The sequence below is a fragment of the Budorcas taxicolor genome, chromosome 8 (assembly GCF_023091745.1).
Source record: "Budorcas taxicolor isolate Tak-1 chromosome 8, Takin1.1, whole genome shotgun sequence".
NCBI lineage: Eukaryota > Metazoa > Chordata > Mammalia > Artiodactyla > Bovidae > Budorcas > Budorcas taxicolor.
In genome coordinates this window covers 72,583,072-72,686,713 of record NC_068917.1, presented here as the reverse complement: position 1 = coordinate 72,686,713, position 103,642 = coordinate 72,583,072, and the positions used below count along the sequence as shown (strand labels likewise).

Genomic DNA, 103,642 nt, shown 5'->3' with positions numbered 1-103,642 from the left:
AATATGCAAATCCGGGGACCGGAATCTGCAGCCAAATCGAGAAGGAGAAGGGGCGCGGCCGGCGCGTCACCGGATCCGCTCCTTGTATGGCTCTTCCCGGCTTGGCCCGCCGCCCCGCGACCCTCCCTACAGCCGCCAAGGCCCCTCCCGCGCCCAGCCCGGCTCACACTGCCGCCCACGCCCCCTGGCCGGCCAGTCGCCCCCCCACCCTCCCGCCCCGCCGCCTTGGGAGGGAGCCGGGGGCGGGAGGCGCTGCATGCCCTGATTCCGGCCGGAGCCGGGGACCGCTGCAGAACGCTCTCTCCCCGCGCCGCGCGGGCGGAGGAGAGCCCGGGGGGCGCAGAACCTCCCTGGTATAGGTGCGGGGAGCCTGGCGGGAGCGGCAGCAGGGGCGGGGGAGAGGGGACCCGCGGGCGGCGGGAATCCCTCCTTTCCTAAGCACCAGAGGAGATCCGGGGGAGACCGGGCCCTCCCACCCCTAGCTCTCCATCGAGTGAAATGGAGAGGAGGAGAGCGAGGTTGTCATCCACCCCCACGACGAGCAGCAGCTTGGGAGTTCCTCCCACACGTCCCCGGCCCGCGTGGCCCTCCTACGGAGTGAGGCCCGGGGATCCTCTCCTCCTCCTTGTCAACACTCCCACTCCCCCTGAGAAATGCACGTTCCCCCAACCCCGGCTCCCGGGCCAGGGACCGCGGGATCCACAGCGCCCACACGGCCACCGAGGAGGGAATCCTCCTACGCCGAGCCGGTGTGATCTGGGGTCGTTCCCCCACGCTCCTCTCCTCTCCTCCCCCTCTCCCGCGGCCCGGCCGCGCGCGCTCCGGGAACAGGCCTCGGGGAACCTATCAGCCGCCCCCGGGATCTCTGCCTCCCCCGGGAGGTGACATCGCTCGGGGTCGGCTAACAGGCGGCCCTTGACTGCAGGGCACCCGGCACTCAGCCACGGGGACAGCCCTGTAGAAAGCCAGGGGGAGGGCAGAGACCAGGGGAGGTCGCCGCGGTGGCTCGGAGACTGTGGGTTCGGCAGACTCTTGCGGCAACTCGGTGGCGCGCCCTTCTCAGGAAGCACTACACAGCGACTGCGTCTGGGCCTGCTGGGCCCTCCTGCCATCCCGTGGTCAAAGGGGTGCTTTGGAACCATTAGGCGATTTTTGGAGGGTTTGGTGCACACGTTTCCTATCCCCTCGACATCACTCCACCACCAAAATTGCACACCCTCGACCTCCCGAGGTGCGGGGTTCTCGCCTCCAGCGCAGCCGCTCTGCAGCTACCAATCTCCCCAACACTACGCTCAGCCTGGTGTCAGCTCAGGGTCAGGGGCCCAGGGATCAGCAGGAATGTGGGCGGCAAACCCGAGGGAGGGAGGCACAAAAGTTCCGAGGTGCTGGACCGGAGACCCCTCGCCCGCTGGAATCCTCCTCAGAGGGACTTTGTCCCAGTCCCAGGCGAGAGGAGTCCTGGACAGGAGAGGAGCGGTGCGGGGTCAGGGTCGGAGCGCACACCTTCCGGGTTCCCCAGAAGTTCCCAGGCTGCAAAGGGACCTCTGCCGTGTGTTTTCAATCCTTTGTCTTCCTGCTGTGGGGAGAGTGTCGGAGGACACTTGCAAACCACCCCACCTCACTGCCCCCCGCCCCGCCCTGCGATCCTATAAGCGCGCTCTCTCCAAGTGCCGACACCAAATAAACACACGGGAGGCTACCGCTCTTTCGACCCCGCGCTGCGCGCTTTACGCTTCACTTTCAGTTACAGCCCTCTTTCCTCTCGCCTCTCGAATTTTCTTTCCTTCTTCTCTTCTATTTCTCTTTTTTTTTTTTAAGATCCGCGAGCGGTGCGGGCGCCGCACGTTGGCTGCGGCCCGCTTCCTGCTTTCTAATGTTCCATTGTGAGGAGCTTCCATTGTGACGTCGCGCCCCTTCGGCTGGGCTTTGTCTGTCCATATATGGGCAGCTACGTCACGGAGCTTTCCCGGGGCTCAGATAAATAGGCTGGTGGAGTTCCCTGGCTGGGAGCTTTTGGGCAGCAGTGAGCTTGCTAGGAAGCGGCGGGGCTGGTGCTGGCGGTAGCAGCGGCAGCGGCAGCGGCAGAGGCGGCTGGCAGAGGCAGTGGCGGCGGTGGCGGTGGCGGATCGGGGGGCGGGGGGGCCGCGGGCGCGCGTCTGTTGGTGATATCAATACTGAGGCCGCGTGCGACCCCCTTGTACCGAGATCTACCCACCCCACCCGAACCCAGCCCCCACCCACCTCGCGCACACGCCTCCCCCCCGCCCCCCACCACCACGACCCAGCCTCCTACCACGGCGCCAGCTGAGGCATCCAAGAGGATTACCCACCCTTTACCCTCTCCCCCACCCACCCCTCAAAAAAGAGAAGATCCCTTCCCCAGGCCCACCCCTTCCCCTCTTCCCTTCCCCCTCCCCCCGAACTTTCCTTCTCGCATGCTTTTCCCCTGCACCACCGATCGCCTCTCGGATGCCGCTTGCCTGGAAGCTGCGTTAGGAGCGAGCGGCGGCGGCGGCGGCGGCGGCAGCTCGGGAGTGCTATGACCGGCAAACTCGCCGAGAAGCTGCCGGTGACCATGAGCAGTTTGCTAAACCAACTGCCTGACAATCTGTACCCCGAGGAGATCCCCAGCGCGCTCAACCTCTTTTCTGGCAGCAGCGACTCGGTAGCCCATTACAATCAGATGGCTACAGGTAAGGGCGGCGGGGAGGCGGCGAGGCAGCGAGGAAGGAAAGGGAGAGAGGAAGAGGAGGAGGGAACGAGCTAGCTACGGATGGATAGATGGATGGATGGATGGAGAGATGGGGGGGTGGCCGCGCGCTGGGAATTTTCCGGGGGGCGAGCTGCTTTTCCCACCCACTCCTCCCGCCCTCCCCGATCGGGAAGGCTCGGTTGGCGACGCCACGGTAGAGGCTTCTATTCTTCCGGGTGGGGGCAGCCGCCGACCGAAGGGAGGTAGGTGCGAGCGGCTCTGGGGTTCTCCACTTAGGGGGCGCGATCGCCGGGCTGCGCGCAAGGCGTAGTGCCGTCGCCCCCTTTCCCGGGAGGAGCCCAACGTCCCTTTTCACCCGCGCTCTCCCCCCTTACTCCCTCAGCCTCCCACCCGGGATGGAGCCATGTGCGGCGTGGAGTCCCCGCGGTGGGAGAGGTACTGCGACGCTGCCTTTCCAGGGCGTTCAGCAAAGCCGTGGGGGTGTGGGGACGGCGGGGAGGGGAGAAGGTGGGGATCCACCCGCCTGGGGGCTGCCACGGGGGCGATCCCCGGACCGAGGAGCTTGGGAAGAGCGGCCACTCCCGCCATGGAGACGTCGGCCGGTTTTCCGCCGCCCTCCACTCTCGCTAAGCTGAGGCTGGGCTTTCCCCCTCCAGCAGGAGCCGAAAGCTCCTTCAGGCCCGGAGGAGGCTGGGGCTGGGGGAGGCGGCGGGAGAGCTCCCTTTGCGGGCAGCACCCCTCTACGCGCCGAGGACAAAGCGACGGAGCGCTCCGGGTCAGCTACCCGGGCGCGGTGCGCACAGGGGGCTTCGTCCGGGCAGGAAAGGCGCGGGGTCCGGCGCAGACAGGGCTAGGGGAAGAGGGCCGAGTTGTGTGCGCTGGAGAGCGAGAGCCCGGCGCGCTCCGGGTCTGAAACTACCTGTAGCTGCAGCTACCTGCCCGCCCCACCTCGGGAATAACAACAATGCTTCTCGCTCTCGCGCCTGTGTGTGTGTGTGTGTGTGTGTGTGTGTGTGGTACGGGAGTGTGTGTGTACGGCGTGTGCGGTGTGTGTGCAGCAGCCACTCCACACCCCGATCCGTAGTATTTTGCTGTATCCAGGTTGCGCCCGGGAGCGCGGCACCGCCCGCTTTGCGCTGGGCGCAGCTTTCTTTCCTCTTATCCCATCCTCTGCGCACTCCACGCGGCCGCACCCTCCACACCTGGGCAAGGACCTGGGCGCTCCGGCCCGGGAGCCGACTCGGCTTCACTCACCCCTCCCCTCTCTCCCCCGCTCTCCGCAGAGAATGTGATGGACATCGGTCTGACCAACGAGAAGCCCAACCCGGAACTCTCATATTCGGGCTCCTTCCAGCCAGCCCCCGGCAACAAGACCGTGACCTACTTGGGAAAGTTCGCCTTCGACTCCCCTTCCAACTGGTGCCAGGACAACATCATTAGCCTCATGAGCGCCGGCATTTTGGGGGTGCCCCCAGCCTCTGGGGCACTCAGCACGCAGACCTCCACGGCCAGCATGGTGCAGCCGCCGCAGGGGGACGTAGAGGCCATGTATCCGGCGCTGCCCCCTTATTCTAACTGCAGTGATCTCTACTCGGAGCCTGTGTCTTTCCACGACCCCCAGGGCAACCCCGGGCTCGCCTATTCCCCCCAGGATTACCAATCGGCCAAACCGGCCTTGGACAGCAACCTCTTCCCCATGATTCCCGACTACAATCTATACCACCACCCCAACGACATGGGCTCCATGCCGGAGCACAAGCCCTTCCAGGGCATGGACCCCATCCGGGTCAACCCGCCCCCTATTACCCCGCTGGAGACCATCAAGGCATTCAAAGACAAGCAGATCCACCCGGGCTTTGGCAGCCTGCCCCAGCCGCCGCTCACGCTCAAGCCCATACGGCCTCGCAAGTACCCCAACCGACCTAGCAAGACCCCTCTCCACGAGCGGCCACACGCGTGCCCGGCGGAGGGCTGCGACCGCCGCTTCAGCCGCTCGGACGAGCTGACCCGGCATCTGCGCATCCACACGGGCCACAAGCCCTTCCAGTGCAGGATCTGCATGCGGAGCTTCAGCCGCAGCGACCACCTTACCACTCACATCCGCACGCATACGGGCGAGAAACCCTTTGCCTGCGAGTTCTGCGGGCGCAAGTTTGCGCGCAGCGACGAACGCAAGCGCCACGCCAAGATCCACCTCAAGCAAAAAGAGAAGAAAGCGGATAAGGGGGGTGCGCCTTCTGCGTCCTCGGCGGCCCCGGTGTCCCTGGCCCCTGTGGTCACCACCTGCGCCTGAGGCTCGGGCCCCCAGATCCCACTTTTCCCCTTCAGTGTCTCCCGGCTGCTCGCCTGAATGCGCAGCCGAAAAGCTAGCTACGGAGGCGCAGGGGCCGCGCCCTGGCCTCTCCATGGACGTAAGGCCCCTTGTTTCCCTTCGCTGTCCCCGTCTCCACCCTTTCACATCGGCCGACGGTCGGGGGCCAGGGCAGAGGCGCCCTCCCCTCGCTGCCCACCCCTTAGCCAAGGCGTGGGGGCGGAAAGGTGGCGTCTAGCCCGCTTTGTTCAGTTCGGATCGTCTTGATCCAGGGGCCGCCGGGCCGGGCCAAGGACCTGCCGGGGACTGAAGGCGGGGTCCGCCCAAGCCTCGCCGGACCCAAGCACCTCACGGTTCCCCCCACGTGTCCCTCGATTCCCCCTCGAAGACCCGAGAGGGGGAGGGGGTAAGGAGCGCACCAAAGCGCAGAGCTTGCTGCCCGCCGCACGCACGCGCGCCTGCGTGCGGGGATGCGCGCGAGTGTGCGTGCTCGCGTGTGTGTATGTGTTATGTGTGCGTGTGTGTGTTTCTGTGTGTGTGCGCGCGCGCGCACGAGTGTGTGTGAGCCTCTTGAGCTGAACTGGGCTGTGTCCACCCCAAACTCTTCCCCACTTCGGGTCCCCGGGCCACTAGGGAAACGTCCCAGCCTGGGGGCCTGCGCGTGGCGGGACGAGACGGTCTTCCATCTGCTCAGAAATAATGTTTCTTACAGAAATGCGTCGGATGCCGCCGCCGCGGTGCTGCTACCGCCGCTTAGGGTTTGGCCCCTCAGAATCCCTCCTTTTCTGAGCGCTTCCCTCTCAAGGCCTCAGGGCAGTTTGATCCGCGGGGAGAAGGAGCAGCCATCCTTGAACCTGCCTTTTTAGAAATGTGTTCCTCAGCCCCACTCTTAAAAATCTGAGTTTGCCCTCTGCCTTCCCCCGCCTTTCCCCTCTAAGCCTTTTCCCATCTTTTTCCAAATCTTTTTTCCAAAAAGGCAGGCCTCAACCAGCCACCCCATTTCGCCATCTTTTTGTTTTCTCTCTCACGTACCCATTTCTCTTTCCGCCATTGATTGGAATGCAGCCTTCCCCCCCCCCCTTTGTCATCATCCATACAACAGGTAGAATTCAAATTTAGGTAAATGGCATGTGTGTATGTATGTATGTGTATAAATAGGTGTGTGTGTTCACACCCACATATATATATACACACACACATATATATATAACCTGCACACAGTATGTATTTCTAGCAAAATTAAATCTCTAAGGTACTTGGCAATCCAGTGCAGTGCACCGGAATAAAGAGAACTTATAGGCATATTCAGCTTTAAACGATTTATTTTTTATGAAAAAATGGAACCAATGAGATTGTATCTGCCCATGTGTGTATGTGTATGTGAGTATGTATATATGCATCCATAGAAACACATAGACACACATCTGTGTCCCAATTTTCCTCAAGTTATGGGGATGTCTGCATTAATCCATGTTGATGAATGAGGCACATCTCTCCATACCCCAGTCTCACCTTCTCCCTGCCCTACCTCACCTCTTCTCAGGCACCCCCTCCTCCCCAGCCTCCTCCGCACAGGGGGAACTATTTGGATGTGGAGTAGTAGGGAAGCTGGCCTGAGACCCAGCTTCCAGTGCAGTCTTGCCTGAATGTACTGTTCCCTGTTAGCGTTATTTCTTCTGGGGTCAGTAAGCTGCCCAGAGAGAAGGAAGACAGGTCTGGAGTTTACAGAATGTCTGTTTTTAAAGTCACTTTATGCGTTTCCCACTTTTTTTTTTTTTTTTAAGAAAAAAGCACCGGTTTTTTGGTGGTGGATAAATAATACTAAAAGGAATCTAGTGAAAGGGGAGGGGGAAATCATAGAGCAAGAGGATTGTGGATTTCCAGGTACTTGGATTTTTTGTAGAAGGAGAGAGAAGTGGATGAAGTTTGTCAGGAGGGCCCATATTTTTTCAGCTGAAGGGTAAAATCTTTCTTTGCAGAGACAGTATTTTGCTGAATACTTTTTATAATGTGATGATTATTTAAAAAAACAAAACAAAAATTTTGGTCACTTCAAAGCTGGAAGGAGGAATCAGATACCCTTTAATATTTTTTCCTTGCTCCTTCTGATCTGTGCATGTCACTGCATGATAATTCTGAGTTTTCCTTTGTTTTAATAAAACTGTTCTCAGACATTTAAGCTAAACTAAGAGAAAAATGACTTTGTTGCCAAAAGGTTGTGCTATCCAGATTTTTTATATGTCTGCATGTTTAAAGAGAAAAAAAGAAAATGCACTCTAACTTATGTGAACTGAGAGAAAAAAAAATCAGGTTTTAAACAGGAAAACCTATGGGGAATGATATTTTTTGAAAGACTTTTGTATAAAGTTGAGTACTTAGAAAAAGACAAACCAGATGTAATATATTTTGTGGATGTTTTTATTTCTTGGATTTATAGTACCTTATACTAAGGTTAAAAAAATATGCTTGATATTGTGAAAAGGTGAAATTCTTCACCAACATTTCATTTGCTCCTTTGTCACATTGTTATGCCAATATAATATAGTTAATGAAAACAGCATTTTTAAAAACTGAAATATTGAAATGGTGTCATGTTGTACCATTTGCACTGTGAGCAAATGCTAATACAGTAAATATATTGTGTTTGCTGACAATCAGCTGGCCTATAAATCTCCTTATTTTATTTCTTGTTTTCATGGCATAAAGTTTTGGTTTGGCCTGTATTTTTTTTTTTTTTTGTCTTGTTTTGTTTTTGGCTGGTAGTTGGTTTGATAGGTGGTTCTTGTGCCTGGTTTTTGTGGTTCTTCCTCTGAGACCCTTTACCGTGGAAAGGTGGAGTCTGGCGTTATTAGAAGGTGGTCAGAATTTTGTGTGGGGTTCTGGTGTTTCCAGGTCCATGTTGAGTGTTTACTGTGGTTCTCAGCGAATTCCACTGTAGTTCTAATGTTTCTCCTCCACCCTTCTGAGAGCCTCAAACTGCCGGAGAGATTAGACGAACAGATTAGATAAACTCATGGGACTCTGGGCTGGACTCTTTCTCTCTGGTTTCCAATGGGTATTTGAGGGTAGAAGGGAAGGGAGCTCCTGGTTTAGGATCTACTTCTCTGGTGGTTACAGTGAGCACCAGAGCAGGACCCAGGGTTGGGGGGTGAGTGTCTCTGCAGCCACATTCAGTCATGCTCTAGTTGGAGTTTTTAAAGCTACTGAAAAGCAGATAGAGATTTGAGGGGGGTTCTTCAGGGTTGGCAAGATCACTAGAGAGAGGGAGAGCTCTTCTTGTGGTCAGATAATTGGGAAAAATCGGGTTTAAAGGCTTTACAACGCAGTCCTACTTGGACAGGCTTCTCCAGGTCCCACTATTCATAGCGACCTGGAAAAGGGAGTCCTAGTTTTTATGAACTACCCAAGGATCCAGTGCTTAGAAGAGAAAGAACCCTGGAATTTGGAGAAATACAGGGAATGTTTTCTATAACAGTAATCCCTCCCATCTTACAATTTCTGTCTCCCATAGGAGTAATGCTTTCCCTACCCTCTGAGCTTTCTTCTCTGGAACCTTACTTCATCTTAACTGACTTTATTTGCCAGCCCCAGAGCTTTCACCGTTTCTCTTGAAGAGACACGTACTCTCCACTTCCTTCCTGTGTTCACATCTCCATCCTGCTCCTTATTTCCCATCGTCTATAGAATCCTTTATCCTTGAGAGGCTTGTTCTAGGACAGTCTTTGGACAGATCAGTCTCTCCCTCTCCTGCCTGCCCCCTGAAACACTCGCTTGTGTTTCTTAGCCATGCATTTTGTATCTTACCTGCCTCAGCAACATGTAGGAGCTTGTTGTACGATACAGAGCTGTGTCAGTGTACCATGACACTGTGACTCGGGAACAGCACCCCACCACCTGAGGTGCCAACCAGGCCAGCCATCCAGTGAGAGAATGACATTGCGGTGTCCCTGCTTGAAAACCATTCTATCATGCCCCCTGCCCTCCATGCAGGCCCATTAGAGTGAAAAATATGGGTGGTATTTCTGGTTGAGAGCAGACCTGGGTGGAGGCTGAGAGCAGACCTGGGTGGAGGAGGTGGGCTGTGGCTTAGAAAAGAATGTTTTTGATGTGAGAGATCAATAAAGAGAATGCAGTGTGCAATCTCTCATGTTCTCACCCACACAGCTCTAGGTCACTGGCTGCCATCTTGAATTCCCTTCTCTGGCCTCATGAAACTTGGAAACTTCCAAGCTGCAACTTTGTGTACAGCTGTAAGGAGGTATCCTTCTTTTTTAACACAAGGAATCCAAGGTGGCTGAAAGGTCCTAGTGATAGAGAATATAGTCCGTCTCCTTGCTAAACGGGATGAATCCTTCCAGATTTCCATGTGTTTTTCAAGTGAACATTATCAGAGGAAGAGAGGTCATTGGGTTTCTTCACAGTTAGCGCACAGCCCTACCTGCGCCTTCTCCAGTCAAACCCGGCATTCAGAGGGACACTTCGTCAACAGTGTACTACCGGCTTGATTAATAAACTTGCTTCCCATTGGTGCATGTTACTCAACTCGACCTGGTTCAACCACTGGGCTACTTGGCAATATGGCAGCCTGCCTGGCTGGCACCAGCCCTCTGTGGTGTAATCTCTGATTCACACTTTGTAGGTAGATAAGGCTGCCCCAGATAGCATCACATCACCAACCCAACCTGCCTGAGTTTTGTAAATGTGGGGAGAGGAGATTCAACCCTGAAACTTAAGGGTGAAGTGAGGGTAGGGGAGAGGAAAGTTCTGGATGGGGCTATCATGAGAAACAATCCATGGGGCCTTTGCCAAGAAGAGGCCCGGGAGTGTGGAAACCCCTAAGTTGTTTGGGGGTGAATGAAGGGATGCCCCCCAACACACATACACACCCCTCAGAGTGGCATACTGAAAGTGATGACTCTAGAAAATTGTACTTAGTGAACTGGGATTGAGTACAAATGAGGCAATACTTTGTGAGAACCGGGGGCAGGGAATAGCTTATATTTCTATTTGGTGGTGGTGGTGAGTGAGTGAACGAGTGTGTGTGTGTCTATGTATTATTCAAAAGTATATAAAAAGGAATAGGAAGGTGGATTCTGGTGAGTGTAGGCAATAACGTGTGGCCCCTCATTCCTGATCCCCTTTTGCTAGTCCAGAATTTGCTTGCTGGAGGTAAGGGTTGTGAACTGCCTTTTCCTGGCCTCCATTGGCTCCCCTTGTGTCCTGGAACAATAAACCTGGGGAAAGTAGGAGGCCTCTGTGTATCCCAAAGACTAGAAATCATCCTGGCAAAAATCTTAATGACTAAGGGAAAATGACTTTCTAAAAGGTGCCATGGGGTTTTAAAAATAGGTTGTAATCCTAAATCTATCCCTAGTGGCTCCTTTTAGCAAACCCGCTCTTTGTGTGGGGAGCAGTAAATTCCCCAGAAGAAGGGGATGGATCTGAGTGACCCTTGGAGCCCTTTGGTCCCAGCAGCCCCTGAGACAGTCTTTAGGGCACACCATCACTCCTCCATCTGTCATCTACGAAGGCGTGGAACATGTCTGGCCTCATCAGCTTCTCCTAGCATCCTAGCTCTTGAAATTTCACTGCTCCTTTTGCTGGAAAGTTCCCATCCATGCCAGCCATCTCTAATATTTTCCACACTGACCATTTTCACTATTCCCTGCAACAACAGAGGTGGGGGCAGGGTTGGGGGCAGTGTCGTGGGGCTCTGCCAGTTTGCACTAGAGTCTGTAATGGGTTATGCCTGGGCAGAAAGAGTGCAGGTCTTGAGCTTCCTGCGTGGGATCCTCAATCCCCATTCTTCATGTGGGCTCTGGAATTGGGGTCTTCCCTGCCACCACCACCCCTGCAGGCCCCCAGGGGTACAGTGCTCCTCAGCCCCCTAATGGGCATGAAAAAACTATGTCTTCCTCTCTGACAAACATACAGGTGGTGAAAAGCAAGGTTTCTGAGCAATCTTACTACAGAGGTAATGTAAACAGATCATGGCCACAAAGTGGCAAACAAGAATTAGAGAATACAGTGTTCTAGATGGTGCTGCCTACTCAGCAGAATATGGGGTGGCTTACTGAGATCCTGCTCTGCTCTCAAGGTCTCTGGACAAAGGACAAACATAATCTCTGGGCTTTTGGAATGTTATTCCTTGATCTCAGGCACCCCACCCTGCTCTTATGGTCTCCTCCTCCATCCATTCCTAGGGGCCTTCAAGACTCTACAACCCTCTAATGCCATCATTCCTCCAGTTATGTTCTCTTATTTGTGTGGAGCATGATCACTAGCCCTCCGAGTGGTTTCCCACGAGGCCTGCCCAGGGCCTGCCATCATCTTCACCTTGGACTGTTCACAGTGGCATCACCTCCAACCAGAAACTGATGCTCTTTTCTGATCCAGCCAACAACAGACTTGAGTCCCCTCTGGGGTCACCCACTGGGTTTCTAGTGACAGGCTCAAGAATGCTTCCATTTCTCAGCTCCCTGGAGGAGAAGCGTCTGACACTGCCGAGGCTGGGGACAGCCCAGCCCTGCATGAGGGAAGTTACCCTTATCTGCAGGCCTGCATTCTGGTCCACCTCAGGGGTTGACCACTTACCCAGAAGTCATCAGGTCCCTGTCTCCACCAAAGGGAAAGAGATTAGACAGAACTGGGCCTCCAGGAACGTTGGCTTCTTCTCAACAAAGGCTGCAAGAGCTCTGGCACTTTTACTCCTGAGCGCTTTGCTCATCCAGGTGGTCCAGGCACCCAGAGGTCTTCCATTCTTCCTTGTTCCCTTTTCCCTACTGCTTAGGAAGGTCAGGCCCTCTGAGCAGGAAAGAAAATTTTCCTGCTCCTGTATGACCCTCGGGTGCTAAGGAAAGCTTACTTAGGGGCACTTGTTACTCAGGTCTCCGTCCTGAAAATTGAGAGGCAGTTTGATAACACAGCAGCTACTCTAGCTGTGCCCCTGGGGCCCTTAACTTGTTTTGTAGTCATCATCCATCCTTGATTTGAACCCAGCTCTGCCACTTTCTTGCAGTGTGACTGTCAACAAGTTTCTTGGTCTCTCTGGACACCGCTTTCCTCCTGTCTGATCATTACTGTTGTGGGGTTCAAGTGAGGTGATGTGTACGATGCCTGACTCAGTGTGGGTGCAACATAAGTGCTACTTATCTTGCTTGCTCCTTGCCCCACCCTCTTTCCCCATCCTCCAAACCCAGATGCGAGAAAGAGTCATCTGGTTCCACCAGGGATCGGTACATGGATCCAAACACAACCAGAGGAACGTGCAGTCCTCAAAGCCACTCCCAACCCCAGCCATCCACTGGACATCTGTATTCTGAAAATGGGTCCTCTCCACCCCACCCCCGCAATCCACCCAGAGAACATGAGTCCTGGCCCCTCTTGGCTGCAGTTGCTGCTCATTGTTGCCATTTCCTGCCCTGGTTCCTGACCCCTTCCCTGGTCCTTTTGTCTCTCTCACTTAGATGGGTGGATGTAACACCTTCCTGATCCAGTATCATCTGCAAAGTTAATTAATGTGTCATCAGGTTGTTGCCTGCTTCCTGATCCTTATCAGGGATTTAAATAAAACGCAGCAGCCCCAGCTCTTCCCGGACCATCCCTCACCCTGGATCTGAGACTTGGTCTTAGTCATCAGGCCTTGACCTCAGCCTTCTGGCCAGTTCTCAGCTTCCAGCCCCAGGGCTGTTGGTGCTGCCCCTGCCCCACCCTAGTTTGGGAACAGAAGTGCCATCCAGGGCCTTAATGACAATGATGTTCTTGAGGGAATCAGGGTTGCCAGGGCCTTTACCTCATCCCACCCCCTTGGGCAGGTTCCCCTAGGTCTGTAGAGTCATAAGGGACTTTGGAGAAAGAAATGGCAATCTGCTCCACTATTCTCACCTGGGAAATCCCATGGACAGAGGAACATGGCGGACTACTGTCCATGGGGTTGGACATGACATCGACTAAACCACAAAACAATAAAGGGACTTTGAGAGGCTATTTAGGCCAACACACTCCTTTTCAAGTGTAGAAGAGGTCATGATTTGTCCAAGATCATATATATCCAGTAAAAGCAAAGTCAGGATTTCAGATCCAGACTCTTGGCAGATGGTCTCATAAAAGGGTGCTAATTGCTTCACTTATTTAATAAATATTTGTGGAAGGATATAGCCGTGAACAAAAGAAAAAGTCCCTCTGTTCTCAAAGATTCTCTTCTCCAGGGAAGAAACGGGTAAAAAACAAACAAGGAAATACATGTTGTGTCAGATTGTGATATGTATCACAGAGAAGAAGGGTAAGAAGAATGATGAGTGTTGGGGAGCTGATTATAATACTATATAGGGTGCAGGACTTCCCTGGTGGTCCAGTGGTAAAGAATCTGCCTTTCAATGCAGGAGATCCCTGGTTGGGGAACAAAGATCCCCAGGGGGCTTACCGAGCCCTCGCTCCACAACTAGAGAGACTGCATACTGCAATGAAAGATTCCTCAAGCTCCAACTAAGACTTGACATAGCCAAAAATAAATATATTTTAAAAATATACTGTAGGGTGGTCCAGGACAACCAAAAAGGGAAGGGGCTTTTGTGCACAGATGCAGGAAATGATGGAGCTGGACACACAGGGACCTCTGGGCATTAGCTCTCCGGGCAAAGGAGATGGCAAGTGTAAAGGTCCTAATGATGGTATTCTTAGAGTATTAAAGGAATCACATGGAGCCAGAGTGACTGGAAAGAAGCCAGGGAAGGAGTCAGCCATAGGAAGAAGTCAGAGAGGTAGTGTGGGGACCAGATCACAGAGAAAGCAAACCCATTCTGAAAACTGATGGTCAGAGAGAGCCCCGTCCCCCCATCAAGCCTCTGGGGAGAACACTGACCTGTGCCTGGATGCCCCCTCTCTCCCCCTCTCCTTTCACCCTTCAAACCCCCTTCCTCTGCTTGGCCTCTTCACCCCCTTACTGCAGTCTTCTTTACCCTTCTTCCACATCCTTTCAGAGGCCACTGATGATTCCTAGACTCTAGATTGTCCAAGGAGAGACAGAGCTGCCTCCTTTGAGAACCACAGCCTGAAAACCCTTTCTCCTCCTGTTGCCATTTGCCTTGATGCCAAGTCCCTAGTAAGATGGATGACTCTTCCTGCTGTCCAACCTCAGAATGGGAATTTCCCTTGGCCTCATCTCTGAGGAACTGCTGCAAAGGCAGCCGCCTCCTTCATCTGTGGCTGGATTGGCCATGTTTCCTGCCTTGGCAAAGAGCTGGTGGATGGCCGCTTTTCTCCAGTAGGGTCATATTCTCATCCCGTCTCAGCCCTCATCTTATAAGATGAAACATTCCTGAAATCACTTCATCTGCAGTCTTCCTGGCATAAGCTCCATTTCCCTGGATTTTTGCAAATCTTGGAGCATCATTTCTATACACTCATCTGAGCAGTTTCATTCTGGAGAAGAAAAAATGTCTTCCCTTGCCTTTTTTTGGGTCTTCCACTTCATGTCCTTTCAAAAGCTCCCATCAATCTCCATCTTTCTGTGGCAACTTGGCATCATCCAGAGTTTCTTTGCATCTAATTAATTTATCCATTAATTTAGTGAAACCATATCAAAGCAGATCCAGTGCTGCCCCTTGAAGGGGAGGGGCAGCGGCAGTACAAAGACAAACAAGCCCAGGACAAAGTTCCTGCCCTCAAGGATCTTCCATTCTGTCAAGGGCGAGGCAGACACGTAAACAGACCATGTCCGTAAATTGGGCCTCTTTTCACGTGCGCTTTCCAGGTGGCATTGGTGGTAAAGACCCTGCCTGCCAATGCAGAAGACAGAAAAGACATGGGTTCAATCCCCTGGAGGAGGGCATGACAACCTACTCCAGCATTCTTGCCTAGAAAATCCCATGGACAGAGGAGCCTGGTGGGCTACAGTCTACAGGCTCGCAGAGTCAGACATGACTGAAGAGTCTTAGCACACATGTCATGTGATGGTAATGCCTGGTAGGAAGGCATCTAAATCAGAGTCCAGTGGGAGGTGGGAGAGGTGGGGGTGGCATGAGGAAAGCTTCCTGGGGGAACTTAGAGCATCCTCTCCAGACCCCACAATAATAATGAAGCCCCAAAGTCACCAGGAACTTAACTACCTGTCAAGTGCTGTGCTAGATTCTTTTGTGAATTATCCCCCTGGGCTCGAGGTGAAGTGGATCTACCTGGGATGTTCACCTGGTGGCCTATAGGGCTGCTCACTCTTGTCCTTTTCCCGAAGGAGAAGGAGGACATCCTGGTGGCCCACAGGCCCCAGAAAACCACATAGCAGCTTGGCATATCTGGAGCGGGCCCAGCTGGCTTGGTGGAGGTGGTCCAACCCAGATGACACTTCCCTGTATTACATTCTGGTTGCTTCTTCCTACAGGGCAGACTTATCTGGGACTTGGGGAGGGGGTAGGATGGGGACTCCAGATTCTTCTTGGTCCATGCAGAGCATCCTTTCTGCTCTTCTCCTTAGCTGTTTCTCAGCTCAGGGCCTGAGATGGCCAGCTGGGAGCCAAGGCCACCCCACACCCTCTTTCTTCTGATGCTCAGAGTTCTGCTTCTACAATTCCAGGGGCTTTTCTGGTGGCTTAGATGATAAAGAATGATCTTGCAATGTGGGAGACCCAGGTTCAATCCCTGGGTTGGGAAGATCCCCTGGAAGAGGGCATGGCAACCCACTCCAGTATTCTTGCTTGGAGAATCCATGGATAAAGGAGCCTGGCAGGCTACAGTTCGTGGGGTGGCAAAAGATTTGGACACTACTGAGTGACTAACACACTTCCACAATTCCAACCATGGACAGACCTCTGCCTTCCCCCTATCAGCCCACCCACCTGCTTCTCCTTTGCTGCTGTTGGAAGAGCTCAGATCTCTCAGCCAAAAGACCAAAGGCACTCCGATAAAGTAAAAAAAAAGCCAAGGAAATTTGAGGAAAAAATTATTTATTAACGACTTGAACTTTCAGATATTTTAGAGTATTATAAGCACTGATAATTCACTATTCTTATAGAAAAAGACATATGTCAAGAAAACAAATAGAAAAATAAAATTTAAATATTGATAAGAATTGTTTAAAAAAGACCAAAGGCTTAGCTTCAGCCCCAGAACTGCCTTTATGTGTTAGACCATATGTCAACCTCATAACTTGGCTGAGTCTCTGTTTTCCCATCTGTACAATGGGGTTAATGCCCCTACTCTCCACCAGGCTGTTGAGCGGATCTGCTGCATTGTAAAATTGTGATAAAGAGCTCTTCTGTCCCAAAAGCTTGAAGAAGACTGCTGGGGGATGCTTTTCTCCTTCTACAGGTGAATATTCTGGGCAGATGTTCCCAAGAGATCTAGGAGCTAGATCTGAATTCTTCCTACTAGATTATGTGAAAAAACCACACAGGGTCCAGGTGACAAGCTCAAGCATGGTCCCTGCTTCACCATTAGCAACTGTACCTTCTGGGTCATGGGATGTGGAAATCTACATCCAATGAGAATCTGTATTGTCAAACCATTGTTCACCTCTGGGCCCCACTGCATCAGGAGTTAGGAAATCTGGCTACTGGTATTGACTCTGAGATTAGGACAAAACTATGATGTTTGCAAAGTCGGTGTCCCCCTCATATCACTTCCAGCTGTGATGTTCTGGGAACGGCAGGCTGGGTCTTATGAGTCCACACAAGACCCAGGCCTCCATCTCAGCAGGGAGAGCTGAGCCAGGGCTGCGCCACTGCAGGTTGAGGGAGAGGCCTCTGCTCTTGTCCTCCTGGGCCCTAGCTTAATGATCCTGCTTCCTTCTGCTCAAAAGCTCCGGCCTCTCCCTAGCCCTGTGCTGGCTCCCTGGGGCCTCTGTTCCCTGACTATAGTTCCTTCTGGCCTGAGTCTGTGCTGGGGGAGTGTTCTGGGGCTGTGATTATTTGGGGAATGTGTTTCTTAACCCTTTTCCCCATGTGGGCTTCCTAAGTCATTTCAGTCATGTCCAACTTTATGTGACCATATGGGCTGTCACCCACCAGGCTCCTCTGTCCATGGGATTCTCCAGGCAAGAATACTGGAGTGGGTTGCCATGCCCTTCTCCAGGGGATTTTCCCCACGAGGGATCAAGTCCGTGTCTCCTGCGTCTCCAGCATTGGCAGGCGGGTTCTTTACCCCTAGTGCCACCCAGGAAACCCTTTGTCCCCCTTATTTGCCTGCAAAGTGTACAGAAACTGGTATGGAGTGAGGTCCCCTGGTTTGGGGTTCCAGTCAGTCTAAATGCTCTCAGAGAGGCCTGAGATGTGTGAATGGGTCAGCCTCCCACCTGTGGACTGGAAGGCCCCAGAGGGTGGCTGGTTCCTGAGGGAGCCACTGCCTTGATGAGGGAGCAGGAGGGCTCAAGAGCTCTGCCTCTGGGTCTCCATCCTGAAGACTCGCACTGCTGGGAGTCCTCCATGGCTAGATTTTTAGCCCCAAAGCCACCACCTGAGCCTCTGCCTCTGCTGCCAGGACCTTGTCCCAAGAAAGGCCTCCCAGGAAGTTCTGGAACCTCATTCCTTCTTCCGAACCCAAAAACCCAAGTGTGCTCCTCCCCATCCTCCTCCTCGGTAGGCTGCCAGCAGCCCCTCCTGGCCAGGCCGGGCCGGCACACCCTCTCTCCCTTATCTCCAACATCACCTATTTATTCTAACCCCTCACCCCACTGGAGCGTCTGCTGGGTTTCCCAACCACCCCTGGGTCAAGCCTGTGTTGGATGGGTTGAGTCATTACCTCCGTCTCCTCCCCAGTCCTCCCAGGTCGCAGGGCTTGGTCTGGTTTAGCAGGCTGGGAGGGAAGACACATCCTTTCCATGAAAGTAGAAGAGGCCTCCCAGGACAAGGATTTCCCTGAGATTCAGCCTAACTTTGTCTTCCCTGGCACAGTCCCTGGTGGGCCTTCCTAGGTCACCCCCGTGAACCGCCCCCATCACCCACTGGACCACCCAGTAGCTTGTCTGAGTATTCCTCCTGCCCATTTCCCCTGGCAGTACCTCCTCCAAGTATTCAGGGCAACTTGGACACAGCAACTAACTCAACTCTCTGGGCCTCAGATGACACATCTCTGAAATGAGGATAATGATGCCTCACCTGCCTCAGGCAGGACACTGGCCAGCCCACTTCCCAAGATCCTCTTTGGTTCTCTCAGGTCTGCTTGTTCTCAGCTCTTTCTTACCCCTGTACTGAGAACAACACCTCTTCTGCATCCATTTGGGTTTCTTAGCTCACTTTGCCCCTTGCTCTGGGGACTAGCTCTCTCCCATCCACAACCCCCTACCCTCCAGTCTCTGATGATTTTCTTATAGGAATCTCCATATCCCATAAAATCCCTGAGAACAGGCCTCCAGACCCGCCGGCCTCCCCACAGAGGCTCAGGTCACCACTTCCCTCTGCATTGCCCCCACCTCATCTAGGGAAACCCAGAGGTTACAAAGCAAGGCCTAGTTTCCCTCTGGGAACAAGAAGAGGGTTCTGCTCTCTGTTCACACAGCATCTGGCAGGGCCCTCAGCAGTCCCTTCTGTGTGCAGCCCTGGGGGCACAGCTCTTATCTTTATACGCTTGCCCTGCACACTTGCTTACAGGCACCCCACTCCATTGTCCCGCAAGCAGTCTCTCCTGCCCTCCCTTCCCTCTTCTCGATTTCTCTCTCTGCTCTGTGCTCCAAGAACACGCCCTCCCAACCCACCAATCCTACACACGCCACTGTGCTCTACAAGCTTCAGCTCCAGAATTTCCTAGTTCTCTGCTTGCTCCTCCACCGCATCCCCTCCAACTCCACCCTCAAAAGGGTGGGCCCCAAGACAGAGACACCTCAGCTTCTCTCGGCCTGCCTTCATCAGAGGGGGTCTTTGCAGGCCCCTCAACTTTCTTTCCCCCTGAGAAAAAGCAGCTCAAGGTCCCCAGCAGCCTGGGGAAGCCCCTCCCCAGCATCTGGTGAAAGGACAAGAAGGAAGAACTGTAGGTTCTTTTCCCTAAAACTCCTAGATTTTGTACCAAAATGCAGGGTGTGCTCCTGTTTGCATTTTTTTTTTTTTTGTTTCCTTTCTGAAAATAACCATGAAACTATCATTTCCTCCCACTGCCTTTTCCCTATCTTATTTGGATTAGCAGCACAGTTCCTGAGAGAGGTGGTTTGGAGCCACTGACAACCTCCTTCTCTGACCTGGGTCTGGTGCACTCACAGGTGGCTTTTGAACAGGGGCTGGGTCCCACAGGTTGGAGCAAAGGAGCCCCGAGGCTGGGCACAGTGGGTCCAGGAGACCACCACACCCCACCTCCCTCCACCAAAAAACCAATCAGGGACTTTCAGGGAACTAGTTTTCTGCCCAACCTTGAGGCCTTGACCCCAAAGTGGCAAATACCTGGAAGAACTCTGTCCTCTGCTGTAGCTCTTGGGTGTGGGGAAGGGGCCAGCAACTCAACCCCCACGTCTTCCCCCACTTAACCCAGGCTGACCAGATTGGAGGCTGCTGTGGTTGCAGACTCTCAAAGTAGTAAGGGGGGCAGAGGGATCGACACAGAGGCATCTATATTTATGCAAGAAGGAAAATGGGGTCCATGCTGGGGAATATATTTCTCTTTTTCTATTTCATTTTCATGCAATATACCTCCTCCAGTTCAATCATTCTGGGCACTCATACAGTTGTACCAACCAAGCCTCTAAAGATGCCGCATCCAGGGTTGTGGGAGGCAGATCAGAGAGGCCCCAGGAGGAACCCTGCCACTCACTGCATCAGAGCGCCCTCAGGGTCCAGCCCCTGACTTTTCCATGGCTTGCTTGAGAAACTGGGTTTGGCCCCCTCCCTTATCCCTCAGCCCTTGCTGTGAAGAGATGCTGGCCCCAAAGGTCTGAAGTCTTCTGTGACACCTCAGAGAAGTCCAGAAGCTATGGCTTTGGTAGAAGGAGGGCAGTTAGACACAGAGGGGTTGAAGAGCTTTGTCTTGCAGGGTGCCCCAACCCAAAGGTTCTGGTTCAGCTCCCAGACTCCAGCCCTCCATGCCCACATCCACCTGCCTCTACTTCTGGTTGAAGACCACGCTGAGGGAGGGTCCATGGGGCCCGGGAAGTTGCAGTTCCACATGAGACAAGGGGTGGCCACAGGAGGGTCTAAGACCTGTACTGCACACAGATCTTGTCCTAGCTCTGCAGGGTTTTTTTGGGGGGTGTGCCAGTTCCCTCCCCACGTGCCTCATACTCACTTAGTCTCCCTCCCTCCCCACGTGCCTTCTTTGGGGACCCTTTCCTGATCAGTCCAGAGGTACCACTGGCCAGGACTTGGGGGGCAGCTGGCCTGGCCTCAGGGGCATCACTGGTTCTTCCTCTACAGCTACGAGCCCCGCTTGACATCTCTGCTCATGCTGGGTACCACCTTCTCAGTGTGACCAGATTTATCCTGGAGTAATGGCGTCTGCCCCATCTAATCCCTCTGGGTCACCCTGTAGGAATGGGGACTCATTCCTTCCTTTGAGAACCCTTGCCTGCCCGAAAGGCAGAAGCCTTGATGTGGTGAACTCCTCCTCCACTCCCAAGTCCTTCCAAACACATCCACCCCATGCACCCTCAGTCCTGCCCCTTCATCCCTAGTGGGACCCTCCTCCCCCACTCCCTGTGCCAGGCTGAGCTGCTGGGCTATTTGGGGCTCTGACCAGCCCTGTGGTGTAATCAGTGCCCCGGGATAATTGCCACCTGCTCTGCCGGTGTCTGGGGGCTGTCTCGGCCACAGCAGCAGGGGGCGGACACTGGGCAGCCAGGCCTGGAGCAAGGTCAGACTGGGGCAGTCCTCCCCACCCTACTCCCCAGATCTGCTCCTCACCACCCACAGGACCTGCAAGGATTCCCCAGGAAAGCCATGCTCTCCTGGGGGCTGTGCCCTCCTGGGATGCCCTGTGGTTTCAGCTGGGAACTGGTAGCCATCCCAGCCAGGGGGCAAAAGTCCAGAGGCCACTCCATTACCCACAATCAACTCCAAGAATATCTCCACCCCCCCATATTGCCCCCAGTGAGCACCCCTCCCCAGGCTGTAAGCTGACCCCTGGACGATGCCATGTCTGGAGAACATGCTTTGCAGCTAGGACTTCCTTGTGACCTTCAGCAAGACTTTCCTGTGATCAAGCCCTTCAAGCCTCATCGTCCTCCTTCAGGGAGGAGCCTAAGGGGACATGTGAGACTGAGTCCCCCATAAATGCCGGCTCCCTGCCCTCCTGCTACTTTTACACAAGGGGCTGAAACAACCTTTTGTTCTCATTTGGCCGGCACTTTGACCTTGGGGAATCAGTTCAGCTTCGGTTTCCCCATTGATGAAAAGGAGATAATCAGAGGAGCTGCCTTAACAAGTTACTGTGAAAAAGACACTATCTAATGCATGCCAAATGCTTAACCCAGTATCAATAAGTGCCAGTGGTAGTTGTTATTATGGGGAACTTTAGAAGGCCAGAGAATGGGGCTGGGGAACACTTAGAGGCCAGTGCTAAGACACTCAGAGGAGCAAAGCCTGAAGAGACAGGCCAGGGCTGATGGGGCAAACCACACAGTGACCACAGCACCCAAGCACCCCCAGTTTCAGTGATGCCCCTGGGGGCAGAGAGTAAGAAAACCTGGCCTTCTTCCTCTTTCAGTCCCATTTGCTCTAAGGTGGCACATATATACACACATGTATATATACATATACATGTGTGTATATATATATATGCTTCTTGAGATCAGTGGACACCAGACACCTGTGGATTTCTTTTTTTTTGCTTAATTTTTTATTGAAGTATAGTCGATTTACCATGTTGTGCCAATCTCTGCCATACAGCAAAGTGACTCAGTTATACACATATATACATCCTTTTTTTTAACATGCTTTTCCATTATGGTTTATCACAAGATATTGAATATAGCCACCTGTGCTATATAGTAGGACCTGGTTGTTTATTCATAAATGTTTTATTTTAAAAGAGAATCAGCAAAATCAAGATGAAGTGCCTTGATCCTGAGAGACGGAGAAGTAAATCTGTTGCTTTTTTCTTTACTGTTAGAGTCCAATGCTAATTCGCCCTGATTCTTGGAATTCTTCACACAGGCATCCACAAGTGGCCTCCTAGGCCCACTCAGAGAACTGACTTCCTCCCCAGGTGGTGCAACACCATGGGGAACGGGCTGCAGCACTGGGCCCAGAGAGCAGGATGCACAGGGCCAGCCTGTCCCCGACGCAGCGGAGCGCCATCCCTCGCTACTTCCCATCTCCAACCAGGCACAGAGCTCCCATCTCTGGCACCCTGGCAAACAGGCCAGACTGGGAGAATGCCTTAGCTTTCCTGCTCCACCAGTACCACAGTGGGTACCAAGAAGGCCACTTGGGTAGAAGGGTGAGGCCAAAGTACTAGATACCTCCCCCTTGGGAATGGAGAGAAAGAGAGCATACTGAAGAGTAGGGCTTGGAAAGTGGGTACCATCACCACCTGCAGGAACTTCGCAAGACCAGTCCGAGCCCTGAGGACCCCAGACCAAGGCAGTCCTTAGCCCCACCATAGCCTGGGTACCAGCCCCACATCACAGCCATCACAACTCCACCATGCTCTCCCTCATCCTTGACAGCCAGTGCTCCATCCCGGGAGCCGCATCTTCAGGAACTTCCTTTGAGTTGATCTTGGTGGACCCATCTGGAGGAACAGGTCACCCAAAGCTAACATGGACTGAGGGGAACCATGGGCTCAGTACCCCTCCCACCAGTTCTCTTTCCAGTGGGTTCCTGATACTGTGGGGTAAGCCACTGGGGGCTGCCCAGGCTTGACTTAGCATCCCTTGGACTGATGCCTGGGGCATATGTTGTCCAGGGGGGATTGTTTTCCCTCCTGGTGTGCTCTCTCTCTCTCACTCGCATCTCCTCCCTGGCTTCTGTGAGCTAATCAGGGAGCAGGAGGGGGAGGAGGGGGATGCTGCTTGCCTTCCCCGTTATCTGCAGCAATCCACGGTGACTAATGCTCCCAGTTGGTAAAAAGGCAGTGTAATCAAAACACTTTTTTTTTTTAGTCCTTAAAGTTAGTCATTCTCCCAGAGTGGAGGAGAAAAAAAAAAAAAAAAGCCCACAGCAGGCACCATGAAATGCAAGCTGAGAGACTCATGCTGCAGATGGAACTAAAGCATTGGCCATAGCAGCTCCAGTGTGGGTCTGAGGCTCAGTCTCTCCTCCCCTGGACCCTTGGCTAGACTTCCTCCACACCCTTATTTGTTCTTGCTTTCCTCTATATCTGGGCTGTCTGATCCCTAAAGGACTCCCATGCCAAGTTGGGATCTGCCCTTTCCTCTCACCCTACCAGGTGCTGCCACCTTCTGGTCACCCCAAAGTGGAGGAAGCATATAAAAGCTCTCAGGCTGAGGCTGAGGCTGAATGTCAGCTTCTTGTTAGTTAGGTGCCTGGTCATGTACTGCCCCTCCTTTCACCCCAACCCAGCCATAGGTCAGGTTGCCCATGTTAGAATCTCCATTTCACTACTTACTGACTGTACTTCAGGTGGACAATAACAACAGTACCTACCTCGTAGGGTTGTTGTGAAGATTAAATGGGTAAGGGGAGGGGGGTGCTTCCCTGGTGGCTCAATAGTAAAGAATCTGCCTGCCAGTGCACGAGACACAGGTTTGATCCCTGATCCGGGAAGATCCCATGTGTCTTAGAGCAACTAAGCCCATGTACCACAACTACCAAGTCTGTGTTCTGGAACCCAGGAACCATGACTGCTGAAGCCCGAGTTCCCTAGAGCCCAGGCTTTACAATGAAGAGTAGCCCCCACTCTCCAAAACTAGAGAAAAGCCCAAGCAACAACAAAGACCCAGCACAGTCAAAAATAAAGTAAATAATTTTTTTTTTAAGATTAAATGGGAACTGCTTAGAATAGTGCCTGGCATATCATGATTGCTCAATTAACTCATAAAAATAATAACAACAACATAATAAAGTGGAATGTATACCATCATATTCCCCTTACTCATCCATGGCAGACATTGCTAGTCAACCAATAGGAAGAATTTCCCCACCAATAGGAAGATTCCCCAGAATCCTCAGCACAGCACTCCAGCACTCCCTAGACTTCTGTGTGGGGAAGCTGGGGGAGGGTGTATATGACAAACTCAGAGATGAGGGTTAACAGGGAGCAGCTGCTTACCAACTACGGCGTGAAAAACTCCAACGAGAAGTCATGTGTTGAAGCTAGTTCTGCTGCTGCTTCATTCGTGCTCATGCTCATTCGCAACCAACTCGGTGACTCCACGGACTGTAGCCCACCAGGCTCCTCTGTCCATGGGATTTTCCAGGCAAGAATCCTGGAATGGGTTGCCATTTCCTCCTCCAGGGGAATCTTCCAGACCCAGAGAGCAAACCTGCATCTCCTGCATTTGCAAGTGGATTCTTTACCACTGAGCCACAGAAAACCTCTTAAGCTGCTTTTCTTCTGCTTTGTTCCTGCCACCTGAACACTCAGGCTTCTGGGGAGAATGCAGTAGCCACCTGGCTTGAAACCAGGAGCATCTATTGATAGTTCTACCCAAAACCAGTCCACTCTCTGCTTCCACCTAGAAACTGAATTTGCTCATATTCTAGTCCATCCCCCACCCTGAAGGGCCAGGGTCAACCTGTATCATGCTGGTTGCATGCATGTGTGCTAAGTCACTTCCGTTGTGTCCAACTCTGTGGGACCTTATGGCCCGTAGCCTGCCAGGCTCCTCTGTCCATGGGATTCTCCAGGCAAGAATACTGGAGCGGGCTGGTTATAGAAGAGCAAGACAAGCTCCCAGCCCTGGGTCTGGAGCCCCTACAGCTGAGTTTCCCCCAACAGTGGGAGGTGTTTGTCCTTCCTTGTGCTCAGTTCCCCAAGGATTAATGCCACATTGTATACCATGCTCATGGAGGGAAGCTTGTGAGTTCATGGGATAGCAGGATGCCTGCCTGAGACCAGCATCCACCCTCAGCCCAGCACGCCTCAAGCTGAGCCAATGAGCCACAGTAGGCAGATGGAGCTCTGCTCAGAGCAGACACTCTCCTTACAGACTCCTGGGAGGCCAGCACTTTTCCCAGTAAAGGTGCAGGCTACATGAAAGTTTTGGGGTCAAACGTAAGCAGTACAGCCCCAGGGGGGCCTCAGGCTGAATCCTTTCATTCCAGAAGGTGCGTGTTTGGCTTGATTTCCAGACATTGATGATTCCTCAGACCTGCTCACTTCTCTGGGCTTGCCTCTCCCTGCTCAAGCCCCATCTCATATGCCTCTCCTATTATTCTGTTTCCTGGGGGCCTCTGGAGTCAATAGTTGACTTGGAACCTCAAAATACTAGTGACTTTGGTGATGAGATCCATCCACTCATCTCACAGAAGGAATCAAGGCCCAGAAAAGAGCTGTGACTTGTCTGAGGTCATCTTGGGGTCAAAGAACCAGAGCCCAGGACTCCTCCAGATTCTTAATCCGGAGCTCATCATTCTTGCCCTGCAGGATGTGGTTTCCATCCCACAGCCCTGAAACAGACTTCCCCTGGGATATGGTGGTTGCCTAGGCTAATACTTGGAAGTTCTTTAGCACCGTGGGGCAATAACCAGGACAGACAGAGTTTGGGGAAATGAGGAAGCAGGTGGGGGAGTCATCCACAGGTGCTGAAATTCCAGGAGGCTCATAAGCACATCACCCTCCATCCATCCTGGGCGAAGCAGCAAGGACTGTCCCTCCATTTGTCCACTTTGCCCTCACTGACCTTTGGTGACTTCTCTTCCTCCTCTCTGCTCTTCAGTGCTGTCCTGCTGCTCACTTTGGCCTGTCTCCTGAGGAGCAACATGGTGATGGAACCAATCTGTGTGATGTGCTTGGGGGCCCACCCTTCACTGGAAAACCTCTGTTGAGTCATATACCCTCAAGAATGGAAACAGAAAATAAAAATGAGAGACTACTCCCTGTGGATGATCTTATGAGCTCCCCTGCTTCCCCTGGTCAAGCCCTCCTCCCTACCCTGGGAGGTCAGAATAAATCAAACATTCCTGGGGGGGGGGGCGCGGTGTGGATGGGAGAGAGGCTCCAGAGGGAGAAGATACATGTATGCTTATAGCTGATACACAATGATGTATGGCAGAAACCAACACAACTTAGGAGACGTAAGAGACTCAGGTTTGACCCCTGAATTGTGAATATTTCTGGAGAAGGGAATGGCAACCCACTCCAGTTCTTACCTGGAGAATCCTGTGGACAGAGGAACCTAGCAGGCTATGGTCCATCGGGTCACAGAGAGTCGGACACGACTAAAGTGACTTACCACTTAGCATGATTCATGATATACAGCAGAAAACAACACAATGTTGTAAAGCAATTATCCTCCAATTTAAAAAAAATTAAGTCTTTATAAAAAACATACATTTCCTTGCTCTAGTTCAGGGGTATCCAACCCCCATTAGGGGGGCCACTAATGGACCACTTAGCAGGTGAGCAGCAGGGAGCAAGCAAAGATTCACGTGCGACTCCCCATCACTCACATTACCACTGGAACCATCTGCCCCACCCTACCCCCAGCCATCATCATGGAAAAATTGTCTTCCACAAAACCAGGCCCTGGTGCCAAAAAGATTGGGGACCGCTGTTCTAGTTTATAGGCTTAACTACTCTCCAGGTAGCCCCAGTAACGTTGAAGCCTGTGTGAAGGAGGAGAATACCTAGAGGGAAGGCCCTCGGGGCCCCGGCAGTAACCTGTAGCCTCAATGCCTGCTGCTCTCTGTCCTAAGGCAGGGAGTTTCTGGGGGGTAAGGAGACCAGCTTGGCCCAGGACCCCAGGTAACTTAGCAGGAACTAAGGCCCTGAATCTGACTTTGGAAGACCCAAGGCAAATGAGTTGCTTGCCTGAAACTCAGTCCTCTTCTCAGCCAGGATAGGTTCCCACTGCCCGCACCTTCACCAAGCCTCCCTTCGGTCTCACCCAGCCAGCCTGATTTGCTGTCAGGATGTGGCTTACACATTGGCTTCTCCCAGAAGCCTTCACTAAAAACCCATGTGCAGTTTACGGGGGCCCCTTACAGGCTGCCACAATGCCTTGTTCTTTCCCATTATACACTATTATTTAGTTGCCTAACTACCTCTCCCTACAGGGGCTTCCCTGGTGGCTCAGATGATCAAGAATCTGCCTGCAAAGTGGGAGACCCAGGTTTTATCCCTGGATCAGGAAGATTCCCCTGGAGAAGGGAATGGCTATCCACCCCAGTATTCTTGCTTGGAGAATTCCATGGACAGAGGAGCCTGGCAAACACTTATAACTGCCTAACTGCCAGGTAAGTAGCTCTAGGAGAGCGTAAACACGGGAACTATACTGTTTTTCCATGGTTGTATTCTTGAAGTTAGAGCAGTGCCTGGCACACTGTAGGAGCCCAGTGAATATTTGTTAGCTGAAGAGTAGAAAGAATGGGACCATTCACATCATTTGGGTTCTATAGTGGGGAGCACAGATGGAAGACTGGGAACAACACTTACTCTTCTGCTGCTGCTGCTGCTGAATAAATCCACAGAACATTCCAACCTGAAAAGCACCTATTCTATTTCTATTCACAGTCCTGTGCCATCTTGGAGGAGCAGAAAGATCCATTTATTTCTTTGTTTGTAACAGGTAACTATGTATCCAGTAGAAAATTGAAAAGATAAAAAAGTCCATACAGTGAATATAAGTTTCCATCCATCACACTCCCTCCTTCATCCTCCTCCTCTCCCTCTCCCTACCCCAAACCCCAGACAATTAGTTACTGCTACCGTCCCTGGATGAGAAATCTCTTTACAGACTGAAAAACTAAGGCAATCGGCGGTTAAGCAACACGTGTAGTCTGTGGAAGATAATTTTACCAAGCCAGTGTTTAAGGAACAAAACGCACCCAGGGGTCCTCAAGCCCCCGCCACAGCCCGAGTCCTCTGGAGCCCCTAAGCCAACGCTTGAGGGTCGCGGGCCAGGGCAACACCTCGGAAGCAAGCGGCAGCGGAAGGGTTAACGCGCCGCGCGCCCCCCCACCCCCGCCCACCCGAACGCCTCTTCCGGGCAGAGGGGGCGGGGCTAACGTCACTTCCTGGAGACTGGTTGAATCCGGAAGCGATCTCCCAGGGCTGAGTTGCAGCTGAGGACCCCGGTGGCAGGCAGGGTTCGGGATCATGAGTTGGTGAGTGAGGCCAGACGGCGGGAACAGCTGGAGCCCCCAGCCCGCAATGCGCTTTGCCCTGCGTCCGTCCGAGTTGTGTCCCTTGGTCCCTGCTGCTCGCGGACCCTTCACCCCAGAGCAGGGCCCGACTGGCCCGGGATCTAGGGTCGTTCAAGGGGCCTTGCTCAGGTGCCTGCCGGCAGGCTTCATCTCTCTGCAGGCCTCACCGGGAGGTGAGGCGTGGGATCCCTTTAGCGTCGGATCTTGGCGTTTGTTTTCTGACTTTGTTCCAAGGAGCCGGTCCCGTCCGTCTTCTCTCGACAACGTGAAGGGAGGGACTCTCCTGTTACCTCCTTTTCTAGATATCCGTTGAGAAATACCTCCTTTTCTCCCTTCGTGAGCGCCTTTCCACCGCTGCCAGGTGGCCCTCACTCTGACAATCTGAGCCCAGTTCACGAATCTAAACCCCTTGCTTTCAGAAGAGTAACCTTTGCCCCACTTAGTCTTCAAGAGACAAACCGTGCTTCTTTTTTGGAAGATGCCAGAATTACACAGCACCCTGTCAGTACAGTATCAGACTAGTTTTCATCGTTTCCAGGACCATTACCCCCTCATTGCTTTCCCTGTTAGCATAAGTAAGTGTAAATGTTATGGGAAGGATCAAGCCAAGAGAAGAGAAGGGAGGGAGTCTCAGAGTAGAGTCACAACTAAAGAGCTGGCCGGGGCGTTGCTATGAACCTGTCTGATGATAAACACTTGATATCGTTCAATGGTTGATTTCTTTTGTAAAACTCAATTTGCTTGAAGGACCTTACCCTCAGGCCCAAGGGCCTACATATTCACAACTCCAAACCCCAGGGCATCCAACCAACACAATAGGTGTTGAATAGGTCTGAATGCACTGCTCCTCCCCTCCCCCACCGCCCCCCCCCCCCTACCAGAGAGGTACAGGATGAATCAATCCTTTTGGAATCCAGGTTCTGTTAGTATAGGTAATCATCTTCGCCACTGTCTTCTCAGAGTCTAGTCTGTTTCTTTACCAAAAGTACACGACGATAGCGAGTTATGAATGAACAAAGATGGTAGAATATTCTTCAGGAAGGCTCTTGCAGGCTCGCATTTGGCCATCTGTGGAAACTAAGTTATGGCCACAAGCAGCTGATGTCATTCAGTGTAAAGGACAGCTCTGTAGTGTAAAAGTAAGCCATTTCTACCTACCCCCCTTGCTTGTTAGATGAAGATTGACAAATATAAGACAATCAGTGCCAGCACGCGGAGGGCAGCCCGGAGCAATCCCTTAACAAGCCCCAGCAGGAGCTGCTCCTTTTCCCTTCACCTTTGCTCCAGGAGGCCGATAGGGGGCTGGAGCCTTAAAAAGCTGATTTTTCCATCTTGTTATAACCTAATCAGTGACGGGCAAAGTGGCAATCCTTCAGTTCCACTTCCTAGAGGAATTGCTTCCTTAAAGGGTCAACCAGGGTCCCCTTTCTTTGTGAGATGGATGTCTTCTTACCTGCTGCATCTTGAATCTTTGGAGTTCTCTTGCCTAATTTTCTCAAAGTGAAAAACAGACAGTACAGGTGCTTTACATTGCTTAGACTGGCATTTACAATTCTTAAGAGTGAATCGATCTTTTTTTCACAAATCAGGGGAGGAGCAGAGCAGAGACCACTGAAGCCAAAGGATTCTCTAGGTGATCTGAGATGCACTGTTTCCACCTGTCTCACAGAAACCTTTTTTTCCTGAAAAAACTAGTAGCCTATTTCCTAAAGCCTTTCAGGCTGGAGAGAATTGAAATTGACAAGTAACTGTCCAGCCAAAGCTGAGATTTTATCCAGTAGAATTAATTTACCAGTACACACCCGTCTTGGCTCCTCCTTGGACTGAGGGTCACAACCAAAAGGGTAGCTTTGTCCCTCAAAGCCGAGGTTCCTTTCTCTTCCTCCTTAGAGGGCTTCTACGTCATCTCTTGCGTGGACCCTGACCCTCTCTCCCTGAGAGGGGAACAGCACCGGCGCCTGGGCACACAATCACACTCAGTTCCTGGCTCAATGGCTGGCAAGAGGACCGGGGCTGGATCCTTCTGATTCACTCCTGGAGTGGTTTTCCTGCTCCCAGAATGAATCCATCCATTCATCTGCGACTGGAATTCTCAGTGGGGGAAGAGACCAGAGTGACGTAGAGCCGTCATGGGAGGCTGATGCCCAAGGTCAAGTTCACCAAGCACATAGGATATGCCAGCCATCATTGAATAAGGCCTAGGGGCACACAGCCCTTAGTCCCCAGAGGGCAACCATTGTTCTGGGCTAGACTGGGCTTTCAAAATGTCACAGTGAGAAATGTCCAATATTGGTGCCCTTTGCACACTGTGGACTTTGCATGAAGAGTGAGAGCCCTTTGTTCTCTGCTTCCTCAGTGCATGCGGCCCGCCCACTGCCTGTTTGTTTAGTGGGCCCTTGCTGCCTTCCTGCACCATCCATCCATCTGCCTTTCAGCAAGGTGGCCAAGTGGTGGGCCCTGCTCTGAGGAAGGCATTTGATGTTCACATATCGGATCACAGATCTACCTCTTGGCTCTAAGCCAAGTGCTTCTCTTTCCCCTCGTCTTCTCCGTCACTCCCTCTCTTCCTGGGTGTGTGTGTGTCTTTATTATGATGTGGAGGAAGAATTAAGTAGTTTTAAGGATAGTGGCTTTAATCTTACTCATCTGTCTTCCTTGGAACCACACACCTTGACAATGATATTAGGCTTCAACGACAAGGAAAAAGGAGCACTGCTGAAGCAAATCAGCCTGTACCTAGAGGCTCAGGAGTTTGACTCAGAAGACAGGAAATTAAAATCAGCACAAATAAACTTGGTAGGAGTTGGTGTGCTGAGTTCAGGCTCTGGTTCCCTCATTCATAGTATGGCCTGGTCAGGCACTTGATCTTTCTCTGTCTTGTTTCCTCCATTGTATACTTTCAACTGACACTTTGTCACCCAGATCTGCTGTGAAAAGAATGGAAACCCTGCAGATCTGATTTTTTGTGTTTGTGATTCTTCTGGGCTTTTCTACCTCTCTCTGCCCCCTTAAACATTGGTATTCCTCAGGGAACATCTTTTTTTACACCCTGTTCTCACCCTGTACCCTCCCCATCATCTTCAGGATAAAGCCCTAACTCCGTGCCATGTCTGATAAGGCCCTTCTGGATCTGGATATCCCCCTTCACTCCTGCGTCCACAGTTTTCCTGGTCTCTTGTGCCCCTGCTCCTCTCTACCCACTGCCCCTTCTGCCCAAAACGCTTTCCTCCCCGTGCCCCACCATCCTCCAGGCCAGCATCCGCTCATCCTTTGAGTCAGGGCAGGGCTTCCCTGGTGGTCCTGCCTGCCAATGCAGGGGACAAGGGTTTGATCCATGGTCCAGGATGATCCCACATGCCTCAAGGCAACTAAGCCCGTGTGCCACAGCCACTGAGCCTGTGCACCCTAGAGTTCATGCTCTGCAACAAGAGAAAGCACCGACATGAGAAGCCTGTGCAGCCCAACTAGAGGGTAGCCCCGATGCAACAACAAATGCCCAGCCTAGCCAAAAGTAAAAAAAAGTCAGGGCAGGTTTCACCTCCTCTGAGGGTCTTCCCTAAATGGCCCCTGCACACCCTGCCAAGCTGAATGGGGTGCCCCTCCTCTGGCCCTCATTAGCATCTATACTTGAATTGCTGGCTTTTCAGTCAGCCCACTAGATGATGAGTTATTGAAAACAGTTGTCTCTTGGCCACCATAGTAGCCTTAGCACTGTCCCCGGCAATCCGTAAATGTTGACTAAATGTGTGAATGAGGACTGTATTCCCATATACTGACTTGCCTTCGCTCAGGAAAAATGTAAGATAAAAATGTGCAAAAGCTACTCTACGAACTGAAGAGGGTCTAAGTATGCTGTCATTAACATGAAGAAGTGGCTTCGCAGTCTACTCTGTCTGTCCTCTCCTTTGCCTTCCCTACCCACCCCCACCCTTAACTCCTTTATTCTCCAGCTCCACAGCGCTTCTCATACAGTTCTCCCACACTCTCCACATATTGTAAACATGTGCCTCTCACACGGTAAAGTCCCCGAGAGCAGGATCTATGGCTTTTCCATCTGTGTGTGCACATGGTGTGTGGCACATAGTGGATACCTAATCAGTAATAGTCAAATGGATTGGATGGAATGTAAAGGAAGGACAGTAAACTGCTGGGTCAGAGGGAGACATCCATTCAATGGCAAACATTTTCTCAGGGGAGGCTCTTTTCCCTCTGGCACTACCATTGCTATCTTACATTCTTACAGTACTTTCAACTTTGCAAATTATGTTCCCATCCATTATCTGATAGCATCCCTGCGTCTACCCTTTGAGGTTTGCAGTTCAGGTCTGATTATCTCCCTTCAGCAACTTATCTGAATTCATTCACCTCGCAGAGCTGGAACTGAAGCCTGAGAATTCCCACGCTTGAACAGGAACATTAGGAAAGGGGAAGACCATCCCCAAGTTGACTGGATCCCAGAGGAAGGTGTCTGACTTTGTCAGCTGATTAACATGAGCAGGTTGGTAGTGAATTATAGGAAGTGACCGGTCTTCACGCATTAAGTGACAGAGGAAGTCCCATGTCCTGCAGACCTTCAGGTATTCTGGGCTATCTTGGTTTCTTCCTACTATGGAGCCTCCCCGCCTGGGGTAGCCTTACCACTCACTTCTGTGACTTTGGACAGGCCAGCCTCTCCCCAAGCTTCTTCCTCCTCTACAAAGAGCCATATGCTCAGTTTTGTCTGACTCTTTGTGGCCCCATGGACTGTAGCCTGCCAGGCTCCTCTGTCCATGGGATTCTCCAGGCAAGAATACTAGAACAGGTTACTATTTCCTCCTGCAGAGGATCTTCCAGACCCAGGGATCAATCCTTCATCTCCTATGTCTCCTGCATTGGCAGGCGGATTTTTTTACCACTAATGCCACCTGGGAAGCCCGTAAAGAGCATAGCAATGCCCATTGAGGAGCCCACGGGATTCTGTATTCAACATTGTTTTGTGCACAGGTGTAAAACTCTACTTTCAGCCATTTGTAACAAGCGGGAAAGGGACTTTTTCCTGATTTGGGAGCAGTTTGAAAGAGTCAAGTATCTTGAGTCCCACAGCTTCTTAGTCAAAGGCATTTTCTTATATTGGGTTGGCCAAGAAGTTCATTCAGGTTTTCCTATAACATCTTGTGGAAAAACCTGAGCAAACCTTTTGGCCAACTCGATTATTCTACTCTAAGTAAATGGGTTGAGGTAGCTTTCAGATTGGCAGTTAAACTATTAGAGTTGTTGTCCCAAAACCATTTGCCTGGTGGCTGATCTACTAAATAGAGCCCCGTGTAGTTTGTTGCACATAGATAGAGCTCAATGAATCTTGGTTGATTTAACATATATCAAGCACTAAACATTGGGGGACATTCCAAAGGCTTTAAGAATCTATCCTTGCCTTCATCTGGTGTATGAAAAGGGCCAAGGGTTCACAGGAATGACAGCGGATCACTAAACGTCCATGTAGCATCATCACGAAAGACATCAAGCAGAGGATGTGACTGTAACTCAATGCTGACTTAGTGAGCGTATCCTATTGCAGTGGGGAACGACAGAGGGGGGTGTACAGGTTGGAAAAATGGTGTGAGAAAAGTGCGTGGAGATGGAATGCTTCTAGAGTGTTGGGGGCAGGCAGTTGGGAGGCCAGCTTGTATTTAATAAATAGTGATTCGGGTAGAAGCTTCGTGGATGGGAGCTGGCACTCTGGTTGGGGCCCTACTGTAAGCACTTTCAGTGCCATGCTGAGGAATTGAAATCAAGCCTAGGCTTTTGAAAATTGCAGGTTTTTGAGCAGGGAAGTGGCAGGGCAAAAGCAATGATTTTTGTCAGGTTAATTCGGCAGTGGTCTGCAGGATAATTCAGAAGTGAAAGAATGGAGATGGGGGTAGGGCAACTTGGACAGTGGCTTCTGAAATTTTTTGACCACAGTTTGCAGTTAGAAATGCCTTTGATGTCAACACACACAACACACACTTGAAATTAGTTTCACATTGGATGTGTGTGTGATGCACTCAGGTATTTTCTATTATGTTCTATTTTGGTTTTTAAAGAAAGACCCACTTCATTGCTTTCATGACTGATTTCGATAGATGTTTACAGTGGAATGACATGCAGTAGTGTAAATGATCAGTGAGTGATGGGTCTTCTACACAAGACCCAGAGTTTATTACGAATATTCAGACTAGAAGATTCTACCTGTGACTTCAGCCTGGTCAAGATAGTGCTGTTTGTTTATTTGGTTCTTTGTCATAGGTTATAATAAGAAATACAGAAGGGGCTGCTGTAAAGAACATTGGTTGGTTCTGTATAAGAATTTATTCCATAGATTTGGAAACTGTCAACCACTTAATAGAAAAGAGAACCAGGTGGACAAAAGCCTCAGCCAAGATTTTCCATGTATTAATTATCAAAGAAGGACTCCCCTGGTGGTCCAGTGGTTAAGACTTCAGGTTCCAATGCAGGGAGTGCAGGTTCAATCCCTGGTCCGGGAGCTAAGATCCCACAGGGCTTGGGGCCGAAAAACGCAAAACATAAAACAGAGCAATATTGTAACAAATTCAATAAAGACTTTAAAAAATGGTCCACATTAAAAAAAAAATGGTCCACATAAAAAAAAAATAATAATATTCAAGGGGAGATTAAACCAACAGTGAGAAATGAGATGCCATTTCACAGCTATTGGACTGGCAAAAGATACGGTAAATTTCGTCTAGCAGTGCCAGGTGTCTGAGGAAGCAGTGGGAACTACAGCCACGGCATGGGGTGGGGGCGGGGAATTGACATGACCACTGGGAGGTTTTGCAGCTCCGCACACAGAGTTGGGCCTACCCCTCACCCAGTTAACCTTTCACACCTGTGCAGCAGGAGGCCTGCGGCAGAAATGCCCCTGCTGCATTGTTTGTATTAATAGATGTCCAGACTCTGAAGAATGGGAAAATAAAACACTTTATCGTTACATAGTAAAATAAGCTGTAGTCAAAATGAATGAAGTCATGTGTGTCTCAGAAACATCATGCTAGACATAAAGTTCCCACATGGTACGTTTAATATTGTACTATTTGTATAAAGTTTGTGTGTTTTAAGTCACTTTAGTCATGTTAGACTCTGCACCCCTGTGGGGAGCTGCTTTTTCTCATTTTTTTGTGATTATACAACTCTGCCCCATAGGGGAGCTTTTTTACACCAAGCTCCTCTGTCCATGGGATTCTCCAGGCAAGAATACTGGAGTGGGTTGCCATCCCCTCCTCCAGGGGATCTTCCCGACCCAGGGATCGAACCCACGTCTCTTACGTCTCCTTCATTGGCAGGCGGGTTCTTTACCAGTAGTGCCACCTGGGAAGCCCAGCACATATTTGTATAAAGTTTAGACCTGTGAAACAGTACTGTGTTGTGCTGATGGATTCAAATTTATGAAGTGAAAATATGGGAATAATACACCCTGAATTCAGGGTAGTGGTTATGTCGAGGATAATGGGGTGGGGAGAAGGAAATGGGATCAGGTTGGAAAACCCCAGGAGCTTCAGCAGTATCGGTGCTGTTGTATAGATTGAAGGATAAGACCTGAAGCAAGTGTGGCTCAGTGTTAGAGTTTCACATTGCTCCGTGGTAGATACATGAGTATTTATTATACATGTGCCAGAATTTTTTGTTTCCAATATTTCTGTAACTATTTTCATGCCTCGCCTGAGCAGCATCATGGCTAGGTCTGACCTCATAGCAAAAGAATCATTGCCTCCTGTGACCAAAAGCTGGGGATGACCAAGGGAGGGGAGCCTACAGGTGGATGTCCATCCCAGCCTTCCTCTCACTTCTCGGGACCAGACCTTCAACAGAGAAGAGGACCTGACAGAGTAAAAGCGCTTTTAAGATTCCTGGTTGGTGAAGGACAGGAGTGAGAATGAGATCAGAGCTAGTGCCTCAGCTCATCTGGTGCTTCTCAGTCTCTGCATCTCAGCCTCCATGAGCCCATCAGAGTGGAGGTCAGGCCAAAGAAGACTTAGCTCTGGCTTGTCCAGTAAGCAGGACAAACATTGCGCCTCCAAGTGCCTTATGGTCCCCTTTTATAAAATGGGAAAACCTTTTTTTTTAAATGTCTGTCAAATATTAGGAGTTTCTTAAAGAGAGGCAAAAAAAAAAGTCCAAGCCACCTCCCCGAATTGCCTTCCTTACTCTCTTTTCTTGATCTTTGGATGTTCCAAAAGTCTCCAGACTTCTGTCACAAATCCTTTTAGTGATCAGGAGGAAGTCACCACTCAATTGTAAGCAAATATATCAACTTGATCCTGGTAGTGGCGATTATGTTATGGGACTGCTGTGTGCTCCCCAAACAGAAAACAACCATTTCGCGTTTCCTGACCGTACTTAACCTCTGTGTAACTCTGTGCAAGTCCCCCATCTAGGCCTCAGTTTGATTAGCATCATCAGGATACCACCACCCTCATCTTTATGACAGATATGGGCTGCTTATTATAGGTCGGGAACTATTGTAAAGAGTAAACTCATTTAGCTTTCACAGCCGCCCTATACGATAGCTATATTATGATCCTATTTCATAGACAGGGAAATTGAGACACAGGAAAATTAAGTCACTTGTCAAGTCTCACAGCTGGCAGTTGGCAAAGCCAGATCTTGAACCCAGGCAGCCTGGATCCAGAGTCCATCCCCTCACACAGTGCGCCGTCTCTTGAGTGAAATACGGGAGGGCAGCACTTTGAATGAACTGACGTCGCGGAAGCAGTGAGCACAGAAACTGGCAATAGTAGATGCTCAGTAAAATGGCCTCTTTATTGGATGAACTCACTCCACACTCTGTGATTCATTCTGCCTTTCCTTTCAGAGGTCAGCCCCAGGAGCGTGGGGAAGGAGGGATCACAGCTGAGCTGGGCGATCATGCTGGTCCAAGCACTGAATCGGCCAAGTCACAGAGTCATGCCTTTTATTTTTAAACACACACACACCTCCTCGGTCCAGTGGCAAGTGAGGGTGGTGTCCTCTGTGCTCTGGTTTGGGATCCAGCTAATTTAGGGGAAGGACTGAGGTGGGGCTGGAGAGGCTGTGGTCGTAGGCACTGGAAACTGGTTGTTCGTAGCTCAGGCCATTTGTCTTTCTGATGGGGTCTCTCACGTCCTTGCTCCGGCTGAACTTTCCTTGGCCCCAGGCATTGTGGCCAGCTGGCCCTTCAGAGAAGATGGCATCCCTTGAGCAGCTGCTCCTCCGGAGCCAGCTGACTCCCTGTAAGCCCTGCCCTGGCCCCGGCCTGCTGTTTCCTCTCTCTCATGGTCAAGGTGGTGGTAGCCTTGGTGGGGGCCTCAGACCAGAGCCAGCAGCGACCCGAGAATAGAGTGACAGAGGGCTGGGGGAGGAGGGGCTCGTCCTCCCAGCCTGCAGAAGCTGCTGCCTTTCGCCCACCTTCCTGCTCTTGCCGAGACGGTGACTCAGGCCCAGACCACTCCCTGGGGAGCCAGGATTTCAGCCACTATCAACTGCCTCCTACTCTCTGCTCAGCCTTCCCTCTCCCCACCACCCCGAACTCTGATCTTTGCTCAGCTGGAGATATCTGGAAGATGGTGGGGTGGGGGTAGACTGAATCATTCCAGGGTTCTCTCCACCCCCGGCCGGGGCCTAGGCCCATTCAGGCTCCATAGAAACAAATCCAGGAGGCCCAGTGAAGGCCAGGGAGAAGGACGTAGGTTTTAGCTTCTTTCAGCTCTTCTTGGTGATGGACTAGAGGACTCTCCAAAGAAGGCAGGGCTTGAGAGATGAGCTGGGGTGACCAGGGGGATCCCCACCCAGCTGCCATCTGGGGCTGCCTCTCAGTCTCTGCCTCTGCCGTGGAGGGGGTGGGGAAACAAAAGATTCAAAAACCCAGCAAATTGAAAAGGCACAAGAGCCGGTTTTGTAAATAGACATTACACAAGAGCAGGAGTTTTTTGGGAAAGGTTTTACTGAGACAGAATTAGCCAACTGGCATCCTGCTGCTAATAGAGATATTTACTGTTTGAAAAGTATATTTGTAGCTTTGGAGAACATCCTGTTGACTTTTCTTTATTGTGAAAGAAAATAGAACCCTTTCCCCCCTCTTCCCCTTTCCCTCTGTACACATAGAACTTTTTTTCTTTTTTTTTTCTTTTTTGAGGTGGGGCTGGCTGGGGGTTGGAGAAGGGCAAGGCTGAGAGAAATGTTTTCTCCATTTTGTCCCCGAGACCAAAATATTTCTTCCCCTGCCCTCTGATGCTCGTATTTATGGAATGGCAAGGAGAACCAAGTAAGGAAGCCCACTCCCTGGGTCGGGAGCTCACAGCCTTTCTGATAGCTCCAGAGTTTAGAGGTTCTCTGGGGAGCGAGCCCCATCTCCTCTCTGGACCTCTCCTGACCGCCCCCCTCCCCGCCTCTGCGCCCGATTCCAAGGGGAGAGCTGTGAGGACAAGGAGGAGGAGAACAGAAGTCTGGAAGCCCAGTGAGCCCCTCATCCCAGAGCCCCAGCTATGCCAGGGCAGCAGTGCCCTCAAGAGATGCTGCCGTGCTGCCACTCTTGCTGCTTCTGAGGACATCCCTGTGGGGGCCTTGAACCACAGGGTGAAATCCAGAGGTCAAGGAGGCGAAGAGGCCAAAGAGTCAGTTGCCTTAAAGTTGCTTTGCTCTCTCTCCACCCTTTACTACTTCAGCGGCAGAGAATCTGATCCTTCCATCAGACCACCTGCCCAAGTTCTCTGGCTCTTCCTCTGGCAGAGCAGAGCACATTTGCCCTTTGGCAGCCTGAGAAGAAACCCAGGAGACTCTTCTCCTTTCACATTTCCTCTCAGGCTCTTGAGAATGTGTTCCCTTGACCCATACGCTGCTAACTTGGCCAGGCTTTACTGCCAGTGCCAAAGGCCAGCTCTGTTCCCTCGGTCTCCATTGAATGTACTTTGCCTTGACCCCAGCTGGTGCTTGTGGCTGGTGATGCCTTTTTAGGTTTTTATTATAACTAGATAAGGATTGGGAGACCAAGGACAATGATACTACCTTTCTTTGTTCTGTATATAGCCTGATCTAAGAGTAGCTTTTTTCAGGAGCCCTAAATTAGAGTGTGCTATTTGATAGGGCCCTGAGGGCAGTGGTCTCATTTTACTCATTCATTTAGTCATTCATTACCTGCTTAGTATGTGTATGAAACCAGACTATAAGCTCCACGAAATCATAGAATGAGTCTGCCTTGTTCATCCTGAGATCCCTAATCCTCACATAGTACTAGGCATGAAGGATACCCTTAATACATAGTCACCGGCTGTTCATTCAGTAAAAGGTTGAGAATAGCACTGTGCCTAGTACAGCACTTGCAGGAGATGCACAGAAGCATAAGTCAAGAGTCCCGACCCTTGAGGTGCTTCTGTGTTGTAATGAGAAAACAAGATGTGTACACATCAGAGTTAATTAACCTATACTTTTTACCAAACAGAGCTTACTTCAGTAATGAAAGGATGGCTCATTCTGGAGACATGCGTTCACACAGTTCATCACAGCACAAGGTCATAGGCGAACCAACTGGTCAATTAATGCATGCTGAAAAGGCATTGATAAAATTCAAAAGTCCAATCTTTATATCTTTCAGTAAACTGGAAACTGAAAAATATTTCCTTACTATTATTGGATTGGCCAAAATGTTCTTTCAGGCTTTTCTACTATCATACAGAAAAAACCTAAATGAACTTTTTCGCCAACCCAATGGGAGGCTTCTTGGCTGAAACCAGGAGCCTTCTTCTTGTTCTACAGCAGAAGATTAAACTCAGAGATTCTTACTAAAGTCAGAAGCATCATTTTCTGCAATTTCTAGCCAATGCCATAATATAAGACAATAAATAGATATTAAATATTGGGGAAGAGGAAAATCTTACAGTTATTTTTAAATTATATGACTATTTGGAAAATCTAGTTAGTTTTTTCTTGCCAGCCAAATTTCTTGGGCTTTTAAGACTAGGTTAAATATATAGGTGTGGTGACTGGTTGTGGGGTAAATATTTAACACCCCATAGCTTTCCTGTGTACCAGGAAGATGAAGTGAAAAAGAGAATCCATTCGTAGCATAACCAAAATATAAAATTCCATGGAGTGCACCTAAGACATATAGGGCAGAAAATTTCACCAGTAAGTGTTCTTTGGGATGTTAATATTTAACAAAATAAATGTAGCAGACCTATATGAAAAAACTCTTAAGGCCAAAGGAAGTGATAAAAAGACTTCAATGACTGGAAAGAAATGTTTTGGTCCTAAATGAACAAACCTAATATAGATAAAGATGTAAGTTCTTCATAAGTTAATTTATAAATATAATGTATTTTCACTTCATGGCAAATAGATGGGGAAACAGTAGAAACAGTGACAGACTTTATTTTTGGGGGGCTCCAAAATCACTTTATTTTTTTAGGGCTCCAAATAGTCATATCATTTAAAAATAACTGTAAGATATTCCTCTTCTTCCCCAATATTTAATATCTATTTATTGTCTTATGGCATTGGCTAGAAATTGCAGAAAATGATGATTCTGACTTTAGTAAGAATCTCTGAGTTTAATCTTCTGGTGACTGTAGTCATGAAATTAAAAGACGCTTGCTCCTTGGAAGAAAAGTTATGACCAACCTAGACAGCATGTTAAAAAGCAGAGACATTACTCTGCCAACAATGGTCCGTCTAGTCAAAGCTATGGTTTTTCCAGTAGTCATGTATGGATGGATGTGAGAGCTGGACTATAAAGAAAGCTGAGCGCCGAAGCATGGATGCTTTTGAACTCTAAGAAGACTTAAGAGTCCCTTGGACTGCAAGAACATCCAACCAGTCCATCCTAAAGGAAATCAGTCCTGAATATTCATTGGAAGGACCGATGCCACTCCAATACTTTGGCCACCTGATGTGAAGAACTAACTCATTTGGAAAGACCCTGTGCTGGGAAAGATTGAAGGCAGGAGGAAAAGGGGACGACAGAGGATGAGATGGTTGGATGGCGTCACTGACTCAGTGGACATGAGTTTGAGTAAACTCCAGGAGTTGGTGATGGACAGGAGGCCTGGGGTCGCAAAGAGTCGGACACGACTGAGCAAGTGAACTGAATTGAATATATTTTCAGTAATAAATATCCTGATTTAGAAGGGAGGATACAGCACATGATTTTGAATTTCATCTTAAATCTGAAAACAAAACAAAATAGCCAAGAAATTACCTAAAAAAGAAATGTAATGAGAAAGATTTGAGTTTTTATAAACCTAAATAATTAAGTCTGTGTTCGAAAGAGAGTGGACCTACTTGTGGTATAGAGTGGAAATGTTTAACACTAATAAAATGATTTTTCAAAGATTAATTTTTGTGGGGGGACTTCGCTGGTGGTCCAGTGGTTAAGACTTTGCCTTCCAATGCAGGGGATACAGGTTCGATCCCTGGTTGGGGAGCTGTGATCCCTCCTGGCCAATGTAAAACAGAAACCATATTGTAACAAATTCAATAAAGACTTTAAAAATGGTCATTTAAAACAAAAATCTTTAAAAATATATATATTTTAAAGATTATTTTTTAAAATCACATTAAAGCAACTGGCTAACCACACACTCAAACTCTACATGGAGTAAAGATTTAAATATAAAAAACAAACCACTAAAATTCATTTGGAAATTCAAGGGACACAGAATAGCCAAAACAGTCTTAGCAAAGAAATTCAAAGTTGGAGGACTTACTCTTCCCAATCTCAAAACTTACTACAAAGCAACAGTAATTAAGACAGTGTAGTACTAGCATTAGGATAGATATGCAAATCAATGGAGTAGAATAGAGTCCAGAAATAAACCTTTACATTGATGGTCTGTTGATTTTTAACAAGGATGTCAGGACAGTTCTACGGAAAAGGAAAGTCTTTTCAACCAACAATATTGAGATAACCGCATGGCCCCATGCAAAACAATGAAGTAGGACCCTTACTACACTATGTACTAAAGTTAGAAAGGATCAAAGACCTAAACATAAGAGCTGAAACTAGAATGCTCTAAGTAAAGAAAACATAAATGTGAATCTTCCTGACCTTGGATTTGGCAAAGAATTCTTAGATACAAAAACCAAAACCACAAACAACAAAAGAAAACATAGATTTGGCTATTTCAAAATCTAAAACTTTAATTCTTCAAAGGATACCATGAAGAAAGTAGAAAAAAATAAATCACAAATGACAGAAAATATTTGCAAAACATATCTGATTAGGGACTTGTACCCAGAGTATATAAAGAACTCTTACAACTCAACAGTTAAAAGAACATCAAGTTTTTAAATGGGCTAACAATTTGAATGGATGTTTCCTCCAGAGAAGATACACAAATGACTAATAAACACCAAAAAAGATGCTCAACATCATACTCATACATGCCGCAACATGGCTAATCCTTGAAAACATTTTGCTCAGTGAAAGAAGCCAACACAAAAGGCCACATGTTATATAATTCTATTTATGTGAAATATCCAGAATATGCAAATCCTTAGAGACTGAAAGTGTCTTTCTGCTACACTACAAAATAGTTCAGTTCAGTCGCTCAGTCGTGTCCGACTCTTTGCGACCCCATGAACCATAGCACGCCAGGCCTCCCTGTCCATCACCAACTCCCAGAGTCCATCCAAACCCTTGTCCACTGAGTCAGTGATGCCATCCAACCATCTCGTCCTCTGTTGTCCCCTTCTCCTCCTGCCCTCAATCTTTCCCGGCATCAGGGTCTTTTCAAATGAGTCAGCTCTTTGCATCAGGTGGCCAAAGTATTGGAGTTTCAGCTTCAAAATCAGTCCTTCCAATGGACACCCAGGACCGATCTCCTTTAGGATGGACTGGTTGGATTTCCTTGCAGTCCAACGGACTCTCAAGAGCCTTCTCCAACACCACAGTTCAAAAGCATCAGTTCTTCGGCACTCAGCTTTCTTTATAGTCCAACTCTCACATCCATACATGACCACTGGAAAAACCATTGCCCTGACTGGACAGACTTTTGTTGACAAAGTAATATCTCTGCTTTTTAATATGCTGTCTAGGTTGGTCATACTTTCCTTCCAAGGAATAAGTGTCTTTTAATTTCATGGCTGCATTCACCATCTGCAGTGATTTTGGAGCCCAGAAAAATAAAGTCACCCACTGTTTCCCATCTATTTGCCGTGAAGTGATGGGACTGGATGCCATGATCTTAGTTTTCTGAATGTTGAGCTTTAAATGATGAATGACTGCTAATAGATACAGGGTTTCCTTTTGGGTGATAAAAATGTTCTAAAATTAGTTAGTGGTGGGAATTCTCTGGCAAACCAGTGGTTAGGACTCTGCTTTCACTGCCAAGGGTGCAGGTTCAATCCCTGGTCTGGGAACTAAGATCCCACAAGCTGCACAGCATGGCCAGAAATAAAATTAGTGATGAGAGTTGTACAAGTCTGTGAGTATACCCAAAACACCAAATTGTACACTTAGAATGAATCTTACAGTATGTGAATTTCATCTCATAAAGTTGTTATTTAAGATTAATAAAGCAGGTTCTGAGTAGAGGTGACAGGTTGTGGGATTTGTGAGAGAGAAACTAGGTATATATAGTATAATATAATGTATCTATATATATAGCACATTATACATTATACTGTGTAATATTATGCATCTAGTTTTATCTCCCTTACAAATCCTACAAGAAACACAGTGAGGTGATTTTTTTTAAAATCATGAATCTACAAATTCAAGGAAAATAGAGACATCAACAACACTTGGTTTTCATTTGTTTCTATGCATATTTTTATTTCTTTTTTTATTTCTTCTGTGATTTCTTAGTTATTCAGAAGCGTGTTGTTCAGCCTCCATATGTTGGAATTTTTAATAGTTTTTTTTTTCCTGTAATTGACATCTAATCTTACTGCATTGTGATCAGAAAAGATGCTTGGAATGATTTCAACTTTTTTGAATTTACCAAGGCTAGGTTTATGGCCCAGGATGTGATCTATCCTGGAGAAGGTTCCGTGTGCACTTAAAAAAAAGGTGAAATTCATTGTTTTGGTGTGAAATGTCCTATAGACATCAATTAGGTCTAACTGGTCCATTGTATCATTTAAAGTTTGTGTTTCCTAGCTAATTTTCTGTTTAGTTGATCTGTTCATAGGTGTGAGTGGGATATTAAAGTCTCCCCCTATTGTGTTATTGTTAATTTCCCCTTTCATACTTGTTAGCATTTGCCTTACGTATTGCAGTGCTCCTATGTTGGGTGCATATATATTTATAATTGTTACATCATCTTCTTGGAGTGATCCTTTTATCATTATGTCGTCTCCTTCTTTGACTCTTTTCACAGCCTTTATTTCAAAGTCTGTTTTATCTGATATGAGTACTGCTACCCCTGCTTTCTTTTGGTCTCCATTTGCGTGCAATATCTTTTTCCAGCCCTTCACTTTCAGTCTGTATGTGTCCCTTGTTTTGTGGTGGGTCTCTTGCAGACAGCATATATGGGGTCTTGTTTTTGTATCCATTCAGCCAGTCTTTGTCTTTTGGTTGGGGCATTCAACCCATTTACATTTAAGGTAATTATTGATAAGTATGATCCCATTGCCATTTACTTTGTTGTTTGGGGTTCAAGTTTATACATCTTTTCTGTGTTTCCTGTCCTGCAAAAAAAAAAAAAAAGACCCTATTTTTAAAGCAAACTTCATATATATATTTTAATAATCTTTGTGATTTTGTTTTGTTTGTTTTTTAAATATTGTATTTTTGAGAGTCTAACCTCTACTCTAGATTTTTAATCTTTGCTTTTTGGTATTTGTTATCAACAACACTTGGGGTTTAGAATGCAGTTACATTGAGTGATGGACTTTGCATTTCCCAGGAAGCCAGAGCATGAACTGGCATTCAGGAAAACCAAGAACTTCCATCATAAAATCCTCAAAGGTTCAGGAATTGGTGGCCCTGGACACCTCTAGAAGTGAAGCGAAGCCAAACACTCAGGTTAGGAAGACTGGTTGAAAGCTGCCTATGAAAAAGTTGAGTCCTGCCATCTCCTCCCCACGTCCATTTCCCCAGAGACTGTCCCCACCTCACCCTAGCAGAAGAATGAAAGGGCTGCACCCTGAAGAGTGTGAAGCAGAGAGTTTCTCTACAGGGGCACACAAAAGTGGATTTACTGTGTGAAACTAATAAAGCCTCAACTTCAGGGCCCCTTGCTTACATGGACTTTGTCCAGGGCCCTGGTAGGAGACCTAGCCATGTGTGCAAATAATCCTATTTCCATAAACTTTGGAAATGTATTTATACTGCACTCAGTTAAGAATACCTCTGCCTTCCTTTCTTCCATTTTCTTTTTTTACTATTTTTTTTAGTACAGTTGATTTACAATGTTGTGTTAGTTTCTGCTGTAGAGCAAAGTGAATCAGTTATACAAATACTTGTATCCATTCTTTTTAAAATTCTGTTTCCATGTAGGTTGTGTGTGTAGGTTCCCATGTAGGTCAGTCACGTCCAACTCTTTGCAACCCCATGGACTGTGGCTCACCAGGCTCCTCTGTCCATGGGATTTTTCAGGCAAAAATACTGGAGTGGGTTGTCATTTCCTTTTCAGGGGATCTTCCCAACCAGGGATCAAACCTGAGTCTCCTGCATCTCCTGAATTGGCAGGCAGGTTTTTTGTTTTCTTTTTTTTTAACACTGAGCCCCTGTGAGGCCCCCCTTACACATTATTACAGAGTATTGAGTAGAGTTCCCTGTGCTACACATTAAGTCCTTATTGCTTAGTTATCTATTTTATATATAGTAGTATGTATATGTCAGTCCCAAACTCCCAACTTATTCCTCCCTGATCTTTTTACCTTGGTGACCATAAGTTTGTTTTCTATATCTGACTCAGTTTCTATTTTGTAAAAGGTTCATCTGTACCATTTTTTTAGATTCCACATAAAAGCGGTATCATATGATGTTTGTCTTTGTGTGACTTCACTCAGTATTACAATCTCTAGGTCCTCCTTTTTCTTCTATATACTCCTCTTCATGTCAGGCAGCTTTAGAGTAGCCTAGACGTTTTTTGAGATGGGACAGGATTGGGGTGGGGGGATGTTGAATTGAAAGTTTGCTGTTTTGACTTCAACTTGTAAGGAGATTTTTGGAAATCTTTAATAAACCAAGTGACAAATTATAGACTCCTAAGTTGGAAATATACAAAGGATATACCTTTTTTGGACATCTTCAAATTTATTTTATAGTTAAAAGAAAAATTCGATTAAAATAAAACACAAAACAAGTGACGGGGGGGTGGGCAATGGAATCATAGATATTATTCTGAAATCAAGTAAAGTGTAACAAAACAATGTCACATTGTACCAGAAGCTAGCAATTCATTAAGAGAATAGATCAGTTTTAAATAGAAGTGATGATTATTTGATAATCCAGCTAATGAGGAGGAGCAAATCATATGAACATGTTGCTAAAACATTTAAATTTCTAATGGATTTAACATGAAAGACATAACAAAGAAAACATAAAACTCATGGTATGCCCTCCTACAAGGACATCAGTGACAAACCAGTTTCTCTCATTAATTCAGAGAGCATTTAAGATTAGTCATTGTACAAGAAAATCTGAAATGTGCCCTGAAATCTTACAGTTTACTTATGAAAGAAACATGAGATTTTCATAAATTTTACAACAGTCCTAAAATTTATATTATATGTTTCCAGTAAGCTGCATCAAAAAGCTTTTCTAAACTGTCAGTAATAGAAAACAAATTTCAATCAACGCCACTGGAAAAAAGGCTGAATTATCTTTCTTTTCTCTCTAAGAAAATGCTTCATCAAGTCTGTGTCATATGAAGAGGCAAACATAGACTATGTAGCCAAAACAAAAAGTAGAGAAGTAAATATAAAGGTGTGTCGGGCTCGCTCAGTCGTGTCCGACTCTTCGAGACCCCATGGACTGCAGCCCACTGGGGCTCCTCCGTCCATGGGATTTTCCAGGCAATAGTCCTGGAGTGGATTGCCGTTTCCTTCTCCAGGGGATCTTCCCAACCCAGGGATCGAACCTGGGTCTCCCACATTGTAGACAGATGCTCTACAGTCTGAGCCACCAGGGAAGTCCCATGTTACCAGTAGGCTACATAAAAAAGCTTTTCTAAACTGTCAGTAATAGAAAACAAATTTCAATCAATGCCACTGGGGAAAAGGCTGAATTATCTTTCTTTTCTCTCTAAGAAAATGATTTATCAAGTCTGTGTCATATGAAGAGGCAATCATAGACTATGCAGCCAAAAAAAAAAAAATGTAGAGAAGTAAATATAAAGGTGTGTCAGGCAGATGATTAATAAAAATATTAGGTTATTCTTGATTTTCTGATGTTCATGTTATTTGTCAGGTTTTATAACTTGTAATTTATGATGCTCTTTCTCTGTCTAAATAAACATTCACTATCAGACCTATTTTTACATTTGCAGCTTTGCGATCTCTTTCTGTAAAAGGGCATGCAGAATTGTGTACTCTTCAGGGCCACAACACCTAGACCCGCTTCAGGCGCAGGTGCAGGTAGGACTTCACAGGCGACGAAGTGGGTGAATGCATATGGAGTGCTGACACACCCCTTCCCCACGTGCACACACACACGGCCTCGTCTGCTCCCTGCGATCCCAGAACAGTGAGCTAGGTCTTTATATCCAGTGCATGGGAGTGGAAGAATCGTCTCTAGGGAATTTCACCTCCCTCAGAGAAAAGATCAGCTACTGACATCAAGGATCCCCTATAAGACTTCTCAGCCAGATCATCCTACACAATAGGCAGACACTATTCATGTACTCACAGCTGCCTTTTGGGTCCTAGTCATATATTCGAGAAGATAACCAAGTACTCTTCATCCAAGGGGCGTATTTAGTGTGAAAAACGGAGACTAAAACCAAAAAAGCAACTTGAAGGGAAACTGAGACTCTAAAGGAAGAGGAAGCTCTTTTCAAAGCTCTCATTGAAAGTTTCAGATAAAGCATCTGATAAGTAAAAACAGGTTACTCTTTTTTTGAAAAGACATCCTGAAAATTAAGAAGAGCTGTTGAAATGAAAAACGTGATAGCAGAAATGAAAATCTCTTTAGAAATATTAAAAAGTAAGGAAACATTGAGAAAAAAAAAAGAGAAATTGGAGGACCAACCAAGGTCAGCACCAGAATTATTTCAGAAATTTTTTTAAAAAGCAAACAGAAAATGGGAGTGGGTCATCAACAACAAAGTCTCCTTTAATCCAAGAACTAAAGATTATAAATGGCCAACTTAACAGAGTCCTGTGAATACCCCAGCACAATGGATAAAAACACCACAAGGTACATTGTTGTGAAATTCTGCACTGCAGAGGACGCACATCTGATCCTCAAAGCTTGCATGAAGAGAATAAAAAGCAGATCCCATGCAAAGGTTTGGGAATCCGAGTGGCTTCAGACTTCACCACCTAAAAGGTACTGGGAAAAGAGAAGCCAAGGAACCAGTGCCTGGAAGTCATTCCCAGCCTATAATTCTATACCCAGTCCAAGTAACTATAGCGTGAGGATAGGGTAAAAAGAGTTTGGGTTGTGCCATCTCAAAAATGATCTCCAGGACTTCGTTGGTGGTTCAGTGGCTAAGACTCCACACTCCCAATGCAGAGGGCCCGGGTTCAATCCCTGGTCAGAGAACTAGATTCCACATGCTTCAACTAAGACCTGGCACAACCAAATAAATATATTTTTTAAAAAATGATCTCCCTTACACTTTGTCCACCCAAATGAGGACTAAACCAAGAAAGGAAGACTCAGAGTCCAGGTGGAGAAGCTCCTAGGAGAGAGGCCAAAGAAGTCCCTGTGAAGATGGTGATGGGAGAGCCCAGGAGAGGCAGCCCATCCAGACTAGGTTCAAAGCTCCAGTAGAGACTTTCAGGAAGGGAAGGTGATAGAATACCTAATACAAGGGAATGTACTGAGTAGATTTAGACAATTGAGAGAGGATTAGGGCTCAACATAGAAAATTAAGCATGTGAAAGTAAAAACTATTTTTAGGGAAACTTATGCAGTGTTCGGAGTTCTGTGTTGCTGTGTAACAGATTACCTCCCTCCCCACCCAACCACCAACAGTGCCTCCCAACAATACCAGCTTCAGATTGTCAGGAATTTGGGAGTGGCTCAGCTGGGGAGTTTGGCTTGGGAACTCTGCTGTCTCCTGAAGATTTGGCTGAGGCTGAACAGTCTGCTGGCTGCCACATGCAGGAAGGAAAACAAATCACATTATGTTCCTAATAGTGTATTTCATATGAATCTAACCAGATCACAGTGTAACTCTATTGAGAAGACAGAGTTGCAAGTATGCCTTTGGTAATAGGGGTGAAGACCCAAAAGAGGTGCATGTGTTTGTTTAGTTAAATCTTCTTCCACGATAAAAAGTCAATAGCTAGGGCCTGAAACCTAATAATCACTGAGGGGCAATGCTTACATTTTCTATTTAAAGATGCAAAGGTACATATCAAAAAACAACAACAAAAAAAGAACAGCCAAGTTAGAAGTGCTCATCTCAAGCAATTGAGATTGGGGAGTCTAGAACCTAATGTTTTGCCTAGCAAACATTGTTCCCTTGTTAAACAGTGCACATGTATAGCTTTAATAAGAGCAAAGCTTAAAGAGGAAATCATAAAAGTAATAAATCTAGATGAATTTTTCTGTGTTGGGGTGGAGGAGGCAGGTCTTTGTAGGATATCAAAAGAAGAAATCGTAAAGGAAAAAGATAGACTTGGTCATTTTGGCTTCATACTAATTAAAACCCTCTGTCCGTTAAATACACACACACATGTATAAAATGGAGAGGAAAACAGTAAGCCAGGAAAAGAATCCTGATACACTGTCCAAAGCGCTGGTAGCAAAATAGAAACTATTTCAGTCCTTTAAAAATATATAAACTGTTTCAGTCTGTCTCAGGATCCATTTGGCAAGTGAATCAAAACCTTGAACCTGCAGGTATCCTTTGACCCAACAATTCCAACTAATTGTAACTAATCCTTGATGTGCCCAAAGATTTAGCCATTCCTTTTCATTTTGAAGAGAAGAAAAACTTGAAGCAGTTGAAATGAACAGTAAGTGAGCGATGTGAGTACAAAAAGAAAAATAGTGGTACAGTTGATTAATGAAATACTAGTTAGCTCTTAAAAGGCAGGCTAATTATTATACAGAGTGAAGTCAGAGAAAACAAATGCCATATTTTAACACATACATATGCAATCTAGAAAGATGGTGCTGATGAATGTAGAAAGATGGTGCAGGGCAGCAATGGAGATGCTGACGTAGAGAACAGACTTGTGAACACAGGGGAGGAGGGAAAGATGAGGATGAATGGAGACAGAAGCATGGAAACATATATATTACCATATGTAAAATAGATAGCCAGTGGGAATCTGATGAATGACTTGGAACTCAAACTAAGGCTCTGCAACAACCTAGAGGGGTAGGATGGGGTGGGAGGGAGGTTCAGAGGGAGAGAATATATGTATACCTATCACTGATTCATGTTGATGTATGGCAGAAACCAATAGAATATTGTAAAGCAGTTATCCTTTAATTAAAAACAAATAATATAAATTAATTAAAAATAAATAATGAAAAAAGAAAAAGGCCAATGAAAACTAAGTTGGCATATAAAAACACTCCTGATATATGGTCCCTTTATTTTTTAAAAGTTGTGTAAGTAGTGCATCTACTGTATACATGTGCACACTCATGTACACTGAGATTTAGGTGGTACTTTTTCTCTGGGATTTTGTGTGTTTGTATCTGTGTTGTGTTCTTCATGGTTTTCAACACTGATCAGGTGTTATTTTTATAGTCAAGAAAAAAAGTAAATTTTTTCTTAAGTTTATTTGAGAAATAGGGAAAGTGCAAAGAAGAGAACAGTAATCATATTCCCACCACCCGGAATTAACTACTAACATTTGGCATATCTGCTTCAAGCTTTGTTTTGTTTTGTGTGTGTGTGTTTTTTTTTTTCCTGCAAATGTTAAAATATAATTAACAGCAAAACACTAACCTTGGTTGTCTTTCGATAGGAGACTGGGGGCTGTTTGGGGTTTTTTTCTTTTTCTCCTCTTTCTGTCTCTTTTTTCTCTCTTCTAGGCTTTTCTGTATTTCTAAAGTTTTCTCTGATGAGCATGTTTTACTTTTTAAAGAGATGAAATGTAATCAACTGTAAAAGGTAGAATATTTTAAAATGCCAAATAAAGTCATCAACATTTCAAAGAAGGTCAGCAAAAGTTTGAGACTCAGAACAGCTTTGATGAAACCAAGAGAAGGGAAGGGTTCCCTGTGGGTGGAATGGCTGTGTCCCAGTTGCCCCAAGTTTTATACCTTTAGTCCTGATGAAATTGTAAATAATAGTGTTGATGCTAAAAAAAAAAAAATGGACATCCCACTTTGGGACAGGGATTTAGTATTTGGGGAATAAATGAACAGCCGCTTGGCTGAGTCAGGGTGGTAGCTGCATTGGCTGAAAGAGAAAGGAAGCTAAAAGGCAGAGCGAGACCGTATTAAGAGGCACAGTGACTACTGGTTTCGGAAGTCCCTTCACCAGTTCCAGGGCTGCTGCAGGAAATGTACACAATGAGCATCTTGTTGTCCAGAAAGCAAGGAAGTACTAAACAAAACACACACACACTGATGTGGGTGTGTCAAAAGGACACAGGAGCCAACTAAAAGAGCTCCCAAAGCTGGAACAGTCGGAAGAACAAATAAAGTAGTATTGGGTTATAAATCATATAAAATAAATATGCGTTTATACAAATGACTGAATAAATAAATAAACGAAGAACAGAATTCTCCCGTGCAGAATCCCAAATGACTTGTGCCAATACTCTGCCCTCCAGGAGGTAGAGTATAACTCCTCCTTAAGTATGGGCTGTTCCATAGTGGCTTCCTTCCAAAGAGGGGAGGGGGCGTACCAGGGCGTAGGGGTGGGAAGTGACCATAGAGGGGAGAATCCCGAGAAACACTGCTTCAGCCCAGTGACCGAGGCTCACATCAACCGTAAGAAGTCATGCTGAGAGACTTCCCTGGCAGTCCGGTGGTTTAGACTGCGCCTTCCAGTGCAGGGGGTGCAAGTTGGATCCCTGCTCTGGGAGCTAAGATCCTACATGCCTCGAGGCCAAAAAAAAAAAAAAAAGCAAAACATAGATCAGAAGCAATATTGTTGACAAAGTCAGTAAAGAATTTTTAGAAAATTCCAATGGTAAGGTTTTGTTTTTGTTTTTGTTTTTTTCAAAAAGTCACATTGATAGCTCAAACCCCCCACAACCCGTAACCCCAGTCCAGTCATGAGAAAAAGAGCAGACAAACCCCAGCCAAGGGACCATCCATAGAATACCTGACCAACACTCCTGAAAATGGTCAGGGTCATCAGAAAACAGGGAAGGTCTGAGAAAAGATCAAGAGGAGGCTAAGGAGACTTAACAACTAAACGGAATGCAGCGGCCTGGCTAGGATCCTGAACTTCAAAAGGACCTGAGGTCAAAACTAAGGGAATCTGAGTAAAGCACAGACTTTGATATCTCAGAATTGGCTTCTTAATTGTAATAAATATACCATGCAACTGTAAGAGGTTAATAATAAGGGAAACTGGGTGTGGAATATATGGAGTTAGGGACTGTCTTCACAATTGTTCTGTAAACCTAAAACTTTTAAAATTAAAAGTAACTTTTTTTTTTTTAAAGAAAAGCATTCTTCAGGCAGGGAGATGGCTTTTGAAGAGGTGAACTGAAACCTGATCAGAATTGAATGATAAAGTTCTAGGTGATTGTCAGTTGCTGACAGTGAGATTACAGAGACCTGGCTCCCTCTACACGGTGCATGTAGCCTCTCATTTGTGTAGAAGCACCCCTTTCAGCACCAGTCTCCTGATAACACGGTCCTCTTTTCGTGTCCTGTCTCATAACCATGAACCCTTTGTAAAATCCATAGTATTTTAAGATGAGGTATTGTGGTCAGATGGTTTTTCATAATTTCTTCAAATACATGTGAAGGAATGTGTTCGTGTGAAAGAGTATTACACTCTGAGAAGCCGAGAGAAATGTGGACAAATCGAGGCCCTGACAGTTGGTTCTGCGTCCTGTCGTTGCATGGCCCTGGGCCCGTCACTGCGCCCCACCATATCTCCTTCTCCATCCACCAAATGAGAGGGTTGAACTGGAAAAATTTCTATGGTAACTCGCAGCTCTAAAAATACTGTGATTCTAAATTAAGATTTAGAGAGAAAGAGGCTGTGGCACCACAAGTAATGGAACCGAGGTTCCTAATTCCTTTGTCTCTAGTTGGCGGTGATGTGTGTGTGTGTTAGCTGCTCAGTCACGTCCAACTCTTGCAGCCCCATGCACTGTAGCCTGCATGTAGGCTCCTCCGTCCATGGGACTTCCCAGGCAAGAACACTGGAGTGGGTTGCCATGCGCTTCTCCAGGGGATCTTCCCAACCCAGGGATGGAACCCGGGTCTCCCGCACGGCAGGCGGGTTCTTTACCATCAGAGCCACTGGGGAGGCAGTAGTACCGGACACCAAGCTAGAATCACTTTGATGGCTGCTCCGAGTCATTTTTGGAATTCTCATCCTGCTCCCCACATTCTTGGAAGGGAAATTCAGTGTAGAATTCAGGTTTTAGATAAGCTGAAAGGACCACCTAGTCCAACTCCTTTGTTTTATAGTTTGTCTAAGAAACTAGTCAGAGGCAGAGACCAAGGTTTCTGATTCCTGGTCTCGAGCTTTTTATAGGCCTTATGCTTGCCACAGAGCGGAATCAGTCCTTTTGCAATGCCACCAGGACCTCATTTGCACTGTTACCAAAATGGTCCTTGAAGGCAGTGTCTCACTGTCCAAAACCATTCTGTCAATCAGGGGAAAAGTAACTGGGGGGAGGGGGAGGAGTCTAAGGCTCTCCCCTTAACCTGTCTTCTTCAGGTCTGAGAAAAGGAAGTAGCAATTTCATTTTTTTCCCCTTTGCTTTTCGGTTCCATCGCTTCCCTTTCCCTGGTAATGACACAGCCAGAGCTGATTTGTTTACAGAAGCCACGTGAATGAGCCAGCCGCCAAAGGGTTAACACTCCCAAATTACGGGGCTGGGTTAACAATAAACAGGATGTCCTCCAGAAATTAAATTTAAACCGCTGTGACTCAGGCCGGCCCATCCTCTCAACCAGATCGTTGTCTGGGGTTATTATCGGTGGTTAATTATACCATTGGGTTTAGTGGCAGTGTTGGTCAGTGCGGGCCAGAAGTCAGGCTCCAGGAGAGGGATGTGTGTAGGGAGGGGGTGAGGGATGCGGTGGGAGCGGGAGGTTTGAATGGAAGGGACCACTGGTCCTGAGCCTGGAAGGAGAGCCTTGACGGGGGGGTCCAACCCGCACCCCGAGGGCTCTTCCCTGAGCTGATCCCGGCCAGGAAGGCTTCCCTCCCTCCTGCCTGGGTAGGAGAAGCCTGTGCTTCTGTAGCTGTTGGGTTGCATTGTGGCTTCTTTAAGTCTCAGAATTATAGGATCGTAGAATTTTCAGCACCTGAAGGAAGCTTGTAGACTTGTAGACTCCCAGTTTAACCCTCTGGTTTCCCAGAGTAGGAGATTAAGTCCTGGCACAGTCCTGGGGAAGGGCAGCCTGTCCGTGAGAGGGGAGGTGGGGTTAGACTCTTCCACCATGACCTTTCTCCCATCAGGGCAAGCTGTCTTCCATTTCCAGGTGGACAACCTGAGGGGCAGAGCTTCCCAGCAAGTTCGAGCCAACCTTGAGCTGAATTCAGATTCTTCACCAAGCTAGCTTTATTTAGATGTTGTCAGTTCTTGCGGGACATAACCCAGCCTGACTGATCCTTAATGCCCCTGCAATTTGTCCTCCCCAGCCCCACAAGAAGCTCTCCACAGTTTCAGAATTTCCCTGGTGGTCCAGTGATTAAGACTACATGCTCTCAATGCAGGAGGCCTGGGTTCAACCCCTGGTCAGGGAACTAGATCCCACATGCTGCAACGAAGACCCAGTGCAACCAAATATATAAATAAATACATATTTTTAAAAATCAGGTTAAAAAAAAAAAATGCCCTCCACAGTGTGTCTCTCTCTAGAAAATAGGGAAGCACCTACTACAGATGAGAGTGGGTTTTTTGTTTGTTTGTCTTCTATGTATTTATTTATTTGGGGGGAGATGATAGTGGGTTTTGTGGTGGTTTTTTAAAGGCATGTTTTCAAGGATGAGAACTGTCCAGGTGAGCATGTGACGTCTCTGCCCTAGCCACTCCCCAAGATGCAAGCTTTGTAGTGACTGTTTGCTAGTACAGTGTCTCGCCTTTGCTGGCTTCACCTTTGCAGTGTATTTAAACAACAGACAGTAGTGCTCAGGGCATCTCCACCTGCGTGTCTGTGGAGGACCACTGCTGCCTGGCTGCTGATGGTCCTCGACCCAAGTCATGTGGTATGAGTACCCTAAGGTGAGGCACCCCTTCCAGGGGAGAAGTGGCTGTACCTCATTGAATCTTTTCAGCCACGTCCTTTCCCATTTCTCCTAACCTCCCTCTTCATCTCTCTCTGTCTCTCTCACAGGATTCCTTTCAAGATTGGGCAGCCCAAGAAACAGATTGTCCCCAAAACAGTGAGTAACCACTTCTTTGGCTCTGAGACGCACGTGGCCTTTGTATAGAACCGGAGCTTTGACTCAGCGGGTCATGGGATGGAGAAGCAGAGCCGGTCTTATTACTTCCAGTTGCGTCACTCTAGGGTCTCGCGTAGGTGGGGGCTTGCAGGGCCCTCCTGTCCCAGGACACTTTATTCTCTCAGGTCAGCCTGGGCCCCTCCCCCTCCTTAGGGAAGTGGCAAGCGTGGGTCACAAGGTGACAGACACGCTGCTTCTGAGCAGCCTGTCACAGGGGTCTGGCTGTGACAATCTGCACTTTACTAAAAGCATTCATGAAACTCAGCAGGGATGTGCCCCAGACCTATATCTCCGGCCTCCTCAAGCTGCATAACATCCCAGGGAGCCTCCCTGGGATGCCCGGGTCCCCTTCTCTCTGCTGCTACATTCATTCCTAGGCAGGACCCAGAGCCACTCAGAGGAAGGGCATGATTGACTCCTACCCTCCTATGAAAAAGCAGAGACATCATTTTGCTGACAAAGGTCCATATAGTCAAAGCTATGGTTTTTCCAGTAGTCATGTTCGGGTGTGAGACTTGAACCATGAAGAATGCTGAGCACCGAAGAATTAATGCTTTTGAACTGTGGTGCTGGAGAAGATTCTTGAGTCCCTTGGATGGCAGGGAGATCAAACCAGTAAATCCTAAAGGAAATCAACCCTGAATATTCATTAGAAGGATTGATGCCGAAGCTCCAATACTCTGGCCACCTGATATGAAGAGCCAGATCATTAGAAAAGACCCTGATGCTGGGAAAGACTGAGGGCAGGAGAAGAAAGGGACAGCAGTGGATGAGATGGTTGGATGGCATCATTGACTGAGTGGACATGAGTTTGAGTAAACTCTGGGAGATAGAGAAAGACAGGGAAGCCTGACTTGCTACAGTCCGTGGGGTCTCAAAGAGTCATACATGACTTAGTGACTCATCGACAACAACCCTCTTGTAAGCTCACAGTTTTTACCCCCGGTTTATCATCCCAACCGAAGAGGAGGAGAATCTCGATTCTCAGGAAGTTGGAACTGTGCGACTTCTCTGGCGGTCCAGTGATTGGGACTCTGCCTCCACTGCAGGGGGCACAGGTTCAGTCCCTGGTCAGGGAACTGAGATCCCACATGCCGTGCCCTTAGAGATTGTCCAGTCCAGCCTCCAGTTTTCCTGATAAGGAGACCAGTGGCCGTAGAGTTGTGGTGACTTTCTAAGGTCTTACACCTAATTCTGACAGAGCTGGAATTAGGACTCGTGTTCAGGACCCTTGCCATTGCTTTGTACGTTCTCACTTGGACTGTGAAGACCTGAGATTTTGAAATTCTAGTCAGGAATGGCCTCTTCAACCCCTCACCCACAAATCTGAGTAAGACTCATAAGGGTCTAATGTGGGAGACCATAACTGTAAGCCTAGCACTTGTCAGCCTGCTGGAGGCTCTGCACTGTCTTCCGAGCCACTGGCAGTTCTTGTCTTAATAACCTTGGCTCAGGACTCAGGACCAGAGAAAACAATGGCACCCTACTCCAGTACTCTTGCCTGGAGAATCCCATGGACAGAGAAGCCTGGTAGGCTGCAGTCCATGGGGTCGCACAGAGTTGGCCACGACTGAAGCGACTTAGCAGCAGCAGCAAGACTCAGGACTGGGTTTGGCAGCAAGGGAAGTTCTGAGCACATCTGAGCACTGGCTTCATATTTGGGAAATCCACCATCAGGTCACTTAGGAGGAAATGGGCCTGTATTAAAAGATCCCTCCTGTTTTTCAAGCAAAGGCAGGCTAGGGACAGACTCAGAGCTTACCTCCCATGCAGAGGCTGAGCAGCTGTGGAGGCTGAGGCGCAGAGAATCTGGGCGTGCTGCAGCTGGCCACAGGAAGTGGGAAGGTGTGGCTTTGAGTCTCCAGAGTTTAATCCAGGGCAGATCTGAAAGGGAAGTGGTTTCGAGAAGGGTCTTTTATTCCCAGCACTCACTACCAAAAAACAAGCAAAGAAACAAAAATGTCTCCTAACATCCCAGCCTTCATCAAAATAGGCTTTGTTCTCCGTGAAAAAGTATAGACGAGAATGCAGTTTCTAGCTTCCTTGGCAGACTTCGCTGTTGGAAAGTCTCTGGGTCTTCTATTTGGGGGAATGGCCAGGACTCCCCAGAGGAAGGGCAAATGGCAGACTCAGTGCCTGTGGATGGGCCCAAGGCCTCCCTCTTCCCTTCCTAGAGTCCGTCGTGTTTGGGACAGAATTGTAGTCCTCTCACTCCTGGGATCAGCTCCTCCAGACAGACTGGGTAGCACTGAGTGGATTTGTAAGCTTCTCGGTCTGGATTCCCATCCTGGCCCTGCCACGTGCTGCCTGTGAGCCTCAGCAAGTTCCTTACCCTCTCTGAGCCTTCGTTTCAGGGGGTTTCTGTGGTTTTTTTTTTTTTTTTTGGTCAAGCCACCCTGCTGCATATGAGGTCTTAGTTCCCCAACCAGGGATCAAACCCCACCCCCTTCCTGCATTGAAAGTTCGGAGTTTTAACCACTGGACTACCAAGGAAGCCCTTCTGATCCTTCATTTTCTCTTTGGTGAAGTGAGGATGTTACTAGCTCCTATGTCATTGATGTGTGATGTATCTCACAGGAGGAGCAGATGAAGCACTTAACACAGTACCTGGCAGGTAGTGAGCTCTCAGCAAGTACTCACTACATAGTGAGATGATAGCTGACGTGACTGCATAAACCACCAAGGACCCAGCCTGTCCCAAACAGCTGGATTCCCCACTGCAACCAACCGGTCCAGTCACCTGGGCCTTCAGTTTCTCAAGAGGAAATCAGAGCCAACTCATGGCTTGGAATAGAGGCCTTTGCTTCCTCGACTCCCCAGAGGCACTGAATCTGTGGAGCAAGACCCTGCTTCTTTGGAGTCTCCCTCCACCTCACCAGCTCCCTCCTGGCCCCCACACAGGCCCAAGCTGTGCAGTTGTCTCAGCATCTCTGGCAGCTGCCCCCGAACTCGAGTGACGCACTCTGTTTTTCCAGGCCCTCTCGGGGAGGGAACAGATGTGGCTGCCTGGGTTATTGGAAGTCGCGGCACCCTTGTCATGGGAAGAAGTGCTCATGTTATCTTCAGGGAGTTCCAGGAGTTTTCTTGGCTTGAGGCACCCAAGCATCAGACACAAAGAAAGCATTGTGCATTTGCCCTCCCCATTCTCCTGTGCCCAGGTTATTAACACAAACCCCAGGATTGTCAAAGCTTTGGCTGGGAGGGTATGTTCTCTGCAGGGGCTGACCCCTGGGACAGAAATGGAAGGATGGGCACTCGCCCACCTCCTAGTCCTCAGCTTCTGCTTAGTCTTCTCCCGCTGCCCCAGCCCATCAAGGAGCTGGAGTGTCATGGTGCAGAAGAGAAACTGTACCTCCCGCTATAGCCAGGAAGATGGAAGACTTCTTTTTTTTTTTTTTTCTTATTTGGCCACACCAGGTCTTTGTTGCAGCATATGAGATCTTAGTTCCCTGACCAGGGATTGAACCCAGACCTCCCACATCTGGAACGTGGAGTCTTAGCCACTGGACCACCAAGGATGTCCCAGACTTTGGTCTTTAAAGCAAGGCTTTCCCTGGGTCTTGCATATGCCCAGAGTCCCAGCCAGGCAGGCGGGCATTCCGGAAGATCAGAGTAGATGGAAGTCACAGCAGGTTGATCCTTCCCTTGAGAACTGTTTCCACATACAAAGTGAAGGGACCCTTTGTAACAAGTCTGAGAGAGGCTGCTTCCTGGAGGCGGAGTTTCTCAGCTGGCCCAGGGTTCCTGTTTCCTCACCTCAGCTTATAGCCCCAGGATGAGCGCCTGGCCCTGCCCATGGGCCTCCCTGTCTTCCCCATGCATGTGAATGGGCAGAAATTCTGCCCCATACTCACTTAACAACCACAGAGCTCCTACCATGCGGCAGTCTGGCCCAGGCCCTGGAGATGAGCCATGAGCCGCTCGGCGCTTCTGGCCACCCTGAGCCTCCATGAATGCCGAGGCGGTCTCAGTGCTTGATCCTCCCAGCGCTGACCTCACCAGCCAGACCTGACCCGCTGACGGTCGCACACATGTGTTTACACTTGCATTGTTGACTGGGGTCCAGTTGCCTTTTTGGCAAAGCCATTGGGTGTCCAAAGATGTTCAAATCTTTTGTGTTTGGCTCCTTTCCTCAGCACGGATACACCTTGGAACGAGACTTCATTGTGTCCCTTGATCCCTAAGCCATCGTCTGAGAGTCTAGAATCCGGGTGCTATGCCTCTCAGATCTTTCCCCAGGGGACCAGAGACCTCCAGAACAGTGAGCTGTGAAAGTAGCCCCAGGTGGCTACCAGAGACGGGAGGTGAAGCATCCTTGACCTTCTCTTAGGCCGTCAGTGCGTAGAGCAAGAGCCCGAGTTCCCACCCGATGCACCTCTCTGCTTCCAGCGTAAGATCCCCAAGTTTCTCCTGAGCCAGCTGGAAACCTACAGCCCTACTACATGCAAGGACCAGCAGTGGCACCCAGGGAGACCAGGTTCCCTGACACCCCGCACAGCACCCTGGGGATTGCACAAGAGCGTGCTGCAAGCCAGGCTTTCGCCTCCTTTCCCCTTTCCCCAACTCCCACCCCCCGCCACCTCCCAGGGCCCCTCCTGTCTGCTCTTGATCTTCAGGAGAGCAAACTCTGGCCATGGTGACCTTCATTTCAATTACATCTTTTTGGTCAAAAAATGCCTGTAAGACATGAAGACTCTGCTGGGGCACCAGTGATGAGGTTTTTTGTTTGTTTGGGGAGTTTGTTTGGGTTTTTTTTTGTTTGTGCCAAGTGGCTTATGGGGTCTTAGTTCCCCGACCAGGGATTGAACCTGGGCCCTCTGCATTGGGAGTTCATAGTCTTAGCCACAGGACCACCAGGAAAATCCTGTGAATGTAGTTTTTCTTTCTTTCTTTCTTCTTTTCTTTTTTTTTTTTAAAGACCTGAGCTAGCAGTCTGCATTCTAGCCCTGCTATCCCACAAATTAGGCCTGGGTCCTGAAGTAAATCACTCCCTCTGGCAGCATGCTCCTCACTTATCACATGAAATCCTTGGCCTGGATAATGTTCTGCCAGTCTGTGACTGTGCTGAATTTACCTCCATCCAGATGTGGAGCATGAGGCCAGTGTGAGGGAACAGCACATGAGTCTTTGATGATAACTACAGATTTGCGTGCCTTACCTATAACCTGTATGTCCAGTGACAGGATTTAGGGCTCTCCCTAGAAGGAGTCTCTGGGTGACAGCCAGGAAGGCTCTCTCGGAGGTCATGGCCTCAGTTCATCAACTGGGGCTTTCCCCCCTTTGGTAGCATAACAGTTAAGGGCACAGACCTGAGAGCCAGGCTGCCTTGTCCGTATTCAGACCCTAGGCCTCCTGCTCAGTAGCAGTGTGACCTTGATCAGCCGACACCCCTCTGTCCCAGGGACCTCAGTGTGTTGAGGGCCCTCAGCACACCTGCCTGCCATGTGACTGATGGAGGAAAAGCCGGCTCGGGGAACGTGCGGGGAGCAATTAGGCCTCCTTGGGAGAGGACGAAGCAGAGGCAAGGCTCAGTCCTCCCGTGGGACTCCACTGGCCACTCTACTGAGACCACTGCCTGGGCCCCACATGACCGATGGGGAGATTCAGGCTCTAGAAGTGCGGTGACTTTCCTCACTTCACCTGCCGTGTCAGCCAAGGAATTGGGGTCCAGGCACACACCCACTCAGTTTAAATATCAAGGAAACCTGCTCACTCATCCAGAGTTTAGATAGCCTTGCTGAGTCAATAATGATATTTGTGATGGGCATAAGTATCCCAGCGCACAGAGCGGTGATCCTGTGTCTTTGACGATCCACCTGAACCGCTCAGGCTCGGGACTTGTGAGGAAACTGAGTTGGGAGGGGACTGGTTCCCGCCTGCTTTCCGCCAAGCCTGGGTGAGGAGTTTTTGTCACACTCTGAGCCCCTTACCTGCTCCCCCAGCCATGGGGAGGGGAGGGGAGGGGTGTAGGGAGCACAGCCCAGCCTCACTCCCTGCGGGGGCAGACAGAGCTGAGATCCGCTGGTACCTGCCTGGCTGGCCCGTCTGGGAAGGGAGGCCTTCACCCTAAATCAAACAATTAATTTGGGAACACAAGGCTCCTGTGTCGTGAGCGGTGCTTGTGTGGACTGGATGGCATTGTTTTCTGCAGAAAGGGTGGCTGGGAGGGCGGGCCGGGAGTTTCGTAGGTGGCAGGTTTTTTCCAACGTGCTGTCAGTCTTCCAGTGATTGAGTTATCACTTCCTTTTCAGGTGGAGAGAGACTTTGAACGAGAGTATGGAAAACTCCAGCAGTGAGTGTCAGCCCCAAGAAGGGTGGGCGGGAAGGGGGTTCTGCTCGGGAAAGGAAAGACTCTCCTGCCCAGTCTCACTTCCCACATCACCTCATCCACTGACCATCCATCCTGTCGGCACCCCAGGAGCCAGGGCAGCTCAATCCACCACTGGCCAGAAATTCTGCCGAGTGGTGGCCACCTAATAGTCATTATCTCGTAGCCTTTGGGTGTGTGGCCTCGTGCCAAGCTTGTAGTGGCCCTTCGGTCAGTAGGAACATCCTCGCAGAGCAAGGCTCCTCCTCCTCCTCCTGGCAGGAGCCCTGAGTCCCACATAGGGTGCAGCTCAGATGGGTGGGCGAACAGGGGCAGAGGCAGCCAGGCGATGCCAGGTTCCAGGCCCATACTGCTGCCTTGCAGGCTGGAGGAGCAGACCAAGAGGCTGCAGAAGGACATGAGGAAGAGCACAGACGCCGACCTGGGTAGGTGACCCCTCCCCCGCACTCAGCCTGGATGGGAGAAGGGCAGAGATGGTCGCCCTCCTCACTCAGTCCCTGTAGGGCTGGCTTTGAAGAAGGTGCACTTAGCAGTCGCCCCACAGATGTCCCTGAGAAGTGGCACAAGGCCCCGTTTCACTTAGCAGGCTACCGCTCTCTGCTTTCCCTGGAACAGCAGCCACCACCAGCGACAGGTGGAGGCCAGCTTCTGGGGTCTGTGCCCCAGAGCCTCCTGCCAGAGCTCATCCAAGGGAAGGGAGGTTCTGGCCGTGACCTCCCCCACTCTCCTGACTCCCGATGTCTCCACACTGTGTATAGCAAGCCACAGGTCTGAGTTTGAGTCCATCTATTACCTGTTTTGTAGGGGTTAGTTCCGAGTCACCTGGAGCCCATCTTTCTTTGTTGGCTCCTACTGTCTTCCCAGCAGGAGATGCTGCGGCCTGGGCTTCCTTTCCCTCCTGCTTCCCCATACTCCTCAGAATGTGAATGGAAGGAATAGAACATCAGGAATCTGTGAGGTGGATTCTGACTGTAGAGAGCACAGGTTTTTAACAAATAAACCAAGATAAACGGCCAGCCTCTGGGGCCTCAGATTCCTGACCTCTTCCATCCCAAGTCAGAAGCGGAGAAAGCCCTCCTGACACAGTGGTGCCCTCACCCATCACAAAGCCTGCGTCCCCCAGTCCAGGCAGCCTCACACCCTGGTAGCTGGTGCGTCAGAGGCAGTGAGTGCCCGCTGTAGTGCGGATGGCCGGGCCCACCCCCAGGCTCTGAGTCATCAGGTCTGGGCAAGGCCTGAAAATCTGTGTTTCTAGCCAATTCCCAGGCAGCACTGATGCTGCTGGTCCAGGGACCCCACTTTGAAAACTACTCCAGACAATCGGGGGGAATCAGATAATGCCTTTCCTGGGTCTTGGAGACCCCTGAGCTGGTGCCTAGACAGGATCTCATGTCCGAAGCTGTGGGTCCTAAACAAGATCAAGGAGGCGTGACCAGTCCCCGCTGGGTCCTCGTCAACCCTGGCACTCCCGGATAGTGTTAAGGCCCTAGAGACTCACGTGGGGTCCGAGACCTCAAGCTGACCAAGGTACAAAGCCCACCAAGCCTCTTGGTTTGTACTGGTCTGGCCATGCCCCTCCTCTGACCCTGCAAGAGCTAGGGTGGGGGCTGTGAGCTGCTCCAGTGGAGCGTGGAGGCCCCTCTGTTCATGCAGGCCAGTCATATCTCAGAGTGGAGCTCAACCCAGTTGCCACCCTGCAGATACTTGCTTTTCATTCACTTCAGGTGGTTCTAGCAAAGAGACATCCCATGAAGATGTGGCACCTGTAGGAAAGGGAAAGGAAAATTGAGAAGAAAGTCTTCCCACCTGACCTTTGCCTTTTGGGGGTTTTCTCCTCAACTATTAAAAAAAAAAGCAGAAGAAATTTTTCAGAAACATTTTTAGATTTGTCCAGGTTTTTTCATCTTTTAGTGATGTTGTCTGCAGCCATTTCATGATCCAGTCAAGGTGCACATGAGTTTGTGCCTAAACCTACAAAGTTACTTTACTTTTTTTTTTTTTAAGAGGGTTTTTCCCTCCATTGGGTCAGCATCTCTGGGAGGTTTACATTTCCAGTCATCTCTCATATTTTGCCCTTCGGCTGAGGGGATCTGTGGCACACTCCCAGAGTCAAGAGAAATCAAGGTGCTTATTACAATAGCGTGCTTTGGTTTAATTGGCAGCATTTTTTTTTCCTTAATGGCTTATACAGTAATGGCATGTCTTACAATTGACAGCATCTTTAATGTTATGACATAAAATAGTAAGAAATAGTTCAAAGATTTGTTTTCCCCTGAGCCCCTGAAACTGATACAGGCGCTACAGGGCAAACAAGGCTGTTCTCCAGCCTTTCCGGCCCTTCTGGGATTTTGTTTGCCGGTAATAGAGGCCTGAAAAAGTCTATAGGGCCAAGAACTCCAATACTGCTGACAGGTTGCCTCGCCACACCAAATCCTGCCAAGTTTTATCAATAAAGTTTTATTGAAACATAGCCACACCCATTCTTTGGGTATCACCTGTGGCAGAGTTGAGTTGTTGGAAGTCTAAAATCTTGTCTGTAGCCCTGTACAGTAAGTTTGCTTCCCTGATGTATATACTATGTTACTCTTTCCATGAGGGAGCCCCAAACAAGCCTCACATCCAGACTGCTTCGAGATTTTTTCGAACACATATTCCTGGATTCCAGGCTTACTGAAATAAATCTTTAGAGCTAGAAATATGTATTCCTTACAGCTTCCCATCCAAATGATTCTGTTAGAATCAAGAGTTTGGAAAATAGGTCATTGCAGCAGGTAAATCTGCTCAGAAGAATTCCCACAAGCAGCATCCGATGAACGTTAGCAGCATCAGGCACACATGTTATGTACCATGAGGCCAGTGCCTGGTGCCTCTGGGGTAACTGTGGTTTTGACGGCCTGTGGCCGTGGGTAGAGGTCATCCAGGTGCAAGACTCTGGCCCCAGGAAGGACAGGGAGCCTGCAGACAAGACCTTGAAGCCTGTCCTGTCGTCAGTTCACTGAACTTTGTTCTCTTAAAAAGCCATGTCTAAATCCGCTGTGAAGATATCCTTGGACTTGCTCTCCAACCCCCTCTGCGAGCAAGACCAGGACTTTCTGAACATGGTGACCGCCCTGGACACGGCCATGAAGCGGATGGATGCCTTCAACCAGGAAAAGGTGACTGGGGTCTCTGCCCACTCCCCACATTCCACGGCCTGAGGAATCTTATTTCCCCAACCAGGAATCGAACCTGTTCCCCCTTCAGTGGAAGTGCAGTCTTTAAGCACTGGACCACTGGGGAATTTCCAGGGTGGCTGAGGTGTTGGTCTTCCCCCTTCTCAAGGCTTCTCTCTGGGAGAAGTGCTACATGGAGTCTTTGTGGAGGCTCAGTCTTCTCTCTGGGCGCCTCAGTGTCCCAGCCCTGTGAGCTCTCTCCTGGCCACTGTGCCCCTGCAGTGGGTGCTTGCCATGGCTCCCGTGAGCTCACGTCACTCACCGTGAGGCCACAAAGGAGATTCAGGCCAGCTCCGCCCACCTGCACCCATATCCCCTCAGACTCACTGTGGCTAGCCACCCAGCCTCCTCACCAGACACGGCCTCATTTGGCCTTCCAGACCCTGGTCCACAGGATGAGAACTGCCATGGGACAGGACCAGTGCCTCTGGTCGCCCTCCAGGCTGCCTGCTCGTCGTCTCTGCCTCGCTCCTTCAGCAGTTAGGGGTGCCCCTCCCTGCCGGGAGTTCTCAGGGTACCCCTGTCAGGCCCGTTTCCTTTCTCTTCTCCCCTTTGGGGAAGACTGGCCTCCCCCAAGTCTTGACACCATCTGGTTTTTCTTTCAACAGGTGAACCAGATACAGAAGACTGTGATTGAACCCTTAAAAAAGTGAGTAAAAGTCGTGGGGTCCATGGCCCTCAGGGCATGTACTGAAAAGGTAGTTCAGCCAGCCACTTGGAAACTGAATATCATTTCTGTTAACCTGTCCCCAGAGTCACTGGGCAGACAGGAAGTTCCAGGGGACGCCAGTGGCCTGCCTTGGGGTTGACACTCGGGGTGGCTCCAGAGCACCCCACCTGGCCGGGAGTGCTCAGTGACGACAGGGCCCACCTGACCCTCCACAGCAGCCGGCTGGCGCCCCCACGGTCTTTCCACATTGTTGTCCCTTTGTTCCTGATGGACCAGAGCTTGTGGGGTTAAGCTAGCAGAGATCTTGGCCAGCCCTCAGCGGAGATGAGCGAGGCCTTTCATCTCACCCGGGCTGGGAGAGCAGCTGCCTGCAGCACCCGGCTTTTAAAATGTGGGGGTGGCCACACACAGGGAGGGGCACAGCCGCCTGGGAAGGTCCCCCAACTCGTGACCTGTCAGGGTCAGAAATTCTTCTGTGAGGCTGAACTTCAGTCTGGCAGGCTCTGGTCAGCGATCAGACGGGCCTATTCCCTGGGTCCCCTGAGGTGGGGGGAGTGGGACGGCGGTGGGGAGGACAGGCAGGAACATCGCCTTGAAGCTCCCGAATCACTTCATCTTCCTCCCTGGCCTCTCCCAGCCCAGCTCTGACCTAGAAAGGCTCCCGCGCCAGCCCAGCAGCTGCTCTTTATTACCTCTTCCGTGGTGGTCCCTGGCAGTTGCCTCACCAGGGCTGGGTAATGAGGCTGCGCTAATTACCATTAGGCCTGGATCAGGGCCCGGAGGGAGATGAAGAGCGCAGGTTTTTGATCCTCCAGCCCCTGGCGTTGGGGTTGTTGAGCTCTTGTTCCCTGTTCGGGTCCAAGGGGTGGGATTAGGGAGAGCTCCTCCTAAGCCGGGCCGTCTAGAGGCTCAGCCACGGAGGGAGAAGGACCTTGGCCTGTAGGGATTTCTCCCCACTCCTGCCCTGGGCCCCTGCCCCCAGCCCCTGCCCGCGCCTAGGTGGCAGGGTCACCCAAGGAGCTGGGTGCTAGAGGGAAGCAGTTCAGGAGGGAGGTATCAGAGCTCCACTGCTGATGGCTCTCTGAGTCAGTCTCCAGGTGTGAGGGTTCGGAGCTGGGTGGGAAGGACCTCGGGCCGAGCAGACCCTGCCCACTGGGGTCCCGGGGGCTGTCACGGAGGCTGCTATGGACACCCAGGCTGGCAGGGTGAGGCAGGGGACACCAGCCTGGAGAACTGGGGGACTGACTCCCGCCTCAATTTCACCACCACCGAGGCGGCCTTGAAATTCGATGCCTGGCTTCTAGAGCCAACTGGAGAGAGATCCCGGCTGCTTCCCACCACTCCAGCAGCCCACCACCTGCCAGGAAGGTGGGTGAGTGGCCAGCCGAGGGGGCGGCCACTATCTCCGCAGCAGATCCGCTGACCTCTGCCTGAGCCCCCTGGCCTGCCTGCCTGCCTGGCTTCTATGCATCCCGTGGCCGACATGCGATCCCCTCCAACCACGTAAACCCGGCACTGCCTGTTGCCGCCTCTTGTCAGGCGAGAAGCTCCCAGGGACCCCAGCACCGGAAACAGGAAACTGCAGCTTTCCTGTCCTCTGATGAGGAACATTGCCACATGGCCTCCCCACCGCCCCCAGCCTCCCCTGGGGGGCTCGGCCTCTAATCCCAGTCTCTGGGCCGCGTTCACATGGTCAGATGGGGATGCTTTCAATTTCCCTTTCCTGGTGGGTGGAAGATCCCGGCTGTGTGGGCACAGATTGAGGAATGGCAGGCATTCCCCACCAGGGCCGGCTGCTCCCAGCCCACCTCCCAGCCGGCCTCCCTTCCCTCCGCCTCCCGCTGCCTCTTCACCCAATGCGTACCCCGGGAGGCATTTGCTGTTCTCCACTCAGGATGGGCAAGAAATGGACAGAGCTTCAGCGAGCGCCCGGGGTAGGCCCAGCCTTGCTCTCGCTTCTCCGTGGGTAGATGTGATTCAGTCTTTAGGAGCTTGGGATGTAGTGAGGAAGCCCTGTGGCATTCCCAAAAAATGGTCCAGAGTGACAGCTGCCAAGGCGGGGCAGTGCAGTGGAGCAGGAAGAGCCGTGGACAGGCCAGGCTTGTCTCCTGTCTGTGGAAGGGGAGCAGGGCTAAAGTCTCGACATGACCAAGCCCATCATCACCTCCCTGAGTGGGTGAAGGAGCCATCATGGGCTGGAGTCACTGTGCATGGAGGGCAGAGACACTCCTGGGGTCCTGGACCAGGGACCCCGTGTCCCCCTCACCAGTAATTTTCAGGGGACTCCCGGCACTGAGCAGAGATGTTCTGAGCCCTCAGCCTTGCTTCTTCATGGCCACCCAGTCACAGTGCAAACTCGGTCCCCAGGGAAAGCTGAGCTGCCTGTCCTTGTCAGGTCAGTTCCGAACGTGCCCTGTAGGGTCCCAGGGCCATGTCTGGGAGGGGCTCAGGCCCTGGGGGCTAGCCTGTGCTTGTCCTAACCTCCCTCCCATGTCCCTGCCCCGACGTGAAGGTAGAGGCAGCATTTATACACCCTGGACGAGGAGCGGGGTCGGCACTGTGGTATTTATACTCTCTAGTACGTGGAGCTGACAGAGTTCTTTCTGTAACTTCTGAGGAGAAAATGAGGGGGGGCTTCAGTGAGACAGTGACAGGAGCCAGGGATTACAGAGTCCTGATCACCCCCACCCTTTGTCAGCTACTTCGGATTACACTGCCTGACCTCCCCTGCCCCACCTCAGTGTCCCTGCTTGCATATGGGAAGGGCATAACCCCAGCCCCTAGGGGGTCCTGAAGTCCAGGGCCCAAAGCCACCCAGGTAGTAAGTGGTTCATGATCCTCGGTGGCAAATGGAGTGAGCGGAGCCGCCCTCCTCGGCCTCTGGTTTGACTGTGGGGTGCTCTGGTGGGAGACAGGAGTTAGTGTAGTTGAAGAGGCCATTTTCCTGGAGGGTCTCACAGAGCTGCTGCTGCTCCCCACAAGAGGACAAGTGGTCTCGCTCCCACGAGGCTGAAGCTAGCCTCCTGTGAGCACACTCATTCCCTGAGGTTGCCTGGAAATCTGCCCTGGATCCATTCCTCCCTGCCTCAGCTCAGGACCTGCCCAACCTAGGGTTGGATTCCTACTTCCTGTGTTCAGTTCAGTTCAGTCACTCAGTTGCATCCAACTCTTTGCAGCCCCATGGACTGCAGCACTCCAGCCTTCCCTGTCTATCACTGACTCCCAGAGCTTGCTCAAACTCAAGTCCACTGAGTCAGTGATGCCATCCAACCATCTCATCCTCTGTCATCCCCTTCTCCTCCCACCTTCAGTCTTTCTCAGCATCTGGGTCTTTTCCAGTGAGTCAGTTATTTGTATCAGGTGGCCAAAGTATTAGAGTTTCAGCTTCAGCATCAGTCCTTCCAATGAATATTCAGGACTGATTTCCTTTAGGATTGACTGGTTTGATCTCCTTGCAATCCAAGGGACTCTCAAGAGTCTTCTTCAGCATCACAGTTCAGAAGGATCATTTCTTCGACACTCCGCTTTCTTTATAGTCCAACTCTCACATCCATACATGACCACTGGAAAAACCATAACTTTGACTAGATGAACCTTTGTTAGCAAAGTAATATCTCTGCTTTTTAATATGCTGTCTAGGTTTGTCATAGCTTTTCTTCCAGGGAGCAAGAGTCCTTTTAATTTCATGGCTGCAGTCCCCATCTGCAATGATTTTGGAGCCCAAGAAAATGAAATCTATGATTGTTTCCATTGTTTCTCCGTCTGTTTGCATTGAGGTGATGGTACCAAATGCCATCTTCTTCGTTTTTTGAATGTTGAGTTTTAAGCCAGCTTTTTTACTCTCCTCTTCCAGTTTCATCAAGCGGCTCTTTAGTTCCTCTTTGCTTTCTGCCATAAGGGTGGTGTCATCTGCACATCTGAGGTTGTTGATATTTCTCCCAGCAGTCTTGATTCCAGCTTGTGCTTCATCCAGTCCAGCGATTCTTGTGATGTACTCTGCATATAAGTTAAAAAAGCAGGTGGCAATATACAGCCTTGACATACTCCTTTCCCAATTTTGAACCAGTCCATTGTTCCATGTCCGGTTCTAAATGTTGCTTCTTGGCCTGCATACAGATTTCTCAGGGGCAGGTCAGGTGGTCTGGTATTCCCATCTCTTGAAGAATTTTCCACAGTTTGTAGTGATCCACACAGTCAAAGGCTTTGGCATAGTCAATAAAGCAGAAGTAGATGTTTTTCTGGAACTCTTGCTTTTTCGATGGTCCAGCAGATGTTGGCAATTTGATCTCTGGTTCCTCTGCCTTTTCTAAACTCAGCTTGAACATCTGTAAGTTCTCAGTTCATGTACTGTTGAAGCCTGGCTTGGAGGATTAGAGCATTACTTTGCCGGCATGTGAGATGAGTGCAATTGTGTGGTAGTTGGAGCATTCTTTGGCATTGCCTTTCTTTGGGATTGGAATGAAAACTGACCTTTTCCAGTCCTGTGGCCACTGCTGAGTTTTCCAAATTTGCTGGCATATGGAATGCAGCACTTTCACAGGATCGTCTTTTAGGATTTGAAATAGCTCAACTGGAATTCTGTCACCTCCACTAGCTTTGTTTTGACTTTGCATTCCAGGATGTCTGGCTCTAGGTGAATGATAGTAACATGATTATCTGAGTCATGAAGATCTTTTTTGTACAGTTCTTCTATGTATTCTTGCCACCTCTTCTTAATATCTTCTTGTTTCTGTTAGGTCCATACCCATCTTTGCATGAAATGTGCCCTTGGTATCTCTAATTTTCTTGACGAGATCTCTAGATTTCCCATTCTATTGTTTTCTTCTGTTTCTTTGCATTGATCACTGAGGAAGGCTTTCTTATCTCTTCTTACTATTCTTCGGAGCTCTGCATTCAGATGGATATATCTTTCCTTTTCTCCTTTGCCTTTAGCTTCTCCTCTTTTCTCAGGGCTCTTCAGACAACCATTTTGCCTTTTTGCGTTTCTTTTTTTGGGGATGGTCTTGATCACTGCCTCCTGTACAGTGTCATGAACCTCTGTCCATAGTTCTTTGGCGCTCTATCAGATCTAATCCCTTGAATCTATTTGTGACTTCCACTGTATAATCATAATGGATTTAATTTAGGTCATACCTGAATTGTCTAGTGGTTTTCCCTTCTTTCTTCAATTTAAGTCTGAATTTTGCAATAAGGAATTCATGATGTGAGCCACAGTTAGCTCCCAGTCTTGGTTTTGCTGACTGTATAAAGCTTCTCCATCTTCAGCTGCAAAGAATATAATTAATCTGATTTTGGTATTGACCATCTGGTGATGTCCATGTGTAGAGTCGTTTCTTGTGTTGTTGGAAGAGGGTGTTTGCTCTGGCCATTGTGTTCTCTGGGCAAAACTGTTAGCCTTTGCCCTACTTCACTCTGTACTCCAAGGCCAAACTTGCCTGTTACTCCAGGTATCTCTTGGCTTCCTACTTTTGCATTCCAGTCCCCTATGATGTAAACAACATCTCTTTTTAGTGTTAGTTCTAGAAGGTCTTGTAGGTCATCATAGAACCATTCAACTTCAGCTTCTTCAGCATTAGTGATTGGGGCATAGACTTGGATTACTGTGATATTTAATGGTTAGCCTTGGAAACGAACAGAGATCATTCTGTCGTTTTTGAGACAGCACCCAAGTACTGCATTCCGGACTCTTGCTTGAATATGAGAGCTACTGCATTTCTTCTAAGGGCTTCTTGCCCACAGTAGTAGATGTCATGGTCATCTGAATTAAATTCACCCATTCCAGTCCAATTTTAATTCACTGATTCCTAAGATGTCGATGCTCATTCTTGCTATCTCCTCTTCCACACACTTCCTGTGTAGGCTAGCCCAGTTCCCATGCTGAGTCAGTCTTCCAAAGTGTATCTGACCTTGGCCTTACAACCTGGTTGACCACCAGGGAAAGAGAGGTTATGAGCTGTGTGTGGGTCAGGTGCTGCCGGGGCCAGAGTAGTGAGAACTGCTTGACCGACCGTGGGATGGTGGCCCGTCCAGAGCTGTACATCAACCCCCACACGCTGCTTCCTTGTCGTGGCACCCTCCTTCCTAAGGACAGGAGCTGAGGCGACAGCACCTTGACAAAGACGAGGAAACTGTCTGCCACTCTCTGCCTGCCTGGTCCTTGTCCTGTCTCTGTGCCTGCCCCCACCCACCACCTCGCGGGCAGCCGGAGATGGAGCAGAGGCCGGGACACTGGGGATGCCAGGCAGGGGTGTTGCTAATGAGAGAGTCAGGGCAGCTTCTGGTGTTCCATGTCCAGTCTGGGTGGAAGGACAGGGGCTCCCCTAGCACCTGAGACCCCCATGTAGCACTGCCTGAGGCCAAAGAGGTGAAATGAGTCCCATCTTCTCTGGAGAGTCTCAGCCACCTAGGTGTCCAGCCCTACCTGGGGGACCATGTGTCGTGGAGGTGGCCATCTGGTCCAGTTTGCCCAGCACCGAGTAGGCCTGAGTCTTCTGCCCAGCAGAGCAGTCCTTCGGGTATTGGTTTGATTACAGTGTACAGGGGCCCGTGACTAAGGATTCTGAGATGGGTGGCTGCTCTGGCCCACATTCGCATCTCCAGCTACACAGTGAGCCCATTACAGACACACAGGCAGTTAGAAAGATCCTCTTCAGTGGCCTGTTTGTTTCATCCGAGTTTACTGCCTGGGTCCATAGCTTTGTTTGGGACATTATGCTCCAGTCAGGCTTCTGTCCTCTGTTCTCTGGCAGAACTGGTCGCTGCTCTTAGGTCACTGCACTCTTGACTTGTTGAGTCTTTCTCCTGCCCCAACTTCTATTTTCTGAGCCTCCCTCTTCATGCTTGTCAGCCATAGAATAACCGCTGGGCCATCATCTTCTCAGCTGGAGGTGGCATCTCCACCAGCTACTCAGGCTTAGTGTTCAAACCACCCTTTTTCTGTCCAGTTCCAGAAAACCCACTCATGGCTTTGCCCGGCCTCCTCCCACGCTCATTAGTCGAGGAGAACGCAGCATGGACGTGGTCCTGCCCTGGGTTCGTCTCAAGACTAGGTTGCCCTTCCCAGTCAAAGAGGACCTTCATCACAAGGACTGTGCCTACGGTGCCCAGCCATGCCTCTGCTGCTGCTCTTTCTGACCAGCTGCTAGAGCATTTCCCTGCGGTTGCTTTAGTCCTGGTGGGGCAGAGCTCCTTGAGTCATTTTTCTCAAACATTTGGTCTGACAGTTTGGCCATTTCAACAGCAGAACATGCGGATTCTTGCGTTTCTGGTGGAACTGGTAGAAAAGGGCAGGAGTAGGTTGTTGTTGTTTTATTGGAATATAGTTGATTTACAAGGTTATGTTAGTTTCAGGTGTACATCATCAGAGTGATTCTGTTTTTTGTTTTTATTTTTTGGCTATGCCGTGTGGCTTGTGGGATTTTAGTTTCCCAATCAGGGGTTGAACCTGTGTTCTTGACAGTGAGAGTGCAGACAGAGTGCTAACCACTGGACCACCAGGGAATTCTCCATTCAGTTATATATGTATGTGTGTGTGTATGTGTGTTTTATAAACATTCTTTTTCAGATTGTTTTCCATTATAGGTTATTACAAGATATTGAATATAGTTCCCTATGCTATGCACTAAGGGCTTCCCAGGTGGCTCAGTGGTAAAGAATCCACCTGCCAATTCAGGAGATGCAGGTTTGATCCCTGGGTCCAGATAATCCCTGGAGAAGGAAATGGCAACCCACTCCATTATTCTTGCCTGGAGAATACCATGGACAAAGGAACCTGGCAGGCTATGGTCAGTCCATGGGGTTGCAAAGAGTGCAACACAACTTAGTGACTAAACAACACCTACTTTGCAGTAAATCCTTGTTCATCTGTTTTATATATAGCAGTGTGTATCTGGCTAATCCCAAACTCCTAATTTACCCCTCCCCTTCATCAATGGACATGAGTTTGATCAAAATCTGGGAGATAGTGAAGGACAGGGAAACCTGGTAAACTGCACTCCACGGGGTCGCAGAGTCAGACACGACTTAGTGACTGACAGCTCTTGCCGTTTGGTAACTGTCAGTTTGTTTTCTACGTCTACGAATCTGTTTCTGTTTTGTTCATGCGTGTCGTGTTTTAGAGTCTATGTATGAACAATACAATATGATACTTGTCTTTCTCCGTCTGATTTAGCATTGTCATCTCTAGGTCCATCAGTCTTGCTGCAGCTGGCATCACTTCATTCTTCTTTAATGGCTGAGTGATGTGGGAGCAGGCATGGTTGCACCTCATGGCAGTGTGAGGCGGTGGGGAGGTGCCAGATGGAGAGCTGGGACCCTGGAGTGAACCTCTGCTGGGCCCGCACTACCTAACTGTGACCTTAGACAATTCATGTCATCTCTCTGGTCTCAGCTCTTGCACTTTTTTAAAGGAAGATGTTGGACAGAAGCTTGATCTCCAGGCTTTTCTGACACCAGCCCTCAGCGTGGCTGCCCTTGGCCCAGCTCCTGGAGCACCCTTGGATCCAGGCCCAATCGTGAAGGGTGTGTCTCCATTTGCTCAAATGGCTTCCTGAGCCCTGTCTACCCCTGTCCCTACATGATTGTCTAGGGAGCTCTCCTGGTTCTGCTAGCTCGTCTGTCTTTTGTTTCTTCTCAGAGGCATGATGCTAATTAATAGAAGCTGAATCATTTTGTACCAAGTCAAAAAAAAAAAAATACTCCAAGGAGTCTTCAGCTCCTCCATACTCTGAAATGTGTGGAGTCATACAAGGTGGGGGCTAAAAGGTAGTAGCCACATCCTTGGCATCTTGCATTCACGACCCTCTGAGTCTCCTTAGGGGCCATGGAGAGGCCCTTCGCCCTGTCTTCCTTCCCCCGACCTTACCCCACGGTGATATTCTCAGCATGTACCCCACTGAAGCCAGGGCCACATCTGTCTCATCCATAGTAAGATCCCCAAGATCTAGAATGAAGCCTGGTCCTTGATAGACACTCAGTATGTGTTTCTGAATGAGCGATGAACTGCCAGCCTGCAGCTCTAAGAAGGGGCCTGTCTTCCCAGGTTCGGCAGTGTGTTCCCAAGTCTCAATATGGCAGTGAAACGGCGGGAGCAGGCCTTGCAGGACTACAGAAGGCTCCAAGCCAAGGTGGAGAAGTATGAGGAGAAGGAGAAGACGGGACCGGTGCTGGCCAAACTCCACCAGGTACCAGGAGGAAGTGCTGGGGGTGGACCGAAAGCCGTGTGATCCCACACGGCAAGTTCCTCCTTCACCAAGGGGCCGAGACACCAGATGTCCTGACACTTCCACCCTCCCCCCCCACCGCCCCCACACACATATCTTACCCCAGTCAGGGTTCTGGGTGAGCCTTGACACCCAGCGTGTTGCTCCCCAGGCCCGAGAAGAGCTTAGGCCAGTGCGGGATGACTTTGAGGCCAAGAACAAGCAGCTCCTGGATGAGATGCCGCGCTTCTACAACAGCCGACTGGACTACTTCCAGCCCAGCTTTGAGTCCCTGATCAGAGCACAGGTGAGGCGGCTGCCACCCCTCCTGCCCTGGAGGATGGCCCAGCACTGCTTCCCTTGGTGGGGAGGCGGCCGTGGGCTTCGGACCAGCCCAGCCCCACCACACACACTTGAAGTGGGCTTAGCCACTTTCTCCCACCACCCCCGCCCTCCCCATCAACTCCCCAGCACTGCCTGAGGGGAGGAATCCAGGCACCTCTGGTTGTTGGCTAGAATTCCTGTTTTGGTTCCTCTGTTGCTCTGTGGTTAACCCTAGCCTTGGGACAAGGTCCACCTTATCCATGAGTCCTTCCCTCAAGTTCTCCCCACTCCCGCTCAACCACAAGGGCAGGAAGAAACCAGGCCGCACCTACAGTGCCTCACCCTGATGGGCAGGTACCTTGCCTGGTGGGCTCAGGTCAAGAACAGAGGCCTTTTCCTACAGACCCTGCACCCCTGCCCTTCCCTGAAGACCAGGGAGTGTCTTGACCTTTAGCAACCCTGGGCAGGGTCCCTAAACCCTGGAGAGAACCATGCTCAGCACTCCCTCTGGGGCACCACTTTCGGTGGAAAGGTAGGCTCACTCGGGCTGGGCTGGGGTGGAGGTGCACCGAGGTGGCCCTAGGAACCATGCCTCCTGCCACTCAAGGGTGTAAAGACAGAGTCGCTCCTGCCCTCCTCTGCCCCACATTCTTCAAGCAGTTAGCGGGAAAAGGTTGAGGTGCCCAAACCAAAAGGTTTTCTATATGTGGGACACCCCACCACCTCCTCCCACTCCCCCCACAAGGTGACAGCAGGTAGTCAGCATTCTGCCAATTTCCCACCAGGTAACAAAGCTAAAGGCTCAGCACGTCCCCCTCCGCCTCCAACCTCAGCTCCTCAGCTCCTGGCCTGGGCCTCTGGCGCCCTCTAGTGGACACACTCGTTCTTGCAGCGTCCGCAGTTGCAGACTCTGAGGAAAAGCCAGGTTTCTCTCTCCCAGCCTATCTTGGGAGAACCCCAGAACCCATGGGAATCATGGGATCCGGAGCCCTGAGCAGGATTAACATTAGTGACCAGAACCCCGGGGGTGCAGGGAAAGTGAAGCAGAGAGCTGAGTGCGTGGGGGTGGCCCTGCCCTTGGAGGTGCATGCAGGCTTGCTTCCAGGGGCTTCTCCCTGGGCCAAAGGGCAATGGTTTGAGGAGGCCCTAGCCTCCCCTCTCCTGTGCCATGCTCCCAGGCCCCCAGCATGGCCCCTCCACCCTGCATTGTGTGCAGGAGGAAAACCAAGTGCCCAGGCAGGGAGCTCTGGGTGCCCTGTAACCAGGCAGCAGGGTGGTGAGGGGTTGTTTACTGCCTCGTCAGCGCCAGCCTCCCCCTCCCGCGGCTGCTGCTGTCATTAGTCACAGAAGTGAGCATTCCGAGTGACTCAGCCTGCGCAGTGCGGCTCGGGGCAGGGAGCTGGGGGAGGGAGCCATCCATCCTCACCACCCCAGCCCAGGCCCCAGCCCCTTGGGTGACACAGGATTTGGAGACCTTGATTCAACTACCCCTCAGCCAGTGGAGACCCAGCTCTGGGAGTGTGGAAGGCGACATGACCTGGCCTTGCCCCTAGTAGCACTGCAAGCCTCAGGAAAAGGAGAGTTCCTCCTCCCCAGAGACAGCTTGGAGCTGGAGCTGGTAAAATTTCAGGGTGCTCAAGCAGTATCGAACATTTTCTTGAAAGCCCATGCTTTCATTTTGTTGTGAGGTGGAGGCTGAGGCAGAAGGGGCCCCCGGCTAATGGTCCTCGCTCCTCAGCCTGCTGCCCCCACGTCCTTCCTGCAGGCTGCCTTCCTACTCTGGTGTCTGTGCAGGAGACACAGAACAATCCTGGTCTCTGGCTTGGCTTTCCTGGGTCTGCAGCTGAGGTGGTGGTCAGGGCTGGGAAGGTGTGTTCCCTCTCACCTTGACCTCTAAGACTGTCCCAGGGCTCTGGGAGCTGCCTTGACCTCTCCCCCATGGCCAAGAGCTTCTCCTGGCTTCCATAAAGCAGGTAGCCCCTCAAGTGCCTGACTCCCTAGGCCCACCCCCAGGATCCAAGGGTCCACCCACTCCCCCCAGCCCTCTCCCCTCAGCTGCCTGGAGAGCTCAAGCCTCCACCTCACCAAGGACCTGTCACTCCCCTCTGCACCCAGGCAATGGGCAGCAAACGTTCCTGAAGGGCTCAGGGCCGTGGTTGTCCTGCAGTCCAAGGGGAAGGGCGGTGGTGGAGGGGAGGTGACGGAACAGCAGGGGGCCAGCCCATAGGCTCCAACTTCTCTGCCCACCATCCCAGGGGTGCAGTGCTTTGGGGCCCCGTGTCCTGAGCATAGCACCTGCAGACCTCTCCTCTTACCATCCCCAGGTCGTGTACTACTCAGAAATGCACAAGATCTTTGGAGACTTGACCCAGCAGCTTGACCAGCCCGGCTGCCCTGACGAGCAGCGGGAGCGGGAGAACGAGGCCAGGCTGAGCGAGCTCCGAGCCCTCTCCATTGTGGCCGATGACTGAGCCTGGCCTGGGGAAGACTCTGGAACACAAGCCAGCCTCCCTCATCTGCCCTTTTCAAAAGCTCAAAAGCTCGGGCATCAGCCAGCAAAGGGCCCCTCCCTGGGAGAAGTATGGGGACAGCGGTGGCTCCCCCTCCCCAGCCCCTGGGAAAGCCTGACACCAAGAGCCCTAGCAGGCTACTGTGTCTCTACCCCACCATAGCAGAAACCGGCAGACAGGTTAAGCAGTGTAGACCGTCTGTTCCTGAAGAACCGTCCAAAGTGCCTCCTGGCCTCGGGCCAGAGCCTGGACTGTCAGCTCCCTAGAAGTCTCCGCCTGGCTACAGTTGGGACCACATCTACCTCCCGAAGGGCTCCCCTGGGAGTCCCCCACCTACGCTGCCTTTTCACCTGACTCACCTTTTCTGGGAGAGGCTGCGACACTGCCCTGGAGTGTCTCCCAGCACTCAGGCTCAGCCCACTTGTAGCCTTGGGTCACCTGCAGGAGAGACCCCTAGTCCTACAGCTTCCTTAGAAGCTGGGACTCAACGTGTGTAAATATCCTACCACACTAAACGTCACCGACAGTCATGGGCCTCAGAGCAAGAATAGTGGGTGTATGTCTCACCTGGTTATTTGGAATTTTATTTTTCCAAGTAAAATTTTCAATGAAATGTTCATATATTAGTGTGCTGTAATTATAAAGAGGGGGCCACCCCAGGTCTCTCTCTGGGTTAGGCTGCCCCCTGCTGAGTTAGGGGGGTGGTCAGGGTGGGGTCGCCCCAACCACCCGTAGCATCCCCTCTCCTGACCAGCAGGCCATGGACCCCAGAGCTGCCCCCCACCAACCATCCTCTGGGGGAGACACCTCCACCAGCAGAGGCTGGGTTGAGGGTGGGGAGGAGGGTGCAGAATCAGACCTAGACAAGGAGTCAAGGGGAGAGCTGTGGAGCACACTGGGTTTGTTTTTGACTTTGGTTTATTTAAAAAACAAAAAGCCAAAAAAAAAAAAAAGAAAGAAAGAAAACCAACTTTATATACAAAGTCAAACTGAAACCACGGATTAATGGAAAGAGGCAAGACTTGTGGGGAAGGGGAAAGGCTGGGCCAGAGCCAATACCACATTCTGAACACAGGGAGCCAGGGGACAGGTGCTGGTTTCTTCTGGCACGTCTGGGGCAGCTGGAACACAGTGTTCACTGGCAGACACGGCCCCACACCACTCGCTAGCACTGACACCATTCCTGCGATGGCCAGGGAGCCCCCTCCCCAAAAACCTGCTCCTGGAACCTGGCAGGATTTGTGCCATTCATAAGGGCTCTTACAACCCCAACCAGATTCCACGTCTGCTGCTTTAGTTTATTGGCATCAGACCTTATGACAGACTTGAAAAGCCTTTTCCTGCCCTGTCTTATTCTAAACTGGAAGAGGACAGGAGAAAGTCAGCACAAGACGAAAGGGCCCCAGGAGGAATCCCAAAGTAGAGGGCAAAATGACATCCGAGGGGTGCACAAGATGTTGGATTTAGTTGCGCGTGGAACCGGCTTCCTCACTCATCCGACCCACGTGGCACAGACAGACCCCACCCTGACGGCCTGAGCGCCTCTACAGAGGCTGACTGCCGCCGGGTCAGCCACCCCTGCCTCCAGCTCCCAGGTCCTGCTCTGGCTGCTTTCTGGGCTCTAACTTCAGCAGGCTCCATCGCTGACCTCATAGGATGGCGGCTCCTGCACCAGGCCCCTCAGTTGCTTGGTGCTGGCTCCTCCTTCTCTACCCAGCTGTCGGCCTGTTTGAAACAGACATGAGAATCCGGGCTCGGAGGAGGAAGGGCTGAGATCCGAGATCCCATCCGAGAACTACTAACCACTTCCTCCTGTGAGGCTCCCGGTCACAAGCGGCTGACTGATGGATTCCATAAGAAACTAGCAGATGGAGGCAAATGCCAGTGAAGCTGGGCCGGCTGTGCTGACCCACCTCACCACACAACAGCCGGCTCTCCAGGAGGCTCACCTTTTCAAGCATCCGCTGTGTGTCGAGCTGCAAGGTGGTCAGGCGCCTTCGGAACTCCTGAAGCAGCCGCTGAAGCTGGTTCTTCTGTCGCTCGGCTGTCCGGGCCATCTCCTCAGCCTCGGCCAGCCGGGCCCGCAGATCCTGCATTTCCGTTGCCAGTGTCTTATTTGTCACTTCAGTGGCTGAGAAACGGTTATGGCTCTCCTCTGGTGGGGGCAGGCCGGAGAGACTGCTCAGCTAAGAGGGGAGCGGATGGCGGGCAGCCTGGAGTCTGGGGTGCGGGCCTCCCGCTTCATCTCCCCAAGCCACAGGCCACTCACCCAGCTTAAGCTCCAGTGTGTGAATCTTGTTCTCCAGGTAGAGCCGCCCGCTGTCCTGCTGCTCTGCACGCTGCAGCAGGTTCCCCACATTGATAAGGCTGCCGTTGTGGGACACCAGGCCCTTGTGCTCCACCGGGGTCGTACCCGGCTTCCCACTCTTCCCGGGAGGAGGCAGCAGGTCCAGGTTCCCTAGGAGGGCCAGGAGAAGGCTCAGGGACGGGAAGTGGGAGAAAGCAGCCCAGCCGCCCCCGTCCCCTGGAGGCCGCAGAGCCCAGTTCGCACCGAAGAGCAGGTCCTCAGGGAGTGCGCCATCTGGGCCCTCCGGGCGGCTGTACTGAAGGCTCCGATACTGGCAGATGTTCTGAGACACCGCCCTGCTGACCAGCTGTTTGGCCTGTAGGAAACACACACCCACGATGCCCACAGTTAGAAGGTGCAAGCCCCCTGTAATGGCACACAAGAACCTAGAGCCATAGCATCCCCAGCCACACCTACACACAACGACATTGGGAGAGGCATCTCAGGGAGGACTGGAAGACATTACCTGCTCTGCACTGAGCCGCAGCCCAAGGGTAAGCAGGATCCTCTCCAGGTCTCGCCGGTGCAAGTAGCCACACCAGTTGGCGTCAAAGTAGACGAAAGCAAGAAGACAGTCCACAGGGAGCACCGCAGAGGGTTCCAGCTCCTTGGGCTGCAAGAGAAACAAGGATGAACAAGATTTACAAATAGCTCTCTTAATGCTAAATCACCCAGGATGAAGCCCTTTCAAAATAAGGCAGCTTGGCTGACACACCTTCCAGTTGGGAGATCTGACCCTTGGCCTGTGAGCAAAGATCTCTCTCTAGGGCACTTCCGCCCCAAGGCCTGTCACCCAGAGAGGAACCGTGTGTGCTCCTAGATCAGACAGCTCGCTCAGAACCTCACTGAAGTATTCTCCTGGATCATATGAGTATGCTATCCCATGAGCCAAGAGCTACCTTTGTCTTTCATCAATGAGAAGGTGCCAGGTGTCTGGGACTTTCCTGGTGGTCCAGCAGATAAGCATCTACCTTGCAGCGTGAGGGACACACATTCAATCGCTGGTTGGCGAACTAAGATCCTACGTGCCATGGAGTAACTAGAGCGCCCACGTGCCACAACTAGAGAATTGGTGTGCCACAGCAAAAGACACCCGGTGTGCCATGACTAAGACCCAGTGAAGCCAAAATAACTAAAATTTTTTTCGAACTATCATTCTATTAAAAAAAAAAAAAAATGCCAGAGGCCGTTTAGTAAAAGCATCCCTTTCCCAGGAGAGTCAGAGGCCTTGACAGGCTTCCCGATCACGGAGCCCCAAGAGCACACTGAAGGTCTCACCATGTCCTGAAGGGTTGAGAACTCCATCTCTGACTGGTTCGAAGCAACCGACCGGACCTCGGAATCCTCCAGCTTGGCTCCTGCTACAGAAAGCCCGAGGTGAGCCCAGAGCAGGGCTCACACGGGTCCGGGCTGGCTCCACCCAGAACGAGAGCAGTAAGGCCACAGTGTCAAGAAGCCACCATCTGGCCGGCACCACACATACCAAATTCCTCCTCCCCGTCGTCTCTCAGGAGCAGCAGTTCTGGGTCCAAGGCCATCTCACACAAGTCCTCCGACGCCTCACCCCGGGGTTTCTCTTCGTCTTCTCCCCCAGAATTTGGGGGTTTGGGCAAAAGCCCATCTTCCTTCTAGGAGAAGCAGACCCAGATGATAAGGAGAACAGCTGCCCCTGGAATTACCCACCATAACAATGGTTAACATTTTCACGTCAGCCGTCTTCAGGCAATGGGATAAAGGCTTACGTGCAGTGTCTCATTTAATGTACTTTGTTACACAGGGGTCACAGAGCAGACCAGGGCGAGTTCCAGACACCTGGGGTGCTCCTCAGGAGTCAAGCCCAATCCCATAAGCAATCTGCTTACTTGATTATATTTAGGCAAGAAGCACACCCATGGACTTTAGAAACAGTTAAGAAAATGCACTACTGTAGTTAACCGTAGGGTCATGAAAACACCTGTACCAATCAAAGCATTGCTATGAACACAGATGTCCATGGCGCCCTGTCAACCACGCTTCCCTTCACGACGCTCCAGGCCCGCCTCCCTTCTCCCAGGTGCTTCACCTCCGAGCTGTGTAGCCACACAAGAGTTACATGCCCCGTGCCCAAGTCACACTGGGGTCAGGAGGCGCGTGCAGTGAGTGTGGGGGAGTGAGAGGAGAGCCGTGGCGTGCCTGTGCTCCAGTTCTGCTGGGCCTTAGGACCTGCCGCCCCAGTGCCCACACAGAGGGCAGCGATACTCACCAGCGGGGCGTCTGCCTCGGCAGCTGTGCCCTCACTCTGTACCTCATCCTTGGCCTCCTTGGCCTCCTCCTTGACCGCTTCTTCTTCCTTGGCTGCTTCCTCCTTCTCGGGCTCAGACGGGGCCACAACCTTTTCGGGAAGGCTCAGGAGCGTCTTATAAATCCTATAGCCAAAGTCCCTCTGCAGCATCTCCAGAAACAGCTCAGCCAACACCGTGGCCTGGTGGGGGAGGCGGCGGGAGGCCATGAGCCTCAGGACAGAGTGTTCCCATCACTCCCTACCACCCCACAGCCACCAGCTCCTACACCTGCCTCAAAAGAGATCCTTTCCTTTGGCCTCCGGTCCTCCACGATACTTTGCAGGGACAGGTTTACACAGCGGGAGCGTGCCATGACAGCAGGTTCCAGAGGGGGTGGGGGGGCCTCCGGGAGGTCGGTGTCCACTTCCTGCTGTGCAGTGACCTCCGCATTCTCGGCACTCTGCTTAGACGTGTCTGCTGCTTGCTCCGATCCATCAGCCGGCTGCTCTGGAGGCTCTGCTTCCTGTGGCAGATGTCAAGGGCTATGACCACCTGGGTCCCGGGGTTCATGTACCTACCTCCCTCATTGGTTTGTAAGCCTTGGCCTCACCGCTGGCACCTCTGGGGGCGGGGGAGCTGCCTCTGCAGCTTTCTGCTGGCACAGGGCCTCCCACTCTTCCAAAGTGGGCATGATGGTCCAGATGTCCGGCAGGTACACCACCACAGTCTGGAGCCGCCGCGGGGGTCCTGCCTGCAGGTACTGAAACTCAGCGAAGCGCCACCTGCTCACAGTGAAAGGAAAAATGAAGTGCTGACCCATGACATTCATAAGTGAGTGCTTCAGCTGCCAGTCAACACTTAATGAACATGTACTGAGGGCCAAGCTCTAAAAGATACAGCCCAAGTCCTCAAGAAATGGTCCATGGGAAGAGACAGGTAACCCGACAGTTACTATCCGAGATGCCGTGGCAATAAGGAGCTTGGAATGTGGCTGGGGACCACATCTGAGGAGCCTTGGAGGGTCAGCTGGCTCTCAACACACTTACATACCCCTAGCCGTGCTCGGGACTACGGCAACCACTGGCAGGGCTGGAGGGAGGGAGATGAGCAGGGACAAGGAAACTGACAGGAGCTGACAGGTCAGAAAGGCCCAGCAGAAGCCTGGCCTCCGGCCGGGTCTCACCCACTCAGTGGTGCCCACAGACAAGCTCGGGCAGCCACTCACCACTTGGTGCAGGCACTCAAGTCGATGCCAGCCTGGGCCTGCGCGCAGCGTGTGGCAGTGCGGACAAGCACCTGTGGGTCGCCCTTGGGGTCGAGGCCATCCAGCGAAGGAGACCACTCACCCCCCACCAGCACTGCCTCATCATCCTTCCAGCCCAGCAAAAACTGCAAAGAGAGACCAGGGATAAGACACGAAAAACCAATCATCTGGGCCTCCCCCTGGGAAACCACCTGCCACCGTTGGGGAACAGCGTCCACCACACTGCATGTGGAGGGCGGCTCTCTACCCATGAACTTGAACCCCACGTGAATCTACTAAGACCATCTCTGGGCCACACCCTGCTCCTGGCAGAACGACTAGTATCTCAACTCTTTCTTTGAGCTCATGAGCAGCATCTCAGCTGACAGGGACTGACCATCATCAGTGAGTGTGTCTTGCCTCCTGGGCCCCAGCTCTTACTTTAATTTGCTTCAGAGGGTGTTCCGGGGTCTCCCGTGGCTCAGCCACGTCATCCACGAACAGCATGCAACAACGATACAATTCCTCCAATCCCGGGGAGGAGAGCAGCAGTACCTGGTAGGGAAGGCGTGAAGGAGACACTTGAGAGCTTTCTCAGCCCTCAACAAGGGGATCAAGTGGCAGGACCCCAGCCAACTCACCTTGGAACTGTAGGTGGGGTCGCTGTCTGTAGGGGGGGGCTCTGCACCAGCATCAGCAGCTGACTCCTTCTCCGAAGATACCTGGATGCGGCTTGGATGATGGAGAGAGAAGGGCTGGCTCACAGGGAAGGCTGACAGCCAGCTCAGATGCACGGCCAGAAAATCTGAGGGAACCAGGAGGGTGCGGTAACGGCGCTGGAGTTCTAAGAAATCGAAGACGGGGCTGTGGGAAGAAAGCAGGGAGTTCCAGTTTGAGCAAAGACGAATTTTTTTTTTTTCTTAACATGGAACCATAAAAAAGACTTGAAAGAAAAAGGAAGCAAATTCTTTTATAATCTGAGAAAGAAGAGTTTTCTAAGGAAGACACCTCTGAAGAGAGAAAAATGGATTAGATTTGACCACTAAAATGCTATAAGTCAATCTAGGGAAAGGAAAAAAGACATTTGCAATATATGACAGCAAAGCGTCTTTATCTTAAAGTTAATATAAAAGGAACCCCACAAATCACTAAAAAAAATCACGTCTAAGAGACAACTGGAAAAACTGATAGCAACAGATACTTAGAAAAAGGAATGAGACTGAAGAGCTCATGAAAATACCCTCAGTATCACTCATAATTGAAGAAATTCAAATCAGGTTATCACTTTTCACCTACTGGACTGACAAAGATCATGAAGCTGGCTAACACAGTGTTGGCAAAGGCTAGGGGTACAAGTACCTCACAATTCGTGTGAGAAGGTAAACTGACCCAGCCTCTGTGAGAAGCCTGGCCATACCTTCAAGGTTCACAGACCTTTAAGCCAGCTACTCCATTTCTAGGAACTGAGCTCAATAAAATGCTTGCACCTGTCCACAGACATGTCTAGAGAAGAATGTTTATTATTACAACAAGATTTAGAAAACCACAGATTAAAAATGGAGACCTGTTTCAATAAATTCTGGTCCATCCACTTAGCCGTGTGGTTGCTAAAAAGAATGAGATCAGTCTAACAAACTGTGGAATAAATTCCAAGATAAGTGAAAAAGCAAAGGGCCCAATAGTATATACAACAGGCTTCCACTGTGATTTAAAAAAAAAATCACAGCTGTGTGTGTGGCTAATCATTAGCAATCGGTGACCTGACCACTCAAGATGCACCCTCCCACAGTGGTGATGTGGGGACCAGGGTCTCCTGAGATTACCCTAGGGAGGCAGGTGGGTCAGCATGTAGAGTACAAGGTGTGCCCTAGGCCTGGGGGGAGGAGGCAGGGCAGCCCGCCCTCCCTGCCCGTCATGAGGAGGTGCTCAGAGGCCACCCTCACTTCCACATGGACAAAAGTCAATCTGCCCTGGGGGCTTCTAACAGCAGCTGGAGCCCTGCATCTCCCCTGCTGGCTGGCACCTGGGATCACTCATCTGCTCAGTTTCCACACGTGAGAAGTAAGCTTGTGTGGGGGCCAGTGACCTCGTACATGCCGTCACACTCGAGAAACCATTCAGAGCTTCCCTGAGAAGCCAGTCCCACCGTTCCCATGACCCATAGTTTCCACCTGATTTATAACTGGTATTGGGCACCTGGATTTTGATTGAGATGCCATAATTATAGGCTGGCATAACAACTTCTGGTGATTAAATCATAAATCAGTGGTGCTATGCTGGTCTGAATTTGAGATTTCTGAAATAAATTTGTCATATTAAAACACAAAAATGAAGTGAGCAAAAAGGTCATAAGAATACACATACACAATTACTCCCAGACTATATCTCATTTCCACGAGAAAAATGTTACCAGCTACAAGTCTCACCCCGAAGCCCAGCCTCCCCACTCACCTGTCCACAGTATAGGGAGTGAGATGGACTCGGTAAGGAGGCAGGTCATGCCTTGGTTTCTTAGCACCCCAAGGCTCTCCACCAGCTCGCTGTTTGCGTTTCTTGGAGTCATAGTCATCGCTGGAGGTTGATTCATCACCAGAAGGAAGAAACCATACTGTTAAATACAGCTTCAGGACATGCTGGCCTAAAAAGAGCTGGAAACCATCTGAATCCTGAACTTTAAAGAAATGGATAAATAAGCCATACTAACAGCCATATAAGAGACTGTTATTAAAGATATTAAAGTACACATTTAAATGCTTTAAATAACAGAAAACCATTCATATTCAACAAAAAGTACAGTATGGAACACTGTATAGATAATAGTGCCTCAAATGAGCAAAAACAGCTTTAAAGACTGACAGAAATAAAAGATTAATGGTGGACGCCTCTGACTGATAAAGCTGATAAATAATTTTTTTATATTTTTACGAACACTGTAAGTTACAGCTAATGTGATTTTTTGAAATGAGAAAAAGAACTTTTTTTTTAACATTGTAAGTTACAGCTAACATGTAATTTTTTGAAATGAGAAAAAGAACTTTTTTTTAAACAAGAGATACATATATGGTACCATGCTGTGGGTTCTATCAAGTTTAATTAAGAGAGACAGATCTGGTAACAAACCCGTGAAAAAAGTGAAGTGAAAGTGTTAGCTGTTCAGTCATGTCTGACTTTCTTGCAACCCCATGGACTGTAGCCCACCAGGCTCCTCTGTTCCATGGAATCTTTCAGACAAGAATACTGGAGTTGGTAGCCATTCCTTTCTCTGGAGGATCTTCACAACCCAGGAATCAAACCTGGGTCTCCCACATTGCAGGCAGATTCTTTACCATCAGAGCCACCAGGGAAGCCCAACAAACCCTTAACCCTACACATTTAAGTCATAAAAATTCACTAATCACACAGCCATTAAAACAATTCTGAGGATTACTCTGCAATATGGAACACATGTTCAATGAGAATGCATTAAAAAATCTGAACTCAGATTAAAATTATAAAAACTATGCATATATAGATAGATAGATAGATATACAAAGACTAGAAAAGAACACTGAGGAAAAAAGTGACAGGAAGTAATTTTGCTTTTCTAAAGGTCTTTAAATATAAGAATGGCTACCTTGGGGACAGGGGGATGGGGGGATAAGAATAGGAGACTATAAGAGGTACAAACTACTATGTACAAAATAAATAAGATACAAAGGTGTAATACACAGCACAGGGATTATAGCCAACATTTTATAACTTTAAATGGAGTATGAGCTATGAAAGCACATAACTTTAAATGGAGTATAACTGCTATGTTGTACACCTGAAACTAATAAAATATTGTAAACCAACTATACTTTAATTAGAAAATTTTTAAATGCTTACCTTTAAAGGGAAAGAGGGAATGATAATTTTTGTAGTATTTTAACTTTATATAATATCATACACTACATTTTTATAATAAATCACTTATTACAGTACCACTATGTTATGGTACAAGCAATAAAAACAGTAGAAAAGAAAAAACCTTTAGACCATTATAAAATGCCAGACTGATAAGGGGGGAAAAAACCCATGTCTCACAAGGGAAATAAAATCAACTGTCAATTCTTCGTGCTGAGGTAATGCTGAGCTAATTATATTTATTTACCAGGTCTCTGCTCTTTTCCTTTAGACCTGCCTAGGTTGTTTCCCTAATCATTACACCCCTGATTAACTAACTCAATTATATTTAACGCAGAATTTTTCTTTTCTCACATTTCTGCCTGGGTAATTTCCTTGTTCATCAGTATCTCCCTCCAAAAGCTGCCTTCTCATCTTGCCCTTGTGGGATATCAGTGCTTCTGTGTCTCTAACAGAAGAACTGCTCCAAAGTTATTCTGACAACTCTCTTCAGCTCACCCGTGACTGAAGTGAACTCTCCAGTAAAGGCTGTCAACCTCAAGCTGAAGTGCATGTCCCACTGAATCCTGTGATCTTTTTTGTCAATTGTCAGGAAGAGACTATAAAGCACGAACAGTGGAAGCCATCTGGGTAACTTCAGCAAGACACTGAGATGGTCTGCCCGGCTGAGTATCCTTGTCTAAACCCCTCAGTAGTTGAGCATTAGCAATCCAAAGGAGACACTGGTTTCTGCCTCCCAAAACCTGAAGTTCAAAAAGAAAGCCTGGTTTCCAGTCACACTAAGATGGCTGATTCTGCTATAAACGGTTGTTCCCCGAGAGGGTGACCTCATTGCTACTGCCCCTCCCCTGCTCTGCAAATCCCTTCTACAGACTCATGGTAGGATCTCACTCCCAAAAGTCATGTCTTCTATCTCTAGAGGCCATGACACCGAAGCATTATGGCCCAAGTAACACAGAACTTGCACAGGGCTTGGTGTGTCCTGGACAATCAAATGCTACTGGCTTTACCGGAAGGCTGCATTTGAACCTAAAGCAAAAAGTCAATAGCAGCCATTGATTTCCACCCAGGCTACATTATCCCTGAGGGCACCTGCTGTCCTCAGTCTATAATGAAGTCTTTTATAAACTCACAGAACGGGAGAGTTGGAGAGTCCTTGGAAACTGAAGACCAAGAAGATGCAGAGGACAAGAGGTATGGGTGTATGTGAATTATACACCATAACTTGAGAATGAGACTGTTTTAAGCAGTGGAGATGCTGTGGGAAAAAATCCTACACAATCAGAGCTCCCCACTCCAAAGTTCCCAATGGCCTATCCCAAGGCAACACACAGTAGCTTCAGCAGACTAGCTACGTCACTTTGCTTAAAGCTTTTTCTCTGAGGAACTCCATGCCCCCTTCACATGTTTGCAGTAGACTGCAGTCTCAGCCCTTACTTACAAGTAACAATCACTGGCTTCTGGGAGAGGAAGCGGTTTCCTTCTGAGAACAGTCCTCATTTCAGAAGAGAACTAGAACATGAAAACCCTTTCTGGAGTGATGGACATATTCTGTATCTTAAAAGGGGTGAGTCACATGGGATTTTTCATTTGTCAAAACTGCCCATCTAAGAGCTGTGCACATCAACCTACATAAATTTTACCTTGAAAAAAAAGTATAAGGCAGATGAAAAAGAATGGCAGGTACTGATACTTGTTGAAGCTGGGTAATGGGTATATGAGGGTATTTACTATGCTTATACTTGAAAATTTCCATAACAAAAAGTTAAAAAGAAGACTGAGAGAAATAACTTGAACATGTCTTCAACAAACTAGTCTAGAGCATAACTCCTAGGGATAGAAACAAAAGCTTTTAGGTAGGGTAAGGCAGGATCAGAAAACAGGAAGCATGCTCCTGGCAGTTCCCAACACTCACGGATGACACACAATGGCCCAGAATGCCCCAAAGGCCCAAAGCCACCATGCCTGCTCCATACAAGGCCAGGTCTACATGTCCACAGCACAGGATTTCTGGACAGAGTGCAACATACATAGTCCATCACATCACTGACTTCTGTGTGTATAGGAAGAAACATGTTTTATACTAAGAATTAAATCATGCACTGCAGGAAACTAAAAAAAACAACAACAAAAACAGAAACAGACTCACAGATATAGAGAACATACTGGTGGTCACCAGAGTGGAGGAGGTTGTGGGGGGAATAGGCAAAATAGGTGAAAGTGAAAGTCACTCAACCATGTCCAACTCTTTGTGACCCCATGGACTATATATAAACAGTCCACGGAATTCTCCAGGCCAGAATACTGGAGTGGTTAGCCTTTCCCTTCTCCAGGGGATTTTCCCAACCCAGGGATCCAACCTAGGGATCGAACCCAGGTCTCCCTCATCGCAGGCGAATTCTTTACCAACTGAGCCACCAGGGAAACCCAAGAATACTGGAGTGGGTGGGTAGTCTATCCCTTCCCCAGCACATCTTCCCAACCCAGGAATCAAACTGGGGTCTCCTGCACTGCAGGTGGACTCTACCAAAAGAGCTATCAGGGAAGCCCTAATACAGGTGAAGGGAGATTAAAAGGTACAAACTTCCAGTTATAAAGTAAGTCATGGAGATGTAATATACAGCGTAGACGACATAATCAATACCGTAATAACTCTGTAGAGTGGCAGATAGTAACCAGCTATTGTGGTAATCATCTCATAATACATAAAATATCCAATCTACTGGTATAACATTGTAAATTATGCTTCAGTTAAAAAAACACACTGCAAAAAAAGTTTTTGGGACCCTACTATTTTCTTCAGTTTTGATTCTTGGTGTCCCAATCTTAGAGACTAGAAATAAAAGACAAAATTATACATTAAAAACAAATTCAGTGTGATATTTTGAAAGATGAATTATGCCAAATCCCTACTTGTTGAACCAGCTTATAAAGATCCAATATTTCTCAATGTGTCAGCCTATCTTAGGGTAAGGGGACTAGGATCTAGCTGCACAAAGAGAATGTTAGTGTCAAGAAGTGGCCAAAAACAAGTGGGAGTGGGGGGTACATTCTCTTAGAGGCAATGAAATGAAGCACCTTTCCTGCTTGATCATCATCTTACCTTCGGCCCTGATCCAATCGTCCATGAGGGCCCCGAGCAGGAAACCTGTTCAGGTGGCTCAGATGAAGTGTGTGGGATGTTTGGAAGAGACTCAGAGCTGCAGAAAGGAAATGGATAGTGACTCAAAACACCTAAATATTTGCCCAACTTTCCTGTCCCCTTCTTCTAGTCTCTACTTCTACTGAGAGGAACAACCTAATTCTTACAAGTCCATTCAACCAGAGTACTCCATAAAGCCACACCCCCAATATCCATGTCACTGGTACTCACGCTTCTGAGGAAAGAGTGGGGGAATCCGGTGAGGCTGAAAGATCAGCTGGGGCTGAGCTCCCAGAATCCCTTGCTTCTGGCCCAGGGCTGCCACATGTAGAAGGGGAGGTGCTGGGGACTTCAGTAGGGGCTGCAGGACAGTAACCAGGAAACTCAGGACATCCCATGGCTGAAGCGCTCACTACCTTGGAAAGATGTGGCCCTACCCCCTTGATCAAAGAAAGGTTCCTGTCCATCTTTCCGGGCACCAAGGTGTCCCTCCTACCCCTTTCCAATGCACAAGCTGAGAAGAGATGAATACCTGGTTGGAGAGCGTCTGCACCTTGACAGCATTCCAGGGTACTGCCTGACCTGGGTTGTATGCAGCCTTCACCAGCACCTTCTCACCCAGCTGGGGCAGCCGGCCCTTCACCACACTGCCAGCACACAAGCCAGGAGACCCAGTCAGGAGAGAGACCCTGGCCAAGCCACCTTGACTGTCCCTACGAGGCCCTTCCCATCAAGATTTCTCACACCTTGCATAACAGCAAAGCAACGTCTTTAGAAGGACCCACCAGCATGGTGACAGAACCAAATCCCGTAAGCATTTCCAGAAGGGGAACAGCCTCAGCCTACCTTAGCTGAAAAAAGACTTCTTCATCCACCACCCCAAAGTAGTCATGCAAGCTGGTAACAATGCCAGTGAAGACCCGTTGTTTCTCTCCACCCTATGTGAGAAGAGTGCAGTTTAAAGGTAAGAGGGAGCATCTATCCATGCTCTGCCATTAGCATCTCATCTTTCTCCACCCCTCCAGCCCCAGCTCAAAGTACTGCACAGAGCTTCCTGTAGAAGGAAGCACATGTGTCTAGTGGACATAACCTACTGAAGGTGGGGGGAGTCATGGTGATTCTTGGGCCATAAGCTGCTTCTAGGATTCCCAGTTCTTCTGTAACTCCAAAAAGCACCCTAGAGATTTCCCTAGAATCAAAACCAAGTACTCCCCAGTCAGAGAGGTCTAATTATCTCTGGACTGGTTGAGGATAGGAGTGTCAAGAAGAATGAACAACGTCATGTAAGAATGAAAGCATCGGACAACCATGCATGCTGAGGTCCTCCCGAGTGCTGAAACTCACTAGACAGAATGCCCAACTTACCTGAAGGTGCCTGGCATTTTGGGACAGGTCTGTGGCCACAGGAGGAGTGAGCAAACCAGGAGGAGGGCCCAGAAGGGATGTCGAAGCTGCGCCTGTTGGAAGAGAAGCAATCCAGGAACTGCACCTACCATGGTAAGCACTAGAGTCAGCTAGAGGAGACAGGAAACCCCAAGTGTAAAGTGGATCTGTACAAGTCCCAACAGAGTTTTTCTGACAACCACTGTGGTCATCGACTAGTTTGCTAAGAAACATCAGCAGCAAACTACACTCCACCAGGAAAACCCCTGTTGGATTTAAAGACTAACTTCTGTTAAAGACTAACTTCAAACCACATACTTCCCAATGTGGGGCCAGGTAGAGATAAAGGTGATCACCTGAGAAGTTGCGTCCCCCTGGAAGCGGGTTGATCCGCTGGCGCTTAAACTGGGACATTGGGAATGCTGTCCTCTTTCAGAGTCTTGGGAAAAAAACCTTCAATCAGAAAAGAAATAAATTAACAATTCACAGGGAAGATTTTCCACCTACCCCCCAAAAAGGAACTAAGGATCTGAAGGAAAGTGGGGAAATGTATACTGAGAATGAGTAGGGAAGACAGATGGAGAGAACAGGAAATGGACCAGGAAATAGAGAAATTACAATGCTCCAGTTTCCCTCACAATAACCTAGTGATGGGTAACACTGTTACACAAAAGCAAACCGAAGCTCGGAGGGACTGAGACTTGCCCGAGGCACAGAACCAGGTACGTTAAAAACTAGGACTCACACCTAGGTCTCCCGACAACTCAGCGCTCCTCTCACTATGCCACGCCACCCTCAGATGGTTGGGGAGAGTGAAGGGTTGGAAAGAGCCCTGGTGACATTCATTCATTCAAATACATCCGCCAAAAAGCTCCACGCAAGGCCCGGAAAAATGGAGGAGGCTGGTGCCGGAGAGGAGATGGTGTAGGCCCTCTCCCCGGAAGCCCGGCCCGTTGTTCCCCGGACGGGCTGGTGAGAAGACAGCTCCGCGGCCAGGCGAACGCAAATCCGGCTGCGCGCCCGCCCTCCTGCTCCCCCGCTCCCCGTGCCTCGGCTCCCGTCTCAGCGGCCAACAGAGCCGGATCTCCCGGGCCGGGCCGCGGCCAGGCCGCCGTGGGAGGACGAAGGCGCGAGGTTTCTCCTCCTCCCGCCCGCCCCCAGGGCCGAGGCCGTTGCCAGGGAGACGAGACTTGCAGTCCGGAGAGGGGCTCGGCCCCTTCCGCGCCCAGTGCATCTTCGCGGCTTGGCTCTCGCAGCCCCTCGGCCGGGGGAGGGGCAAGGAGGCAGAGGGGCGGCGGAAGGCCCCCCCAACCCACCTGCGGGCCAGGGCCGCGACACCGGGGGGACAAAGACACCCGGAACCACCAGAGCCACTGCTGCCGCCGCCACCGGAAGCGCCTCTCCGGAAGCACGACCACTGGTCGGAAGCTGCCACTCTCCCGGATATAGTCCCTCCCTCCTCTCCACCGACCTCTCCCTTCCCCCACACCGGCCTGCCATCCCGCTCCAACTGCTGAGCGGAAGTGCGCCGTCCCCGATCGGATATGCGTTAGGAAGCCGCGCGTCGGTGGTGTCCTCGCTTACGTGCCCCATGAGAAAAGCAGACTTCAGAGAACTGGTTCCTGGTCCAAAGACAGCTGGAGCTGGACCCTCAAACATAAAGCAGCACCTATGCTTCATTCTGGCGGACCCCCAAGCCGGCAGCAGCAAGAGAACCAGCTGACTGGAGGAGGATGCATGATCAGTGCCCGTTTCTATAGAGATATCCTTGTGTCTGACTCAACCAATGACCCCATCTCTAGCCTACCCTTCGTTGAGGGTACCCCCCCACTTACACCTCCCATCTTCTGGGTGCCTGCAGGAGACTAAACTTTACCCCCTTCTCAGTTAACAGAGCTTGGAACCTAAAAGGTGTGAAATGGAATAGTTCCTCCCATATTGGTGTGCTATGTCCTCCTCCCATAGAAAATATTTTCCTCCATTTCCTCCCTCAGAAAAATACTTTTCTGAGCCCAGGTAGAATAATACCAGCTATCTGGCAGCCATCATCCACTTAGCCACTTCCCTGGTAAATGCTGAGGAGCTTGGGGCAGGGGGCAGGTGTGTGCAAGAAGGAGCAAGAGGCAGCCACCCACCACATCCCCCACTCCCTAAGCTGAAAGAGGAATTAAAGATGTGAATGATGTGCAGTAGGATTTGGCCCCCAATAAGTGAGACACATATGAAAGGAATGAATTCAGGGAGCCCAGACGCTTGCAGCTTCTCATACTTAGAAGAGTGCTAAATTTCCTGATTTGAGATACTCGGTTTTCCTTAATTAACAAACTTTTGTTCAGACCCCCATCCCCTGCTGCAAACTTTTATATAACCTGACTCCTCGCCTCACCTCCTTAGAAAGAGTTCTCTGAGGAAATGCTGTCTCCAAGGCCTGAAGTCCTAAAAATTCCCAGGGAATAAAGGTCTCGTAGGTTGTGTGTATTTTTTCAGTCAACACAGGTGATATGGTAAGATAAACCTTCACAATATTTAGGTATACATTTACAAAGAATTCTCACAGTCGTTTTCTTTAGTCCTCACATCAACTCTTTGGGAATGAGCAGGTCAGGTGTTAGTGTTCTAATTCCCAGATGTGATACGTGAGAGACTCAAATGACTCGCTCCAAGTCTCGCCACTCATCACTGGCCATTTTAGCCCCAATTAGCAACCCCAATTCCCCCTTATCCTCTGACTTTCTCATCATCCCTCCAGTCTAGCCTCCCTCCAACCCCCTTTCCTATTCATCTAACATTCAGAAGCCAATGGCACCCCACTCCAGTACTCTTGCCTGGAAAATCCCACGGACGGGGGAGCCTGGTGAGCTGCCGGCTTTGGGGTCACACAGAGACACGACTGAAGTGACTTAGCAGCAGCAAGCGTTTTGAGGCAGCTTAATTTCACTTTATCCTCAGAACAAGTCTGTGAGGTAGGCAAGGCAGGCATCGTTATACCATTTGGGAGATTAAGTGGGCAGCTGTGGCTCAGAAAAGTTAAGCGATTTTGTCAAGGTCTAAATGCTAATCTGGGCCTCTGGTTTCAGCCATGATATAAGCAGTAAAGCAGCAGAGAGTAGACCTTGACGATTACTCCACTGTTCCTTGTGTTGTACTTGACCCTCCCATCCCTGGTGCGGTCTTCAGGCAAGATTCAAGGCAGAGGCAGCCAAGAGTACCCTTCTCTGTTCTAGGGCTGCCCACTTGAGTATGAGGAAGAAGATAGGACTCCAGATCAGTAACTGTCCACTCAGGAGTGAAGGCCACGTCCATCGTCCTGTGGTTACCTCACCATGAGGGCATGATTCCAGAGAGCCAGCTGGATCCAATCCGTTCACCACACTGACAGTCCCACAGACCCACAGCCACACTGGGTGCCAATACACCACTGTGCCTGACACGCCCCATGGATTCCCCATGAATCAGTAAGGTTCACACCGCCTAAGCCCAGGGATTTTGGGCAATCAAGGAGGAGCCCCAGAGCTGCTGCACTTTGGGGCCTCTCAGGGACCCAGGGCTCCTTGGCTGCTCAGAGGAGAAGGACTCAGCCCTTGCCTGAGTTCAGAGAGAAGACAGAGCATCCACAGCTTTTTCTGGCAGTGCCCAGAAGCAGCATCAGGGCAGACGGCAAGGAGACTTCACTGCACTCGCCCCATCAGGGTCAGACCCCTGCACCAGGAGGTCTCAGTGTACAGAGAGGTTTTTGTCTTGTTTCTTCTTAACCACTAATGATGGCATAAAGGTCTTCTGGAGGGGATGGCCCAGAGGCCTTTCAGGGAGGTCCCTTGATGCAATCCTGTGGAAAAAGGAAGGAAGCTCTAGACTAGGGGAAAAAAACAAAGGTAATGGCGGCAGACTGCTGTGATTAAAAGTCCGCCTGCTTAGCGCAGGGGTTGGGGTGGGGGATAGGGAGGAGGGACAGTTAGGGAGTTTGAAAAGGTCATGTACACACTGCTATATTCAAAATGCATAACCAACAAGGACCTACTGTACAGCACATGGAACTCTCCTCAGTGTTATGTGGCAGCCTGGATGGGAGGGGGGTTGGGGGAGAATGGATACAAGCATGTGTAGGGCTGAGTCCCTTTGCTATTCACCAGAAACTACAACAACATTGTTAACTGGCCATGAAAGTGAAAGTGGTGGTCACTCAGCTATGTCCGACTCTTTGCGACCCTATGGACTGTAGCCCGCCAGACTCCTCTGTCCATGGGATTTCCCAGGCAAGAATACTGGGGTGGGTTGCCATTCCCTTCTCCAGGGGATCTTCATGACCCAGGGACTGAACCCAGGTCTCTTGCATTGCAGTAAGACCCTACTATCTGAGCCACCTGGAAAGCCCTGGTGATAACTGACTGGACAATCACCAGGGTTGCAATATAGCCCTGGAATAATCAGTTATATCCCAATACAAAATAAAAGGTTTTTTTTTTTTTTTTTAAAGAATCTGCCTACTAATGTAGTGGACATGAGTTCCATCCCTGGTTTGGGAAGATCACACAGTCTGCAAGGCTGTGCTAACATGCGCCCCAACTACTACAGCCCATATGTCCTGGAGCCTGTGCTCAACAACGAGAGAAGCCACCACAGTGAGAAGCCCACACACCTCAACAGAGTAGCCCCCGGTGGCCACAACTAGAGAAAGCCCGAGCAGCAACAAAGGTCCAGCACAGCCAAAACTTATCTTAAAAAAACAAGTAACGATGGCCCCAGAGTTGACCGACAATTGTGAAAAGCCTAAGGATATTAACTGATGGGGATAAGCCCCCCTGGAGAGTTATTCAGTAAAGGTGCTGGCCCTCACTCCCAGCACCCGCTGTGGCACTCTGTGTGCACTACCTTGCTTTCCTGGGGAAACCCAGGGAGGTGACCTAAGTTTCAGCTTTGAGGGCTGAGGGCTTGCTGGGTTCACATGACGATTTCCTATCTTTTGGTCCTGGCTCTGCCATTGGCTCGCCATGTGGCCTCAGGAAGATGACTTCCCTCCCCAGCCCAGTTCTCAGACTCCTCATCTATAAATGGGGCTTTTTAACTACTTTCTGTTTCTTCCCACAACCTCTCCAAGACTCGCTGTTTAGTTGCTCAGTTGTGTCCGACTCTGTGACCCCATGAACTGTAGCCCATCAGGCTCCACTCTCCATGGGATTCTCCAGACAAGAATACTAGAGTGGGTTGCCATGCCCTTCTCCAAGGGATCTTCCAGATCCAGGTATCAAACTCAGGTCTCCTGCATCACAGGCAGATTCTTTACCGCTGAGCCACCGGGGAAGCCTTCTCTAAGACTGCCTCTCTCAAATTTTGCAGGGACAAAAATAACAACTGGCAGCACAACCTCAGCCTCCTAGCTCATCAGGCTCCTCCTTCTGCCCTGCCCTGGGCAGGGTCACAGAACTCACCTGGGGGCTGGGTCACAGGACTCACCTGGGGACAGGACCATCAGCAGAGGTGGCAAGTTCAGCAGGTCGAGGGCTGCCCCACCTGATCCGGTTGAGCAGGACCTTGACTTTGTTCCAGTGGGAGTGATCCCCCTGAGCAGAGGGTGAGGGGGTCACCCAGGGTCCCTCCTCACAACATACCCCTGACCAAGCTCCCACAGATAGTTGTAACCACAATCAGGACAAGTCACCCGCTCCAAATAGGAATCCTCTCATATTCTAGCTTTCAGGGTATCCACACATCCCAACCATACCACCTCCACCCCATCCTGTCACCTGGCCCCACATATCAGTTCAGTCACTCAGTTGTGTCCGACTCTTTGTGACCCCATGGACTGCAGCACACGAGGCTTCCCACTGCAGCAGGCCAGGCCCCACATATATCCCTCACCTACCTTGTGTTCCTGGGAGGATGAGAAGGTGTGAGCTGGCTCTTCCAGGGCCTCTGACAGCCTGGGAGGGCTGGCACTGGGCGCCCCTACCTTTGGGGGTGAAGCTGTTTTTGCTCCTTCAGAAAGATAATCTGGTTACCCCAAGCAAGGAACAGGAAGGCACTCATCAAGCCCAGAGCTCAGGCGGTCTGCCTGTGGGGCCCTGGGCGGGCAAGATGCAGAGGGAGATGCCGTTGGCGCTCACCTGTCTCCTCTGTCTGGCTGAGCCGTTCCCACGGCCCGCGCACCTCACTGCCTGGGGCATAAGAAGGCAGAGGTGAAGGCACCAGGGTTGTCTCCGCCTCCTCTTCAGGATCCTGTGCACAGGAGAGACAGGCTCTCTGGGCCTGGCTAGAGGGCTGAGGCTGTTCTGAAGGGAGTCCTGGTTTCAGGGGTCCCACCGATCCTCTGCCTCCCCCATTAACCTGCCCACCAGCCGGCCTGCCCACTCACAGCTCACTCACCCCAGGGCCCCTCTGAGTCTGCAGCTGCAGACAGAGCTGCTGTAGATTTGCCACCTGCTCCAGCACCATGCACAGGTGCTCCAGATAGCGAAGACCCTGCCCCGGAAGGCCGGAGCAGGCCTCAGGCCCCAAGTCCTCCACCTGTGGGACACAGTGAGGTCAGAGAGACTTCTGAACCCAGCCAGACTCCCACCCAATGGGCCAGTAGACAGGGGCAGAATAAGTAAGAGGAGGAACACACACCCAGCTGGTCACCCTGTGCCCAACCAGGCAAAGGGCCAGGTAGGCCCCAGGCCCTGCTCATCTCCACACAGCTGGGGGTTGGGGGTGAGGTGAGACGTCTCATCCAACCCATCAATCAGAGGCAAGGAATGCCCTGCCCCAGCTTCCCTGGTGGCTCAGATGGTAAAAAGTCTCCCTGCAACATGGGAGACTCAGGTTTGATCCCTGGGTTGGGAAGATCCCCTGGAGAAGGGAATGACAATCCATTCCAGTATTCATGCCTGGAGAATTCCATGGACAGGGCAGCCTGGCAAGCTGCAGGCGCCAGGGTTGTCTCCTCCTGCAGTTCATGGCGGTCGCAAAGAGTTGGATACAATTAAGTGATTAACACATACACAAACACACTCACACACACAATACCCTGCCCAGGAGACTTCCATGGAGAACAAGGTTGGGGCGGTGGCAGGAGAGGTAGGGGGGAGTCCATCTCCATCCCACACTTGAGAGTTGGCACTTACCACCTCTGCTTGTTCCAGGCCATCCTCTAAATCACTCTCTGCCTCTGTGGCCTCCGGTCCTCTTGCTTCAGAATGGGGCATTTCACGCTTAGGTGACAGCTTTGGGGAGTGGCAGTGTTGAGATAAGCTGGTAGGGGGAACTGAGAGCTGGTGGGAGCGCTCCAGCACCTGCTCCAGCTTACGGCTGGCTAGAAGCCGGCTTAGGTGGGCAGGAGGCTCCAGGGCACCAAGGGCTAGGGACTCAGAGTTCCCCAGGGGCTCAAAGTTCAGAGAGTCTTGAGAAAAGCCAGGTGAGGTGGCCGGGGAGCTGTCGCCAACTGCCATCTCCACTCCTGAGTCCTGGGAGGCCAGTTTGAGAAGCGGTGCCTGCCCCTGGGGACCGCTCAGCCGGTCGTGCCTCTTCCAGGAGTCTGATGAGCAAACTGGAGCCACATCTGGGATCTGCCTGTAGGTGCTGATGACTCCAGGCACTACACAACCATGTACCAGGTCCTCACCAGCCCCATCTGCAAGCAGAGTCACTCATCAGGCTGGGCCGGCTGCGCCAACATTCCTGTAACTGGTGGTGTTCCCCGGGTGGAGTGTCCTGGGTCAAAGGTGACAGGAGGAGACCCGCGGACAACAGCCGAGTCCAGATCCCTCCATCCCTGTCTGGGAGATTGGGTTAGGACCGGAGTCGCTTTTACAAAAGTAATTGTTAATGATGTCTTCCTTCGAGGGGTGGGCACTTGCTTCCAGGGAGCCCTTGCACTCTGGCCCCTGAGGTGAGCCTAAGACCTCTGAGCCATCACTGGGGAACTATAGCCTCTTCAACTGCTCCCCAAGGGGGAGTGTGACTGTGCCCCCGCCTCCGGGAGAGGGGGAAGGACACAAAGGGATCTAAACTGGCCTCAGGGTGCAAGAGAAAGTCCATCCCGTAAGTCCTGGAGGGAAAAGGTACCAAAAATCACAATAGCCATAATCATTTTGGACTTTTGTTCTTTTAAGTGAGAAGCAGAAGATTTGGGAGAGTTGAAAAAAATCTGAACTGAGGAAAGGGAACCCAAATGGTAGAAGGAGAAGCAGCGCGGTCGCCCAATCACTGTCCTCTCTACAGCTCTCCTGGTCTGTGCCAGACTCTCCTGCAATCTAGGTGCCCGATCGATCGTAAAGATACAGAATTGGAGGTTGGAGGGGACGGAGGCCGGCCTCCTTCTCCCGGACTGCCGCACCTGGATGCCAAACCAAGCCCCTCTGGGCAAGAAAGTCCACCAGGAAGTCTACCCCTGCGAGGCTCCTTTGCAAAGAGGTCCGCCGCCGCAGAGATGAGGGCTTTTCGCGACCGCCGGCTGGGGCAGGGCCCAGGGAAAGGAGGATCCTGACCAGGAATTAGAGGTAAGTGGACCCCGGGAAAATGGGGTGGAGGTGACGATTGGTTTAATGCCAAAAAGTAAGAGAGTCTCCAACAGCGGACGCGATCCCCGGCCCTTCCTAAGGGAGGCGGCGAGGAGGGCGCACCGAGGTCGGCGGGCTGCGCCAGGCAGTGCGGGCTCTGCGGGTGGGGCGGAGAGCGCAGATAGGAGCCAGGGCACGAGAGTTGGCTCCAGGCCAAAGGTCCGGGCCCGCCCCTGAGTGGGCGACTCACCCTGGCCGCCCAGTGGCTCCACGGCGAAGACGCGCCGCCGGCCCAGCATGGCCCGAATCCGGCCCCAGTGCGGCGCCCGGGCCGTGGCCGCTGCAGCAGGACCGAGCTATCACGGCCGCCGTGGCGGAGCCGCTGTCGGGCGGGCGGCTAGGCTTGCGCGTCCAGACCCGGCAGGGCGCGGCCACGGGACACTCCCAGCCCGGATTGGGGAGGGACGGGGCGGGGAAGGGTGCGCAGGTGTGCGAATGCGACGAGGAGGGCCGCGAGGGCGGGGCCTGGGCCCCCCAGCCCAGTGTTGGCGGGGACCGGGGCCGGGGTCAGGGGCCAGGGGTAGGAGGCCCGTCCCTGGCTCCCTTGCCCAGCCGGCCTAGCCGAGGAGCGGGGACCCTGGCGGGCGACGCGGTCTCGCCCGTGGCATGGGGTCACCCCGCCCACAGTTCCCAAGCCGAGTCTGTCTTCCTGCGGCCGAAATGAAGCTGGGAGAGGCGAGGGGCGGCGACCGGACGCGAGCGCGGAAGGAAATGGATCAGCACGTGCAAGCGGTGGAAAGATCTTCGGCCAGGACGTCCGCGTCCGCGCGCGCTCAGCTGTGTGCCTTCGGGAAAGTCACTCAGCCACTCTGAAACCTGGCGCGATCAAAGGTGGAAGGGATTCTCGGCACAGAGAAATCCTTTCCAACAACTGCAGGGCGCCTTGGATCCTGGGCTAGAGCAGAATCCGGCGGGGGCGAGGGTATGGTTCAGGATCCGGGAAAGTGAAACAGGGGGACAGAAGGGCAGCCCGGAGGTCTGGGAGTGTAAAGGTTCACCAGTCCTTAGCCCCACCCACTTTGAGTCCGTGGAACTCCACCACTGCAGGCAGCCGCAAAAGCTGAGACAGGCTGGTGATCAGATGGGGTGGTGGCCTCTAAGGAAACCTCAGCCTCCTGAGGAAGGTCACGGGGCTGGAAAAATCCCAGCAGGACCCAAATTCCCTGGAGGGAGATAAGGGAGCTGGTGGACGTGCAAGCTTGCACCTGAGCCTCTGGGAGTAGGGAGGAGGGCGGGCTGGAGCTGGAGGCACTAGTTGCAAGTGGTAATTATCTGGGAGGGAGAAGACAGTCTGCCCATCCCCTGCTTCCTCCTACCCTTCCTCCAACAGCCCCCGCAGGATCGGTCAGGAATCAAAAACTACATGATTCTAACTCTATGAGATGGGGAAACAGGCCTGCAGCGAAACCCTCACCATCCCCACCCCCCACCCCACCCAACTCCCCCGGGAACAATGACTGCCCAAATTTACTCTTGACACCTTGATTTTCAGGCCACCCCCTTCCCTGCTATCTGAGTTCTCTGGGTTGCCCGCTGGCGGCCCTGTCCTCCTGGAAACCACCCCCCATGGCTCTTTCCCAGGTACAAACAGAGAAGCCTGGGCCTGGGGACAGTACAAGTCCAACAGCCGGCTATATCCTGCACCAAGCTTCCCAGGGGAGGAGGCGGAGGTTTGGGGGGCACAGAGGGAGGGCTGGCTGTCAGGGGGCTTCCCCCCTCCTGAGTCAGAGGATGGGGAGGGAAAAGGAGGGAACCTTTGCCAGATCTTGTCCTGAATTTCGAGAATGTGGGGCCAGATTCCAGGCAGTCTCTGTGGTGACTCTGGGGCAGGAATGTATCTGGAGCAGGAAGCCAGCCCAGCCAGGAATGCAGTGTCTCAGCACGGGGCTCTGTGTGGGCCCAAACCACACAGACACACACACACACACAGACACAGACACACACACACACACACACACACACACACCCCAGGCACACTCTCCTCCAGGCCACTCCCTCCTCCCCATGTAGATATGCCAGAACCTTCAAGGTGGTTGAGATCCCCCACAGTGGGGGGCCGCATGCTGCCTTCCCATCTGCTTTTTACTGTCCTAACTGTGGCAAGCGCCTGCTGGAGCTGAGCCAGGTCTTCACCACCCAGAAGGCTGTCTCTCCTTACCCCCACCTTCTACCAGAGAAGAATCATCTCTCTTTGAGTGATGCTGGAAGGGATGGGAGGGGCACACCCTCGCTGCCCAACTGACAGATGAGTAGCTACCATGAGTCCCTGAGACACATGGTAGCCCCAGCAGAGGCATCCCTCGGCCTCCATGGGGGAAGTCCCAGCTTCAGGAAGCACGTTTCCTGCCAGCTAGGCCCTGTGGGAGGAAAGGCAAAGCCAAGAGCCCAGGGCAGCTTCTGGCAGACTAGAAATGGCTGGAAGCTATGGTGACCTCCCCCATGACCTGGAAGGCTGCCTTTAGTGAAGGGACAAGAGCAGCCCAGGGTGAGCCAGGAACCCAGAAGTCAGGCTCCTGGCTCCTCCTCAGCCCCCTGCCCTTACTGCCAGGAGTTCTTGAATCAGTGACTTATCCTCCCTGTCCTCAGTTTCTTCATCGATATAACTAGGATAACAACAGTACCTATTTCAGAATGGTGAGAATTGACATTAAAGTACCTGAGAATTATCTAGCAGTGTCACTTTGGGAAGGTCATTTTCTCATCTCCAGTAGCAGGGGGCTGTATC

The 103,642-nt window shown here is 50.3% G+C and overlaps 4 protein-coding genes across 11 annotated transcripts; 2 read left to right on the top strand and 2 right to left on the bottom strand.

Annotated features, from left to right (window-relative positions):
* Positions 1-2,539: 2,539 nt before the first annotated feature.
* On the top strand, positions 2,540-5,391 carry EGR3 (early growth response 3). Of its 2 annotated transcripts, XM_052645197.1 has the most exons (3): positions 2,648-2,693; positions 3,096-3,148; positions 3,997-5,391. In XM_052645197.1, the coding sequence occupies exons 2-3, from the start codon at positions 3,109-3,111 to the stop codon at positions 5,004-5,006; spliced, it is 1,050 nt and encodes a 349-aa protein (XP_052501157.1). In that variant the 5' UTR covers positions 2,648-2,693; positions 3,096-3,108; the 3' UTR covers positions 5,007-5,391. The 2 variants fall into 2 exon arrangements, with proteins under 2 accessions (XP_052501156.1, XP_052501157.1); XM_052645196.1 differs by lacking the exon at positions 3,096-3,148 and having other exon boundaries at positions 2,540-2,693.
* A 22,691-nt stretch (positions 5,392-28,082) lies between these two features.
* On the top strand, positions 28,083-78,686 carry BIN3 (bridging integrator 3). 2 transcript variants are annotated; one of them, XM_052645039.1, is made up of 9 exons: positions 28,083-28,162; positions 55,770-55,818; positions 62,130-62,170; positions 62,570-62,631; positions 65,225-65,361; positions 66,027-66,067; positions 75,129-75,270; positions 75,461-75,595; positions 77,937-78,686. In XM_052645039.1, the coding sequence occupies exons 1-9, from the start codon at positions 28,155-28,157 to the stop codon at positions 78,081-78,083; spliced, it is 762 nt and encodes a 253-aa protein (XP_052500999.1). In that variant the 5' UTR covers positions 28,083-28,154; the 3' UTR covers positions 78,084-78,686. The 2 variants fall into 2 exon arrangements, with proteins under 2 accessions (XP_052500999.1, XP_052501000.1); XM_052645040.1 differs by lacking the exon at positions 62,570-62,631.
* A 340-nt stretch (positions 78,687-79,026) lies between these two features.
* On the bottom strand, positions 79,027-93,818 carry CCAR2 (cell cycle and apoptosis regulator 2). 6 transcript variants are annotated; one of them, XM_052644843.1, is made up of 21 exons: positions 93,700-93,818; positions 92,740-92,836; positions 92,366-92,457; positions 91,847-91,938; positions 91,533-91,647; positions 91,232-91,361; positions 90,962-91,058; positions 86,425-86,544; positions 84,615-84,837; positions 84,415-84,528; positions 83,956-84,119; positions 83,341-83,512; positions 83,023-83,253; positions 82,712-82,930; positions 81,953-82,097; positions 81,748-81,830; positions 80,936-81,082; positions 80,674-80,785; positions 80,392-80,580; positions 80,072-80,277; positions 79,027-79,847 (listed from the first exon to the last, which is right to left on the bottom strand). In XM_052644843.1, exons 2-21 carry the CDS (start codon positions 92,795-92,797, stop codon positions 79,803-79,805), a joined length of 2,754 nt encoding a protein of 917 aa, XP_052500803.1. In that variant the 5' UTR covers positions 92,798-92,836; positions 93,700-93,818; the 3' UTR covers positions 79,027-79,802. The 6 variants fall into 6 exon arrangements, with proteins under 6 accessions (XP_052500803.1, XP_052500804.1, XP_052500806.1 ...); XM_052644844.1 differs by having other exon boundaries at positions 81,748-81,827; XM_052644846.1 differs by having other exon boundaries at positions 82,754-82,930.
* A 2,047-nt stretch (positions 93,819-95,865) lies between these two features.
* On the bottom strand, positions 95,866-101,190 carry C8H8orf58 (chromosome 8 C8orf58 homolog). The gene is made up of 7 exons (XM_052645306.1): positions 101,108-101,190; positions 99,484-99,989; positions 98,744-98,884; positions 98,485-98,596; positions 98,244-98,356; positions 97,835-97,941; positions 95,866-96,209 (listed from the first exon to the last, which is right to left on the bottom strand). The coding sequence occupies exons 1-7, from the start codon at positions 101,154-101,156 to the stop codon at positions 96,098-96,100; spliced, it is 1,140 nt and encodes a 379-aa protein (XP_052501266.1). The 5' UTR covers positions 101,157-101,190; the 3' UTR covers positions 95,866-96,097.
* Positions 101,191-103,642: the final 2,452 nt, after the last annotated feature.

Coding starts and splice junctions, on each gene's coding strand:
- EGR3 (XM_052645196.1), top strand. CDS start 2,540: ATGACCGGCAAACTCGCCGAGAAGCTGCCGGTGACCATGAGCAGTTTG. Junction 2,694..3,996: donor TTACAATCAGATGGCTACAG/GTAAGGGCGGCG, acceptor CGCTCTCCGCAG/AGAATGTGATGGACATCGGT.
- BIN3 (XM_052645039.1), top strand. Junction 55,819..62,129: donor AACAGATTGTCCCCAAAACA/GTGAGTAACCAC, acceptor CTTCCTTTTCAG/GTGGAGAGAGACTTTGAACG. Junction 65,362..66,026: donor ATGCCTTCAACCAGGAAAAG/GTGACTGGGGTC, acceptor TTCTTTCAACAG/GTGAACCAGATACAGAAGAC.
- CCAR2 (XM_052644841.1), bottom strand. CDS start 92,797: ATGTCCCAGTTTAAGCGCCAGCGGATCAACCCGCTTCCAGGGGGACGC. Junction 83,513..83,955: donor TTGAGTGCCTGCACCAAGTG/GTGAGTGGCTGC, acceptor CACTGTGAGCAG/GTGGCGCTTCGCTGAGTTTC. Junction 81,828..81,952: donor CGACGGGGAGGAGGAATTTG/GTATGTGTGGTG, acceptor TTTCTGTAGCAG/GAGCCAAGCTGGAGGATTCC.
- C8H8orf58 (XM_052645306.1), bottom strand. CDS start 101,156: ATGCTGGGCCGGCGGCGCGTCTTCGCCGTGGAGCCACTGGGCGGCCAG. Junction 98,597..98,743: donor AGACTCAGAGGGGCCCTGGG/GTGAGTGAGCTG, acceptor TCCTGTGCACAG/GATCCTGAAGAGGAGGCGGA. Junction 98,357..98,484: donor CAGCCAGACAGAGGAGACAG/GTGAGCGCCAAC, acceptor ATCTTTCTGAAG/GAGCAAAAACAGCTTCACCC.